The sequence below is a fragment of the Lepidothrix coronata genome, unplaced genomic scaffold (genome assembly GCF_001604755.1).
Source record: "Lepidothrix coronata isolate B3197 unplaced genomic scaffold, Lepidothrix_coronata-1.0 Scaffold65, whole genome shotgun sequence".
Classification (NCBI taxonomy): Eukaryota; Metazoa; Chordata; class Aves; order Passeriformes; family Pipridae; genus Lepidothrix; species Lepidothrix coronata.
In genome coordinates, this window is record NW_016690245.1 from 1,924,501 (window position 1) to 2,068,679 (window position 144,179).

A 144,179-nucleotide genomic window follows, 5' to 3' on the forward strand; every position below is an offset into this window, starting at 1 on the left:
TTCCCTGGCTCTGAAGATGTCAAGCTTAAATTTGAAGAGGTATAGCATTTCTAAAAACATTCTCAGGTTGTGGAGTCTTTTTGAATGTTGGTCTGGATTAAACAAAATCTTGTTTTTTCTGTTTGTATGCAGGCACATTTGCAAGAATGTATCTGCTTGGTCAGAAATGTAATTTAGAGGAAAAGAGGAATTAATCTGAAAACTAAAAATTAGATGAACTCATTAGATACTTAGCTAAATGACTGCATAAACATGCAGAGATCTCAAACTTGGAAAGCAGGGTTTAATTGCAGGCTTAATTCTTACTGGCATAAACTTCTTCAAGTTGATACTGTACTTCAAACTGTCTGGATTGGCACTGCTCCCAAATAGGGTGAAAAGGTAGTCCTGAACCCACACTGCCCTTATGGGTTGCAGCAAATTAGATCAGTGTCTGATTTGATTTAGAACTAACTTTTGGATAATTTTTAAATTGATCTCCAGTGTTCTTCAGTCTGCTTTCATACAAAAATAGTTCTGCTTTCAGAAGAACAAGGGGCCTGGATATTTATAGGACTTCCACTTTAAAGCAGTGTTGTCACAGCACCTGCCCCTCTAACCTAAGGCAGTGTTAAATGTTGTTACATATTAACACAAGGAGGCAGTAAGTTATACAAAATGAGTTTTCTGCTAATACTGTGGGCTAACATTGTTGCACTTGTGATACTTCATAATGAAGACTGGCTTCTCATAGTGCAGTATTGCCATTAAGTGCAAATGATATTGTCTTTGGGCTCCATGGCAATATACAGCCATGCTGCCATTGGAGGCAGCTTAATGGTAACTTTAGAACTTGGAAATAACTGTTGGTGAAGGCAACTGAATTTCAAATCCTGTGAGATGACTTCTTTAGGATGCAGTAAGATGGGGGATATTGCATAACTAGGAGAACTACAAGGGGACTAGAAATCAAATTTTGAAGAGTGAGAACTTGCAGGGCATTAATGTTGGTTTAATGAGTCTAGGAATGGTGATTTTCTTTAGACTCAAACATGAGGTGTTTTGTCACTTAAATATTAAGCTGCAATTGATGTTTGCCTTTGTTGCTTTGTGTAAATTTAATCACAAACAAGACTTTGAATGGGAAAATAAAGCAAAAGTAATCACTAGAGATTATAACAGGTGTTAATAGATGCTACATGTTTGACCAGTACATCATCGTGTACTTAAGAGTCTGACTTCATTTCAAGCTTCTAAAATAGCAGCTGAGTAACTGCTGAAATTCTAATATTGGCATCTAATTCTTCCCTAGATAACAAGTGTAATCAACCCAGCACTGGATAAATACTTCCCTTCAGATTCTGGAATAAATATTATTGCAGAGCCAGGAAGATACTATGTTGCATCAGCATTCACGCTGGCAGTCAACATCATTGCAAAGAAAATTGTATTAAAGGAGCAAACAGGTTCTGATGGTATGTAAATCTAGACCTAGTCTTAGTTCTAGCCGACTATGTGTTTCTGCCCAAGCATTCTCCTAATGGTGTCTCAACTTCTTTCAGATGAAGATGATGGAAATGACAAAACTCTTATGTACTATGTGAATGATGGAGTCTATGGTTCATTCAACTGCATCTTGTATGATCATGCACATGTTAAACCAGTTCTGCAAAAGGTATGCCTATTCAGAAGTACCACATACTAACTGTGTATCATGGATGTAGGAGAATCCTTGTCACAGCAGTCACTTCTCAGTTCACTGCTCCCTTCATGTTGCCAGAGTTTGGTATTTAACTTATGAAGCATGCAGTAGCATTAATTCAAAACCGAGGGTGAAGAAGGATTTGCAAACAGCTCTTCCTCCTCCTCTCTACAAGATGGAATATTATACTAATCATGATACTACTTCTGGAAGCTCTGTTTTGATAGTCAAATAATTATACTCCACTTTTCCTTCAGCGGCCTAAGCCAGATGACAGCTGCTACTCCTGCAGCATATGGGGACCAACCTGTGATGGCTTAGATCGTATTGTTGAGCGTTTCAATATGCCAGAGTTGCAAGTTGGTGACTGGATCCTGTTTGAAAACATGGGTGCCTATACTGTTGCAGCAGCTTCTACTTTCAATGGATTCCAGAGACCAACAATACACTATGTGATGTCAAGACCTGCATGGTTAGTAACTTAAGTATCTTGATCCATCAGTGCTTTTGATACAGATGACTGTAGTGAGTAGTCCATGTCAGCTGGCTACCCGTCAACAAGCAGAGCCATAGTTTTGGTGCCATGGCTCTCTGGTGCCAAAACCTGCTGGTGTGGAAGAAGGCAGTGCCTTTGAAGGTTTTTGCTGTGTGCTTAGAACGATGCTGACGCTGTTAATTTACTCTTTTCTCTGATGTACACCCTTCCAGGAGAGGTGCTTTTAAAGGGGTAATGTTAGAAGTTTTCATTAATTTGGGCTTCTGTCTAGTGTTTTCACTTTGGCACAACATACAGAATCATTATGAATTCTTTACAGTTAGCTTCTGTGACCAGTCGATCACAGTTCTAATAATATATTGTCTTGATAAGTTGGTAGCTTGCTAAATCCTGACTGCAGGACACTTAACAGTGCTGCTTCACAGTATGATCTGTCTGTTTATTTGAGAGCTATTCCTTGGTTTAGGTTGAGCTCTGGCTCATTGCTCAGTGCAGTGCTAGATCTCCACAGGAAGTTACTAAACAGGTAACCAAAGAAAGCAGGAACACCTCTTAAGTGCAGGGATACTGTGCAACTGCACCTTAAACAGTAGTTTAAAGTAACCTGGGTGCTCCTCTGTGCAAGACAAGATAATGGATTGCACCTTCTATAAAAGCAGGGTTTCCTGTAAGAGGAAGCCCTTACCTCTGTATTGACATCTGCCTACTACACTGGCAGAGAGCATTTGGGCAGCAGTGTTACCCTAAAGCATTATTAGCTCTGCTGTTGGGTTACTTTCAAATTTATTGAAAGTCCTTAAGTTCAGGGGAATTCCTGCCATGAAAATAAGAGGAAGCTTTCTCCATTCTTTTACTAGCCTTGCCTCTATAAGCAAGGCTAGTAAAAGAAAGCACTATTGTTGCTTTCCCTTAGTGAAATCTCCTGTCAATTGAAGCATTTTTTAAACCAAATGAAGCTTTTAGATTTCCTATAAGACTCCAGAATTGAACTAAAAATTGCTCTGCAGGGGAATAATTAGCTTTTTCTCTGTAGCATTAGGTTTCTGTTAAAATTTAATACTTGGTTTGAGGCATGCTGAGCTTAACTGTGCAGACATAACTGTCATCCAAGGCCACAGCCCTCTTTCAGCTCAATGTCACTGCCTGTGTTTTCTCTTTTGGCAAGAGAATTCTGTGATATAAGCTGGCCCTTAACTGAGGGGGATGCGTCAATGAGATTATGGTGCAGATCTTTCTAGGCCAGGTGAAAGTCTTTCGGCGTGTAATCTAATGTTATAGAGGTGTACAACTAAATTTGTGGCTAGAAACTGAAGGATAAAGGACAAGATGATTACATATGTTTAAGTAAAAGCTCGTAGTACATGAAGAGCCAGGTAGTAGCACAACTCTTTGCCATGCATATCTAAAATAACTAGAACTATAAGATGACACCAAGCTGAGAGGTGCTTTTGACACACCTGAAGGTTGGGATACTATCCAGAGGGACCTAGACAGGCTCGAGAACCGGGTGCATGAGAACCTCATGCAGTCTAATGAGACCAAGTGCAAGGTGCTGCTCCTGGGTTGGGACAACCCCCAGTGTCAGTCCAGGCTGGGGGATGAATAGATTGAGAGCAGCCCTGTCAAGAAGGACCTGGGGATGCTGGTGGATGAGAGGCTGGACGTGAGTCTGCAATGTGGACTTGCAGCCTAGAAAGCCAAATGTGTCCTGGGCTGGATCAGAAGCAGTGTGGGCAGCAGATCGAGGGAGGGGATTCTGTCCCTCTGCTCTGGTGAGACCCCACCTGGAGTGCTGCATCCAGATCTGGGGTCTCCAGCACAGGAAGGACATGGACCTGTTGGAACGAGTCCAGAGGAGGGTCACCAAGTTCATTAGAGGGATGGAGCACCTCTCCTGTGAGGAAAGACTGAGAGAATTGGAATTCTTCAGCCTGGAAAAGAGAAGGCTTAAGGGTGACCTAATTGTGGCCTTCCAGTACCTGTAGGGAACTTACAGGAAAAATGGGACAAGGCTATTTACAGGAGCATGTAGTGACAGGACAAGGGGGAATGGCTTCAAACTGAAAAAGAGTAGGTTTAGATTAGATATTAGGAAAAAATTCTTTACTGTGAAGGTGGTGAGGCACTGGAGCAGGTTGCCCAGGGAAGTTGTGGATGCCCCATCCCTGGAGGTATTCAAGGCCAGGTTGGATGGTGCTCTGAGCAACCTGGTCTAATTGAAGGTGTCCCTGCCCGTGGCAGTGAGTTGGAACTAGATCTTCAAGGTCCTCTTCCAACCCAGACCATTCTATGAATCTATGAGCTAAGTCCAAAAACTCAGTCAATTGAGGTTCTTCTGATGTTGTCTTTTAGTACAAAACCCATCTGTGTATGGAAGGAGTTGAAAAGTTCTCACTGGTCAGCTCGTTTACATTCCTAGTCTGACATCCATACTTCTACATGATTCAAGTTACCTAGAGTTGTGAGGGTGTGGGATAAGAGATAGTCAAGTTGTCAGGGATTTTCAGGACAGAAATTTTGAACTATTGAGAACTAAGTCAGTAAAATTGCATAGAATGAGGTATACAGATGTAGCTGCAGGTATATAGATGCATCTTTTCAGATCTAAATCCTACACAGAAGTGGTGAAACCAGCTTGGTATTGACATTTAACCTAAAGCCTAGGCAGCCACAAGTGACCTGCATGGATTCTGCTTTTATTATTTTTATTTTTCCCCCTATGGTAATAATGTCTGAATTGTAGGTGATGAATAAAAAGTTGATTTCATACTCCCTGACAGTAAAAAAAAAAGTACCTTGCTTACTATTTTAGGCAGATTAAAGTGAAACACTTTTTGACTTTCTCTTCTTTTTTTCTTTCTAGGCAACTAATGCAGCAGATCAAGGAGCAAGGGTTCCTAGCTGAAGTGGAGGAGCAGGATGTTGCTAGTCTGCCACTCTCTTGTGCCTGGGAAAGCGGAATTGAATATCCAGCAACTTGTGCTTCAGCTAGTATTAATGTATAGGTAATATTTAGTAATTAACTGCAAGGTTAGTCATTGAATTTAGGGCATTTGGGGGACCATTAACTTAATTCTTGCTAGGATTTTTAAGTGGTTTTTTTAAAGTTTAGGTTTGGCATAAATGCAACAAAAAATAACTAGGAGATGGGTCACAATTATCTGTGTTCCTATGGAAACTATTTGAATATTGTTTTATATGGATTTTTATTCACTTTTCATGTATGCTACTAAAGACTGACCCTCAACTGTCAAACAAGTATTTGTAGCTTGTGTATGGCAGAATGGGCTAAGCTTAGTGCTTTGTGACCTACCTGTTTTAAAATAAAGTATATTGAAATAACTGGTCCTGTGTTTGGTTAATCTATAAAAAATTAATGTGTCATGGCTGGTTCTTACACCATGTATGAAGGCAGACCAGATGCTGTAAGCACAGAATTTCTTAATAAATGAGTAACACATTTGCTATTTCCCCTACCATTGCCCTCCCAACTTTCTCAGAAGTGAAGGAAACCCTCAGTGGTTAGGGAAACTAAATGGTGTCTTTTTTCATATATGATTAGAAAAAGGTTGACTGTCAACAAATTGAATACTGTGTGAATTCATGTGGATTTGCATTCGTTTTTCACTACTGAACATGGACTTAACACAGTTGCCTATTGCAAGTTCAATGCAGTGCTGGTTTTAGTAAGTTAGTCTGTAAGTGCTGTGGCCAGGACTGATGCCTGTTTAAACACATCTAGTCATTAATAAGAGAATACAGCACAAAGCTCCATGACTGCCACTGACAAGCTCCTTGTTATGTGTGCAAAACCTAAAATATGTTATGGGAAAACTTAAGAAGCTGAAACTCTGTGGCTGACTAGCTCTCTGACCCATGTTGCCTAGGGCTTTAGTATAAAACAGATAAGAAATGGGACTTTGCATCTTTGGTACGTGCAATACAATTAGAAGCTCTTATTTAATGTTATGAAAATACATGCTGCCCTTCTGACTTTGGATTAAATGTGGTAGATGGCACTAAGTAGTAAGTGTTGGGAGCTAATACAGGGTGTGTTGATGAAAAAATAGTGAGTCTGCTTATTGAAGTAGAACATTCTGACTTCATGTTTAACCTGATGCTAGTCTGCTGCCACTTGTTGCACTAAAACTGGAAAATGTTCCTGACAAATTAATTGGTCCTAGAGCTGGATCTGATCCATTTGCCAGAAGGTCCTGGACTCCAGGCATGGCATAGCAAATGCCTGATGTATAAAGAAGAAAACCTTAATGTGTAAATATGTAAAGCTTAAGCTAACTTAGGCTAAGTGTTAAAATTTAAAGGGTTGTCCAAAGATTGGCATTGCTGATAGAAACAGTGGCTCTAGCAAGATGAGAAATAAGACTGTTTTCTTACAAGCAACTGTGAAAGACAATGTTTAACCTCCACTCTGTGCTTTTAGCTGAGACTGTACGCTCCACTAGCTGAACTAGTAGGATATAAACAGAAGTGATGGTAGCTCATTCCTGAGTCTCTTGAAGTGACTTTTTTTTTGCTTTATTCTTAGCTTCAAGCTTGCAGTTGAAATGGCACTCACCTTTATTCTCATGTATACAGCAAACTTCAGTACATACACAGTGGAGCCATAGCTTTAATCTCAAAGAAAGTCCCTGCATCCAAATCAGGGTTTCCTTTAGTTTGTCCAAATTCATCTAGAAACTTAATGATTCTTAACATGAAAGCAAAAGTAGCGAATGGTAACCAAATGCTAATACTGTAAAAATTCCACATCTAAATCTTGCCCTAGAAAAGCCAAGTGCATTTAACTGTGGAAAACACCTAACAGGTATGCACAAAAGTACTCTTTGAGAACCCGTAGTTGTCCAAAGGAGATGTAGTTGCTTTGTCAGCGTGCCTGTTTGAAGGCTGGGGCTGGTTGAGCTGACCACAGTTCTTTACCTTTCTCTTCTGTGGCAGGTATGCTGTAGACTTGGCTTATGCTCTGTAAGACATGTATAACAAGTGTTTAAAAACTGCTAATCTGAAGCATCTTCTGTGTGGAAAAAAAGCAATGGGTTTTGCTAACAGACTTTTAGTACTTGAGGGAATAATTAATATTTGCAGTAATGGTGATGTGTTTTTAAGAAAGACAACTTTCTCAAATTGGGTTATGCTGAGCAGATGTTCTGGGCTTTGAGATACTAAGTATATATCCTTCATCACATAGCTGCCCTGCTCCTGGCTTCCATAGAATCTTAGTTGTTCATTTCCACTTTGTTAATTGATTTTAAAATACCCTGAGTGACAGGAATTGTTCATAGGGTGACTGTGGGAATTCCCTATGCTCCCCAATAGGGAAATACGTTTCCTACTGGAAGCTGGAGCAAGCGCCGTATAGGACAGCAAAGATGTAACAAAAATAAGCAATGAGCTCATGGTTTAGTTTGACCTCCCTTTGATGGCCCTTTGGGCCATTAAAGCCTTTGCTCCAGTTGTTCTAACTGCATATCTTAATTATTCCTCCTTGGGGCAAGCTTGTCTGATAAGGAGGAAGGGAGGAGCTGTATGCCAGAAAAATTGAGATCAGCTGTATCTGTCTGATATAATTAGCTTAACAAATATTAAAGCTGGAGCCAAGAATAGCCTTTCAGTTCACTCCATGCTAACCTTGCTCTGTATGCTGCTGTCTGTCTCACTCGGGGCTTTGCTGGCCCATTTGCAGGGACTGTGGAGTTCCTGCTCCTGCTGAGGCTGGAACTCACTCCACTCCCTGGCGCTGTTGATGATGGTGTTGGTTTTCTTGGGATCACTCAAAAAAAGGAGTGATATCTAAGGCAAATACCAAGACATTTGCCTGAGGTGGCTTCTCATCACCACATTCCTCTTTTCTGAGCAGTGAAGTAACTTGAGCTCTAAAACAGATCAAGCTGAGACCTTATGTGAGTCCCCACATGGCTATACGTTCAGCTGACATCCTTTGGTGCAAATGTAGTTTCATACACCAAAAAAGTTGAGAAACACTGATCCTCTGAAATTACACCAGATGGAAAATCAAAGGTGGGAATGTTTTAAGGAGAGATTGAAGAATACTGAAACAGACTGAGAGAAACTAAGGGATGAGGGGAGAAGTTGCTGATGGCAGTGTATTGTGGGGCAGGTTTTCCTTGTCTCATTGAATAAGCATTTCATTCACATTTTAATTTTTGAGCTGCTAACTTGTAGGCTACAACGCAGGCCTTGCAGAAGAAGTGTCAGTGAAGGATTCCCCTTGGAAGAGTCAAGTCTGCCTCACTTTCACCAGCAGAGAAACAGAGCTGTGAGCAGCGCTGAGCCAGGACCCCACAGCTCCACCTTCAGGAGCAGGAGCTTCAGGAATGAGCCTGGGGCTGGAGAGAGCTCTTCTGTCATAGACCTCATCCCCAGAAAGTACTATCATTTAAATAGCTAAACACAGCACCAATTTGTAGTAAGATTGAAGTGGACAGCTTGCTTTCCAGGGCAAAACCAACCCTCTTCCACAAAAAAATAAAAAAATCATTATCCACAAGTATTGCGAGAGGGACTTAGATGAATTGTTATTTAATTGATGAATTTAAATGTTATTTAATTGACAAAAAGTAAAGGATCATCAATCACTGGAATAATTATTTTTCATTTTCTCTTGGAAGAAGCACTGATCAGTACCAAAAGAAATGAGAATAACTTGCTTTGTAGAAGTGTCCCTGGTTTTGACATGCGTCACCTGGTTTTCTTTACAGTTTGAAGGCAGTTTCAGTACCTATGTGTGCTGGTTTAAGAGTTAACCAGCAGGGGAAATGAACTCAACTCAAAGGAGAGATTATAAGTCAGAATAACAATTTATTAAAATAATACAATAAGTACAATCATACAAACAAACAGTTGGTCTTAACCCACAAAACCCAAATGTATAACCCAGCACCCTGGGGCATGAACAAAGTGGTGTTCCTTGGGCCCCGCTTGAGTCCAAAGTAAAGGGAGAGGGGAAAAACCTGCTGGTGGGAGAGCTGTTGCAGTCTAGTCAAAAGTGGTGATTGCAGTCCAGTTGAGGGTGGTGGTCTAAGTCTGCTTGAGAGCGATGAGCTGCAGTCTTCCTCTGGATCCCACGAGTGGTTGAAAATGTTCCAAGACTCCCAGATTATATATCCTCCAGTTCAGGCAGGAATACTCAGTGCTTCCCTCAGGGCGGGGAGTTCCACAAAGGGTGTGAGGACAAGAGCATCCTCCTATCTCACAGGCCTCTTAACACCTAGCTTATAGCCTGAGGAGTCAGGCTCTATGGGCAGAGGATGTGAATAGTCTATTGACAACAGTTTCTTCGAAATGGCATGGAAGGCTATAGAATACACAGTTTTGGGTTACACCCATACCATGATGAACTGGTCTCAGCTGTCCTAACTAGGACACCATGTCACAAATGCCTCCAGTTCAAATTTGTCTTTAATAGTTAAAACACTGTATTTGACTACCCTGAAAGTGCATTGAGAACAGGGAGCATATACGGGGCTGGGACTTACATTTTGGCAAGCTATTGCTATTGCTGTTGCTATTGAGCTGATTTGTAGTCCTCAGTACAGAAGTTGTTTAGAGCAGTTAAACCACAGCGGTGCCACTTTTGGAAGGGTGATGAGGAGCATCCAGAGGGGCATGACCACCAAGATGTTGCCCTTTGCAGTGTGAGTCCAAGGGCTAATGTGAAGGTGAGTGCGTTGTGCATGAACACACTGGCCCCTGAGTTCCCTCCATTTCAGTAAGGAGAAGCCACTGCAGTCTTGCGTGTGTCCATGTAGTCTTGCAAATATCCCTACAGTCCAATAAATATTAGACCCTTATGTGCATATGTTTCTTTATGCTTATACTGCAGCAACAATTTGCCTCCATTTCTTAGTCTGTGCCTAAAGACAAAAGTATTAGCATGCTGAATTCAACCCTTCCTTTTCTTCTCGCTTTAGGGAGCTGGTCCCAGTCTCACCCGCAGTATTCCCACAAAAAAGAAATGCCTTCCAGTTATAGTCTCTTCAATTCATGCTCTCAGAGTGCTTTGCAAAGGACTAATTGGTTCACCCTGCTTTTGTGGTACTGAGCCAACTGCCATGTTCCAGTCCAGAAAGCAGCCAAAGACAGGCTGTGCAGCAATTCAAGGAAGGAAGGAAAGGCAGAGACACTTTCAGACCAGTGCTTCCAGCTGGGTGTCTACCAACACCTTATCATTGCTAGGGAAGTGGAGAGTCAGAATATGTAGCTTGAGAACTCAGCAAACACTGCATACGAGCTGAGGAAGGGTAACTGCAGTAACTCAGTACAAAGAATTCCCAAAGTATTTTGTAATCACAAGTATTATTTCATCTGTCCTTAAATGGCTGTTCCCTACCTTGTGAGAAGAACAGGATCTGGACATTCAGTGGGCTTAAGCATCACCCTTTTATATTTGGCTACTAAGCTCACTAGATGCTAAGGAAAAGACACTGACAATCTTGCAAAGAAGAGGATTGCAGTGCTTGAATGGGATAACGTGGATGCAGTTTTCAGTAAGAAAACAGAGGTGCTGCTGCCCTTACTGTGAGGATAAGAATAGAATCATCTATTATGTTCACAAATTAAAGAAAAAAAAAAGCCTGTTTAAGAACTCCAGTCACTTGCTGCTAACTATAGTTCATCAGAAGCAACAGCATTTCACCATAACAGTTCAATAAATATTTCTCAGCAATGATTTTCCTGCAGTCAAAACTCGCATTAAACCATTAAAGCATCTTACTGAAGTGAAAAGCAAAAGAAAATCCAACTTGCCAGAGACTGCTGATTCGGGGGAGGGAGATTCCTCCTGTACCCTGCCAGGATGGTTCCCAAACTCTCCAGGAAGCAAGTGCTATGCAGAAGCACTCATCTGCTTCTGCCATTTGGGTTTCACCCTCCAGTGGGGAATTTGAACAGCCCGGTCTAGTGGAAGGTGTCTCTGCCCAGGGTAGGGGGGCTGGAAATAGTTTTAAGGTCCCTTCCTACCCAAACCATTTTATATTCTGTGATTGATTCTATGGTTATTCTTGATTGCATGCAAAGTGGGTGATGTTTCTCTGACGCAGGCCAAAGGAGATCCTCTAAGGACAAGAGAATGCCCACAAGATGGAGCTCAGCTCAAAAAAAAAGCATCAAAGAAACTCTGTCTCAGAGCGAGGGAGGGTGGAAGAAAGGAGCAAAATGGAAAGCTTTCAAATGAATCCCACACTCCCAATGTTAGACCGCAGTATGAGTGAGATGTTATTAGAGAGAACAAATGCAAATAAGAAAGTACAAGGGAAAAGTATGTACAAAGTAATAATTAAGCTATTGCACAGCTCAAAGAAACCCCAACCAAATAAAGCTCTCATCCCATCCATTCACAGAGATGGAGAACAGAGGGTTTGAGGTTTTTAATACACAGAAAACTTCAAAAAGAGTTAGGGTTTTTTAAATTATTTATTAAGGCTGTTACCTCAAATGTCCTGTCAGCTTCCAGCTTCCTGCTTGGAGCCCAGTCTGAGTCTTGGCTCTTTCAGTAGCTATTTCTGTGATGTTTTTTATTCTCCTCTCTTGCTCCTGGGGTTAATTTAGGTTTGCTGTTAGGGTTTTTTATTGGAGTAAGTGCATGGAACCAATTTATGCCATCTTCTGTAGAGCAGCTTTGCAGGACTGCCGATCTCAAGCGCCAGTGGACCCAAGCTGGAACCAGGGTGTCAGACAGGGTGCAGGGAGAAACTTGTCTCATGGGGACAGCCAGGACTGGTGGGGTTGGCCGGGCTCCATCTCTGGAGGCTTTTGAAACCTGATGGGTCAAAGTCTTGAGCAACCATGGGCTGATCTTGCAACTGATCCTGCTTGGAGCAGGAGCTTGGCCTAGAGATCTCCTGAAGTCACTTCCAATCCCAGTGCTCTTGTCCTCATCCTGCTCCCCAGTGGGTCTGGCAGTGCCATTAGCGGGGCTGAGCCCTGCAGCACAGTCCCCTCAATCCAGCAATGGGTTTTGCCAATACTTACCAGCTCCTTGGCTGCCTTCCCTCTTGTGGGGCTCTGCTTGGTGAGGGGCCTGTTCGCCAGTGCTAAAATGGATCTAAATTGGGCAGCAGCCTCTGAGGAGCTGCTGAGGGGAGAGGACCTGCTCCTGCCTTAAAAAAGTGAAAAAGTAGGGGGGAAGAACTGGTGATGGATGCTAAACCAAAGCCACAGTGAGGCTGTTGGAGCACAGGAAAGAACCTCATCCTTCTCCATGGGGTGAAGAAGGTTCCTCACCTGGGAGCCCTGACCCTTTTAAGGTGGCCTCTCATGTTGTTAAAGCAGTTTTCACGTGTCCCCAGCTGAATATGCTGATCGCTGTTTGCTTCTCCTCCTGGGTCAGTTGAGAGGTATAGATGTTGCAGGGAGCAAATGGCATCAAAAGCAGAGACCCACTCCCAGCCTCAGGTTTAGGACACTGGGCGGGGTGGTGGGAGAGCTGCTGAATCCAATATCCATGCCAGCATCAGGGCATGAAAGGTGTCTTCCCCTAGGAGAGGTGATTCTCACTCAGTGGAAGGAACCAAGCAAGCTGGATAGATACCCATGGGGAGCAGGGGAGAGCAACCAGCATGTCCTGCTCTCATGTGACCTCAGAGCTGCTGCATGCCCTGGCCCTGCAGCAGCTGTGGCAGCAGTCTTGGAAAGGGTAGGTTAAACAAAGAGACCTTAAAAGATACCTTCTCCTTGGTGGATCAGAAGAAGAAAGATGCAGAGGAGTAGAAACTTGCACAGAAAATAGCCGAAGAAGGTTGCCCGGGTGAGGGCTGAGCAGCGTAGGGCATGGCTAGATGGCAGCAGCACCCCGCGCTAGGGCCTTGTTTCTCCCGCACCCTCCTGCATCCCCAAACTGGGAGTTGTGTCTGCAGTCACCTGCTCCTCAGCAGTCTAAGGCCTTCAGCTCCAAGACCTTCCCAAGGCTGTGGTTACTGCCCGCACACTTCATTTTTGGGAGGAGAGAGGAAATTTCTGTATTATCGGCAAATAAATTGACCATCACTGGGGCAAGCTGAGAAGGAAACAGGGCTTGCAGGGAAAACATAATTCCTTAAATCTTGGGCTTGTGAGCTGGGGGGAAGATAGTAGGAAGGGAAGAGGTCAGAGCAGAAAGGCCCAGCGTACCCTGCCCAGGATGCCTCCCTCCAGGTGGGTTGCCAGCAGCTCTCAATGTCCTTCTGCCCATTGCCAGCAAGTCCAGGGGTTTGTGGGACACAGCAGAGAGACTCCCTGGAGTGTCTACAGCTGAGAGATGAGGACAGGCTGGTACAGTGAGGGCTCCCTAAAAACCTATGCAGGAGACGAGCTCAGCTGTGCCCAGCTCCCTGCACTCCTGCCCATGCCCACTTTCAAAACCACACAAGCACCTCATGGATCAAGGAGGGCTGGAGAAAAAAGTCTTACAGTGCCTTGCATTGCATGTGGGAAGTGGAGGTCACCTCATACCCAGGGCTGGACAGCTTAGTCTGGGTGTAAATTGAGGCTTGGAGGCACCCCAAGACATGCCCTAGGAGAGGCCCTGAGTTTCTCCTGCTGATGTTGTCTCCTGAGAAAATCACCCTGCTTTGGCAGAGGATACCAGTGGGGAAGTAGCAAGGCAGAGCACATCTCTGCTGGCCTGGCTTCCCACTACTGTCCCCAGTAATGCCCAAGGACACTTTGCAAACATCCTCTGCCATTCTGCCAATCCCTCTGTGCTTTCTGAGAGCCTGCACAGGCAGAAAGGGGAAAAGGAAAGACAAAGTGGAAAGGGACAAAAAGCTGCCCCGATCAAGCTCTTATTACTATGAGTGTTAAGTGCTGAACTGCTGGTGCCTAATGAGAGGTTTTTTCTGTCCTGAGCAATATCATGCAATAAAGTATAATTTATCTTTGGGAGAGATGGATGCAGCTGAACTGGTACCAGACTCAGGACAAAAGAGTATTGACGTCACTCTCAGGAGTCCAGTGGCAGATGTTAAGCATCATCTCCAGCCTCAGGCCAAAGGTACAATCCTGGTACACAAATTACCAAGGCAGATTCACTGGCCTGCATTAGCTGCAGGGTCAAGAGGAGCTGATCATAATGTTCCCTGCCCACATTAGGCAGCTGTGAAGCCATTTGCTGTTGGTCTACACGGGTATGGCTGACACTGTACATGATTTAGCTGGGTACCAGCTGCCATGCAAAGAGCTTCAAAGTTTAAATTGTCTAGCAAGGGGCTAAGGGCACACACAGTCACACAGACTGTACAGGGAGGACACACTGTGCCAGAGCAGAGAGGGAGGTTTTGGAGGCTCTTGTAACCACACATGATGTGTGCGGTGCTTGGGGAACCATTTACCCAGTCAGTAACATCCTTACCATAAGACTGCACAAAAGCTTGTAAGGTGAGCACTGAGCTGATATTTTTAGACTTCTGCCCAAAGTAATCCCAATATCATATTAATTTGGACCTCAGAGTGTATGAGTAGTTAAAAGTACTGTTTTTTAGACTCCATTTTTTTTCTTGTAGTCAGTATATAAGGTGACTTAACTAAGCTTTAGATAATGGGTAGCTTTATTACCTCATTCATTATCAATAGGGAGAAAAACTTCTGCAATACTTAGCATAATCTCTAATTATCCTAAACAATCCTGTATCACCAGCAAACTTCATCTCACTCTCTCTATTTGTCCATCTATCCATCCCTTTTCAGATCATTTAAGAATGTGTCACCTCTTCATTCCTGCAGAGACCACAGATTTATCAGCACAACTTCCACTTGTAAAAGCCTATTTTATCTCTTCCCTTTATACATCACACTTATCCTAGCATCTGCAATAACTTACAGCTTTGCTATAGCTTCTATCAATTTATTTTTTTCTGGTTCAGAGATCGGGCTTACTGGTTTGGAGTTCCTCAAACTATGCCCTGGAGTCATTAAAAAAAAATACTAATAATAATTCGGTGTTGTGTTTGCTGGAGGCTGATTTAAATGTTATGCTCTCATCCTTCTGCTCTTTGGGTGCACTCAGGCGGGTATCACCTGATCTAAGCAATTTATTTCTGTTCATCTTAGCAGGGTGTTGGAAAACCTTCCCTGTAGCATTTCTGGTGGCACCAGCTCCTCATCCTGGGTCACTGTCACAAACAAAAAAAAATTTACTTAGTTGCCATAATGTCTACAGTCAAGACGAAAACAGAGGAAAAAAGGGAAAAAAAAAAGGAAGTGAGGCGGCAGAATTTACAATTTTAACAGCAATGAGGAGACTGTAACTGTAGGGGACTGAGGTTGCAACTTTTGATTAAGGAAATGAAATGTTGAAGCTTGGCTTCTCACTGCCATGCTGGTGGCATAAATACTAAAACATTACTACTCTGGGACAAAAAAAAAATGCTAGCTACTCTAAGATACAGGGATAAAGGTGAAAACCTGCCTGGGTCAAATACATTCACTTCAGCTCTTGTCATCTGTATGAGACTCCAGCATACCCAGGCCCTCACTGAACAACTCCATCCTCTCTTCCAGGACAGGACAGGACAGGGTATGCCTGTGGGCTCCAACTCATTGTAAATCACTACTTAGTCATCCAAGATGTTTGTCCAGCCTGGTAAGGCTGTGGTCAGTTTGTTGAAGTACAAAAATCCTCTCAATTCCCTGGGCAGAGCAAGTGAACTTTGAGCTTTGCTTCCAGAAATGGCCAAGCCCACCATTCCAGCCTCTGCAGCTAGGTTAACACCTCCCAGCATCACTCTTTTTTACATTAAAAATAATTTCCCCGTATTTTTAAGGAAAAGGCATGACCTGAAGTCAAGGTGGAGGGTAAATCTCACCACTGTTCAATGATGCAGTTGGTTACACACCAGCAGTATACCTCACCCTTTGGGGCTTGTTTCCAACTACCTTTTGATTAAGCACTGAAATCTCAGAGGATGATGGGCAATCCAGAAAAACCCACTCACTGTGGCTGTGAGCTTCTGGTGCAGGTGAAGGCAGGATGCAGGCAGGGATGACTTCAACACCCAGGTAGCCCCCCAGCTACCTCTTCCAGCACTCAGAAACTGCTTTTCTATATGAATGTCATGCACAACACAGGGATGCGCCATTTTTTCCTCTTTGTGCCCTTTTCCTTCACGCATCCGCAACAGAGGAACCGACTGATTGAAGCTTGGCAGCCGCTTCTCAAAAACCCATTAGAAATTAAATCCATTTCCTAGAAGGACCTTTCTCTCATTTAAGGTGCTAATTTGTCTTTATTGCCACAAGGTGTGGAAATGACTAGTGATTGAAGGGTTATTTAAATCACATTACTGAGGAGGGAATTGACTAGAAGTCTTGCTTCAGAAAAGGTCTTTAAGATAGAGCTGTGGTGCTGATGGAGGGGAAGATTTTGAAGTGATTCATGCTTTAGGACAGAGATAGGAATTGCTCATCCCAGGGAAGAACAAGGAAAACTCAGAGGCAGGATATTTAGCTTTATCATTAGGAAAGTGCTTGTGAGTATAAAGCAATGCAGAAAGGAACCACATTGCCAGTGCTATCAGCTTCATGCTCTGCTGGTGGCATCAGCTGACAGGTGGACACTTTCAAGAAAGTCCCCTTGCTTAATGGTGTTAAATCCTCTATGGGTGATCTGCCAGCATGTCCACACACTCCACCACAGGCTCAGCTCCCACTGCAAGTCCTATCCTCTTTCTCATGCCTACTCCCCCCTCCCTTGTTTCTAAATGCTGCTGCTGAACTTCGCATTTGCACGAAAGGTTCTGGTTGCAAAATCTTCTTCAGGAAACCCAGGAGCAGGAGATCTTTCTGGCAAAACGTGGCTGCCGCCAGTTCCTGCTGCCTGCCTGCAGGTTCAGCTGCGAGAAGACTTGCTGAGATTTGTGGGACACCCAAACCAAGCAAGCATGGGCTGCTGGAGGAGTCACCATCAATTGGTGCTGGCTCAAGCGTGAAAAGGAAGTTTAAAAACACATACCACATAAAAGCACTGAAACTTGAAGCTGGGTGGAAGAAGTTTAACAAAAGCAGCTGGCACAGAAGAAATTAAAACTAGAAGAATGATGGTGAAAATGCAAGAAACAGCACACACCTTGCTGGCTGATGGAAGAATAATGGTCTGTGAGCCTTGAGAATCAGCTACCAGAAAATGAAAATCCATTATAATTGTCCTTCACAGTCCCTTTTGTCCCTTTCCCTGTATTCTCAGTCAAACTCCACCAAAAAATGCAGGGCAGTGCAAAGCACAAGTGCCTTGAGAAAAACTTATTGCTAGAACAGAGCAGAGAAAAAGAGGATTTTGGTCCCTTCCATTGCCTCCTCACTGGGCCATCCCATGTATGGTTTCACTCATGCTGCTGGCAGGGATATTTTGTCCCATTCAAGCATCCTGTCCATCATGAATGCTGTGAACTGTGCAGAGAAAGTGAACATGGGGGGGCTGCAAAGTCACCCAAAATAGAAAGTGAAGTTTTTCTTCAAGCAAGTTGCTTTGCTTTGAAAGAAAAAAAGAATTAAACTCCTGGCTCCTTTTTGTGTGTTGTCACAGCAACTGAGGCGGCCCTGACCTCTGCTGTCTGGAAAGCATCACCTTGAGTACCATGAGGTGGGCACAGGAAGGGCCACATGGAGGTGCAGTCAGGGTGGCCAGCATCTCCCTTCACAGGCATCACAGCAAAGCATCACACTGAAGGAAAAAAAGGAAAAAACATCTTTTTTTCCCTATTCTTTTTTTTTTTTTACATAGTTTCCAGCAGCAGTGGTGGCAGTTATTAAAGGTCTGGGCAGATTTGGAGTTGGCAAGCTGTCCTCCAGGTTTCACCAATGTGGCCCTTGATGTCTTGGTCCCAAAGGACTTTGAGATCCTCACGGGAGAGCTTGAGCCTCACAGGGGCCTTCCTAAACAGCCATGCTATTCAATGCAGCTGTCAGCAGGTCCCACAGAGGACTATTGGTGGCATGTCTGAAGGGTGGCTGATAGCACCAGCAGCTCAGTGAGAAGTGGATGTGGAATCCCCTGCCAAGTAGCTCAGAAGGGTTCAACAGCCGCTTTTAAGCTGACTTAAGCCACTCCTGCTTAAAAATGAAGTTCTTTTCTTACACATGATTATCTTTAGCCCATAAGGCTTCCCAGGTGGGGCACAGGGGGCTACCAAAGCTGGTTTCCCCAAAGACCACATTTCCCCAGTGTGGCCAGGGTGTCTGGCAGCAGGAGATCACTTGGGCGTCACCGCACATGATGCTGGTGAGATGGAGGATGGCACAGTGTGGGGGGACTCTGGTACCTGCAACCCATTTCTAGGCCATCAGTACTATCCACAACGTGCAGGCAGCCTTGCTCCTCGGTGTCACCAGACTCACACAGTGGTGACACCATCTCCTCCAGCAGGCATCGAGCCTGCTTATCATGGACCTTCCAAGTATTAATAATTCATCAGGAAAGCAGCAAAGGAATAACAATGGCTGTGCAACACTAACATCAAAATTAGCTGACTTTATTTTATTTTCACCAAGGAAAAGTGTGTGCAATGTTCATGTTTTGTTCCTCATCATCAATGGCATATTAAGTCAGTCGTTGCACTCACCTCTTCCCTGAGGAACCAGCTGCCAGCATTGCACCTGCTGCCCATGGCATCTGCTCAGCAGTGAAATTTGCCCTGAAAATGGTCCAGAAAAATATTGAAAAAAAGAATAAAGAGGAAAAATATATGTGTTCAGTCATTGCTGAAGCCCCAGGAGCAGGGTGTTTACTCACACCAGTTGGGTCCCACATCAGTGGGAGTTTTGCCACTGCACTTTTGCACTAGAGGGGAGAGCAATGGTCCCCACAGCAATCCTGGGGGAGCTGGAGATGGGAACCCTGCTGCTCCTGCTGGCTGCAGCAAATGAGGGCTCACAGTGTCCCTGAGAGGATGACACTCCCCAGCTCCATGCTGTGATGCTCAGAACATGGCATTTTCCCTCGCTGCTCCCAAAACACTTTAAAAACTCCTCAAAAAGACATCTTGTTCATGAAGAAACAAAAGACATCTTGTTCATGAAGCCCAAATGGAAGACAAATTCCAACTTCGGGCAGAGGATTGTCTGTACCATTTCTGTTTCTCCATAAGAGGGGATGGGCCAATATCCTAATGATATGAGGTAGCTGACACCCTCCTCTGAGCCTGGGTATCTCAGCATTTCTACAAATAAGCTCAACTTCTCTTGTTGGATGCTTGCCTGTTATTCAAATGTTTGCTTTAAGACCTGGGTGAGGAACGTCCCAGACCTGTTCCACGGATCCACAGCACTGGATCTCATGGTCACATGCAGGGGTGGCTGTCCCTGCAGGCATTGCCAAAGCAAAGATGCAGTAGAAAGAAGCAATGAGGGTCCTGCAGACATGACAAGGAGAGACTGCCTGCCAGATACCTCTTCTGGAGTTCTCAACCACAGATGCAGGCTCAGCACAGGACTGGCTATAACCCAAACCCCACAGAGGAAGAAGGTGTTTCTTCTTGCATGAACCCAAAATGAAGATACCAGAGAAACACGGCAGTTTGCATCTTTTTCGGCAAACAAGTCAAGGAAGGCATCAGAGGTACTTTAATACCTAGAAAAAATACATGGCTGCTCTTGTCAGTGAGGACAGGCTAGAGCAGAACCATGCAAGGCCACAGGGCTGGGATTTCAGACTCACAGAATCATGCAATCATCAGGTTAGAAAAGACTTCTAGGATCATAGAGTCCAACCATTAGCCCAACACTGCAAACGCCACCATCTACACACCTTCTAAATATCTTACACCTCATTACCTGCAGAATGGCCTGGGTGACAGGAGCAGGAATGCAGAGGCAAACAACCCAGGATGTAATTTGTCATATTTGCTATAATATATCTGAGATCGACTGTGTCAAGTTATGACTTGCCTTCTGCACCAAGTTCCATACTGCTGCTTGGAACATTTTAGGCAAAAGAAAAAAAAGTTAAGGCAAAAGAAGCTGCCAAGGTCCCAGGCAAAACAGTTGCACTGGTTGGAAAGGTAAAAATGTGATGGGGTGGGAGCCCTGGGAGCACAGCTGAGAGCTGACAGTGCCCAAAGATTTAGTGATGCAGCTCCCAGTGCCAGGTACAAGGTAGAGAAGACACCAAAGATGAGTTCAGAGCTACAGCCTAACAGGTAGAGTGGGTTTGAAGGAGCTGAGGATGATCCATGGTGTCAGTCTTGACCCACCCAAGCCCCAGCAGCAACAAACACCAAGGTGTAGGAAAGCGTGTGGAGAGGAGCAAGGAGGGGACCTTGCTTCTCACCTTCAGGTGAGGGACAATTCCCTCTAGTGACAGCCCAACCAGTAAAGATCTTGTTTGGGATAAATTGTTCCTCCATCAGGAAGAGCCAGCCTGCTGTTTACCTCTTAAAATAACCTGCCCAACTGGTGGTTATGGCCTTGCCCCCCCATCCCTGAAGACACCAGGCTGCTACTGGGACAGCTCCATGCCACCTTCGGGCCAGTGGTTTCTGACTTGTGTGACATGGGATTAACACGACCCTCCGGTGACACAGTGGTTGCCCTTTAACCACAGTGATCATGGAAGAGCGTTCAGAAGTGTGTCTGCATCCAAACCATCACACTTGATACAGGTGGGCAACAGGTAAGGTCTGCCTGCAAGGGACACTGCTCCCAGTGACGCCAGCGTCTCCAAAGCTTCTACACAGAGAGACGCTCTGCTCTCTTTCTCCCACTCTATTCCTACTTTTCAATAAAGCATCTCTCCTCCCAAAAGAGATAAGAGCAATTATCGGGTTCATCAGCAATATATTTGCCACGGTGCAACCCAGGGAGCTCAAAATGCCAGTCTGCCCACAGGACCATTAAAGTCGATGGCTGTTCTTAACCTTCGAATATGAATAAAGGGTGCCCTGCATAATGGATCGGGGACTATCCATGGAGACCATCTGCCCTGTGGCTCCAGAAATGCTCACGTTGTTCTTCACAGGAAGAACAGGAGTTTATTACTCAGAGGCTTATGCTAAAAATACATTGCAAAGGGCCTTATTTAAAAACAAAGGGCCAATGAAAATTTGGCAAGGGAGAAACATAAGACAGAACCAAAGCACCTCCGTCACCCAGAGTTAGGGTGCAACCAGACACAGGATTTAACTTAATTTGAAAGGCAATGACATAATTCTGAATTAGCTTAACAAGACCTGCAATTCATACAGAAAAGCCTGAATTTATGTAGTAATTAGCCAGGGCTTTCAGAGTGCTAGATATCTCCATGGCGAGAAAATAATTACATACCTTAATAAAGCAAGGTAAAAACGGACCCATTGGTGACGTTTTTTTGTGCCAAACTCTACTTATGCTAAGTTGACTCTATTTTTGATTAATCATACAATTTGTCAAAACACCAGAGTCTCTTAGCAAGTTGAAGTTTTCTATTAATCACTTGGACTTTATTTCCCAAGTGATTAACCCCTCTACACACCAATCCCTCCATGAAAGACACCCGTGGGAGCTCAAGGAGCAGTAAAGCTCTCTTAGCTTTTCATTGATGTCTTTATTGGTTTTGAACCCTGCCTGTATCAACACTCAAACGACATCCTGGAGGAGTCTGGAAATTGCTTTCCCCTCTGAGTCCTTGTTACCAGACAGGAAAGCAGAGACATCCTCCGAGGAGCTGTTCAAGCACAGTCAAGATGATCAAAGTTACCCAGTGACTGTGGATGCACAACTTCAGCCTCTGAAGCAGGTCTGAATTTAAGACAGCTGCTTGGCAGCAGCAGATAAACCCCTTTCCAGTACTTGGCTAGTCTGCAATTAAAAGGTTCCCCATATCAGAAGCCACCTTTGAACGGCTCAGCCTGGTTAGGCTTCAGAGCATCACCCCAGGATGCCATGCATGACCACCTTTCCTGAGCATCTTCCTTAACTTGCTTCCTGAAAGGCCAGCTGGGAGCACCTTACATGCTTTCTCTGTGTCAGCCCTGGTCTGAAACGGGGTTGATCCATCGCACTCTGAAAAGAAGAAACTCCTTAAAACCTGTGAAAGCAGTGAGGGACAACCAAAAAAAAACCAAACTTGGGACTGGAAAGTTTAAAGAGGCAAAGAGAAAGGCAGAAGATATTGGGTCAGGTGAAGCAGGACAAAATCCCAGTGTCTGCATGCAACTGCACAGGGCCTTGTCAGACCACAGCCTGCGAAAACTCCACTGTGGATATCTCGGCCCATTTCAGAGCAAAAATTGTAACATCAAAGAAATGGGAAATTTTTTACCTCTAAAATTCAGACTCATTCACTTTCTCTCTGCAAAAACAAGGTCAAAATGAGTTACTGCAAGGAGATAATTTTTTTTTTTTTTAAATGAGAAGAGTTTGGGTTTTGTTAAACAGCTACTTAAACTTGCTATTCACTACAGACAGCAGTGGAAACCAGAAGAGGTGAGATGTCAGGAAAATGTGGAAAAGGCAACAAAAGTCCCACTGCAAAACAGTTTTTACATCTTTGGTACCCAAGAAAAGGATATTGTGCAATGCCTGACTGAAAATATGCCTGACTCATTTTAAGATGGCACAAACAAGATTCAAATGCTGCAGTCCCTCTCAGAGGCACCACCCTGGGACAAGGGCAGAGATGTTTTTCCACTCTCTCCTGAATGCAGAGATGATAAAGTCCATGGTGGCAAACTTACATCTAAACAATTGCTACCCAGCCCATGCAGGAAGAGCCATTAGAGTAAGAACATCTGCAGCATCTCTAACACCCCAGCACCTTCTAGCAAACAGCCAGCATGAACACAAAAAGGCTAGAGACAGACTATCAGCAACCATGGAATTACATTTTTTTCAATAGTTTCCTTTTTTTTTGCTGGGCTCACCCAGGGAAAGCAGGCAGGCTTCTGATTAACCTCCTTTTCAGGGTTGCCTCATCAGCAGACTGTTGTGGTTGAAAGCACTGTCAGTTTAACAGCTCAAATTTGAATTTCCAGGGAAGAAAATGAACACACTCTTCTGCTTGGCAGCACCGACACAAGTCTTTGTTCTAGACACTGATCTAACAGTGTATTTCCATTTGGATATTGCAACCATTTCTCTCTCCTTCTTTTAATGTTAAAGTATTATCATCTAACTACTACTAGAACATTATACTCAGTAAAAATCCCTTAATTGCATACTCAGCATTAACCTCAGGCCAAATAATTTGTTGATCCTTTACTTTGCAGAGAGGACAGGCTTATGCAGCTAACTGCAGACCTGATGAATGTGGGGAAAACTGTCTTCCATGCTACCAGTGTCAAAAATTATTCCAACAGTACATACCTGGTATCTGAACAGAGTTTTATTTTGTAAAACCATGGTCACACTAGCCCAGCCAGCAGGGCCAGCAGCTTTTCCTTCACTGACATGAGCAGCTATGCATGCAGCAGAAATTGAGCTGTCACCTTCCTGCAGTCTTCACAGGGATTCAGCTGGAATGGAGCAGGATCCCACAGGCAGCACCTACAGGCACTAACACCGCTGCATTAACCCAGTGACAACAGCTGGCTCCCCAAACCCCTACGTACTTACAAAGCAACGTGTCCCAGATAAGATGGGGACATGTCGGGCAGAGAACCAGCCTCGTCCTTCCCCAAATACCTCACTTTAGGAACTTGTTGCATGGGTTAGACCAAGACAGGCAGTGACAAGAAAAGTAGTCTTTTATTTCAATTAATATTTCTTGGCATTAGGCAGATATTAAATAACACTGGAATGCACAAGACTATTAACATATCAACAGCAAAAGGGAGGAGGTGTAGCCAAGTTGAGAACAGCAGTGCCAGTCACGTCACCTCAGGGCACTCAAAAGCCATTTAATGCAGCAACCACCAGAAAGTAGGACTCCACTGAGAAATACAAAATGAGGATGAACTCCTTTCAGGTCTTTTGTTAATACAGTAACATTGGAATGACTGACAGTAAAAATGAACAAATAATTGCATTCAGGAATTAAACAGAGTGAAATATCCACAAACTGCTAGTCATGCATTTCTTTTGGAACAGCAATTTGCTAATGCATAAATATCACAAAAAAACAATCTCAAAGATTTGAATAAATCACAACTAGAAGAAACAAAGCTCGAATTCTATTTTATGCTTTAAATAGATGACCTAAATATTTAAAATTTTACTTCACCATATATATATAATTTATATATATATTAAAAGAAAGTAAAGACCATTAGATAAGTGCAAGCAATTTTCCTCAAAAAGAAAATTGGAACCATGCCCAGGAAAGCTGCTTTTTTTTTTTCCTTTTTTCTTTTTCTTTTTTTTTTTTAAACTTTCTACTCCATTTCAGTCCGCTGTCTTTTTTTTTTTTTTTAAACATAGTAATTTCTGAAGCAAAATAAATTATCTACCATCTGCTATGTTGGGTAAAAGTCCTACCTAGCATCTTCTCGGGAACTACTAGAACATCACCTTTCTTACAGACTAAGTGAAATGGTATCTCACCAGTGATTGAACTCTCTCGTAGCTGCATGTAAACATACCTTTCGATTAATGTTTAAAATGTGTAGAGTGAATTGTAACATTACAGGGAAGCAGAAACGGAGCTGCCGAAGGAGAACTGCACTGGTGTTATTGGGGGGAGCGAGGGCTGGTTCGCTCGGACACACACACATGATCTGGCAACGGGATCTTATCCGCGAAGTGTGGAGGAATGGTTGAGAAGGCATCCGTTTGCGAGCAAAGCTTGAAGGACACAAGCCGAGATTCTCTGAGCACACTGTCCGCTTTAATCAGAATTGACTCGCGCTACTGGGGTCACACTGTAACAACCGCACGATGGAGGGATCGCTCTTGGCACCTTTGATGAACTCTTCCAGGGACAGTTTACCTGAAAGGGAGAAAAACCCAAATGGAAATAATTCTTAAAACTTCAGTTGTTGCCACCACCATTACCGCAGCTTAAAAGAATCCCTCCTCACCAGAGCAACATACATCTATTCTAATCTATCACAAAGGCATCTAAGGGAATTTAGCGCAATGCACAGCAGCTAAATCCTACTCAAGCCTTTAAGTCCAAATACATTTTTCTTCTGCAAAACAATCCACAATAATAATTGTTATTTTTTTTTATTTAAAAAGACAGTCCCAAATAAAAAAAACAACTGTTCTAATATCATTTGGCAGCTTTTTGCTCAGAACCAGACCATACAAATAACATGACACATGAACCCAAGGTATGGTACCTGAACACATGTACACTTCGAAATGATGCTTGTGTTACTACAACATTTTAAACCTAAATATTCCAAATATTCACACTTTGCCCCCTTGTTTCCTGTGACATGTAGGGCTGAGCAGCGATGGCATCTCCAGAACCTACAAGGTCAGGTGGGGCAGGCCTCTGAGCAACCTGATCCAGCTGACAATGTCCCTGCTCATTGGAGTGGGGTTGGGCCAGGTGACCTTTAAAGGTTCCTTTCAACTCAAACTATTCTATGATTCTGTAAGCCACTTGCCGTGCCCTGCTGGGTGTACAGGAACAGGATGGGTTTCATGGGGCAGCAAGAAAAGCCATCCTTGAGGGAGCCACCTACTGCTATGTGTTGCTCCTGAGCACTTCTGGTTTATATATCTTCAGTTTAGGCCAGAGGCACTGAACTGGATGGACCCTGTAACAGTCTGAGGGTCTGAAAAGGTGATCTCTGGAGGAGCAATCATGAGAGGCAACTACAAGAAACAACCACCCTGACATCCCCTGGCTCCAACAATCCCATGCTATGGCACAGCACAGCATGGTACGCCAAGGAGTAAAGATCCGGTTTTTCAGACCTCATCCTGGGGTTTTTCCTGATCTCAGGACTACTCCCCTGCACAGATACCATAAGGAGCCTGTGAGCAGCCTCTGCCTTGCTTGTTATCACCAATACTCTCCTGCTTCAGCACTCTGAAAAGTGGCAGAAATAAGATGTAGCAATATTAATGAGAAATGAAACTAGGTTCCCTATGAACTGGAGGAGACAAGCATTTGTTGCATTCCTAACACCATGTCCAGTGATCTCTCATTTACCTCACGCACTCAGCACAAGCTACCCCTACCCTCACACAACACCCCAGGGCCATCCTTACTTAACCCAAACTGCTAAGCTCAAGACAGGACCCACGCACAAACATCTTGTACTTGGCAGTTGTCTGCTGTCACTTTTGGCCAAATGCACCCAAAGGGAGGGATGCACCAGCTCATTGTGCCAGTTTTCACCAGTCCCAGGATGCTGCCAGCCTGCCATGGGGATGGAAGAGGAATGACCTTGGTGGTCAGCACTCGAATCAGGTTGAATAGGGAGGAACTCTTCTCCCAAGTAACAAGCAATAGGACAAGAGGAAACGGCCTCAAGTTGCACCAGGGAAGGTTTTGATTGGATATTAGGAAAAGTTTCTTCACCAAAAGGGTTGTCAACAATTGGAACAGAGTGTGCAGGGACACGGTCGAGTTACCATCCCTGAAGGCATTTAAAAGACATATAGATGTGGCACTTAGGGACATGGTTCAGTGGTGGGCTTGGTCATTTTGGGTTAGTGATTGGACTTGACAATTTTAGAGGTCTTTTCCAACCTAAATGATCTTACGATTCCATTAATGAGCAAGCCTTCCTCTTGCAAAAATTACAGAAGTTCAAAAATCTGTGGCACACTTCTGTCCTAATTTCTGGCTAATGTTCCCAAACCAAGTGTTTTTATCAGCTTGAAAAAGAGTACTCCTAACTATTAAGACATTTATTAGTTTGCCCCTCTCCTTGTATTTCTTAAGCAAAGCACAAATCAAAACCTATTTGCAATGCCCAGCAGTCAGAAGGGGAAGAAGAAACATTTCCAGCCAGCAGAGCACACATGTGCAGATGTTATTGCTTGGCACTGCATGGCTTGCAGAGCTGGTATTTTACTGAGAATAGTATGATTTTATTCCAGCAACAACATGCAACAGATGGAGGATGTTTATATATAGCAGGTTTTGTGACCACTACTCTGTTGCACATCTGCACGCACTGCTACTTTCCACAGAATGAAAAGACTTTAATCATGTTATTTTAGGGCCCCCTGAATATCAAGTCAGGGGATGAAGTGCTAGTTTTGATGAAGTCAAAGGTAAAATACTTGAGGACTTCAGCAAGGCCAGAAATTTGCCTTGGGGCTGCAGCAGCAGACACCAAAATGCAGCCACAAAATTCTCTTAAATAAAAACCTCTCTACAAATAAGATGGTATTTTTTTCACGTGTATACAGATGTATACATGCCATGAATATGCACAGAAAATAAATACTATAGACCCAGGGAATTTTTGATTCGAGGACATGCATTACAGATTACAAGCCCTGGAGTGCAAACCTATCAAGGGCAATGGGAGCAAACCCTCATGCCTAGTTTGTGCTACACCCAGAGAAAATAATCCAAAGACAATGGAGTCGGGAATTTCAGAGGAGCCTTTACAGAAGGGGATTCAACCATGAAATATCAGGGAAGGACTGCTCTCTTCTCAGCCCCCCAGCAGGGAAAGTCTCTCACCTGCTTCTCACTGCCCACTTATTCATCCTATTTGTCATGGACAGATATGCTCACTGAGGCCAGTCAGAAAGCTGGCCAGAGACATCCCTGTCCTCTACCCCCTCTCCCCAAATACCATAATCTACCAAGGCTGGGCTAGAAAACCTCTATTTCTAGAGCCAAGGAACAGGTGCCGGTGGCGATCCTACCATCATTGTTTGTGTCCATTTGTCTGAAGATCTTGTCTGTTCGCTTCTCAGGAGTGGATTCATCCTCTGGCATTTTCATTACTGATGAAACCATTTTGTAAATTGCCTGAGTATTTAAAAGAAAAAAAAAGATATAGGAAAAACACGACCCAAATGATAAAACACCAGGATAGAGAAAAAGAATTTAAGCCTGTAGCAATAAAAAAAGGCAGCTGACCCTGGCAGGCAGCTGCAGGACTTTACTTTATAAACCAAAACAAATGGGAATATCTGACTGCAGCTTTTTTATTTTTCTTTCCTGTATTCATTAGCACTTCAAAAGAAACGCCGGATCAGTTTAACTGAAAGTCAGGGTCTAGATTAATGTGTGAGCAGAATTGAGCTAAAATACAGGAGGCAATGGTGTATAATTCTCTCTTCTGCAACTGGGCTAAGCCATCATCTCTTTGGCTGGCCCTCATCACACACTCAGTTACATGTATGCATGAGGGCTGCTATATGGATTATGGTGAATATGTATCTATGGGAATAGGGGTTGTTTTTCTTTGTGGATGGGTAAGGAAATGCATTTTCAGACTTACAAGAATGTGAATAAAGATAAATAAAGATAAGACCTCTTTAGGGTGTCTGCAGTCCTAGCCTTCCACCTAAATTATCCCACCTCAGCCATGAGGACCAAATGTCACAGCACTGACACATTACCTCCTTGCAGTACACAAGAAACATATCTCAGCTGCAGAGCAGATGCCAAGCAGCCCACTGCTGAGGCTGAGCCCTGGCAGGTACATGGGGTAGGGCCATAGGGTGTTCTGCCTTGCACACCCCCCGCTAGAGCCTGAAGTCTACGTGTCCTCTGCCTTCTGGAGACAAAGACATGCCACAGCCTTTCATCCAGAGTTCACACTGACTCAGATTTAAAGTTTCAAAGTATTAATTTTGAGATTTATCAGGTCAGTAGAATTTGAATTTAGGTTTTTTTGATCCCATTAACACCCCACTAAGAAATCCCCAGGGAGAGCTACAGGATTTTGGTTGGGGGCCAGCTTCACAAGTACCCTGTTCATGTCTCAAGCCCCTTCTCATCTGCATGTCATAGGTCCCACCACGGACACCAGTGTCCCTTTGGGGACCACCGGCTCAGGAACCTCCTTGAGGCAGGACTGACCCAGCTCAGCACGTTCCTCGTCTCCGGGTCCAGATGTCTCAGGGTGAAGAGGTTACAGCAACACAAATAAGACACACAATAGCAATCGTGCCTCACCTGCACTATTTCTAGCATTTCCCCACGGCTGATGTACCCGTTGCCATCCAGGTCGTACATACTAAACGCCCACTTCAGCTTCTGTTCCAGCTTGCCCCGAGAGGTGACACTCAGGGCAATGATGAATTCCCTAAAGTCAATCGTCCCGTCACCGTTGGTGTCAAAGGTGCGGAAGACATGTTCCGCAAACTTCGACGCGTCGCCATAGGGAAAAAAATTTGCATATATTTTTTTGAACTCTTCTACAGTCAAATGTCCCGTTGGGCAATCTTTTAGGAAGCCCTTGTACCACTCCTGCAGCTCATGGTCCGTGAACTCGGTGTTCTCACGCAGGTCCTGGAGCACCTCAGGGCGCAGCTTGCTGTTCTGCTTCCCCATCCTCTTCTGGGTCTGGGTTCAGCAGCTGCAAAGCAAGAGAATATCTGCCTGAGGTCCAGCCCCACCAGGCAGAGAGGGGCCAGGGGCTGGTAGAACCCTGTGAGAAACAGACCCTGCCTGAAGCAAGAGGGAAAGAGGAAAAAAAGGGTACTATAAATCACCAGGAAAAGATCTCATTTCATTTAGCCTCCTTTCTTCTCTAGGGTCTCCCAGTTATTAATATGCTGTGGAAAAGAAGATAGTTTGGGAGCAAATATTTGGGAAATATTAGTCCTTATTATTACTCCTAATTATTTGGGAAATAATAATCCTCATTATTTTATTTCTCTGCTTCAATCCCACTCCTCCATCATATGGTTTGTGATGCCCAGCTCCAGATTCCTACACTTGACCCACTCCAATAGGCTGATCTCCTGCGATGATCGAGCGGGAGTGTACAGGGACAGCAGCAGTGATGAAAAGTAAAATCTGTCTATTCAAAAGTGAAAGTAAGTGGGGCTGAACAAGGAGAGGAAGGGCAGGTGGCTCTGTGCCAGTCATGTTTGCATTGTACAGATGCTCTTTAAAAGCCCTTGGCTTACAGAGCCTCTCCTCCCTCCCTGCATCACTCACCCCACAGCAGCCCCCCAGTGCAGTGGTGCTTGGTTGGTGCTTCTTGTGGCACCCCGGGGGTCAGAGGAGGGTGCAGCAAGGATAACCTCAGCACAGCCTATACTCAACAGCAACACACTAGAAGCTTCCTCCCTCTTTCTCTCAACCGTGGAGGCAGCACGAGCAGATGGGTCGCTGTGACAGCATCACTGCCACAAAGGACTTCAGCCTTTCAAGCCCTACCAGACAATCAGAGAAAAGGGCTTTTTAAAGCCTAATGTTTGGCAAAGCAACTCCTTTCAGGTTTACTAGGGTTTATACTTTTACATAACCTTATTCATTAGGTTCAATATTCCCCAACAGGGGCCAAAGCGCATTTAAATTCAGGATTTCATCAGGATGTCAGGAAAGGGCTGGGTCTGCCCTCTCCCTTGACAATGGCCATGTTTTGCCACACAGGTGAGACTCCCCAGCAACAGGAAAGCTCCTTCGACAAAATGAAAGATGGTCAATCTGCACTTAAGCAACAACGGGAAAAAAACAAAACCTTGTTAATTTTTTTGCTTTTATCCCTTGGAACTTTTCATGGCTTCCCAGCAATATGAAACTGTATTGCCAGGCTAGAGATTGAGCAGCATCTCCTTCCCCAAACTCAAAAAGTTTATTCACAAGTTTGCACAAAGTCACACCCAAACCCTTGTGACTGGTCCCACATAAATGACAATTCTCTGCACAGCCTGTTATGCCCGTTAGGCTCGCTCACAGCCAATGCAGAAGAAGGTTAGTAACAGGCCAACATCGCATGACTACTTGGAAACCACAAGAGCTGAGCAGCAAAGCACACAGAGACCAGGAAAAACAGGGGCTAAGCACTTCCCAGAGAATAAAAATCCCAGGCATACATAAGAACCCTAAAAAAATTAAAATATTAAAAGTCAGTAAAAAATAAGTTGCTCTACAGTAGAGAGATTTTCAACAGGTGAATTTAAGCTTGTATTATCTGTATTCCATTTAGTCTCTGCATTGCCTCAGATATGTAAAAAATCCACATCCCGCTTTGTGGCTTAAAGCTCAGAGACAAAACCCAGCCAGTCACTCATTAGTTCAATGCATCAGACTCAACCGAAAATGTGTTATCATTAGCACTTCTGTTTTCTAGAAAATCTGGCAATGTTTCAATGCCAAAGCTTTATTTTTGTCCATTATATTGCAGTTTTCTCAACACACCTGACATACCTCTGCTTTCCCCACATGCAGGGATGCTACAGCTCCCAGTCCCTGCCAGCACTACCCCTAGGAAAGCACTAGGCTGCCCTCCAGTTAAACTACTAGCTCTCAGCTGCTGCCACTGCCTTTCCATCTTTGAATCTCCAATGCTCCAGCTATTCATCCTTGTAGCGCCGAAAGCAGAAAACACAATATTCTACTCTGCTGTAGTCAATTTGCAGAAAACAGCGGCTTGGAGCAAATAATGGATCAGACGTGGTCCTTTTTCTTTAGGAGCAGAAATTGTAACATTATGTTCCTGTCCTTGGGTGAGGAGGTGCCTTCAGTTTCCACCCTTCAGCAAAGCTTCACTTAATGATTCCCAGACACTTTGTAAGAACTAGTATCCAGGTCAAAAAGCAGTACCTGCCTCACCAGCCACTGCCTTGGAATTTCCTGGGAGAGGGGCAGAAGGAACACCAGAGCCCACTTAATGCAGGAGCTGGGCTTTAAGCAGGAATAACCTCAGCTTTAATGACACACAGGGTTAAGGACTGTAAAACTTCCAACTGGTAGCTACAAGAGGTTTGAAAAGGTTTAATGCCATTTCTCCCGGTTTCTATAATACCTTTATTATTCCTGTTCCCTTAAAGACCCTCTAGACAAAAAAAGAGGTAAGATGATAATTCCAATTATTAGATTTCACTATTTCTACTAGTGGTAAGATATATCCCGTTATTTGAAGAGATGATAATTTAATATCAGCTTCAAAAGCTTTATATGCAAGCCATCTTTGCATTCAAAAGATTATAGGCTATTTCAACCCTTCCTCGTCTTTTATATCATTTTATATCAGAAAATGTGCAATGCTCTGAACACAACCCTTTTTGCATATGAGCTTTCTGAAAGGCTTCATAATGTGTTCATCCCAAATGCAACCCTGCAGTTGTAATGAATTTGTTGTGAATAATCAAATAACCAACATTAACATTAATTTATTAAAGCCTATCTGAAAAAAACAGCTTTGATGTAAATTGTGTTGCAGGTAGCTCCTTCAAAACGAAATGCCTAAATATCTCATTAATCATGACAGCAAACCCTGCTGCTGGCATCCAACTGACATTTCATTCGATTGCTATAAAATGCTTTCATTAAATCACTTTCCAGAGGCTCAGCAGCTGATTTAGCCACGAGACCATTCAGAGGATGGCTGCTAATGGAAATCACATGGAGTGAGACTGGGATGCTCATGTCAGTCCTGTGATTAGGGCTATGGGGTTTTTTTGTTTGTTTGTTTTGTTTTGTTGGTTTTTTTGTTTTGGTTTGGTTTTTTGGGTTTTTTTAATAAGCCTTACCAGTGAAATCACTTTCTGCAGTGGGTGTAGAAGGTGAGACAGGAGAGACATCCTTGCACTCAGTGTTGCCCTGGGCAGTCAGCAGAGATCTAACTCCAGCACAGCCTGCCCTTCCCTTATTTCTCATCACACCAGGGTGAAATCCAGGAAAGTGATGCCACATATACTGCAGCAAAGTCTGTTTCTGCTTACCTTGATTAGCAAAAGCCCTCAGAGCATCTGGCACTATCATGGCAGTAAGAAAAACAATCACAAGAATGCCCTTGACGTGATCAGACAAGGAAAAGCTTGGTAGTATAAATACAGACCAGAGGACTTCACAAGTCTATCACTAATCATGAAAGCAATGCTCAGCCACGTAAGGCTCAAACAGGAGGAAATGCAGATGCACTTTTGCTCCAGTTTCACATAAAAAGTTTTGTTAAAAATATGTGGTGCTGCTGCCTGGCTGCAATTCTAGCCAGGCTCAAAACTGAGCTGCCAGAGAACTACCTGAAGAATGTAATCTCTGTCCTTCTAGGGTCAGCAATAATCAAGTAATAATCTCATTGCAAAAGCCTAGCAATGAGTGAAGAGGTCTTTTACTGAGGCCGAGACACAATTGGTGTTGTGGTTTCAGCTGAGACAGTAGCTGGCACAGTGCTATGTTTTGGATTTAATGAGAATAATACTGATAACACACTGAAGTTTTAGTTGTTGCTAGGTAGCGTTTACCCCAAGTCAAGGACTCTTCATTTTCTGATGCTCTGCCAGTGAGGAGGTGCACAAGAAGCTGGGAGAGAGCACAGCCAGAAGAGGTGACCCAAAGAGACCCAAGTGATATTCCATGCCACAGAACATCATCATGGTCAGTATATAAACCTGGGGGAGTTGGCTGGGGAGGGGGGCTGATCACTGCTGAGTATGGGCTGGGCACTGGTCACTGGGTAGTGAGCAGTTGTACTGTGCATCACTTGTTTCTCTTGGGTGTTATTGCGCTCTCTCTTTTTATCATCTCCCTTTTCATTACAATTATTGTCATCATTATTATAACAATATTTTATTTTATTTCAGTTATTAAACTTTTCTTATCTCAATCCACGGCTTTTACCTTTTTTTTCCCAATTCTCCTCCCTATACCACTGGGGGCACACAGTGAGTGAGCAGCTGTGGGTACTCAGCTGTTGGCTGGGGTTAAACCATGACACACAGTTATGCTGCACTACGGTAACTGTAGCAAACTCTGAAACAGCTAAAGTAGCAATTCTGGGTTTTTACCAACAGGTGGACCGGCTGTCAGCATCCAGGCATTGAAGTATTTGAAATACTCGTATTGGAAAGCTCAGTGCATCTCACTTTCACACAAACTCTCTGTCAACCACCAGTTACCACAGGTAGAATTGTGTTTAGAAAATGTAACCCAGAAAGCTGGAGACCAACACAGCTTTTTATGGCAAACCTTCTGAAGACAAAACCCCCTTGAACTGAGCCCCTGATGGGTTCCTCTTAGTGAATCAGTTATGGTTGCAAAAGCAGGAATGACTCCTTAGAGATGTATTTCCTTGTGCAAACCCCCTTGGATACTAATCTAGTGTTAATAAAAAGAGGAAAAACGATGAAATGCCTGTCTGTAGGATAGAGGTGCTCTCCAGCTGAGAAAGACAGTGTACAGAAAACAGAACAAGTACTCTTTATATTATCTGAGCTATCTGCTTTGTGGGGGAAAGTGTGGCACCATTTCTCTCACAGTGCTCACTTATAAAGCAGAACAAGCATGTCAGATCTGTTACAGTCAAGAGGCTGTAGCACAGTGCCTCCAGGACTGTAGGAGCACAAAGAAAACGAACAGCATAAGCTGGGCAGCAAACACTGCTCTGGGTTGGTCTGAAATGCTAGAACCATTTCAACAGGGGTGGAAGATTTTTTTAATTAAAAGACCTAAAGCACTGGATCCATCACTGATGCCTTCTTCATTGGGGTGCAGAAGAAAAGACAAAAGGATTTAGCCCACAATGACCCTCTGATCATCATGTTAAGAAAGGCTTTCCATGGAATAACTATTTTACAGCAATGGTGGTCAAACACTGGTGTAGATTGCCCAGAGAAACTGTGAAGTCCCCAACCTTGGAGACACTGAAAACCCAACTGGACATGGTCCTGGGCAACCTGGGCCTGTTTGAGCAGGGAGGGCTGGACTGGATGACTTCAAGAGGTCCCTGCCAACCTCAATCATGCTGTGAAATAGCCCCAATATCCTTTTTCTATGGCCAGGTGAAGATGAGAGCCATAAGGAGGTCCTGCAATTCAGAAACCATGGTACCTTGTTCTGAGGCTCTATTTTTAAAAGCTTGATCCTTGTATTAAGAAATCCCCACAAAATAAAACAAACAAAAAAACCCCCACAGCACTCCACCCTCTCCCCCTCCCCCCCAAAAAAGGCCCCAAAAGGCCAAAAAAACCTCCGCAGGTAGCCCAAATGAAAGCCTCACTCACTAAAGATCTGTGCTGCCACACTTGAGGAACACACCCTCTGGGAAAATGTTTCATGCTCTGGTAGCACCAGAGCTCAACAACTCAGCCAATGCACAGATGTGTTTAAGAAGCCTCCAGTTCCTGTGGTCCAAGCTGCAAGAGGGAGACAGGTTCTTGGGCACCTCAGCTAGTGAAAATGTTTAGTGGTAAAAAAAGATCATGTAGCAACAGGACGCAAAACAGGATTATAATGACATCCTCTGGACCATGCTTTGCCCAGGGCTAGTCAGTGGTTCTGATCTGAACTGGGAGGGGAAATGCGCAGTTACATGGGCTGGGACAGATAATGAACTCCTGAGTAAAGAGCAGATTTTGTTACATGTTTTAATGCCAGTATCCTAAGCAACGAGCGTTGCAACAGAGAAGGCACAGGATATACAAATACGTTGCTATAGATATCTGGTCCTGCCTGGTAAACCCATGTGAACTTCTTTCCTGCCCAGCAGCAAATGCTGACACCCACATACCAGCCACTGCAGCACCTGTTTCGTCTTCCCAGGCTGCAGATGTGGGGCCAAAAGTAACACCTTTCGATAAAGTCTGAAGTGTGAAAAGGAGGATCTTCACCCCTTGAAAAGCTAAATAATAGAAGCAGTAAGATAAAAGAGAAACCTCAATCAATAATGCTGCAAAAAAATTAAACCCTGCAGAAACACTGCAGGTTTGAGATGTGAAAGGCTAGTGTCAAGAGGGGCTGAAGCTGCTTCCGCTGCTGCCTTTGGGGAAACAGAAAGAGAAACAAAACCCATCAAGCAAAGAAGAGACCATACTAAATAAATAATCGGGCTTTTAAAATTTTTCACTTTCAATGACTTATCATGCTTTTATTTAAATAAAGAACGTTGCTTATTTGCAAATTATTTTCAAGTTCAATCCTTTTCAGAAGTATAGTAAAAAGAGTGGCTGAAGAGGAAGGACCACACTGTGTATCACCCACATTTCAGTTCCAGAAAACTCAGTAACAGTTAAGGTATGTACACAATGTCCTTCCAAAAGGTGAAGTGAACTGGTAAGAGACCTCGAGCCACCTTAAAGGTAAGTTTATCCATAAACACATATCCAGGAACTGTATGGTCTTGAAAACCTGATTCCATGTCTGGGATGAAAACTCATTATAAATAACCACCTACTACCCCCAGCTTGCCAAAGAAAGACATAATTACGAAGACTCCAATCCTCAAAATAGCTATGTGAGGGAACTATTTCCAGGCTGGCATGTTCATTTCACGGAGTCAGCTGCAAGGGCTGAGATACTCACTCACAGGTCTCTGGATTGCTCCCATCTACTGAAGTCACTTTACTCAGGATTATATTCGAGCATCAGTGCATTAACCTGAGAACCATTTTACATTCGAATCATCAGGGTGTGGTGAAGAGGCAGTTGCAGATCATAGTGGCAGGAGCTTCCCAGTTGCTGGAGTCACAGCAAGGTGCTGGGGCACACTGAAACCTGCACCTGCCAATACTGACCTCCATCACCAGGAGATGAGAGTTTGCCATTGAGGGCATGGTTGCAGACTCACTGAAAAGAAACAAAAGAAACACAAACCACCCCCAAACATTAATGAATTGCTGCTAATGGGGAAAAAATGAGACCTGTACCAGGACCAGAAAAGTGGCAGTTCCTCGGGGAGCTCTCCATAAAGTTCTCCAGCTCAGGGACGAGAGTTTATTACTATAAAGGGCAAATATTCCCAATGCAGTAAGAAAAGCACAGAAATATTTTGAGTAAATTAGGAAATTGGGTTAATTTGGGTGGGAGCAGATTGGGCAGCAATGCAGCTTGTGATTGCGGACAGGAAAAGAAAATCATGAGTGGATTTTCCTCATCTCCTCCCTTTGTCCTTTTTTTTTTAAACAAAACCAAGGCAGAAGCAGCCAGTCCTATTTTTTCAGACACTGTGCAAAGCTGGCAAGGCTCAAAAGAAAATTAGTTTGTTTACACAATATTGCAGAGCAAGGTAATAAACATGTCAGCTCAATGTCTTTCTTAGTGCACAAGGTCTTTTTCTAAGAAGGCTGGGTTGCATGAGGAAAAACCCACGTCATGTTCGCTGAATATACTATTGTGATACATAATTTTAAATAAAGCTCTGTGAATACTGGCCCGCAGGATAGGAGAAGGTGCCTGATGGAAACTAGGAAATAAGAGAGAACATTTTTAGAAAAAGGGAAGAAAAGTGACAAAAATTAGCACAGAGCACTATATTTTTAATATAATTAAAACCACAGAAGTAGTATGGTTGGGCTGTTTTTTCAATTTTAAAAATTTCATACAGTGAATTTATTTAATTGATGAAGGTAAATCACAGAAAAATTTTCTACAGAATAATCACAGCCCTGGGAGAAAAGAACCTGGATTAAATTTCATAAGAATTAGCCAAACTCTGGCAAGTAACAAGAGCCAGCCAATGGCATCTGAGCAAATCCTGCAGCATCAGAGACATTCATGTGGAAAAGATGGAGAGTTTGGGACAATGACACTAGCTAACGAGACAGTGACAGATGATAACCAGCCCTCAGAGGGCAGGTCTGTGAGACCATCCTCACTGATAATGATGCCTAAATGAAAAACAAGAGATCTGAGAGCCTTCCCTTCCCCAGCTGCAGATACTGTGCTGATACAGGTCTTGGAGGAATCAAGGGCATTTCAGGGTAGCTAATCTGAAACAGAGCAGGTAAGAGGGTTGGGTTTGCTTTCAAAGAGTAAAAAGAAACCTTTTTTTTTATAATTAAAAAAAGCATTATTTAGCAGGGGTATGCTTAGTGAAAAGATGCTCCAAAATGTGGCTTTGGAGATATGCCAGCTAGCTACCATCTTTAACGAAAATTCAACCAACACTTATTAACTGAAAGTACCGAAACACTGAGCAGGAAAAATATCAACCAAAAGAGAAAGATTCTTTGTCACTAACATTTTCAACCACCAAATGCACAGCTATTGCTAACAATTTCTACTACTACCTGGGGCTTTTTGTTCCAAAAATATTAAATATAAGATAAATGCATCCATTTATTTTGTTAATCTAGCTTTCTAAAGTACCTTTTTTTTAACATCAGTTATCACTTTAAAATAGTACAAAAGCCACTGGTTGAATTCCTTGTAAAAATGCACTCCACTAAACCAAAATTCTTCTCAAAACAGTATTCTCTTTCCCCTTCAGCAGTAACCACTAATAACAGCAATCGAATTGTTTCACACCTTTATTTTCCTGTTTGCTGAATAAAAAAAACCCACTGATATTTAAAATCTAATAGGAAACCTAGAGTTTAACTTTTTTGGTTTGGGTTTTTTTTTTTTCCTTGCAGAGATATAAACAGCCTGTGAAACAGAATCTCTGTAACATAACTACATAAGAACATTATCCCACCTGTAAGGAAGGAATCTGGTTCTCCTGGCTGCAGCAATTCAAGCAGAAGACCAAATCTTCTGGTCCAAGCTCTACATTAGCTAAGGATATTACTCAAGTTGGTGCAGGTAACTGTACCAACCTCCCAGGGATTTTTTAAAATTCATTTTTAAAATCAAGGAGCCAAAAGTGCAGCAACTACTATCCTGAGCAGGAAAGCCATGTCCCCAGTACATATCCTGGACCAGAGCACCACATCAGGAACATAATGCAAGGTTTGTATGTAGGTTAGTCTCGGGAACCATAAGCCTTCGTGCCTTGAGAATACAATGGCAATCACCTTGCACTGAACTCCAGAAACATTTATGCTGGGATGTGGACACCCATCTGGGCACCGTCCTGCTGTCCTCCCCAGGTGGCAAGGTCTGCCCATGCCAAGGCACATCCAGGCTGGTGGCTTCCCACAGGCAACGTGTGTGAGGGCACACGTAGGTGTTTGCCCAAGGCAGTGCCTTGATGGTACGAACTCCAGCCCAGATGTTCACAGGGATGAGCAGAGTGTTGGTGTTCCTGTTAGGTGGACCCTCAACACAATGTGCCCTTCTGACCAGCAGCGATATGACAGACCATCTCTCTGGCCCTGCATGATACTCAGTGACACAAGTAATACCTTCTCTCACCTCTTCAGTTTCCATCCTTAAAAATGGGAGAGTAGCTCTAGAAAACAGCAAACCGTATCATTTTGTGACTAGTTCTTAAAAAGTCCATAAAAAATGGGCACCACCCCTTCACTGAGCTGTCAAGAGACTGTGTTGACTGGACTCTCCTAGCAGTCAAGACCAAGGCAAGAGGAGGCTGGTGCAGTAGCACAGCAGGACACCTCCAGTCCCAGCCCACACATTAAGTAGTTGCAACTTCCATTAATCCTGAACACTCAACAGTATGATTTCCTCTTAAGTGCGTTCACTGTAAATTATGCAGAAGAGCAATGTAACTGTCTCCAAGAAAGGGAGTGCTCCATTTCAGAGGAGACAGAGTAGACTGGTATTTTTAGGGGCACCAAGAGCAGCCCTATGAAAATACTTTCTCTCTTCTGGCATTTCTGTGTAGCATTTAACACTCCAATGAAAATCATCTTGGAAGCAAACCGTGCAATCTGCACTCAAGACATCACTTTTCTCATTAACCTCCACCACAGGGCTCCATCCCCAGCAATATCCACACCAAATGTGCTTTTCCGAGCGCTGCGGGTGAAGGCTGCCTGGGGCTGAGCCTCTGTTACCAGGCTGGGTAAGACAGCAAATGGAAAATCAAATCTTATTGAATTTCATATTTATATCTAAGTGATGCCAATAGTGGCCGAATGGGTGTATTTTCTTCTCTAACTGGGTCCAGTAACAGGAAGAAGATCTGATGGTTTTGAAGCAGGAAGCATCCCAATAGGCGTGGGATGAGAAGAGCTGACCTCCACCTGAGACCACATATGTCCCACCACCTTGGTGCCGCATCAGTGAAGGTCCTGACTGGAAAAACAGGAAATGTGCCTTCTCTCAATAGTAATGTCGAAGATGGACATTCATGTTCATGTGAGGAGAAGGAGATGAGGGAGAAAATCTACTCCTGATACCCCCTTAAGCTCTCTCTCAGATGGCACAATCTTCATGAACTTCATTTTAGCAAAGACAAAAAAAAAAGCACCTAATCCGTAAGGTTTTAACATATCAGGCCACGGACAGATAAGCCCTCCTGGGTATGGTCACACCAGGATACTGACCTCAGCCACTTTGTGACCTTTTAATTTATAACTCTGTCTCCAACAAGACACTAAGCTACAACTGTTATCAACTATTAGTCTGCTTGATTTCTAACAGTGCTAAAGAAAATCCTACTAAACCAAACACCTTGACCAAATTCTGCATCTTTTGCTAACCAAGATCCACACTAGATCCAAAACATACTGGTTTTTGGAGGGCTTTTTGTCCTTTTTTTTTAAATTTCCCTTCCCCAAGGATGACATTATCTATTTTCCTGGAATTTTTCAGCAACTTTTCTGCAGGAGCAGAAGGTATCCTGTGTGAGAAACCATGTCAACAAGACCTTTCCGTAAATGCAACATCTGTGTAAGATCAACACAATAATTTATCATTTATTTTTTCCTCTTGAAAGGAACAGGAAAAAAGTGTTTAAAGGCCACAGCAGTGGTTAAAAGGAGGGCTCCGATGTGGAGGATGGTGCACTAATTGAAAGTTTCTGAAGTGATGCGTTCTCCTGGGGTGTGCACACATCACATTGCAGCACACAACAGCGAGGCCACTTCCCTTTGCCTTGAAGCCTGCTAACAGCTTTGTGTTGGCAGTATGTATGTTGAAAAGGGAAGGCCTGCAAAGGTACCACCTTTAGGGTCAAAGGCGTAAATTCCACAACCGATACAGACATTTGGAGTCAGATGGACATTGGAGAAGAGGTTCCTGCCAGAAGGCGAAGCTTTGTCTGCTCAGCTGAAGGCAGTTTGGACCATGGAAGCACTAGGTAGATCCTCCAGCTGACACTGCTCTGACTGAGACTGTCATTCAGTCTCTTCTTTCTCCCCTCTGCAAACACAGGCATGATCCTGTTGCTGGACTTTCCTAAACCCAGCACAACAGAAATAATCCCACATTTCCCCGCCCCTGAAGAGAGTAGGCAGTACCTTAAAAGCATTAAAAGCATTAAAGCAGTACCTTAAAAGCATTTCATACCCTTGCGTTCTTGTGGTTAGCACTATTTTTTTAGCTTCTTGACCCTCTATTGCAGAGATAACTTATCAGACCTACTGTGAGACCTCCTTCAAGCTTTACAACTAAAACTCAGCAGCAAGCATCAAATAGACTCCCAAAGAAAGGTTGACTCCTGTATTTTCTCTGCAACACCAACATTTCCAACTGCAGGAAAGATGGTGGGGCAGAGTGGACAGACAGGCATTTATACATCCCATAGCCCAGGGCAGAGCTCTTCAGTGTTTTGGTGCCAAAACTTTCCGTTTTGGAAAAGAAGAGGAGCTGCAGTTAAGGATGACCCTGTTGAACAATACTGCACAGCCCTGCCGTGCTGGTTTTTGGAGTGACTCCAAGCAGGGTGGGACTGTAAAAAAGTGGACAAAAGCTTTGGATAGTGATCTATGGGGAGGAAGCGCTTCCTACTTCCTGTACTCCACAGAAAGGACCAGGGCTTTAAATAAACCTCCTCCCAAGCTCTGCTGAAGACCAAAAGGATTGCTGCTGGAACAAAGTCCTATCTGGCTGGGACCTGGCTGAAGGCTGATGGAGCTCTCCCAGGGAATGTGGCCACCCTGCTGCAGTTCCCAACATGGGAAGGGGAAGGCTGGGCTGCCCACAGTCCCGTTTTGACTGGCACCATCTATACAAAAAAAGCCTGTAAAAGCCCAGGACAGGGCCCTCAGCTCTGCCACCAAAGGTGCAGAGCCAGATTTTGCTGAAAAAGGAAAATCAAAATGTACATGTAGACTTTGCAATATCACACTATTTCTCAGACCTATCTACCTTTTAGCCCTTTCTTCTATAGCCTATAGGGCTGCAACAGTGCCTTTATTTTGATGGACTGAGACATTCAACCTGATCCACCCATCCCTCCAATCTCCCTTCCTCCCTCCCCACCTCTGCAGCCACACTGGACCTTCCCCTCTTGCCTCCCTCCAGCCTCTTCCACAGTCCCACATGTAGACCATGAACACTGCAGCCAGGGTAACCCATAGGTTGGGCAAATGATAAGCAAGTAACTGGCATTGACAAAAAAACCCACCTCATTCCTAATGAATACCAACAGAATATTTACTTTGCTTGGTTGTAACAGAATCAGACCCTAAACACAGTAATATATATTTGCAAAACACGTAGATCTTACCTCTCTACATTACCATATCAATTACCTTATCTGTCCATTTTAGTGTACATATTCAGTTATAACAACCCTCACCTGGTCCGTTATCCACCCTGAGCATCAGCCCACAGCAGGAAGCCTGTTTGTCATTTTTCAACATATCCTTAGTCTGCTAGAGCACCCTCTGCTTATTAATCCTATAGAAGACGACTTGTTCTGTGTCAAAATTTCTTAAATCTACATCTCAGATATTTTCCATGGGCTGGAAGATTTAGTAAGAGAAAATAAGGGAGAGAATGAAAGAAACCACAGGTTTGGGAAATATAAGGCTAGACAGATTAGGAAGCAATGTGGAAAAAATATATTCCAAATTATATTCGCAAAACAAAAACAGAGCTATAGGCAAGTCAGAAAGAAATGAGTTGTGCACATATTTCTGCTACAGCGAGAAATGGCACTGCTCTGAAATGGGATTGAATAAACAAACTTCACATTCGTGGGGGAAAAATTATTTCATGATTGGCTTTGCACAAAGCAATTACCCACCAGTTTGGAACAGACATCTGTGATTTCGACCTGTTGAGACAGCCATCAAAACTGTACTTGATCCAAATTTGGGAGAGAAAGTTATCAACTCCTGCCCCATTTTACAAAGGACTGAAAGAGTCAAAACTATTTCTTGTAGAAATTATCTGCCACATCACTGGACCCAAAGATTAGTTCCGCTGGCTAAAGCATGGTGCTAATAAAGTCAAGGTTGGGGGTTCAATTCCCAGATGGATCATTCATTTAAGAGTTGGACTCAATGATCCTTGTGGGTCCCTTCCAACTCAGACTATTCTGTGAACTCTTGTGACAGCAAACTGCCTTCAGTAAATGTACAGTTCTTATAAAACTCCTGGATTTTCTCTAGTAATTCACACCATGGCAATATGGTGAGCATTCAGCTGAGGAGGTGACTCTGTTGGTTTGAAATAAGGCAAAGCACAGTAAGAAACAGCCCAATGACAACACTAAATTCATGGTCAAGAGTGAGGGGGCAGACCTGCTTGAGTGCCAGCCCTGGAGAGGTGGCATATCCACCGCAGGCATGCAGTGAAGCAAAGATGCTGAGTGCCATTGTGCCTGCAAATTCAACTTAGCTCTTACAGTTTATTTCCGTTTCTTGTTTCCAAGATGTCTTAATGTCCTATAAGCTTCTGTTACTCAGCTTTGTCTTAATAGCTTTAGTGCAGAAGTGAATATGTCTCAATACACTTGTACTTTAATGCAGTCAATACTCATTATTTTCAATATTCCCAAAGATGAGCTGCTCCTCTTGGAAATATCATGTTCAGGCCTTGATGTGGCAGATGTACCATCCCTCATATTCCTGAGCTTTACCCCAAAAGCTGGACAGGCTTTGCTCCCACCACCCCAGTCATGGCCTCTCTCCTACCGGCTCAAAATCATCTTCTAACTTCCAGCCCAAAGGTATTCAATGCTGGGGACTGCATTTGCTCTGGTCTTAACATCGACTTCCCTAGAACTTCCCCTCTTCTACACACACCAATAGAGAACCATCACTCCCACATCAGTCTTGGCTTTCCTGGTTTAACTAACCAGGCTCTTCTTATCTCCTTTCAGATACTCATTTTCCTTTCCCCCATCACAGAAATCCTCCCCGGCACTTGGTGCAGTGACAGCCTCCCAACTCCTGGCCACTGGCAGCACACGCACCATCTTGGACAAGGTCTCACCTCTACATCAAGTTTCCTTATGTGCACTGGGAACTCATCCAAGAAGGGGATTTGCCTTTTGACCTTAGTGTCTTGGGTCAATCTGTGTTCAGCTCTGCCTGGGCTCTTCTCTGTGCTTCCAGATGAGCAGCTTCTCTCCTGTTCAGAGATGGACTCCCCCTGCATTTCATGCCTTTTCTGTGCCTGCCATCCTCAGGGGTACCCTGCTCTCTCAGAATGATGTCCTGATCTTCTTTCATTTTGATGGCAAATGGCAGTGTCATGGCACCAGATACCTGGTCTGTGTACCCCCAAATGTGGAGCTTCAAAACCCATCTGCTGAGAAGGCCTAATGGAAAACACATAAAGCTCAGTGGGAAAATAATGTCAAGAAATAAGTGATCCAACATGTTTCTGGAACATCCCCACATGTAAAACTTAGTGGTGCAAGTCACACAAGGATATTCCATTTTCTCCTCCAGCTCTAAATGTCTGGTGACCAAGAAGGACTGCTTCTAGCACTCATCCAGTGCATGAACAGAGAATAACAGTGTAAACAGTGTATTTGTTTTATAAACAAAACAGGAGGGTTGTACAAAACCAACCAACCAACCAATTCTAACTACACCCTCAACTAGGGGAAACCACAATAACTCTCTATTTGCTATTCAATAGGATCTGTGTACTAGAAAACATTTTCAACAAGTGAAGCTTCTCACACACATATTTCCATTTATTCAAAATAAAGTTGGGGTTTTTTTCCTCCTAAAGGATGAGATTCAGATCTGACACATCAGAGGAACAGCTGTAACAAACAGAAAGGCCATCAGGCAGTTTGCTCTGAAAATACAATAAAAAAATCCCCCTTTCCTAGAGCAGTGAAAAAGGTGACTGAAAATACCTCTGAATGCTACAAGCAGGTTGTAGCCCCCTTGGAGTGTGAGGAACCTCAGGATCCACCGCAGGGGCAGGGGAAGCAGTTCAGCAAATGTGTTCATGCACACTTACAGACACATTGTGCCTGTAGTCAATGAGAGATTTGCCACTGAGAAAAGCACTTTTTCCCCACTTTTTAAAAAATTTTACATCAAGAGAAGCGTGTCCTTTGCTGCTCTAACCCATCAGTGGGATCACAGGGGTCTGACACAACTTCTCCCATAGCTCCAAGCAGCACTCGCACCAGAGCAACACAACATGACCTTCTGCAAACCAGAAAGGCTCTCTGGATTGGGTCGCTGTGCAACCAAACAGATGGGGAGAAACTGCACAAAAATACCACAAGTCTTCCAAAACTTTGGGCTGTGCCATAGTGGCATTTGGATGTACACTGGGACACGCAGGTAGCTTTGGCCAGGCACAAGTCTGCTCAGCCAGGCGCTCGCTTCGATGGCCCATCACTGCTGACGTGCGAGTCATGAAAAAGTGTCAAGCCCCTACATGTCTTAGCACGCCCCTGAATAAAATTTGTGTATGCATAAAACTCCCAAATCGACTTTTCCTAAGTGAAGTGACTGCTTCTCCACAGAAATTGCTCTTTCCAGCAGGGAGGGGAGCTGTGGCAGCACGTTCCTCCAGGTTGCACCACAAAGCTGCAGAGGTTGCTGGGAGCACCTGAGGCAGAGCTTACAGAGCTCCTCAAAAACAGAGCACCACTCTCTACCCACAAATAACCCCACTAAAACACATTCGATTTCTTGACGCTGCTGTTGTTGGCAGCATTTCCAAGCCTGCTGCTTTCCTGGAGAAATCCACGGCATGCCCACATTCCAGCCCATGCTACGTTTGATACGAGTAGCCTGGTTTCAAGCAGTTGGGGTTCCTATTTCTTTGCTAAGAGCACATCTTAGGCTGGTACAGGTTAAAGTTAACCACTGGCAAAACCTGCTGCTCTGGCTCTGCAAGGGGGATCACACCTGCTGGTGGCTGCCCCAACACAAAAGCAGGATGCTGAAGCGCTCCTGCTGCGATGCAGAGAAGTGGCAGCCGAGATCTGGCTTCTGCTGTGCCAGGCACCATGCACCGGGCCAAAAAGAGCCTGTTGTTGTGCCAAAAAGAGGATAATTTAAGCTGTAAGGCAGCTGATGGGACTTCCCTGCTTTGCCAGGCAGCTGTCAGCAGAAACACATCTTGCAGCAGCAAACATCACCCTGCACTGATGAGGTGGAAAGTCCTTTTAAATCAGTCCTGAGCAGGTCCAAGGACAGAGGCTAGGGATAAAGAGAAGCTGCCTGATAAATGGTAACACTTGGCAAGCCTAAAAAAAAATACATGCTTACTTTCCTTCAAAAGGTTACGGTCCTTTTTCCTACTGTTGCCTCCCAGCCCATAAAATATCATTAAATTTACCCTGACTGAACATACTAGAGGTCTCATGACTTAAACTTGAAGAACATTTTTTCCACTCAGACAGAGGAATTTTGCTTACCTTCACCAAGCAGTAGTGCCAACAGCTGTTAAAGTACAATATAAATATTAACCTTTGCCAGTAAACAAACACAGATTTTGGTACCAGATCTCATTGGAATAATCACATAATCACAGAATGGTTGGAGCCAGAAGAGACCCTTTAAAGATCATCCAGTTCAATCCCCCTTCCATGGGCAGGGACACCTTACACCAGACCAGGTTGCTCAAAGATCCATCTAACCTGGCCTTGAACACTTTCAGGAATGGGGTATCCACAACTTCTTTGGGCAACCTATTCCTGGTTCTCATCACCCTCACAGTAAATTTCTTCCTTATGTCCAATCTAAACTTACCCTCTTTCAGTCTAAAATCGTTGCCCGTTGTCCTATCACTTCCGGCTCCCCAAAAAAGCCTTTCTCCACCTTTTTTATAACCCCCTTTTATAATGAAAGGCTGCAATGAGGTCTCCTTGGAGCCTTCTCTAGGCTGACAAATCGATATCTCTCAGCCTGTCTTCACAGGAGAGGTGTTCCATCCCTCTGGTCATCTTCATGGCCTGCTCTGGACTCGCTTCAACAGGTCCATGTCCTTCCTGCGCTGAGGACCCCAGAGCTGGATGCCATACTCCTGGTGGGGCCTCACAAGAGCAGAGGGACAGGATCACTTCCTTCATACATGACAACACCTTGCAAGGAAAAGCCCAGTTGGGGAATACCAGCATGGATTGAGGAATCCTGCATGTGGGACTGAAGAATGTATGCACAGATACGCTGGACCACAGTAGCTAGAAACTCCACTTCCATGGTTTATTTATTTGTATTTAACAAACTAAAACCTTAAGTGCCAAACTGAAGGCTCAATGACAACTCATACTAAACAAATTAGCTCCTCAGATCATTAAAACACTTGAGAGCTGCTTTGTTTCCTTCTGTTTACGCTCTACTAATCTCTACACTTCTCTCAGTCTGACAAAGCAATTAAAAAAAAATTCATTCCACTTTCAGTTTCTGACCAGAGAAAGCACCGTGGGTTCACGAGCTACCAGAATTTTTTTAAATCAGAAATATTATTTTTCATATACTTTCAGTAAATAATCCCAGTGAGTTTAGGTATGAAACAGATCTGCAAAATTAAACAGGCAAGAATGTAAACTTGGTGCCTCTGCTTTGAAATACTTCCAGCCTCACCCAAGGAGTGACTTGGCTGAAAAGTTATTTATTGAAACAAAGAGGCCAAGTGATGCAGGAGTGCTGAAGGCAGGCAAGGAGAGCAGGGAGGATAACGCCTAAGTCAGTTATGTAAGTGGGGAAGCACAGGGTGAAAGGACAGGAGGACTCTGTGGGATGCATGGCAGCCAGCCGCAGAAAGCTCATAAAGAGCTTTGGCAGGAACCGGCTGCCCTGCCGGTGACAGTGAATCCAGGTGACAGTGAATCCAGGCTCCAGCACTATCGGCTGCAGGACCCCATGCCCGGCACCCTGAGCTGCAGCACAAAGCTCCCGGTGGTTTGCTGCCGAGCTTTGTGCTCAGGGGCACAAGCATGGAGCCTGCAGGATGCCAAGGAAAACAATAAAAGGGCTTTGGTGCTTTCTCTGCTATCTATTTGGGGGCTTAATACTGGTTTGGGTTTTTTTTCCCTGCGTTTTCTGCTGAAGTGCCTAAAGACAATGAGACTATTGAGAATTTACTACAGCATGAGATTAGTTTGGGTTTCAGTTTCTGCTGAACCAGCTCATTTCCTTCCACATTCTTGCAGGAACAGATGCTAAAATATAAATGGGCAGTCAGCATCATAAAGGCAGAAAAAGGAAAATCCTTCATACAAACAGCATGAAGTTAAAAATACTTCTTCACAGCTTTAGCCAAAGCCATTCAGTAGCTTGCTCCCCTGTCTAATTACATTACATTAAAGAGGCAAGGAGCTATTATTTTTTCTTTTCTTTAATAACAAAAAAGCCCCAAACACATACACATGTCAAATATCAAAACCCCAACCAACCAACCAAACTGGTTAAACTAGCCAGATTAAATGAAGTCTTCAAAGGAGTTAAATAGAAAAATTACTTTTGTCCCCTCCCATCATGCATGATTGCAGTGCTGTCTTCAGACACCAAATTCAACTGCTGCAAGTAATTAGTCACAAAATTCAAGGTGAGTTGAAACTGCCAGATACACCAAAGGGAATCCCCATGCTATAACCAGTTCTTACCCCACAGAGGCAAACCAAGGAGATGAATGATCTGCAGTTAATAAAAAGCATCCCTTAGATATCCCTGGGCTGCAACAGCAGCAAGGACAAGATGACGGCAGCCCTTGTTAAACAAACAGCCAGCCCTTGTGCCACCACTCCAGTCAGTGCAGGAGCATCTCTTCCCTGGATGCTTTGGCACTGAGTGGCCACAGCTCAGAGCATCCCCACAGGGCCATGCAGTAGAGACAAAGCCTCCAGGGCTGGGACTTTCTTTAGGGAAAAAATAGGTGGAAAGAAACCCAGATTGCCCTGTTCTACCACACCGGCCATGCTTCTCCTTCCACCCATGGTCACTCCCTTCACCATTACTCACACAAAACTAACTACAGTCTTCCAGAAACTAAATTGTATCCGCCAACTTTATCCTTGCTCAGAAAAGTCCCAAGTATGGCAAGACACTTCACCATGCAGCTCTGCCATTGAGATGCTTTGCCAGCTAGATGTGCATCCTGAAACTCCTCCGGGTACTTTTTGAAGTACTTTTTACGTACAGGTATAATATGCATCATCCTCTAATGCTTTCAAAATGTCAGATGCTTCTTACCAGCCACCCCAGATGTGTAACCCACTGCTTGGCAAGCCTGTACCTCCATGGTGCCATTCCAGCAGCCCACTGCTGAACCTGCAAGAACCATCTCCTTCTGGCCGGGGGAAAAATACATTAATACAGGCCAGAAAGCTGAGATCACAATGGACCAAAGCCACTGAGTCCTCCATCAGGCTGCTTCAGTGCTCAGTGCAAATTTTTCCAGGAGGTTTCTAAACCTCTGAGAACTACCAAGCTGTGAAGTATAAATATGTAATGTAAATACACAGATGATACATATGTCCGTGGGACTAACGACACAAAATCACTGATAAAATTCAGGAGAATTTTCAGACAAATCTTTCCAAATCATCAGCTTCTGGATTTAAGACAAGGGAGGTGGGTTCATGGAGGTTCAAATAAAGTTCAAATTTAGCTCACATGGAGAACATAAAGGTCCCTGCTGGCAGTTTGGGCCAGAACCAGTTCTGCAATGACTTACTGACACAAGCTGGAGGAGTTTCAATCCTGCCTGTAAAGAGCAGAGAAAACGATGCAACTTCCTATTGCTTTTGTCAACTTATTCATCAACACTTTAGTATTATGAACATTTTAATCACCTGCACATTGCCCACACAGTATCATTAGACGTTCTTAAAAAACAAACAAACAAAAAATGTTGTAGCATCCTTCATGAAAAAATAAACTCCCAGGGCAACTCTTGGTGAACACAGCTGCCCTGTCACTTCAGCATTTCTCGCTTCCCATCTGCAGCTCTCCTAGCACCGGTTCAGCAAACCACCCAAGCATCCTCTGCTCCTCTCGACCTGCAGAGCAAATCCCTCTGTGAGCCAGCACGGCTGCTGTCAGATGGTGTCCTGATGGCTCTCAGGCCAAGTTTTGGTGCCAGTTATACCACCCTAACACTACACTGCTGCATCAGGAGAGGCTGAAATAAAAGGTTTTTGATGGCTTCACAGTTGCTCTGCTTCTTCACTCAATTTCCCCTAGAGCTCTACTTAAACTACTCTCTGGGATTTAGGGTTTAAAGCCAACCCCTTCCCTCACTACCAAAACATATACTTGGAGGACCTAAACGTTTACCCACAACAAGTATTTATGGGCATAGAGGGACTTCACGCAGCCACCCCACGCAGGACAGACACCCACAGGGTGCCTCCATACCAACTGATGCCAGTGTCTCCCCCGTGCCACCAGCCCCACTCCCCACTGGCTGCCTAAGAGGATGCTGGCTGCCCCCACTTTCCCCCTCACCTTGTCCCTCCAGACGCCCTGGGCTCAGACAGGAGGGTCTCTGGGCTGGGCTGGCCACCACATCCCTTCGGCTACTCCTCTGCAGCCCTGTGTGAACCAGGAAGTGGAGGCGAGCCAGCAGTTTATTTTTAGCTTTTTTTCCCCCCCTTAAATAAAAAGCAAAACCACATGCATAAACCACACGCTCACTCTCACTCCACCCAGTGATGGGTTTTACATTTTACATCCTTCTAACAGTCAAACATTCCTGGACAATGATGGAGAGCAGATGTCACTGCATCACCCCACACATTTCCATTATGCTCCTCAGTATCCCCATTCCTACAATGGCAAAATAAGAGTCTCTGAAACACTGAATTGAGTTTCTCCACGAAGCAAGCAAAGCCTGAAGAGAGAGAAAGTGGCTCTGTTCTCAGTTTGTATCCCCCTTTCCCTCCTCCCCAAAAACCATCCAGGACATCCAGGAGCACGGGTAAAAGTTGCAGCTCACACCTCCAAAGCTTTGTTGCAGACATTTCAGAAAAAGAAGAGCTAGTGTGGGATTATGTGTCCCTCCCCATAAATTCAACCACAGGTCTGAATCTCTACTAACCAGGAGCTGGCTGTTGCTTTTCTTCTACACCTCCTCAGATGTCGTTACTTGCAATATCTTTGAGTGTTCACATAAGTTACAGGATCTCAAGCGACACCCCAAACTTTAGTTTCAGAGGTGCAGGCAGGTAGAAAGAGTTGAAGGGTTTCCGAGCAGCTGATAGTTTTGCAGTCTACAGCTCCTCAGGTTGAATTTTTGGAGTTAGGAGGAGACCACCTGGCTGGTTGCCCATTCACCACGGCAACTTTTGGTACAGAACTCAGACTCCTCAAAGGTGAAAGTTGAAAAATCCTGCTTTTTCCAAAATGTGTCTATTGAAACTTCACAGTAGTTCTTTAAGTAGAAGGGGAGCACTAGGTCAGCATACACATATCTATGCCTTGAGCAGCAAGACTTCTGCATCAAAGAGACAAAAACTTTCAAGGAGCAAATACATTAACCAAGACCCAGTTTGTGCCCACAGCCTGATGTGGCTACACATTCAGTCTTTAATGGCAAAATTACCTGTTTTCAACTTCTGTTCAAAGAGAAACCTCATGCCAGCAGAGTGCCACTTAGACATGAACATTGTTAATATAGAAATGACTGCTTCAGAGCTCTGAAAACACTAATTAATCACAGCACTGGTTTTATAAGTGATCATTTGCAAACGCCACGCCAGCTCCACACCACCCTGACAATGCTGGCAATGCCTCATCCCAGGCAGAAAAATGCCTCACTACTTGCTGGATACTATACTGCTTGGACAGCAAGTGTAAACCATCATTTTGATGAAAGCAAACTTGAGAGACAAAACTTGAAATCGTAAGAGGGCATCTGCCTCAACTTTAGTATCTCACCACTGACTTTTACCTCCAAGACAAGAAAAATTTGGTGGGTATACCATTGCACAACAGCTCAAGGATGGACTGGACAGCTTCAAGCATTACAAGACTTGAAGACATAAGCTTTGTTCCACAACCTCAACAATAATAAGATGTTTGTGAATATGAAAAAGTGGAAGCTAAGACAGCTGAGTCACTCCAACCACTAAGTGTTCTTCTATGCTAGGATAAAAACTAGATTCAATGCAGCCTTGCAGATAATTAATTCAAAAATCTTTTGGAAAAGCTGGCAAATATTTTTGTGCATTTTAGGAAGCAGAGCTGAAGTGGAACATCTTTTCCCAGTCCAACCCAACAAACACATGGTAAGCTGCTGGCTTTAGGACAGCAGATTACATTAGCTAACAATCACCACTTGCTTCAGTCTCACTCAGCCTTCTTGGCCCACCTCAACCAGCCAAACTGGGTTTTCAAAACAGGTCAATGTATTAGGACTCCCAGAAGGGACCAAGAGGCTACAGGCTGACACGCCATTCAGACATAATGCAGCCCAGATTCACCTTGACCAAGCAGCTGAACTTGCCCTGTCAAAACAGTGTTAAAAATATATCTTTATCCTGTCCTGGATAGAGGCTTGGCTTTCTTCATGGATGCCAGGATGGGGATTTGAGCAGCACCGCTCCGTTGCTCCAAACCACCTCACCCTGTGTGATGCTGGTAGCCTCACCCTGAATGCCCCGCCACAGAGAGCAAAGCTTTCCACAGGCTCTGCTTCTCTTATTGCCGAAAGTTTTCCCTACACTGTTAACTAAAAATTAAGTCTTTTGTTGCAACTAAGATAAAAGAAGAGGATATTGCTGAGAAGAGCCCTAGGCTTTTGCTTCACTGGAGACATTTCACCAAAATACTGCAGCAAGGTTGCAGGTGTCATTAGCCACCTTGTCCATGCTTTATCCAATTGTGTACAGCGCCCATCCAACACCCTCCAGCAACGTCACAAGGTGCCTGGTGCTAAGTTTAAGTATCCCCTTGCTTAAGAACTGCAAGTTATTTTATGAAGAGCGATGGAGAGGTGTATTTGAGGTGTATTTGCTGGGTGAAGGGAAAGCCTTATACTGTGTCCCAAATCCTGAAGGAGACTTGAATTTAAACCTACTTAACTAATGAAGACCATGCTCTGCAAGGAGCAGCATGCTTACTGCGAGGAAGCATTGCAGAAGCACCAGTCAGCTAAAATTTCCTATTGCCTTGCTCTCCAGAAGCAGCATCTTCCCTCTCCCACTGCCTGAGGCTTTGTCTCGCCCCTTTGCCAACAGGGTGGATTTGAAACTGCAGTGACACCAGCCTTCTGCTCCCTTCCCACACAAGACCACCCATAACAAGAGGGGCTTGTTATGCTCCCTCTTGTCTCACCACAGAGGTGGACACAGACACCCTGCAGAGCAGCACACTGGGCTGAAACAGGCTGCCAGCCCCTCAAGGGACACTGGCACAGAACCCCTGTGGCAAACACCATCAAGTTCCCAAAGGAAAGGCATTTATGTGTCGACCTCTCCTTCCCAGTCTCTAAAGAAACCTACAGACTTCTCCAGCAGCCCAGCTGACTGTGTTTATTGCTGCACCATTCACTTTACAGGCCAACATATACCAGAAAGCCAGCAACTCTCAGCTAATCAGATTTCCGTGCAGACTGACAAATGGCTCCCAATAAGAATACAAAAACCCAGTAAAATCAACAGTCTCTATAATCAACTTGCTTTATGCACTGCAGTAAGAACGCAGAAATCTCATGCTTTGTTAACACATTTGATCACACTTTGTGGCAGGATCTGGAGGGGCTGTCAGAGGTGGGAGGACCCCAGCCTGGACCAGCTGCTGGAAGGACCGTGTCTTTGCTCTTTGTGTTCCACTAATGCTATGTTATTTTGAAACTAAATTCGTGGCAATTCCTTGACATACCATTAGTGTGCCTGCCAAAAGCCAAAGCTTAAAATCAGATCGTGAACACACACACAAAGGAGGTCCTCGCTCTGCCACTGGATTATCCCAGGCTGGAGATTTCTTATAGGTGAGTCCTTCCTATCTCCTCAGCCAGACCTGAAAAAAACATTAACTGACGTTGCTGATGGGGTGCGTAGATCTTTCCCACAAACACCAAGCACTTTGCCTTGTTACCCTGACCCTGCGGCTCTGCCACACTCTGTCCCTCCAAACTCCAGATCCTATGCACTTTACCCCAAAAAGCTCACTCATCACTAAGAAGAGCTTCAGAAGTTTAATGACATCTCTGACATATACATGGTGTCCCTCCTCCTTCCCACAGCAAGGGTCATGGTGACAGCAGGGCACTGCATGCCCCAGGAGCCAAACAGCCAAACCCAGTGAGTCAGGAGAGGAGGAAATGATGTGCAGAGATGCAGGTGGAAAATCATGACTTCCTCCTCCACAATGGTCCTCAGACGGCTTTAGAAGATGACCAGGATTTCCAACTAAAATACTGGTGCTCTCAGAGGTCTGGCACCTGAGCTGCTGAGCAGGTAAAGGGGACGGCGAATCTGTCAAGGTCCCTGATTAGGTGTGAAAGAAAAGTCCTGTGCACACAATACTCTTACTGCAGCTATAAATAGCCACCACTGCACCAAAGTTGTGCACACTGTATTGACACCCCTGACTTAATAGGATTTCCTAGGTAGCCCAAACCAGCTCGAGCTGCTGCAGGGCAGCCTTGCTGAGCTGTTCTCACAACACACGCATACCGGATGGTGCTGTGGCTGGGGGGAGCATAGGTATAATCCCATGTTTTCAGTGCCCTGGTCACCCTAAGGCAGGAGAAGACTGTGAGAAACTCCTAAAGGGTTGTAATGAGTTTGCATGCACAGCATAACAGGGAGAAAACTTCCAGGCTGACCTTTTCAACACAACAAGCTTATCTCTTATTTCAGAAGCTTCTGTTCTTATTACAAATGCAGTTTCTTTCTCCTTTATATTCACCCTATTTCATAGTGGTAGAGTAAGATAAAAAACAATACTCTAATAAAAAAATATATTATAATACCATTTTTATGTCAAATAATGTAAAATATTATTTTCCTACTCACGTTTATCATGTCATTTCACTTCCTGTAAGTTAATAAACTCTCCGAGTAATAACTTTTCTTTGTATTCAAACAAATATGTAAGATAAGAATTTACACATCTCATTTATATTACTATATTCCTCCTAAAGAAATCCCACCCTGTTTGGGTTACTGTCTGTTAACCTGAGATGCTGACCTGAGAACTGTTAACCAAATAATCTTTTACTGTATCATTTCCATCACATCACCTTTGCCTTTGTGGTGCTTCACAGTCTGCCAGTGGTGCTAGGAATGTGCAAGTTTTGCCTTGACCCTTTGAGCACGTATCCCCTGCCCTCGCTCCTGAGGATGGGCTGCACTGCTGAGCCTGTGCCTGTCTTCCCAGACACAACCACAGTATCACTTCACCTGGCCCTGCCACATCACTTTCACCACCTGATAAAATACTCTACAGGCTGTTCACCCATCTGCTGTGGATAAAACCAATATTGACACTTTCTTGCCCAAAATGTGCAAGTAGCAAGGGCTGTTTACACCAGAAGGGAGCAGCCAGTCTCCTGACTACTACCCCACTAGTCAACCGCCCCACTTGGCCCCAGTGTTGCAAGGGTTGAGCACCACCTGGCTGAAAGCATCACCCCAGCACCTTGGGGCCAGAGCCCCAGATGAGGAGGCAGCAAGACTATGTTGTACAGACGAAGAACAAAAAGATGTCTTCTGGCACCTTATCATATCATTCCCATCATCACTGCCTCACAGGCACAATCCTGAGCAAGGAATGATGCAGGACAGTTTCCTATTGCACATTCCTTACCAACCCCAGCTTCTTCAACTGCTACATCACCACAAGCAACACGGGAACCACGCAAGGCACTTGTACACTGCCACCCATGGGCTCCGTATTTCTGGTGGCCGACCTGACTTGCCCAAGACGAGCTCTCAATTGTGCCTGTCACTCTGGGCATGCTGTGTCTCCAGGGCTTAGGGATGCAAACTCCCTCCGCAGCACTTCTGTGTTTTTCTGGAATGACGTTTGGCTATATGGAGCACTGGGAACTCGTAACACAAGAAGTAGAAATAATAAAGTTGACCTCAAGCTGGTTCAATACACTCATTCTGAATATAAAGTAGCTAAAACACAGTGCATCATTTTTTCCTACCACAGTCTTAGCTGTTATGTAAACTGCAGCAATGAAGAAAAGAGCTGGCTCACGAGCTAACCTTACCTGTCTGCACCTCATCGGCTTCTTAAGTATGCTCTGTACACCACAGCACAGATATACATAGTGTTTGCATGGCTATTTAAGAACCCCAGGCAGAAGTGATTGCAGAGAGACATGTAGTTTAAAATTTCATTAAAGAAATGGCTATAACACAATCACAAGCCACTCAATGCACTGGAGGCAGAATGTTGCCAAGGAAAATTATGAACCTCCTCCTGTAAATATCCTTATCTACCCACAACAGAGAAAGAGCCAACAGTTTAACAACATCTATATTCAGCACATGCACTAGACCAGAATAAGGTGATCATTAAATAGTTTAAAACAAAGAAGCTAGCAAAATGTAATGAGCCTCAACAAACCAAGTGAAACAGGGCTAAGAGGCTCTACCAGCTATGCCTTGAATTTAGTAATCTCTTAGGAAACGTTCTGTAGGAGATGGAAGGACAATCAGCTCCCCAAGAGCTTCCACACAAGATAGATGATGGACAGGTGGCTCCTTTTGTAAAACCCATTTTCTTTATTCTGCACAGTGGATAATTCAGCTCAAGGGTAAAGAAAAAAAAGAGCAGAAGGAGGTAAGGGAAATGCTTGAATGTCAGAAAAGGCAAACTACTGAGCTAGAAAATCTAGATTAAATTAAGCATTCCTGCAAATTTGTAATAAAGAAATGAACGGTTCCCATCTGGAAGCTCAGCAAATTAACTTGGATCCTGGTTAAGATGACAGCACCAGAGCCTGTTTCCAGAAATGTAAATATCCAGTGTGCATTTGCAATCCAATCACAGGCTAAAAATATAAGACAACTTGGAGTGGAAATCTGATTTTGTGTCTACTCTCTTAATGGGGAATAAAACAATAATTCTGTAGACACAGCAATCTGGACTGATTCTTCCTGCTTGCAGAGATGCTGCAAGTTGTCTTTGCACCAGGGAAGTCTTTCAGCTGTTTCTGATTGCAAGGCCACAGCTCACATGTTGGAGGCCTGACTCTTCTCGATTGTACTCTGCTTCCCTATCTCCTCCATCCTGTGTCCCCAGCTGCTCCACTGTACTGTCCTCAGCTCCCTGTTTATTTACACCACTTTATTTGATTCTTATTACTAAGAGTATTCTAATTCCTTTTTACCCCAGAGGTTTATCTCTGGCCTTTCAGTAAGAGATGAAGTGCTCTTGCTCTCAGTGTGCAGATGGAGAACTCAACCACAGGCATGAACCACGCTCAGGACTAAATTTAGCCCAGAAGAGGACAGTCTCTCTGCTGGTAGACTAGGAAGGTAATTTGGAGCAGGAACCTATTTTAGATGCTCCCTGGTGGTGCCTACCTCCCTCTAGGCTACAGAGAGAGCCTGAGGAGACCAGGCTTAGACTCGGAGCCTCATCCCTGAGGACTTTCTTTCAATGCTATAAAAGGAAGGAAAAGCTATTACAAGTTAATGTCATCCATATGGCTTAAGAGCTGGCACTGAAAGAAGAGTTTTAGGATGTTCCACCACCAGAAGGCATTCATGGAAAAAGGATGCTTCTCTGTGGATGAGAGATGCCCTTCTGTGATCACAGCAGGCATGAGTTTTAAACTAGAGAAAAAAAACACCTCTAGAGACAGCATAATCAGGAAGATAAGTTAATTCCCACATCTGGTTTTAATAAACAGACGGGGGGAGTGGTAAGCATGGACAAAAAAGCACAGAATATCCAAACATAGGAGAACAAAGACTATATTAACATCAACAGCAGCAGTCACATAGGACAGTAGACAATCAATCAGAAATTCACAGATGATGAGTAAGAAACAAGATCAAGGATTATCATACTGATACCGGGAGTAAGAGCAATGCAACAGAAAAGTCAGGTAGCAGAAGAAGGAATTGCAGAGGACTGCAGTGGTATGGGGTCAACACTGCCTAGGAGAAGGAGGGACAACAGCACAGATTATCCTACATCCTACAGAGTTTGCATGGCAGTGCAGTGTAGTTTGCAAAGTCCACAGCAAGATAAAAGTGCTAACAGGGCTTATCTTACTCGGGGACTGTAACTTCCCAAAATACTCAACTGAAGAACCCACTAGTAACGTAACGAGCTGACCACATATATTCCTGGAAGCAGCAGACAGCAATTGTAATCCTCCAGATGCTGAACTGGAAAAGGGCAATTCTAATTTAGACACTGTAAGTAGCTGTAAGTGCTCAATGAAAGTAACTCTGGAGGCGACTGTAATCATGAAGAGATGATTTAGGTAGAAGAATACTACAAAGGGAAGCACAAAAATTAATCTTTTCAATTTCCCATAAGCTTTGAGGAATCAAAGGAACTCAGAATGGACGTCAACTGGACAACAGTATTCAAGAACACACTTGTAAAAAGCTTAGAATATCTGTATGGTAGAAATGAAAAAAAAAAAAAAGGTAGTACTGATCAACCCCAAACAAAGTGGGGTTGAGAATCATCTAGGCAATGATTCTGAATCAAGTAGAGAAAAAAAAATATCACCAAAAAAGGGATTTTTAGGACTAAGCAGAGTGAATGTGAGGAATGGAAAGGAAGGGCTGCTCAGCAAAGACAGCTGTGTCAGAGGTCAGGAAGCAAAAGGGTAAAGAGAAATTGCCAAAGTCAAGTTGAATTAGATCACGCAAATAAAAATAAAAAGCAAAGACCAAAATGTTCTTCAGTGACACAAATTAAAAACAAAAAAAAAGAGTAAGGAAAGTGGCAGACTAGGTGAACAGAAGATGGAAAAAAATAAACCCACAGCACTGGCAAAAAACTCATTCAAACTATTAAACAGCCCATTAGCAAGTTAAAACTGAAAACAGGGCAGTTTCTAGTCAGGAAGGGAGGTGAACAGCCTGTCCACAGGGCAAGCACCCGAGAGGGGACCAATTTATTCAGGTTGGAAGCCTATTCCCTCCTTGCTGCAACAACCCGAGATTGGGCTTTGCAATCAACACGGCCTCGTGAAATCTGCTGTTTTGAAATATGCTCACCACAACCAGCTCACAGAGTAACCTCAAAAACAGGATGATGAGAGAGTCTCACGATGTGTGTAGAAAAATATCTTAAAAATAAGATTAAATGGGATTAATTGCCACCTGTATCCTCATCCCACAGCACCCAGAGGCAAGGATGCTCTTGGTGCTCTCCTCCAGCATCTTCACATCCCTTTTCTGACGTCAGCAAAGGTCTTCCACACTTGGAGGTTTACAGGAGGGGAAGGTGGTTACTTAGAAGCACTGGTCATTTGAGTCTTTTTTGAAGAAGAAGGAAAGATACATCACCAAAACAATAATAATCTATTGCTGGATGAAAGTAGTCTGTCTCATGTTTACCTATTAAAATTTGGTAGCAAATACATTGAGACAAAAACCAAGCTTTGCTCTGAATAACCTTAACATAACAGAGATATCCCTGGAGTTCACTCCCAAACTTCAGCATCCTGAGCAAATGCAAATTACATCATTCATAAGCACTGCAGGACTGTTTCTTCCACCACATGTAATTAAGAAAAGCTGAGAAAGCTGGGACTGTAAAAGTGGGCAGTATGAGCTAGTGTTTAAGTTTTCTCATCCTCCAATAAAGGATTGCTGTCAGAGCACACAGTTGCCTTTAAGGGATGAGAAAATATTCCCAAGTGCAGAGAAAATAAGCTGTTGCTCCATCGAGTCATATTCAATCATGCACGCAGCAGCTGGTTTTGTTCCTGCCGTTTATTGAGAGTTAAACTCAAAACCTCTGCCAACAACAGAACTGTCATCACACAAGCCAGAGAAGCAAACCTATTATTGTCCAGAATTATTATTATGTTGTATTATTAACCAAGACAACTTAAGGAAAAGGTAAGAAGCTATGAGTAACTCCATGACTTATGTCCAGCTCCAGGGCTGGTCATCATCTCCAAGCCAACTCAACTGGATGTACAACCAAACATATCATTGCTATTCAGAGCAATGAGGAACAGCTTAGCCTCTAACCTCAGGTCAGATTTGAAGACATCACTTTAAACAGAAAGACAATTAAAACCAGAACTAGCACATAGGCAGGTCCATGGCGTCAACAGGTGTTGGAGGATTCTGAGTCAGTTGTCTTGATGCAACGTGGTACACAGTGTTATAACTCATAGCTGTAGAAGTATAAAAATGTACAAGTTTACAGAATGGATGAGGAACCAAAGTGGAATCTTCTCTCCAGTCTTCCCTTTTCTCTCACAAATCATTGCATTTTACAGTGTTTAGTCACCTCCCCAAATTCAGCTGCAGGCTCAGCTCCTTAACTAAGCACTGGGAAGTTCTCCCTCTGCATAACATAGCAAAGGCAGAGATCTTCTGAGAAGAAAACCAGGATATAAGTAGGTATTCCCACTACAAGGACTGCTCCAGACAATGAGATGACCAATGAATATTTTCTCATGCTCTGCACCTGATGCCACTAACACAAAGAAAAATACTTGTAATCTCCCATCATCAAAATCTTTCGAGCATTGTTATACGCCCAGATTAAGAATGCATCTAAGCCCATGAACAAATTCAGTAAGCCTCATGATAATTTAAGCATATGGGTCAAATGAAATACAAGACTGAATGTTCTGAATGAGGGCAGACTTTAAACCCTTTCATTACACACTTTTCAGTGCAAGACAGAAGCCCAACACTCAAGCAGAGGAGACTGAAAGAGAACCAGGCTACATATCACCATTTATTTTATGATCAGTGTCTTATCTTTCAACCAGGTTTGCAGGGAAAGAACAGCAGGGAAGAGGCTTAAAAATTCTTTCAAAGGCACTACTGCACCGGCTGTCTGCTAGTAGATCAATCATTTAGTGTCAATCTAGCAATAACTGTAATTGTTTTGGAAGACATCCATATCACAAAATTGTAATAGCATATAGTAACAGTGAATTAAGTAGAATCCAACCTTTCTTCATTTAACATTTGCTTTAGATGCATTTTCTCCAACACAGAAAGAACAAACTTCAAGGAAAAAACCCATCATGTAGATTAAAATTTATTGATTACCCAGACACTAATTCCAGGCCAGCTATTTGAGATCTCTCCAAAGGGAAAGGAAGAGATAGTATTTACAGAAACTGCTTCTAATGAGAAAACCTTAAGGAAAGAAGGTGAACCAGAGAGCAGCGAGCGCCAATTTTATAGAATATAAACAACTGTTTGCTCTTTTGCTCTTGTAATTGCATTTCCCTTTCTAACTACAGTCCCTATTCTTCCTTCAGAAACATCCACTGCTAGGCAAGGGTGATCAAAGCTCGGTTACATCACTGTAACTACAGGCAAAGCATGTTACCCCTTGCTTAAGCTACTTTTTCTCAGAGACAGCCTTAAATGTATCAGTTTAAGAAAAACATGACAACAACCAGTGTCATGGAGGGACTGTTCCTTTTCCCCCAGTGATTTAAAAAGCATAGTTTTGCACAGAGTTCCATAATGAAGAACTACTTTATTTCTAAAACAAATTCCAATATCTCAAGCAGAAAAATTCACTTCAGAGAGGGCACCAAGCCCAAGTTACTGTTCTTAAAAAAAAACAAAACAAAAAGACCCCAAACCAAACCAAAAAAAAAGAAAGAAAAAAAGCTACTTTTTCCAAGTCTCCTCTTGACAAGTCAGTTTTGTTGAAGGTAATGATGAAGAAGTCTCCCTTGTTGGCTAAGGACTTGGGGAATCAACATGGGTCTCTGCTCCTTCATGGAGTTTCACATGGTTTTCTGCAGGCAGAAGACACTCACTGCTGCAAAGCTAATCCTCGATACACTCCCTGTGTTACAGCTACGGGATGCCAAGGGTGCTGAAGCTCCAACACTCGGGGTAAGCAAGAAAACCCGACCACATGGCTGTCGCAGCTCCTAACAGCCCTTGGCTCTGCAGGTACTGGATTTACCTTCATCAGATATGAAGTCCATCAATATGTTCCCCCGTCATCAGAGAAAGGGTGTCAAAAAAAGCAAACAAGAGCAGAAAGCAACTATGGTTTAAAGAATGCTCTGAACTGAGCTACAGCTGAGCTTGAACGCAAAGAGATCTGGGTTTCACAGACAAGCAGCAAATGACAGGAGAGGAATTAAGTCAACAGCCATTTGCCAAATATAACTTTCAAAAACATTTTGTCAGAAAACCGCAGCTTTGGTGGAGTGAAGCAATAGGATGGAATGGACATTCTCACAGCATCATGTTTTTATTTAGAGAAGACAACCAAGAAAAAAATTAAATACAACTTGCAGATGGCCTGTCTCAGAGTGGCCTCCATAGAACCCTCTGTGCCCTGACTCCAGGCCAGCAATATTCCATCTTCTGCATAGCCTGCAGAAGTATTAGCAGTAATTAAGAAAAGCCAACTGTAGTGATAAGCCAGATCTCTATAAAAGACATACATGCAATACTGATATAGATTTTTTTTCTTTCACTTTTTGGTGGACTAACATGGCACACTCCTTATAAAGACATTTTTCAAGCACTTCACAGTTGTTCCTCCACCTCTGACTCACTGAATCCCAGATGGGACCCTTGGCAACACTCATCCCACTAGGTCTCCAGGACAGCACCAAAGACTTCACGTGTGGTCACCACGAAGATATTGCTCTTTCAAATCATAGTGCAAATGTGTGAAGCACAGTTCCTGGGAATTTGCTGTGATCTCACTAAAAGCATTGAGAACCACTGACCTAGTCCAATACCTCTTTGCTCAAATAATTTCTCCAAGAATTCTGGCATCCAACCACCACCCATTTGGCCTATATCACCCGTTTTCAAGTGATGCACCCCTGACCTAAAAGCCTCCAAGAGGATGAGAACCCACCATAGCCAGTAAAAATTTACTTCAAACAGTGATGTTCTTCCACCATTAAGCAGGCAAACAGTGCACAGCTTTTTGCTGTGGTAGAGGTAGGAAAAGGAAATTGATCACTTTTTGTGGTCTCTCTCTTTGTACCACATATAGCTCAGTGCTCACTTGTGCGGCTCACTGAAAGATTAGTTGGCTCATTCAGACAGGCAAGGGTAGACTCTTAAGACGTTTAAGTGATTTGGGGCAGGATGATCATCTGTCTCTTCCCTGCTCATAATTAACTGTTCCATGGCCCTTGTCTGTGCAAAGGCTGAGCATGCTGGGGAAGCTACTGAAGCAGAGGAGCTGAGCTCCTTCCAGCATGATCAGCAGCATCCCTTCTCCCTCAGCTTTCAGTGGTTGAAAGGAAGTTGGCACAAAGGGAGTCGATCCCATCGATACTCCAGGATCCCACTTATTCCATCTAAAGCTCAGTGTTTCAAACAGCAGGAAAATTAAACAAAGCTTTGCAGTAAGCTAATAAATTGTGCTGTGTATCTATGCTCAGATGGTCGTAAGGAGCATGACAAACTGAAACAGCCTGCAAATTTCTAAAATTAAACAGTTCTTGGTGTTACAGAGGTCAGCCATCTGTTCAAGTTCATGTCATAGTTAATTTAACCCTTCTTCTTCCACTCTTCTCTCCTGACTCAAGCATACTCCCTAGGAAGAAGAGAATATGGTTGAAGTCACCACAACAAGACAGCCTTCCTCTTCCACAAAGAGCTGCCCACAAAAAACACGTTTATGGTTAGGACAGACTATGGAAGCAAACAAGAAAAGTGGTGGCAAGGTATGTTATCCAGGTCTCACAGGATAGCCAAAGCCTGCAGAGAGTCAGGACTGCAGGTGACATTCAGAAGAGAATTCATCAGGTTCTGAAAGCTGCACTCAACACCTCTGGACCTCCATCCCATCATTCCCAAACTCTGCTCAGTCTTGCAGGGCTCCTAGAAACACTACACAGTATTGCAACATCCAGCTTTTTAAACTGTCATGTCATGACATGGAGAAAGTGAAATATGGCTGCTCTCAACAGATTTCACATACATTTCTAATGGAACTGCTTGCTTTATAAAAAAAATCAGAGTTATCTGGAGTTATTCAGCAACCAAGGCCAGCCCCAGGCTAAAACTGAGTTTATAGGGAGAGAAGTGGGCTTTAAGTTGTGTATGGTGTGAAGAGAGATGATGCAAAACCACCGAATTCTGCCGTTTGGCATCTTTTCACAGTCTGGGTTGTCCTGTCCTCTCCTCTATTCCTGGCAACAAGAGACAGAACAAAATCCCTGATGAGTTCTGATAAAGATGAAGAATGAGGTGGACAGGGAGACAGAAACAAAACAAGCTATTTTCAGAAGAAATCAAGCCTGGGCAGGGGAAAAGTAAAAGTTAAAAAGATGTGAAAGTGGTTGACTGAGAATGGGTTGGTTTTTTGCAACCATCAACCCTCTTAAAACATGTCTTCAAGGAAACCAACAAACACATTTTAAATCATTGTCCTCCAGGACCTCTGGCACAAGGGAAAAGGCAAAACATGCATCTTTACATCTTCAGCTTTAGGCTGGCAATAATGATTTCAAAGGAAACAAGGAAATACGTTGCTTTATTTTGTATCATTTTAAACGAGCAGGAGTTGGAACAGGTTTTGATGAAGAACTTTGGATAAAATTCTGTATAACAGCGACATTGTACAGAACTACCTACTCAGTTAAACACAGCTGAGTTTACACGGAGAAAAGTGTCCCCATAATAACTTGGAAACCCATCTTGGAACACATGTGAATCCTTGGTATTGCACGTGGGTTATTTCAGGGGAATAACAGTGCATGAATTACTGGAAACATTGCCATTCGTTATTTTCTAACACTTCCGGTTTAAAGCCTAGCAAACGCTTAGCAGCCTGACCTTTGGGAAGAATGTAAAGCAGTGCTACAGCACCAAAACAAAATATTTTCCTGGTTTTTTAAACTTAATAGGACCTGTTTTATTTGAAGAATGGTAGCCTAAGGGAATCTGTTTCACTGCAAAACCATTTAGGCAGCTGTCATTAGTTTAAAAGCCCATTTTTGTTTAATGACTGCAGTTTCACATACTCCCAAAGCCATGCATCATAACTGTCATCCCTAAACCTCAGATTTATGAAAGCATACAGCAGCAGCATTGTACTCAGGGGTCTGCTGATATTCCCATTATTAAACCACTTCTTACAAATTTTGACTTGAATTTAAGCGCAACAAATCCTGTATTCTGCATGGGTGTTGTCATGGGAGGTGGATGCTGCTCCATTCCCCCAGGATGCCAGGATGTCCAGGCAGAGACATCATCACCGTCAATCAGAGCATCCTGCAGAGCTGGAGGGATAAAGATGCTTGAGATGCAATGAGAAATAAAAAATAAAATTTGCATTTGTTTAGGTGGACAACTCCCTTACCATCATGGGAAGGATTTGGGAGGGATGGAAAGCATGACAGGGCCCACTCTCCTACTAAGTCACACTTTATTCAGGGTACAGAGAAAACATATGGCTGGAGGTGAACACTACCACAGAGTTGTTAAACATCTGGAAACAACCAAACAACCAGATAACCTGCAAAACCAAACCTCTTTCCTTAGAGACCCAGCCTATGATCTTTAAAAGGTCACTAATTGAAGAGGACAACCTGAAGTAATTTCCCAGGTACTCCAAAAAATACGTCATTTAGTATCTGACTGCTTTGAAATGCCTTTTGCACGTGCTATCTTCTATCAGTCCTCCATTCAGCTGCCACTTTCCTGGTAAATTCATCTTTCACTATCTTTATAGTGATGAACAGGGATCATTCAATCCTCTTACCTCACTCTGTAACTGAAGAGCAGAGTCTGTCAAATATACTTGGTCAAACTCAAAACAAAAAAAACAACTAAAACCCAAGCAAAACAAAAGAAAAAAAAGCTCTTTTCTTCAGATTCAAAACATTTAGAAGACAAAGGAAAACTCAAGGAAGGTACTCCTAGTATTTTCTGAAACCAATCAGCACAAGGTTTTACATCCCAAAGTTTCTATTTTGAGACACTCAAATTAACATATCTATTGTGCTCCTTGTTACAGTGTTAAAATATTTAATTATAATTCAGAAAGAAGGTATTTTAACCTAGAAAAAAACTAAACAAAAAATACTTAAAAACAACCTGCCTTAGTGATTTCAATACAAATGATCAGAACTAGATAACTAACCATCCTAACATATAGGTAGTAATGGTACACAACAAACAATGAGACACGATATATACCCATAAAGACACATGCCTTAATACTGACAGGCCACAAAATAATTTTTTGATGGTAAATCCTTAAAATGAAGTTTCCTCCTCTAAATTACAAAAGACTAATATTTTTCCTAAATTATTTTTCCACTGGCATTTCATTGAATAAAATGTCAAATTACATTCCCTTTTAAATTCAATGAAGACCAAACATCATATTTTGTGGAATGAAAAATTCTGTAGCTGAGTCCATTTCATTTTTACTGTAGCAGATTTACTACATTTTGTGACCACACTCCATTTGCTGATGAAATCAATATGAAGACAATTAATTCTCAGGCTTTAGGGGGTAAGACAGCCAGTCAGCAAGCATTTAGCAGAGATCTCTCCCACTCCTCTTGTACCAAAGCAGTAACACAGGTACAGGTGGGATCTACAGCCCAGTCCTCTTCCAGCTCTCCAATCCTGCCTGCACTTGAACAGAACAGAGTAGTTCAGTTGTAAAGGAACTACAGTGATCATCTAGTTCAACTGCAGATCCTGATGCTTCATTCCAGACAACAGCAAAATCTAGACAAGGGACTGACAAATACATCTGCATTGCCCAGGAATGCATGTCAGCTCTCTGGAAGGGAGCAATTGGGATTTTGACTGCTAAGTGACCAGGTTTGCTGGTAGCTCAACGGTGATATTTATAAATACCAAACACATAAGGAGAAGGAAACAAAACTGCCTGGCTTAACTGAGACTCTCTTTGTTCACACAAAAATCAGTGTGCACCCCAACAATGCTCCACTGGAACTGCACCAGGTCACTATGCAAGAGGAGGGCAATATCTGGATATAACAGCAGATGTACATGCAACACTTAGTGGTGTTGGGGGGAACTGCCCCCTCACAAAAAAAGGCCCCAAACCAAGCCCCCTGAACAAAATCATTACTAAAGCCATGGAGCCCAAGCCCCAGGCCCTAGCAGGGATGCAGCAAGACAGCTGCAGCAAAATGCTCAGACCTGTAAGTCTGCAAGGGGTTAGCCAGTTAAATGGTTAATTTTGCTATTGAAACACTTAAATATAGTTTAAAATAGATGTTAAGTATAAAAAGGACAAAGAACCAAACATACTAGATAGGTCAAAACCCTCAAAATAGAATGTGTTTTTCAGCCTTCACTTCAAAACACCTTTTAATTAACATAAAGAAATTTTTCTCTGCCCTCCAGCCTGGCTATGCTCAAACCCAACGTGCATCCCACGTCAAAAATTATCCATGCATTTTATTATGGCAAAATTGACAGTTTATGTTCCTCTGCCCTAAATGGCATAACGAAGATCAGACATCATCAGCTGATTTCCACACTTAATGCAACAGCTCATGGTCAGCAAGACTATGCAAGAAGCTGGCTGTGGAGCTGCACTGGTAAACCTACAGCATCTTCTCACCCCTTCAGTGGACATGCTGTGCTGCCCACACTGAACTGTGGAGCATCCTGCCACTGGCACTGGCTTTTTTTTCTGTGAAAGTTAGTAGTCAACTAGTTATTGAAAGTTTTTCTGAGTTCCTGGTAATTAAGGAGAAGGCTGTAAAAATTCCCATCATTAAATGTCTATTTCATTTCAAAGGAAGGTTTGATGGGAATTGAAATGCTCGTTCTGTCTCTCTGAATGTTCACAGTCACACAACTGTAGACCACACTCAAAACAACTGTGGCTGCTCGTGGCCACGTTCCCATCAGGATCCTGGCACCTTTGGGTGCCACAAGCCAATTACAGCAATTAAGCTGCTAGCCAGCCAGGGTGCCCTGGGATCCAGAGCCCAGGAGGATGTCCACATTCAGCCTCTCTCTCCAACACCACTCCTGTCAACCATCACCTCTTGTTCCAAATGCCGATGAAGGCCAGAAAGATGCCCAGAAACTCTCCCTCAGGAAACAGTCTCCCATCCTAGCAAATCCTACAGGTGGGAAGTTTAGGGCTGGCAATGTCTTTCCTGCTGAGCTCCCCAGGAAGGGAGCTGCATCCCAGCCACTTATAGGAAACACTCCCTGGGCTACTGTAACTCTGCTAGGTGATTCCTAAAGCACCAAAGCAATGTTGTGAAGTCATTTTTGCACCCACCATCTCTGCAAACCATGCTATTAGTGGTAACTCCTCTCAGACCCATTGGAATCTCATTTTGATCAACTTCATATTTGTCCCAATTGAGGAAAATCACACCTCTTCTCATTGCATTCCCTTTTGAAGAAAGGCCATGATTATTTTTTTTCCTGTCCCTCTGGAAACACAATAGTTGGCAGCCTGTCCAAACTGCAGGGATCCAGACAGACATGCTGTCTGTAGATATTTCTGACTGCATCCCTCAGCCAACCCCACATTTAGGATGTATGTTTATTTTTGCATTACCAGGGTACCAAGCTGCTACAGGGTAATGAGGAAGAGCAGAGTAAGATATGGATCGACTCCAAATTACCACCATTTTTTGACTAAGAGGGGTGGAGCCTGATGTAAAAGCCAGCGAGGTGGAGGGACAGGAGTGCTGCTATGATGTCCAGGGAAGGTCTCATTTGTGTGAACTAGATGGCTCCACAAGGGCTCAGGTGGATGAAACCCACTGCACTCTCTTGGTGGCTGCTCAGATAACTCCACTGAGCATACCCAAACCTGCCTCCCTCTTACACCAAAGCCCCCTGCTTATGTCAAAGCTGTTCTAAGCAAGTACCAAGTCCCTGACACCATAAGCCAAGGCACCCTCTTATTTTATTCCAAGCCTGGCCAACATGATGGAGGTCACACAAAAATTAAAAGTGTAACAACTCACCATAGAGGAAAGGGGGAAAAAAAAAGTGATGAGTTCATGACTAATCTTTGCAGCTCTAGCCATGGACAGGATTTGTACAGCCATGTTGATTTTTTGTAAAAATAGTAAATCGTATTACACCACGCTGCAAGACCAAAGATTCACAATGATACCTTAATACAGCTTAAATAAAAATAGCACTACCTGAGTCAATCTGAGCATGATAATGCTTTGTAATCCCACACTCTTAGGGGATGAACAGTTGTATAGCAGTGAATCAACACGAGATACTTGCATTAAGAGACACTCCTTTTTCCATGTTATATAGCAGCATCTCTACAAAATGTAGAAGGCAGGTGGTGTTTGTGGGAGGCACAGTACACAGTGGGGAAAACAGGGCAAACACAGAACCCCACTATCTTCCAGACTGGAAATGCTGGCTAATAATTTACTTTTCAAAAAGGAAAGACAGCTTTTAAATTATCCCCATCCCAGTAAAGAATTAATGAAAAAGTCTGAATTTTAGAAGTTTTTGAGAAGTGAGCAAGCCTGTGTGCACTCATGTAGAACATTCATTCATAAAAACAAACACAGATGAACAGCAGTGTTGCATATTCATTCTGGGTTTTTTTTCTTAATATCCTTGAATGAGCAAACGGTGTATATGGAAAGCAAATGTGCAATACAACACAAAAAGCCTCAACAGTGAAAATAAGAGCAAACCTATTTATAATTAAAATGTAAAAGACAAAGACTCAAACAGCAATTTTTAAAGGTGGTTAAGAAGAAAAATGCAAGCTTTGATTAATGACACACTAAATCCTAATACATTCTTCTCAACTACTTTGTTACATAAGCCACTCACACAAGGTACTTCGTTTGCTATTGTGCTCCCCATTTGTTCTTTTTTAAGACACATTTTCCAATTAATTGCACTTCCCCCTTCCACTCCGCTCCCGCAGCATAGTTTTATGTATGGCAGACATCTGGCCCTTACAGATCACTCCAGACAGCATGGAAAGGTAATAGGAAAAGTTAACAACACTGCAAGGTCTTCCTTTCCCCAACAGGACTTGAATTTGAATCCTGAGACAAGGGAGTTTTCCAAGGCTGTAGCACAGATGATGCTGAAGGGAAGGAGAAAACAGCCTCCAATTCCCATTTGTCTTGCCTGCTCCTGTCTCCTGCTCTGCCCTGGTGCTCAGCCCAGCACTGCTGCTGCTTTTTTCTTCCTGCAGAGCCTGAACGCTCACAGGAGGGGTGATCCCATGGGACCCTGGATATGAGGACACGGGTGGGCTATAGAGAAGGCAGGGAGATGCTGGCAGGGGCAGCAGAGGAAGAGACATGCTAGAAGGCATCGGGACTCAGGGATGAGGACATCCTGGTGAGGGGAGATGTTCTAGTAATGGAGAAGGTTCCAGAGCCAAGTCATGGGGAGATGCCCTGCTCTGTGCACAGGACATAGAGCATATTTCCAAAAATCATCCCAGCACCAATGGCAAGAACATTCCTCGATTTCCATGCCTTGGCACAGGTGGTACTGAGATATCTCCAGAAGCTCAACCCGCCAGTACTGCATGCAAACTCCCATTCAAGGGGACCCTCCTTTCCTCAAAAACAAACACCGCAGAGGTTTCAACTCAGCTTTCAGTTTAAAAATAGAGTGTTTCTCACAGCCAGTTTGGTAGGGCAGATCTGTCAGTCTTTGGCTGCAAAATGTTTCACTTTCATGTTCCATCAATGCACACCATTTCTGGACCAGAGAAGAGAGGAGCCCTGTTTCCATGTCCATGCAAGCAACAGGCAGTTTCTGCTGTGGATCACACCATTTCATGCCCCACTCTCTGCCTTCCCTGGCCATGGGTCACAGGCACTCGTGCTCCTCCAAAACAGCACAGAGGCCAGAGCAATGTCACTTCTGTGGCCCCACTGCATCTCACCTGGGATGGAGACAACCCTCATGCCCACATCACATCTCCAAATCTGCAGCACAGTCACCCCAGCAGCACCCTGAAACAAGACCTCCCAACACAGTTGTCGATTTGGCCATCCTGCCCAGGGTGGCCCTGACACGGGTGCAACTCTCATCGTGTGTCTGGCTCCCTGGTCTTCCCTGCCCAGAGCTGCTTATGCGCTTACAGGCAAAAATGCAGGTAAGCAGCTTGTTCACTCAGAGTCTGTGGTATCCCAACAGGAGAGCACCCGCGTGCCTATTCCCTCCTTCCCTGGCCAGCACCCTCACCTCCAGATGTGCTCAGCTGGGGCAAAATTCAAGCTACTTTCAGGCACTTCCATACACATTTTGTTTCCGTGATGCTACACGTTGCTCTGAAGCCACGCATGTGCCACTGGCCACACATTACATTTTGGAAAATGCCCACCTGGCTCAGCACTGGTCTGTCTTCAAGGCTGTCTCTTACTACGTGTTAAATATGAACTGACACAGCCAGACCACTGTAAGGCTCCATACAAGAATTGTTACTCTCTGTAGATGTACCTTCATACTCCTATGGATTATGTAAATTCCAAGACTGAAATCATGGACATACCTGAATTTGAAATGGCAAGGAGGAATACAGACCATTAAAGCAGCAAAAAATGTGATGTATAAACACTCAACACCTCCAAACTGTTTGCAAAAGTGCATCAGGAGCCCAAGCTGCCACAAAAGACCACAGAGCTTCATGCTTTTGAAAGCCCTACCCAAAGGGTCTGCCCAGGAGAAAGAAACATGAACTATGGCAAGCACAGTCTGGAGTATCAACAAGTGGGTTTTTACTTATACCCTGTTTGGGTGTTACCTGAAACAAGAAGAAAAGAAAGTCTAATTTTAAGTACAATTTAAACAGACAGTTTAAAACTGTCTGGGCTTTACACACGTGGTTTTACAGTCACCAATCTCATACTCTCCGCTGTTCTTAGAAGAGAGTTTATTTCATTTTTCAACATCTCAAAAAAGATCCACTGAATATTCAGGTCCCAATTCAGCAGTTAGCAGTACAAACCATGCAGGTCTACAATACAGATCCCATCATAGTTGTGGGGACAGGGAAGAGGAGGGGTTCATAAGCTATTGTTCACAAGAGCATTTTGACAAAAGGCACATGGAATTCATGATTTGGCCTTGTAAGACATAAGCCTCAGTCAGAAAAACCATTTAAGGGTTAAATTAGCTTTCCCTTACACAGAAAATAAGGAAAATACAGCTTACTAAGTAAGGGATGCTTTCACTGATGAAAGATGTAATGTATAACAAATACATTTATGGGGCACTAAGTAAGCCCCTTATAAATAAAAACAATTTTCTGGCCAAAATGAACATGTATTTAGGGTGGACAGAAGCATCGCACAACACACCAAACTCCATCATCCTCCCCTGCCCTGAGAAGTAACCAGTGCAGACAGCTACATTTCAGCTGCACAAACAATTCAAATCAAACTGGGACCATATGTATCAAAAGGCATCTGATCTATGGGAAATACAGAGATTTGGAAGATGGAGAAGTCGATTAGAGGTTTGGGGCATTCCGACATAGTTCATTAGTCAGTCTGAACACAAGAGCTCTAATAGCTTGTATCCTGTGCACTAGGGAAATGCAATGCAAGGATGAACTTCCTGAGGAATTAATGGGTAATGACATAATTTGGTTAATCTCATTGGAAAGAAATCTAGAAGTGAAAGAGGAAACAGAGTATGTATTTCTCTAGAAAAAACAAAAACAAATTACCAAGCAGAGTACTGGCTAGCACCTGTCAGAGAGATCAGCTCCACCAGAGGAAAAGAAATTGCACTGATTAAAATCAATGTAAGAGGTGACTTTGCACCTGCAATGCCACCACAGTGGCAGTTTTCAGCAATCTCGTTCTCCTGTAGCTCTTGACTGATTTAATGTTTCACTTACTTACAAATAAGAACCTAATGAAGTGCATACAGATGAAATACATGGAAGTCTTCAGTGCAGGCAGGACAAAATCAGTCACATGTGGCAGAGATTAGCATGGGTTATGCAGCTCATTTAACCTTCTGGAAGTTGCATTCCTTTAGATTAACACAGACAGAACAGAAGGGAAAAAAAACCCTAAGGTTGCTTTCTGACACAGAAAACACTGTCCCACTGGAATGTGAAGGCTTTTAGCAAAAAATACAGTGTAATTTGTACAGGTTTTCCCTAAATTCAAATATTTTTGAAAATGTAACGTTTTAGTTCACTTTTCAAGTCTCAAGAAATTCTTTTTGGTGCAAAGGTGAAGCTTAACATTTTGATGCCAAACTCCTGCTCAAAGATTAGCCCTGAGAGCTTTAAAATTAAAGCATGCCATCACCTCAGCAAATGCAAACTTCTGCACCCAATGCAGAACAAAAACCTTTGTGTTTTCTATTCCTCATTTATTTTTTCAATTACTAATATAAAGAGTTCCTTGAAAGGAGCAGGATCTGAAAAGTACTCACCACCTATCTTGGAATCTCTTCAGAGAAAGTCCACAGAGCTCAAGTACCTGGAAAAGAAGACACAAACCAAACATACTTTACATTACAGTTTTCTTAAAAGTGACAATCTTCACACTCTCAGCCTCCCCCTAAAAGCAAAAGAAATCAGAGTAGTCTAAACATGCAAAAACCCATCTCCAGTTCTTACCCTACACTGAGAAACAACTTTGTTGTGAATTTGCATTTTATTATTTGTCCTGAAATAGAAAACATTTCCATGTTGAAAAATGCACAGATTTGTCTTGAATTCAAACAGCAAATTTTTCTGACACTCAATAATCTGTTGAAAACACTCTTCTTGCTTTAAATCTTTTTCTGTAAAACTCATTTTTCGAAATAAGCAAGTATCAAGTTCAGAGTCAGGTTTGCTTGACTCATACTACACAATATTGCCATACTAAGACCTAAAAACTAGAGAAAAATAAAAGAAAAATATGAAAGAGCCAGTTTCAAGTTTTCTTGAAGCCATTAAGCATTGCTCTGAAAGGTTAGAAATCACCTTCTTTCAGTTGAGCACGTTTCTCAAGGAAGCAGAGTATAATAATTTGCATTCCTTCAGCATTTGTCATCTGTGAATGCTGAGGGTTCATCAGCCCTTAAGGAGTCACAGATAAGAGCACCAGGATCAAGCTCACCTGCTCCTGCAATTCCTAATCTCTCAAAGTCTGTGGATTAGAAAATTGAAAACAAGTTACTTGCTCTGATTTCCACTCTCTCACAGAGCTGACCATGATTTTCCTCCACCACCTATGCCAGGCACAGCTGGGAAGCACTCATCTCCTCCAGCCCAACACACCAACTTCTTTCCTGCCAGATCCCTGTCTGACCCAGTAATCCTCTAACTTCTGCGAACGAAATCCCACCAGGTTTAGCTCCCAAGTGCCTCCAGCCCCTCCCAACACACACATTTGGTCTGCCCAGTGCCAAACCCCAGCCACAGACATTCCAGACATTACCAAAGCCTCCCAACAATCTTCTTCAACACTTCACCATCCCTGCAACCAGGAGTTCCTTTCTTTTGTGACATCCCTCACACTCATTTCTACTGGCCCTAACCCCTCCAGACATGGGACTGAGGTTTCCTGTTTCTTCCCTCAGAGCAGGCTGCCTGACACTGCAAACTCCTTGTGCCAATCCTTCACCTTCTCTCCAAGCCAAACACCCTATTCCTTCCCATCTTGAGTCCTGTTCTTCAGCTGGCCTTCCTCATTTTCTCTCCATCTTCGCTCAGGTGCAGTAGTGCAGTGCCCCATGAAGGCTCCAGTACTCCAGCAATGTCAAAGCACCAGGACATGCAACACAGGACAAAAAGTCCATCCTCCTGTTCATGGAAGGACATGTCTATTGCTTTGGGGCAGGATGATCCTGGTAAAGCAGTGTATCCCAAGACGTTTTTCAGTGGAGCCCTCCAACCAACCCTGAGTAGTCTGTACAGTCAACCCATTCACCAGGGAGAACTGGAAGCCCACATTAAAGCCTTTGGGCGCAAATGATGGACCCTCCAAAATCATTATCTGATTCTGTCCAAAGCTATTTGAAAATCCAATGACTTTCCCAAGCGCTTGTAACATCCCCTAGTTCGGTGCTACCTGTTGAGTCTGAACCAGCATTTTCTCAAATGCATCAATTACAATGACCCAAGCCACAGGGTCCACCTCTGGAAATCTTCACCCAATACTTCTGAGCTTGATGACACATGGAAGCTAGGTCTGGATCATGGTCAGCACACTCACCTTGTACCATCCATAATGCAAAAGTTTCACCAAAATTTGTTTTCCTTAGTTTTCTTCTATGAATATCAAAACAGTGCCAAAAACCTAACTAGGACTGAAGTACATTATATCATCTGCTCTTTTTCTATCCACCTGTTACTCTGCTCCAGAAGATGCTTAAGTGGGAAATAATTTATTAACTTCCAGAAAAACACTGTAATAAGTCAGAGTGACTGTACTGCAATTTCGTCTCCTCCTTTTAAAAAATTTAGCACTATATCTTTTGCTTATTGATTGTTATGGTAACATCACAAATTCTCCACCGCTTGCTTTTCTGAAGTAAACACCATGAAGAAATTGAAAAGAAGTCAAGCAGCCAGCTGAAATGCAGCTCCCTCTACAAATCACAAGAACAAGACAAGTGTCACAGAAGTGAGGTCACGGTATCCTGCCCTGATGTGGAGTCCCCAGTCAACCCCTGAAGGTGCCCTCTCCCCTGATCACTGGTGATGCTCGTTGAACAGCTTTTACTGAAGACCAACCTTCCCATATGCAGCTTCCCAGCATCTGAGGGGTTGTTTTAAACAAACCCTTCCCTAAGGCCCAGAGAGCCTGGAAGAAAACATAAAGAAAAAGAGAAAACCCTTAAAGTGTGTGCTCTCTAAATGACTGCGTTCTTATTTTATCCTGGTATCTTCCCTCATCAGTCCAGATTTCAACTACATCAGTCTTCTGCTCACAGAAAGGAAGTTCAAAGACTCCATGAAATTTTCTATTACTCTTGAGATGCCTGGATAGGCACTCACAGATGTGGCAACCTGGCAGCAACACAACCATTTAAGCAAATCATTTTAGATTCAATACCTTTTTATGAAGAAATCTTAGGATCCTCATCTCATACAGAGATGGATATTATCTCTCCAAGCTGCAAACCAAATAAAACCCAATGGAAAGGCAAGGTAAGGACTGAACTTGGTCACTGGCAAAATAGGAAACACAATCCACAAACTCTTTTAATTTCTCTTCTGTGTCGCTGCTACAAAATCGTTGTGCCTTCCCCGTCCAACAAACCTTACAGAATAGTGTAAGATTTTTTGACCATATTTATATGCTCACAGTAAACGTAATTTCACGGTCCAGATGCTAGATTTTGGCATCTCAAAAGACTTTCAGCAAGAAAAATGGCTACGTAAATTCTTATAATTATACAAAACCTTTGTTCCAACCTGAAGGAGTAGAGGGTAACTGGACAGCATAGGTTAATTTCTATGTTTACAGTCCGTGCAGTATTCAAATTCACTGCCAATTAAAAGGTCAGTATAATTGAATTAGCAGAAGCAACTTATGACAGAAATTCAATTACAAAGCAGAATTAAAGGAAGAGATGTCAGAAACTTTTGGAGGCTGGGCAGGAAGAGGTGCATCAATCTACTATTTTCAGAGCAGCTAGCAAAAAGCTTAAGGAGGAGACTGCTCCAAATAATAATTTGTAAATATCCTCCTTATAAAAAAAGCTTCATTGACAGACCAGAGAAACCAAACTAACAGATTTTTCTTTCAGACCATGCTTTGACCTATCTGGTAGGGGTAAAACTCCCTCTCAGTGGTCAGACATCACCCACCTCTACCTTCCCTGAATGCACTGCAGCTCTGCCATGTCCTGTACAGTCCTCAGACCTGCCTTGGCTTGCACCAAAACTATTGCAGACGCTTTTATTTTTCTTTTGTTTTTCTAGGTGTTTTTAACCCCATTCATTTTCTTTGAGTCATAGACATTATATTTTAAGTAGATTTCTTTCTACTTGATGAAGAAGCCTCAAGTGTTTTGGGCACTTTTCTTCCTTTAATGGTCACTATTTCACCCTGCCCTATTCTAGCCTCCATATGCCCCCCTTTGGCTGATACTATCCTTGATCAATCTTGATGCTAATTACCAATAGGGCCCTCCCACACCTCCGAGGTTCATCTTTAATAACTGCATTAAGACAAATCAATACTGTTATTAACCTGGCCACATGTGTGGATGGTGTTACTTGCCTGCAAATGCCATATGCAGCAGGGGAGATATTCCCAGCACTATATGAAGTCTCTGTGCTCCCTTATTTGCAATTTCTTTTTCAACTAGACTCTGCTATTTTATAAAAATGGGGTGGGGTTTTTTTCTCTTTTTCTTGCAAATGCAAACTGATGAACGCTTGTTGGATATTTTGCAGTCCTCTTCACATGTGGGTAGCAACAGTCCACAGACAGCCACAAAACTAATTGTCCTGTCACTTGGTTTGCAGTTGGGCTCAGTGTTCATTGTAGGACCCTTCCAACTGAACTATTCTATTCTACTCTAACTTTACTCCAGTCACCCCTAGCCAGCCCACTCATCACCAACCACAGTACCTGAACTTTGGCTGTTCACTTCTACATACACTATGGATGCATCCAGACAGCACGTGCAGCCATGCCAGCACTCATACTGGCTGTCCACCTGCTCTGGAGTGTGTCCACCCAACCCCTTCCTCCAATGCACAATCTCTTCCCACTCACATCCCACTCCCTTCTCATCTTTCCCACCAGGCCCATAAGCCACCATGCTCTGAGCCCACCTGAATTCAACCCACAATGCAAGGAAAGTCCTAGAGGGCTCTAGGCCCCTACTTTCCAGAAAGGGCATCAGTCAGTTCACCCTGGCAATCAAAGGACAATCACTACTCAAGCACACTGCCAACCTTACCAGGGATCATCCTACTCAGTGGGACGCAAGAGAGCCTAGAGGCCACTGCAGCCCAGCACAAGCTCCTGGACAGGTTTTCCACCCCATACTGAGCTCCATGGTGCTATAACTAGAGAATTAGACACTGGCTAATGTAAATGCTAATTCAAGTCTTCTAAATGTCCTGTTGTGGCTGCAGTGCAAATACATCTCAGACTGTGTGTCCACTGAGAGGCTGGTACCGCTGAGAGAGATTTTTGTTGTGTCCTCAGCATAAACTGCTGCCCCTCCTTTCTTTGCCTCCGATACCTCTAGTGCCACCTCTTCCATTATCATTTTGCCTAAGCAATATGCTTGCAACACCCCCAGTAATTATAATAATAGTAATAATGCCAGAGCATGAAGGAAACACCGAGCACTGACAGTAGCAGGAAATGGCAACAGGGAGGAGTTCAAAACATTGCTCAGAGGCTGTGTGTGCTTATTTGGAGCATCTCCTGCACCTATTGACTGAACAGACTGAACAGGCTCCCAGGCTACTTTAATTTCACATGCTGTAAAGCAGCCTGCATTTTCAGAAGCTATCCAACTCCTGCCAGCTCTCTGCCTTCAGGGTTTCCCTTCTGCAGTTTATTTAGACAACATTCCAACATAAATTTTTGCAACCTAAAGCCTGTTGCAGTAACACTGGTACTTACATCTGCTCACAAATCCACCCTGACTGCTTGGTGAATTTAACCTGTAATACTGAGGTGCTAAATACAAAGCCAGGTCCAGCTCTCAGCAGAGAAGAAGGAAAAAAGAATGGTGGATATAGAATCATGTAGTTTGTCATATATATCATATGGATATAGTTTGGGTTGGAAGGGACTTTTAAAGGTGATACAGTCCAACACCTCTGCAATGAGCAGGGATATCTTCAACTACATCAGGTTGCTCAGAGCCCGGTCCAATCTGACTTTGAATGTTTCCAGGGATAGGGCACCTACCACTTCTCTGGGCAACCTCTGCCAGTGTTTCACCACTCACTGTAGAAAACTTCTTCCTTATATCTAATCTAAATTAACCCTCCTTCAGTTTAAAACAATTACTCCGTATTGTAACATTAAAAACAAAACAAAAAAACAAAATTTACAAAAAAACAGCCAAAACCCGAGAAGAGTGGGGCTGCTGGGTGTTGCAGGGATGGAGATATAATCCCTGCCCTGTTTTCTTTCAGTTTCCCTTGGCACTCAGGTCTATCACGTAAGTCAACAAGTCCTGAGAGCACAAGATATTCACCTGGGTGCTTAAAAGTAAACTCTCCAAGTGAGTAACAGAACCAGTGTTTCTGTCTATAAGGCTGTGACTTATGGTCCTGCTCAAGCAGGGACATCCCACCTTAGCTGTGGGATGTCAGAGTTGGGCTCACAGAAACCACAGAAACCCTACCAAATGAACACATCTATCCCCTTGATTTTTCCTGTGGGCTTTTAGAAAATGCTCCATGCTGCCCTGTACATGTTCACTGCACATCTGCCATGTTGGAGCTCTCCTTACAGCACAGAAACACTTGGAGTACAATCCAAAAAGGTAAGATCTACTTTAGTAGGTTAGGTCTACAGTAACTATTGTTCTACACCTTCAAAAACCCCATTCTGAGTATTCCCAAAGGTTCATTTACTAAATGATTGTAAACACAATTTAGTGGTTAAACCATTGACAAAAGAACAGCCTGAAGTCTTCAGAACAAGAATCTTATCTCTGACTGATGCTATTGTAACAAGCAGTCATCTCTGCCAGATTCAGGGAAACAAGAGGGAAATCAACAGAAGCCAAAAGCAGCAATGCAAAGGAGAAACCTGCATGCCAACAAGGCCTCTCATGAAATACATCATGGGCTACACCGCCACAGATGCATGGTGGAGGCAGAAGCAATTCCCCTGGCTTTGGAGGAGTTTTGCTCACTTCAATCCAAAGTTTCAGATTGCATTTCTGCATTATATGTCAGTTTTGGCTTCCATTCCCTCCTGACTTCCCTTACTGAATTGCAGCCTTGTTTAGATGCTGGGTTTTTTTTCCAAAAAAGACTACTGACAAATGCCACATACTGCCTGGTCTGACTTCCACACAAGCAATCAGCCTACAGTTAAACAGTTGGGGATAGAACAGTGCCAGTTACTTACTCTATTTCCTCTTAAAACTTTTTTCCAATACAATTAACTAAATTGTGGCATTACACATTCGTTGTCCAGGAAGTTTCTCTCTTCCCCTTTTTAGCCTCCTTTTCAGTTGCATTTCCCTGCTTCACAGGATGCTCTAAACTAAACATTACATTCAAGTTACACAATAAAGATTTGGGAGGGATGGAGTGAACGAGGAAGGTCACAGGAAGGGAGGTATCTGCTAAAATAAAATTTGCTAAGCAGCTACGTCGGACCTAGTGTCAACTGCCTTTTATTAAAGAAGACTGTTGTTTGTATTAGCTAATCTACCAGGTGGAGGGACATAACAGAGCAATAGTTGAAATAGTTCAAAAGCTTTCTAAGGACTGAATAAAGCCTGAATTAATTCAAAAACCAAATTACAGTGATAAATGCTGTTATGGCACAGCCAAGGTGCCTCCTATAACCTTAACCCTCTCTGTATATTGAGGCTTTTATGTTACATAAAACCACACTCCAGCTACAGAACATGCAGATGCATTTAAATTAAGTTTATCACAAACTAGTGCTCCTGGGCAGATCACTTATTCATTTAAAAAAATCTACACATTGTCATCTTTATAATTATAAGGGGAAAATCACCTTGAAAGCAAAGCAAAAAACAGATGCACCGGTGTCTTCTTAACCTCCAGAGAGCAGGAAAAGCAATGTTAAGTGCAAAACTTCCTGCACACATCAATCATAGCTTCCAAGGCTGTAAAATATAAAGCTCAGGTGACAGAGATTTTTCCAAGCTGATAGGTCTTTCCTGCTCCACCAGGACAGGCTGCTGCTTCCTCACAGGCAGCCCTCCTGCAGCCCGCAGCTTACCTTGGCACAGGCTGTCCCAGCACAACCAGGGGACGTGCAGATGGGTTCAGCCAGCAGCAGGGCTGTCTGGAACACAGCTGGGCAAACCTCTCCTCAGGAGCCACAGGGACACTTGGGTGACAACGCTGGAAGACACCTACTCTTTGTAGTTGGTGGGAGCCACAACCCATGTGAAGCCAAGCACCTGGAGAAGACTGATGGGTGACCACCGCAAAGTCTACGCCTTGTCACTGTTACTGCTCCAGTTAGGCATTGTTCTCTCTTCTTCCACCCACTTCTGACTAACAATTAAGAAATGGGTTTAAATGGAGGCTGATATTGGGAAGCAAGAGCCTGGCATTTCCACTGCTTGATGTGGACAAGAGGGTGAGCTGAGGGAGGAGAGGAGACAACCAGTGGCAAATTGGCATCTTGCAAACCGCACGTCACAACAGCCACAGGCTGCAGCCAGAGAGGCAGAACCTGGCATGGGGATGTCACACAATCACAGACATGGAAAGCAGAAGGCACAACATTATACCCCTCATGATACTTAAAAGCCAAAGACAGTTCATCTTTCCGTCTAAGGACTGCTCCACCAGAAGGCATCCTTGCTACAATTCCCCGGGCAGCCATCCAATAGTCAGTCCGGCCTTTTGCACGCATACAGCTCAAGAATATCAAAACTTTACCCCAAAATGTTTTTGCAATGTTTTCCTGAAACTGAGCAAGCAATGCGGAGCATTTTTGTTAGAAACATACCTCCCTACAAAGTGTAAAAAGCCATCAAACCCACTAATGATGCAGACAAGACCTCAGCACCAGCAACAGGCATCAAACATCTGAAAACAAAGGTTGGGACCAAGATGCAACTAATTCAAAATGTCCCAATACAAATGGGACTAGCCAACACCTGGCTGTCAAGGCCCTGGTGCTCAGAAGACAACGGCTCAGCCAGCTTCTGAGGAAGATCATCCTTGAATGTGTCCTGTAACAAGTCAGAGCTCTGGAAATGGCCAGCAAGTGCACCTTCACTTCCGAACTCTGCCTTCTGAATTACACCCATAAAAATGACCACTCAGTAAATTCAGCTGTTTCTGGTGCTATCAGTTCAGAACAGCTTGCCTCACTTAAGGGACAGGACTTCTGGAAAGCTGCAGCACACACCTCGTGAACAGCCTGCCAACAGACCTTAGCAGGGGTGATGAAAGACAGGAGGTTTCCCATGGGGACAAGCCTGGCTAGGCAAGTCAGCCTGCAGATTAAGGGAATTCTTAAGGAGATGGGAGAGGAGGCTAGAGCATGAATTAAAAATGGTGATCTTCCCTCACTTTGTCTATCTCCTGAGAAAAACACGGCTCTTTGAAACAGCGCTTTAGGGCCAGATTTAGGAATGAATGCCATTTTAAGTAGCGTGACACTAGCAGAACAGAAAGTTGTGGCTGCAGTCTACAGAGCTGAATCTCATTTGCTTTCAGACCATTACCACAGCTTCAATTATTCTCAGCTGGAATGAAATCTAATTTCCATTAAAAAAATTTATCTTTTGATACATCTTCTGACGACCCTGGAGGAAACCCTAACTGGTCCTGGCAGAGTTGCTGCTCCTCGGATGAGCCTGGCACAGAGGGGTGCAGCACCCCCAGGCTCACACTGTGCTCCCCAGGGAGGGCAGGCACATGTGACCAAACCCTTGTCCCGACAGAGAAGGGGCCTCAGCCATCACTGAGGATGCAGCGAACCACCATCAGCTGATGCGGAAGGGAACCAACTGAACTGAAAAGGTCTCCCACAACTGATTTCAGTCAGTTTGCTCCACATCAAACCTAAGCCAAAGGAAAACACTTGCCATAGGCTTTGGGGGAATCAGGCTGCTTACACCAGGGACAGGCTTGGTTTGCCACAATACACCGGATGCAACCATCCAGGCTTCATTGCACAAAGCCACAAGAGAGGCTGGACACAGGCATATGCTCATTCCCACTTAAATGGTTCTGGCTTTCAGAGACACATATGATTCCATGAGTGTCAAATATCTGCATTTCCAACCCCTGTTTTATTTTATTAAAGTGCCTCCTTTACACAGGAGTACCCACTTTCTGGAAAGCCCCCCAGAATCTCTCTGAAGCAAAGCTGACATGCTTGAGCTCGAGAGCAATAAAACTCAGCCTGGCAAAAGTCATGGTGTCTAACCACAGAGGGCCTTTTATGCTGAGCCTGCTTTTTTCTACCCCTTCCTCTGTACAGCAACTCCAGCTCTCTCGGTACAAGAGCTTTAGGAGGGTGGACACCAGGGAGAGGAGATGAGAGAGGTGACTCAAGACACAGGTGTACTGATGGTTGAAGAAGAAACTTGAATTGGAAACCGGAAGGAAGAGCAGAAACCCTGTCTTGTTCCAGGATGGTGCTTTGATCACTCTGCAGAGGATGACAACAGGCAGCTGCCTGCAATACCCACCTGCCAAGCAGCTCCTGCCAGGTCCATGGTCCCAAGCCTAAGTTTCAAGCTGCTCCCTTCCCTTCAGCTCTGGTGAAGGGGACACAGGGCTTTCAAGCACCTTCTACTGAACAGATGTTGTTCTTAGGCCCTTTCCTAAGTACGGCAAAGTACACTTGCTTTTTTTTTCGAATACACATTTCATAATTGAAGTTGGTGCTAAAGGTTATGCATCCACAATGTCCTCCCTTGTAACTCCCACTCTCCTCTCACGCATAAGCGGCTCTCATCAACAAGCCTCAAACTGCTCTTCAGAGGAAAATCTGTTTCTCTCTAGGTAAGTTTTAAGAAAGAGAAAGTCATATGTTTGGAGAAACAAAATTTACCTCCTAAAATAAAGCTTAATTAAAGAGAAAATGGAAAGGATGCCCTGCAAATGCTAACTGGCTTTGACAGTGGCTATCTGCATCGTGACCAAAATCGGCGAGCTTTCTCCCTTTACATGGTGGGCAAGCTGCCAAGAATAGAGCATCCTGTGCACAATGCCCTTTAGAAAGAAAAAAAGAAACATGAAAAAAATTCCTGCTACCTCCAAACAAGGAAAAGCTTCCTTCTGCAGAGACAGGCTATTCTGTGCGGAGCAGAGGTGAATGAGAAGCACCGCATGGAAGGCTGGTGAGGAAGACTTGCAGCACGCCCACATGCTGGCTCCCAGCCCCCTGAAGGCATTTCTTCTCCTCCCTCCTCCCACCACCGCCCCTGACTATTCTAAAATGAGCCACGTGCCAATTTCCTGGCACCAGCACCATGTATTTCCTTACCCTGTGCCCAAGCTATACCATCCATCACGTTGGTATTTTCAAGAGATTACAAGAAACTGGGGCTTGCACACTAAAGGACACACAAGCATACATGGTCCCATTCCCCACGGCACTCAGTGTGAAATGCTCTTGCACTTCCATTGCCCAGAAGTGCCCGATCCTGGTGTGCTGCATGGTTGGGAAATCAAAAACAAACCCCTTTGCCACTCTGACTAGTCCACCGGTTAATTCATTACGATAAACCCATTGTCCAAAACAAAAACATAATTTAATCGCTAAACCAGCTGCCCAAGTTTAGCTGTTGCTCTTGGCAAACCTGTCAGGATCTCAGGACGCCTGGTTTTCAGCAAACATCTCTGTAGGTGCAAGCCATGCCTTCTGCCTTTCAAGTCTCCAAGTGTCCCTGTCACCCAAATCCAGTGTTTTCCAACCCAAGCGGATATTTAAAGGGATATCATCAGCTCAAACACCTCCCTGAATACATTAAGATAACAGTAACTGAAATACTAGCAAGCATCCTTTTTTTCCCCAGCTGTCAAATGTGCATTTATCCAGCATTTATCCTTTCCCATTTAGGCAGCCTGCTTTCCTTTGAAAACAGAGGGCAGAAAAAGAAAATAAGGTTAAACACATTTGAAGAAGTCACCAAAAACATTGGCACAAAGTCTCAAAGGCTGATGCATGAACTGTATGTAACTACAGCTATGTCTAAGTTTTCTTGCTGTTTTTTCTCCCCAGCCAGATTTCAAGTACATTGTGCCACTTGAGACAGGCAGCTTGATCACTGGGGAATATGCTGCGTGCAAGAGAAGAAAGAAGCTGGCCAGGTTGTAGCTGGCATCTTTTGAACAGAATGCTGCTGGCATGAGTTTCCAAATATCTTGACTAACATAGATCATCGAGGAGAATTCCTTAAACTACTCGCTGCTTTCTTTGATTTTAAAAAGATACACACCTATGGAACAAGAAACGCTGAAATAGCAAAAGCACCATTGCCATGTCTTTCACACTGGTTACTGACAGGTATCTACAAACCTACTGTACAAATGATAAGCAGCATTTTTTTAATAATAATAAAGGCATATTTGAAGCAGTGCAATCCAGAAGAACCATAGTGTTTCTTACATTACAAGACTGATCTGCTCCCCACCCCCCCAGCTCCTGCCTACTAATTCCAGCACAATCAGAGCAGGAGAATGCATAATTCGTCCTGCAATCGACCCTGCAGGTCTTAGTCATTAAGCAACATAACACCAAACTTCCAGAAAGGTCACATTTCCAGAAGGTTCAGCTAAAGGTTCTCTCCTATCCACTGAAAGACTGAGAGGTTAAGTAAGAAGCTCCTCATGAAGTATTTGTCTGCATTGTTCATGGATTCACATTTACTTTGCTATCAGGGCATGACAATAGACAGAGGATATTTATCTGGGGAAGTCAAGAAATGCAGAAATCAATGGGTTAATTTGCAGATTAGCAAAACACAACTGACTTGTGAAAGCTTTTATACAGCAGAAGGCTGATGAAGTGAAGATAATTGTTGGCATTCTTTATACTCTCAGGATGGTAGAGGATTATTGGAACAATGGAAATTTCAGGCATTGATTCAAAACATTTTCTCATACTAAAGTCCAAAAATTTTGCAAGAGCAAATTCTTCTACTATCCATGGGTAGGATCCCACACAACACAATAATACACTTAACACAACCTAAGATAAACCCCTTGCCAAAAAAAAATTAACTTCAGTCTGAGTTAAGCTCAATGAACATGCAGAATTTGGACATAAACAATTTTCTAATACAGTCAATGAGCAAAGAAACTGATCCAACATATAGACATTATGGAAAATGTCCTAGGAACATGAAGAAAAACACATAAAAAAAAAAAGGTCTGTTTTTCTTCCATTAATTGGAAAACATATTGCATTTGTTCCTGAATCTGACCTAAAAGTCACGCTTGAAGGAAATACCAGCAGTTCTTCGGAAAAGTGTGAGATCCTCTTCCCATGAGCATCAGTGCATCTTGCACAAGCATACAGTGCAACCTTATTGCTCACAGTTTCACACCACTAAAAGCAAGAGAAAAACCCAATGATAAAAAATTTTAATTCACATTGCCCCCTTAGTCTACCAGCATTCTTGTCTCATCCATGTCAAAGTGATCAACACTCAAAAGAATGTTGTCTTGCTTGTAAAAAAAAATAAAATCATGTTGCATGAGTATTTTTAATTGCAACGATTTCTAAACCCAGATCACATGCTTTTTTTTTTCCCTTTTCTTTTTTTTTTTTGTGGAGTCATAATCCAACTTTAATGTTGCTTAGGCTACAGATTAATCTCTATCCCCAGCTCCCAACAACTGGCCCATGTTACTGCCATGCCCATGAGCTCGGGTGGTAGAATGGGGGCACCACAGTGCCAGCTGCGACACAACTAGCAAAGCACCGCCTGCACCAACACAGTGACAGGCTCATCTGAGAACTCAAAAGGTTTGTCTGCACAAGTTCCTGCTGGTGCAAGCAGCCAGCAGCAAGAGCAAACCCCACTCCAGCAGCTGGCAGAACTCTTCTCACCGTTGCAATTCCCTGAACGGACTAAGCTATGCCAACAAAAGCACTTTTTCTGCTAGCAGAGCTGACTCCTCAGCAGAGCTGCTGCCAGCGTTGAGACAGCCACTCTATAGTGGCACACGCTTTTTTCCCTCCCAGTTTCCTATACTTCCAACTCTACACAGAGAAACCCTAAATATAAGGCAAGAAACAAAGAAAAGCAGAAAACAGGTGTCAGGATGAGGTGATGCCGGCTGTCCGGCATCTCCACACCTAAACTAAGGGACATGTGAGGAGATAATGTGCGTTCTTATCTGAGCCCCACCAAACTAGATGAAATCAAACACACATAGTTGCAAGATCCTGTTGCCTGAATCAAAGGGTTCCCAATCCAAGCACCTGAAAAGAGCTGAGGAATTAGCAGACCTTATCTACTGAGGTAGATATTCCGCCCTGGAACAGGCAGTGCCCTGCACAGGCTCCTCCTGGCTCTGCTCTCTAGGCAGTACTCAATGATGCTGGTGGACCCCATGCAGGACAGCATATCATGCCAGTGATATCAGCGGCTGCTGCAATAGCCCCCCAGTCTTTGATCAAATTTCATCTCAGGCAGAAGAGCTTTTGAATCTGAAGCCATGACAAATGGCTCCCATTGGGAAAAACGTGGAATATTTTGGGGAGGGAGCAATTGTTTCCTCCTTTCTTCCTCCCACAGAGAAAATCTGATCTTCCAAGCAGACTTTCACTTGTAAATGGAATTACAGGACAACACTCAGCTCCAGTGCCTGCCTACAAGTATTCCTGTGAAAAACCTCAGGATTTTGTCACAAAGGTATAAATCACCCATCTGTGAACAGGAGACACAAACCTACTGAACACCGAGCTGTTTTTCTCAGCAAACCTTTCATTCCCGATGATGCATTACATGACCTTTTTCCAAACTAAGCAGAAACTTATTTGCATGGAAACTTACGTGTAAACACACTTGCCTTGTTTTATTCCCTATTTCTTGCAATTCCCTGTACTCCAGCAGCTACTGCATGCTGGAGCCCTGTGATCCAGCAGGTCCCCCAACAGGCTGATGCAAACCCCGGTTGCTGCCACAACCTCCCAGGAGCAGGGTGTCCCCCCTTGCCCCGGGTTCAGGGGACAGGGGTGACCTCGGCGGCAGCCATCCTGCCTCCAGCACAGCTTCATATATCTCCCGGGGACACAGACAGCCGAAAAATCCAACTGACCAGAGGCAAACGTCAGCATTTTTTAGAGGCAGTTTAGGAAGGTGGCAATAGGAAGTCTGGGTCTGTAGGAGTTGACTCAAAGGTCCCTGCAACATTCATGCGGCGGGAACTTCTCCGGGTAAACCATTAACCACCATAAAGCAGAGCTGCGAAACGCCCCTCGCCATAAGGGAGGTTCACACACCCGAACACACACGCGGGCTGCATGTGTATATGCACACACATAGGCAGAGATATCCATACATGCACAAACATATACAGGAAGACACACAGATACACACATATGTTTGGGGTTTTCTGAGGGCAGGGGGAACGCCGGCAGTCCCCTCTGCTCGGGGCGAGGCGAGCGCTGACACCACAGCCCCGCGGCGGCAGAGCGAGGGGATCTGCTCCACATCTCCCGGACGCGAAAAGGGCACTCGGATCCGCTCCGCATCCCCTGGCGGCGAAGGGGGCACCCGCCCCGCTCCGCGCCCCGCGGGGCTGCAAGAGATGCGCGAAGCGCCCCGCGCCCGCAACCCAGACGGGACATTTCCAACCCTCGCTCCCCAAAAATACCCCCCAAAAAGCGAGGAAGGTCCCTCCTCCCTCCAGCTCCGCTCTCCGACAGTCCCCGCGGCAGGAGGGGGTGCGCGGATCTCCCGCAGCCCTGCCGAAGTTTCCGCGCGGCTCCGCGGGCGGCGCCGGGGCAGCCCCGGCTCCTTACCCGGCTGTGGGAGTGGGGTCCCGCGACGGCCTGGGAGCGGCGGCGGCGGCGGCTGCGCGAGGGCGCGGCGGCTTCCTGGGAGCTACAACTCCGCGGCGGCGCCCGGGCGAGCCGCGCGCCTGCGGAGCGGCGGCGAGCGGGGAGGAAAAGAGGAAATGAGCGGGAGGCGCATTGGAGGGGAGGGAGGGGGAGGAAGGAGCCGTCGCCGAGGGACCGGGGAAAGCGAGGGACAGAGCGCAACTTCCCCGGCGGGGCAGCGGGCGCGGCGGGGGGGCGGAGCGCTCCCCGCCGCCGCTCCGCGGCCGCCCCGCGGCGTTCGCAGCGCCGAGCCCCGCACAGGGGCCGCCGCCGCCGCCGCTCCCACCGCGCCCGGACACTTGGTATCGCCCTGCCCGGCCCCCCCCGGGCCGCCGCCGCCGCCGCCGCGGGCAGGAAGTGCAGGGCTGGCGGGGGCAGCGCGGAGAGGCGGCTCCGCGGGGCTGCGCGCCCGGGGGGGGCTGCGCCCGCCCCGCCCGGCACGGTGGGCATGGGCAAAGGGGCAGAAAAGTTCTGATTTTTGATCTTGCGGTGTTTTTTTTCCTTTTGTTTTTTTACCCCAAAACAAAGAAGGAAACGCAGGGGCAGAACACCCGCGGCACCAGTTCGCCCCGGGCTCTGCGCGCAGCCCCGGCGCGGCTGGAGGTGCCCAGTGCCGGGTGCGCGGGGTGGAAGGGGGGACGGCGGCAGCGGGGATCGCTTGGAGCGGCCGCTGGAAGCGAGCGCAGCCGCCTCCCGGCACCTCCACCCCGCGCTTCCCTCTCAGCAGGGCGGTGGGACAAGACCCCTGCCACCCACAGTGCCCCCATCCTCCGCCGAAAGTCGCGGTACAGGTGCCGTCGGCTGAGTTTGTGGACGGGTGCCGTCCCACTGGCTGGAGACAGGTTCTCACCGTTCGCTCACCGTTCTGTGCAAGACGTGAACTTGCAGAGCCTCTCCGCATACCCCACCACAAAATGGAGGGTATTTAGGGATTGATGTTAATCTGCTTCCTGAAGGAGGTAATTGTAAGCATTGCTCAGAAATATGGCCTGCAGCATAAAGAAGTGAATCTTCCTCTTAGGGTATTCCTCCCCATCCGCCAGCTCCTGCCCAGAACATTTTCAAGTCAAAAATATTTGGAGAATTCAATGTAGTTGCCACTGTGCCTTATCGGTAGCTTTCACTCTGCCTCCCCTTATAGCACATTCAGTGCTGTCGTGAGATAAGAACTGAATAGAGCTGAAATCAAGGACACACCAGGAAAAAGATACTAAAAGATTTTAGCGACAAAACTTGGGAAGCAAGGGAGTGTGGCCGTAGGGGTGAACAAACAGAAAAAGTCCACAACCACCAAAGCAGCAGTTTTTCAAAGCTTATCTCTGCACTAAGTCGAACAGATTTTCATATGGACAGGGAAAAAAAACCCCACACAACCCCCCCCCAAAAAACAAACAAACCCAAAACAACAAATAAAAAACCAAACCAAAACTAAATAAAAAAAAAAGAAAAAAACCCCACCCAAACCTTGAATAGTGTACTCCAAAGCTTGAATACATTGAAACTGGATACATTGATGCAAAGAGAAGAAAATATTACAGAGATTAAAATGTTTCTCAACAATAGCCACTTTCTCCAAGACCTTTCAAAAATAGATGAACAGTTTTGCCACCTTAAAAAGAAAATAATAGAAGCATTAGCCCAAGGCAAAGAACAACCTTGGAAAATAAAGAACCTGAACAGTTAAAACTAGAAGCAACTTGACCAGAAACACATAATGGGAAACTCTATGCAACCACCATTGCTGCCAACTTCACCTGCTTGAAGTTGAGTTTTCCTCGCACGACACGATTACATGTGAGTAATCCCCTTGATTTCCAGGCGAACCCTTCCCTGTGCAAGCATTTTGCAAACGTAAGCATGGCTGGATGCAAGGATGGGGCTGTGGCTCCTGCCACACCTCTCCTGCTGCTCTGTCAGGGAGGGTAGTGGCATACACCACTCTGCCCAGGAATATGTGGCAACAGAACAAGTACGTATTTGAGGCCTCCTCCAAGATTTACAACCCTCAGGGCTGACGTCTGATGAGAGAAAACAGTTTATGGCACTCAACCCCACTTTCATTTTTGACACGGTTGTCACTCCATAGCCCTAACAGCTGCAGGTTTTCCTCTGCATGGCGCTGCCCCACGTCCTGTGATGGGCAGGCTGTGAGATGAGACCTGCAGCCATTTCTGAGGCTGCAATGGCTCCTCTCCAGGATGCCCTGGTTTGATGGGGATTGGCAGCTGTGAGTGCCCTGCTTGGTTTGGGGTGATCCTCTGGCGGGTGTCTTTGTGCTGCTCTGCACCCTGCTCAGCATAGCACTCAAACATGTCCATCAGGAGCTGCCTATTTTGGGAGAGTCAGGGACATTTTATGTCAGTGGGTACTTCCCTGAGAAGTACCCATGGCTGCTGCATTCTTTGATCCCTCTAGTATTCTGTGTATTGTCCCATAAGAAATTAAATAAATACTGAAAATAACTCTGGATTCGACAATTATTGGGAACACACAACAAGAACCAAATGAAGTGTTGCTATCATTTATACCCAACTTCTTTTGTCAAGAATTGCACCCTTCCAGCTGCAACTACATACAGGGTGGTGCAATCCAGGTAGCCAACCAGAGAAATGCCACCAAGATGTCAGATGATTTAGAGTCCTAATGCTTGATAACGAACAATTCTTGAGTTACAGAAATCCCTTGGGAAATGAGGAAGAACGGCTTTAGAAAGTTGTCAACTGCTCACAAAAAATCTGAGATGAACAGAAGCTGCAGATTCATTCCTGCAATGAGTTTATAAGGACTGCTGCTCCCCTCCCAGAAGGGCAACGGAGCTGGCAAACAATCTGGAAAATATGTCTTATGAGGAGCAGTTGAAGGAGGTGATGTTGTTTAGCCTGGAGAAAAGGAGGCTTGCAGGGGACCTTTTTGCTTTCTACAACTACCTGAAAGGAGGTTGTAGCTAGGTGGGGCTCAGTCTCTTCGTACAGGTAACAAGTGGGCAAGAGGAAATGGCTTCAAGTTGTGCTAGGGAAGGTTTAGATTGTATATTAGGAAAAATTTCTTCACGAAAAGCTTTGTCAAGCATTGGAACAGGCTGCCGTGGGAAGTGGTGGAGTCACTGTCCCTGGAGGTATTAAAAAACACGTAAATGTGGCACTTAGGGACATGAATTAGTGGTGGACTTGGCACTGTTAGGTTAATTGTTTGATTCAATGATCTTAGAGGTCTTTTCCAACCTAAATGATTCTATGATTCTATGAAGGCATTTGCAAAACCGGTCCCTCTGGGTGTGTCTGGCTTTTTTGAAGTTCTTCTTTTGATGACGTGTTTGTTAAGTCCATCCGTAATAATCCCATGATGACCTAGTGTGGACTTTCACAAACTTAAATCAATAGCTGCTCTGGCATCTCACCTTTTCTTTGATTTTTCTTTGTGCCTTTCATTCTGTTTCCACAGTCAGGAGTGAGAAACAAAGATGGATTAAATTAGATTCATCTGCATCATTCCAACTATGCTGAATTTGAAGATAATGTGTGAAATTCCTTTGGCTGTCTGAGGTTTAATCATCAAGGGATTAGACAGAAACTAAAGTGTTTGAGGTATGTGGCATGCTGCTAGTTTTAAAATTTCTTCCATAATAATGTAAGCTTCATAAGGCTATTGCTAATCTTGAATTATTATCTGCCTTCCTATGGTTTGCCATGATTAACTTGAGGAAGAGATTAAAGCAATATTTACCTTTTTTGAGAAGCTTATCAACTTGACCTGGGCAGCCCAGCACCAAAAAGCAAAGGAAGATACTGCTGGGAAGGATTAAGGATTCAGCCCAATTTTCCCCTGTTGGTCTTCTGATGTCTGTCATGATTGTTGAGATGGAAATGCTGGTGGTGTCCTTGATGGCAGCCAATTGCTTCAGATGTGTTCAGACTGGGAGTCTGGCAGAAAGACTGTGTGGGTCAGACAGGTTCCAATCTGCCTCTCCCAGAAGAGCCAGGACTTGCCTCCACTGCAAACAGTGACAGCAAAAGCTGTCTTCTGGCTTTGAGCTGAGGACATGGTCGTCCTGGTCACACTGTCATCCTGGAGGTGGAAGGCACACACTTCCCCAGGAGAAGCTGCTGGTCAGCAGTTTAACCTGGAAAAGAGCTCTGGCCTGGCTGGGCCATTTGCAGAACAACCTTGAAGGAGGAGTTGGAGGAACACCCCTGTCACTCCCTCCACCATTGAGCTTCCTCACAATGTACATTTGACAGAAGAAAGCAATTTTTTGAAAGACAATGTAATTATACTTTTTAAATCCTCTTTTAATCTTGCTTTTGGAAATCCTTCAAGTGTCAGGAATCACTTTAGAGCAATTTGAATGAGAACAATAATGGAGAAATGAGCCAGTGTTATTTACCTGTGATAAAACTGGTTGGCAGGTGCTTGGGGAAATAAGAGGGAAAATTGTTTCTATTTTCTTTGATAAATTTTGTATTCCAGTAATAAGCCTCTAGATGCTCATCTATAAAGCCTCCCATTTTTTGCTACCAGTTGCTGGGCCTTGAATCTTTGCCTGCATCAGTTTAACCCCTCTTTGTACTCCTTTGCATTTCCAAGTTGCACTTAACAGGCAAACGTAACTTGGGAAATGCCAGCTACACACATGGCTCTTGCCTGCAGTGTGGGCAAGCAGCATGGCCTGAACAGACAGACCTAGTATGTAATGTAGTACCAAAACAAATGTGCCAAGTAGTTTTGCCAGTCATCTGGATCACAGAGACTAGAAGTGGAAAAGAGCAGGTAGGTTTATACAATGCATTTTCCTGCCAAAGCAGGATTGTTCCCTGCAGTATTTTCTAGTGTACTTCCCTGGCCTGTTTTAAATGACCTTGTAGGATGGGGAGAAATGGGAGGGGGGAAATCTGCTAGTTACCTCCGAAGTATCTTTGTCTAGTTTGAATAATATAATGTGGAGCAAGGGCAAATGAGTGCTCAGAGAATTTAGCTACAACACAATAATAATGTAATTTTTTGCGTGCTTTTTCATCTCCGACCTACTTGCTATGCCTGCTACTGTGCCAGTAACATCAGATAGATTAAAAAAAAAGTAACAAAAATTGTGTCAATAATCCATCTTTGCATGATTGCTCTTCTTTCTCTTAGCAGGAGATTGTCTTGGGTGCTTTCTTCCCCTGAGAGGAAAAATAAATGGTAAGAGCTGTGATGATTGGCAGCAAGCCTGAGAATAGCAGATGTGAGCCTGCACAGCTGGACAAATAAAAAATGCACTTTCTACCTACATTTTTATTAAGGTTGCCCCAGGGACACCCCAGTGCCTAGGGGGCCTTAGCATATGAACAGTCAAAGCCATCAGGCATATTTACATATATGAGAACACTTGGTGTTCTTTTCAAAGTCAAAGAGAGCAACAATTAGAGTAACATAAAGGAAAATTGGCTGCGTGGTTTTTCTCTCCTGTAATAGAAAGACTGAGGGTGGAAATATTAAAAAAAATTAGGTTTGACAGAGGTGAAGAATTTATGAATTAAACTGGCACATTTTCATTTCATTTACTGTTGAGTACCAGTTTATTACATGGAAATTTAAAAAGGACCTCCCAGGCTGCAGTTGCTGTATCAGATGCTAAAGTTAGATGGTTTAGATAAGATTTTTATATGAAAGTTTCTTACACAAAAAGGGAAAAATCTTACCAAATAGGGAAAATTTAAGAGCCTCATTTCTCTCTATGGTGCTTTACTGCAGTTTTTCACTCTGAGATTTGCCACAGTGTTTGCTGGGATTTATTATCAAACAAAGTTTGGTGCCAGGGACATTTTAGCTTTATCTAGTAACAAAAAAAAAAAATGGAATTTCCTACACTCCATAGCCTGCCCATGCTTATTTCCAGTTGCATTTACCAACAATCCTGTTCTCCCGCAGGGTCTCCACACAAGGATACCCACCTTCAGGGTAGAGCAGCAGGGCCTTGAGTGTCTGCCAGTGATCCTGTGGCATTCCCACCTAGGCTTGGCATTCCCACTCAGGCTATTTCCTCATGCTGGCAGCCTCAGCAATTTCAAAACAGAAAATGACATGTTTAATTTATCTGAGCAGAAAATAACGGGGAGCTCTTGAAATGGATGAGGTCTTACAGAGTAAAGCAGCCATTGAAAAACTGTCATGTCTATGAGATCTAGCAGAGTGAACTCTGGTTTTGTGGTCCAACATGGCAAATTTATGCTGAGAGAGCTGGAATAGAGTAAGAAAAGTCAAGTGTTTCTGTGGAGCAGAAAATATCAATGCTGTTACTTGTTGCTATTCTGAACCATGACAGGAGAAAGGAAAAGTCAGAAATTAAGTATGAAAACATACTGGTGTGTCTAAATGAAAATCAATGTTTGAGCTTGGTATTACAAAAGCTTTAAAAGGCAAAACAAAACAAAGTATTTTTGTTCAATCAGGGCAATGAAAAATAATACACTAAACCTGGTATTTCCCCACAGCAACTTTCAATTTTGCTGAGACTGCTTTTTTTCATATGGCTAAACAAAAGAGGAAAAGAAAGAAACTTGACAATGCTTTCTGGGATGTTGGAGCCAACAAGATGCTAATGTAGTGCTCTTCTAGCCTGCATGCTCTGGGATGCCTTCCAGAGCCCTGCAAAAGCCAGGGGATTCCACACACACAGGGGCATCAGGATGCCACTGCCCCAGCACACTGGGGTTAATGGTCCTTGCATCATATTTGCACTTCTCATCCAGGGCTCAAACCTTCCTGCTGGGACATCCATGTCTTCATGCTGCTCCCATCTGCATAAATCCACCCTGAAATACTTAATACTGAAATTCATTTCCATACTTAAAGTGAACTTATAGAAAGATTGGGACAGACTTTTTAGCAGAGCCTGTTGTGATAGGACGTGGGGTAATGATTTTACACTAAAAGAGGGCATATCCAGACTAGATATAAGGAAGAAATGTTTTATAGTGAGGGTGGTGAGACACTGGAACAGGTTTCTCAGAGAGGTGGTAGGTGCCCCATCCCTGGAAACTTTCAAGATTAGGTTGAGTGGGGCTCTGAGCAACCTGATCTAGTTGAAGATGTCCCTGCTCATTGCAGGGGGTTTGACTACGTGACTTTTAAAGGTCCCTTCAAATACAAACCATTCTGTGCTTCTGTGAAAACAGAGGGCCTCATAAAGCAGCATTTCTCGCGGGATCAAGGTCTCCCTCTCAGTACCTAAAGGCACAGCCATGCGGATCATTCAGTGCAATTTGGAGAAAGTCAGTTTAATTTTGGCACTGGTGGTGGAGCACTCTTGTATTGCTCCTGTTAGTAATTAAGAGAAAGCAAATCTCGGGGGAGGACATTGAAAGTATTAATTAACAACACTTTCAATGAGAAAAAAATTAGTAATTTTGAAAATGTTGGTTTATGCCTGAAGAAAATACTTAAATAGGGTAATCACATTGTTGAGCATTTGACAGATGCACACTAATAAGTAAATGGGGATATTGATTACACATTTAAATAATCACCAGATCATCCATGCTGTTGCAGGAATGTCCCAATTCTCCTGCCTCAAGCTTTGATTTCAAGTAGTGAAAACCACACTTAATTCCAAGCATTCAGACAACTACATTTCACTCACTGGCCTGAAAAATCCATGTGTATTTCCCATCAGCTGAAATGGCATGACTTATTCCGTGGGCAGGCTACTTTCTAGCTTTGCTAAGCATCCTGTGCTATCTTTGCTACAGCACTATCAAAACATGCATTTTTTTTATAAAATCAATGGAGAGAGGGGCAGCAGCTCTGCAACTAAAGACTCACAGTTTTCATGGATGTTGGATCACCTTTTATCACAACACAAACCATGAGGCATTTTGCTTCAAGCAGAGGATTTTTCCCTCCAAACAGACAGTAGTCCAATAAAAGAGCCCACTAGCAGGATCCTGGACAACATGTGACACTGTGTTCTCATCAGCATCCCGCGGGTGTTCTGGCAAGGTACCTGGTAATGGAAGCACCCACCAATGTGGCTGCGCCCAGCTGTTCTGCCTGACAGCATCCAAAGGCACAGCTTAGTGAAGCCACAGCAGCTCCTCTGAGCTCAGATTGCCATGCAAATACCACCAGATTCTTCATATTATCATGATACCAAGTATCCTGTTCTATACAAAATGATATCCAGGCAAGTAAGAGAAACTGAGTTATTTACTTCAAGCTGAGGGTATCTGAACAACATTTATTGTACCTGACAGAGACTTTAGAGACATCCCTTCACAGTGACAGAGACTGAGAAATAATAAAGGGCACATGATGATTCCCTAAACCAGATGAATTCCTAAAAAACACTGGATTGGGTCACCTTTTATGTAAGAGCTTTCAGCACTTAATAATTAATGTACAGGTTGGCTTCAACCATGTGAAGAGCATGTTTCTGCCCTTGCACACATGAACTCCCCAGAGTGACACAACTGCTGCTTTGCTTTGGGTTTCTGTCAGGAGCAACCACCCTTTGTTGGCATATAGAATTTAATTTTTGGTAACAAAAAGGTAGGTAAACAAGTTACAGTAGCAGGGGTAGAAAGCAAAAGTAGGGACTCTGGAGCATTTGGGATCTTCCAATGTCTTTATCTCCTGACTCCTCCTCATTATGTTTTCTTTCATATCAGCAATGCATTTTTCCACTGGAAAAAAGGCTGTTTCTTTTGAGTCATCTCTGCAGGGAATCTCCTGTAGTGGGGCTCTATCTGCCAGGCAGTAGTGGCCACTGGCAGCCACGCCTTCCCCAAGGCAGGTCCTATCTCCTGGTGGTGGCATTGAAATAAAAACACAGACACCCTATTAATAGCCAAACTGTAGACAATTCCAGATGTGGAATTTGGTTTCTAAAATTACAGACTCGCTCAAGCCAGAGCTGAACCAGTAAAATTCAGCTGTATTTCCACTGACTCATAACTGGTTTTTCAGAGAGGTTTTTAGCAAAAATTTTTCAGCAATTCCTCTGTTGTTGCCTGACTCATACTGAAACACCAAAATCATTATTAAAGTGGAATCATAGCAAAGGGGGTGTGAATACATGTTATTTATCAGTTCAAAATGCTTTAAAAACCATATTTTGCTATGAAGCATGCTTTGTCCAATAATTAAATACAGTATTATTTACAAAAGCAAACAAAAAAATCTGTCATATAGGGCATAGAGGAAGTTAAGCACTTAAGAAACAGCAAATTTTAAATATAAGGTTAATTTATTCTTCAATAAACCTTCATTTATCCTTCTGACACATGTAATATTTGTGTTCACCATCCCACCCACTTTCAGTCTGAAGAACCTGTCCATGCCAGCAGGAAGGAGGATGCTCATTGTGAAGTATGAGTTGTTCAGATGTCCCAGGATGGGCAGTGGTACAAAGTACATGGCTGTGAGCTTTGATTCCAGATCATGGGAGCAGAAATGTATGCAGGGGTGGGGGCAGAGGTGCCCCCACAGTCCCCCAACAGTGCAACATGATGGGAGAGAGGCTGGCTAGCAGGTCACTGAAGCCTCTGCTCTTGAGGAAAGATTCCAAACCTGTTGTAGTTTCTATTGTGGGTGATCCACTGCAGGAGGGTCATGCAGGCATCAGTCCACCACTCTCTCCATGGGTTTTCAGTTAGGAAGCAATAGCCCTTTGCCTGTCGAAATACCATGCTTGGGAAGGACCTGGGCCCCAGCTGTAATGGGAGCCCAGCTAACCCACCCTGGGCTTTGCAGTGTCAAAAAGCTCAGAGGCCTGTGAAAGTGGACCTCAAAGGTGGGTTTTGTGGAAAAAAAAAAAAATCTACAACAATGATTTATTTGCTTTTTAAATTAAATCTCAAACTGTTGCTGCAGAAGAAGGGACTGAAACAAACCCCTGAAGTCTGGGAGCTCATATTTACCTTCTCACCAGCTCTGCAGATACTTAATTTGAATGTTGCTTCATCTCCTGTCTCCCTCATGTATCATCACTAATTAAAGTACACACTCTGCACTTACCCAAAGGAGGATGTGGGAGGCAGAAGAGGCTCAATCTCATTTTCTGCTGCTGTATTGCCTCTGCAGAGCCAAACACAGGGGAACGGGGGTCCTGCTCAGAGCCTGGTGGCTGCAGCACAGACCTTTTCCTCCTTTGTGGTGAAGGAAAATCCCCAGTATGTGAATGGCAGCCTCCACAGGAAAGGATTCAGAGAAAGAAGGGGCTGTGACTCCCTGGGCAGATGGGCTGAGCATAGTGAGGGCAGCAGTGACACCCCAATGTGAATGCTTCTCCCCACACACCTGCTCTGGAAACTGCTCAGGCTCCAGCTGAGGAAGCCAGAGGAGCTGTGCCAGCAGCAGCCTCACAGGTCTGTGTTTTGGTGCCTACATGCCCTCCACATATGCCTCCTAACTTCCAACTCAAGTGAAATTCAAACAAAGCCTTAAAGCTTTATTTGAACACATCTTCTCCAGCCTGCATCCCAGAGAGACACCCCTCTCACATGTCCCACAGAGCCTGGCCATTCCCAAATGCACATCCACTTGCTCTCAGCAACAAAATGAGATTGCTGACTTCTCCCCAGCTTCTGATTCCAGGCTAGAAGTCTGTCCTTTTCAGTCTCCCCACTGCACACTTGCTGCACTTCATCCGCACTCCAGCCAAAATGTGGGGGTATTTTTGGCAGTGCTCAGCTCTGCAGCCACACTGGTCCCTGTGCTCACAGCAGCCCCAGCTGCTCCACAATGTTGCAGGTGGCATCAACCTGTAAAGGGAGACTTTAAAGCTTATGATTGCCAGGGAGGGAATAGAGACACTATTAGTCTCAGAAATTGTCTATGTCTCAAAAGATTCAAGATGGTGTCAGAGGAGGACACGCTGAACTCAGCGTGTTTAACATTTAGACAAAGTCTTTCCCTTGTCCCTGTCTGGAGTTCTAGTGCACGCTCTGCCCTACATGAGCGAAATGCATCCGTGTCCATAAAAGCTGTGGAAAAGCACTGCCGAGAACTTCCACAGCTCTGAATAATTAATTCACAGAACTATAAAAAGCTACAAGGGAATGAAATTTAGAAAAATCTAGTTTTAGGATAATTATAGGTCAGATCAGGAGAACACTTGGACCCAAGACAGATGCATTAGTAGGACAATTGAGCATAGTGGATCAAATTCAGACTCGACAGAACTGCATAGTCTTCTAAAGAGCTCCTCTCAGGGTGGATTCAGCCCAGGGAGAGAAAGCAGCCCGTGCAGATAATTTGATGAAGTGAGTAGAAATCTAAAATAGCACCTCTTAGTAGAGAAAGCATAAAGGAAAGAAGTAAAATTGTTTCAGGTTAGCATTCATGCCCCAAGTAAATAGAGAGTGATATTTTCTGAAATGTTTTGTTATAATGCTAGTTTAACGTGCTTTCCTCTCACCCTGCCTCCACTGCCATGTCTACTGTGTTACCACTGGTTCTATAAAACTCCAGTTTGTTTGCAGACCTTATCACATGCAGGCTTTTTTCAAAGCTCCAGATGCTGGAATTCATGTGTTGGTTGCAGAGAGAGACCTTAATTTTCCTAATCAGTTATATTTCTAGTCCATATTTTTCATGGCAGGTTTGAAAACATTTACCCTGAGCCCTGAGTCACCAGCAAGCAAACAGAGAAGTTTTATTCCATTTTCCCAAGTTTTAAGCCAGTCATTACTGTGTCCAGTAAGACGTTGAATCCTTGGGACTGCCCATTTAACTTGCCACTCTCAGATAGGGAGGTGTGAGATTTGTATAGTTTACCTATTAACACATGTAGTCAGGCTGTATACTGGGCATGTTTTAATTGAGTACTAGAGGAGCCAATGTTGTGTGACTGGTTTATGGAAAACATCAGGCAACCCTAGTGCCCTTGGCATCTCAGTGGGCTCCACAACGCTCAGCACAGGACTCCCCCACACAAACTCTGCCTTTATTTGTGTCTTTCTGGTGAAAGAACATACCCATGGAGAGGCAGAAGTTCATTACCTTTTTTTAGTAATAATAACAGATCACCTGAGAATTCAGTTTTATGCAAGTCACAAGTGGCAGGTTACTCACAGACCAACAGGGAAATTATCACTACTTCAGAGGAGCTGTTTTAATGTCCAATATCCCGTTTCAGTGTGACTCTCAGTGGCATGGGACCAGGCACTTCCAGACATTTCTGCTGCCCAAAAGCACATGTGAAATGGCAGAGGGACCTGTCTTGTATCAGCTTATGTTTGCACAAGCTCCCTGGTATGGAATCATTCATTACCAATATGAAGTTACTGGGTACAACCATAGCATGCTATCAAACAAGTGCTCTTTTTATAATAGTGAGATATGATTTTCTACAGATTTCATTTATTAAGAGCATGGACATCCTTCAAAGCAAAAGGCTACCCTATATGCAATTGCCATTCCCTGGACTTAAAATGTGTGTGAAAGGAAGTATGTGTTATAAGCAGATATCCTCTCCTTCATTTGCAAGTGCAGGAGCTGTTTGACATGAAAGGAAGCAATTGGAGAGAGGAAGCAATCATTACTGTATCAGTTGAAAATGCATCCAGCCTGCTGGGAGGGTTCTTGCTGCAAGGGGAACAAGAGCTCTTAAGTGGGTGGCAAGTAAAGGATCACATATTTCTCTTGTGTCCAGAAATATTAGGGTCAATTGAAGAGAAGAGCATCTGGTGAGGGTGCAGGTGATGGAGAAATAGAGTGTATGCCTATTAGCTTACAGACAAGGCAAAGCAAGTGGGAGCTGCAGGCTGGACCAAGGCAGGATGATAATTCAAAGCAATGATGACAAGCTGGGGAAAAGGCCTGGGAAAAGGATGTGGTTCAGTAGAGACACGTGTGAGGTAGGCAGGAACAATCAGCTGTGCAAACAGACTGGGTTCAGCTGCAGCAGTTCTGCCAAAAAAAGAGCTGAGAGGGTGGTTGGGGATTGCAGAGTGAACGTGAATCTACAATGTCGTGTTGTTGTGGAGAAGATAGATGTTTTTAGTCTGGATACAGAAGGAACAGGGTCCGTACAATGGGAAATTATCCTTCCACACTAACCAGAGTAATGTGCTGTGGCTCAAGGAGTGGAGCTTGCAGGGAGCCTAGCTGCCAAGCAGGGGTGGAAAACATCCTGAGAGCAGAGGCTGACTGAATTGGGGTTTAGCCTAAATATGTACAGCCTGAAGAGAAACATAATCCTCCATCTATGTAAAATGTTGTCATAAATGGATGGGGATGTCCACAGTAAACAGGAGCAATGAGCTTAAATTAAAGCAAGTGAAAGTCAGAGTATGCATGGGAGAAAAAAGTCCTGCAGGTAAGGGTAGCAGTTAGGGGGATTGAAATTTCTGTCAAAACAGATCAGACAGGTTAGAGATGATAAAGTGGTAAAACCTGCCTTGAGGCTGGAGAAAAAATTAAATGAGCCGTTGTGAATCTTTCTAGCCCTGGTTTTCTGTGATTTATCAGAGGATTCACAGCTGCAGTTTCCCACATTTTCAGTGTTTAAAAATGTAGCTCTACTGGCTAACACAGCAGAGGAGATGATGGGAGAAAGTGGAAGCCCTCTTGTCTAAGCCCAGTGACACCTCACCAATTTTGGAGCAAAGCACCTGTGAAGTCTCCAACAAGCTGTGCTCTGGTCTCCTCTGGAGCTGAGAAAGTAATGCTCATAACTTTCCTCTCTGTTTTTGTGGAGCTAAAACATCAGCAACAAATTACAGATGGGTCAAAATAACAGCAGTGTTTCAGTCCAGCTTCCAGGTTGTTTAACTCTTTTCTCTCCCATCATCCCTTGTCAATCCAATGCCAAGCTGTTGACTTTTCTCAATTCCTTCTGCTTTTGTAGCAGAAATTATTCACAAATTGAAATTCACATGGCCTTTCAGGCACCCAGAGGCTACTATGAAAGTGTTGGCTCAGTTCTGGTTTCTTCATTTGCTGTTTTTGAGGGAATCAGTAATGCTGCCCACTGACTAATAGAATGGTGAGTTACAGAGAGGACAAAGCCTGACTCTTCACCAATAGACACCAGAAAAGAACAAGGGACAGTGTTCAGAGATGCAGCAAGGGAATTATGGAAGACATTTCCATTGTGAGGGTAGATAGTCAAGCAGAGGAAAAGTTGCCCAAGGAAGCGGTGGTTTCTCCATCCTGGAGTTTCAAAACTCAATGGAATGAGGCCACAAACAATCTCATCTAATTTTGAAGTTGACCATACTGTGATCAGAAGTGGGACTAAGATCCCATAGGGCTGTCCCATGATGCCCACAGAGGTAAACCAGAAATTTCCTAAGTGACAGCAGAATTTCCCATTCTTCTTCATACCTAGAACACACTTTTCAACTATTTTTGTCAGTGATGAAGGTGTGTGTCCACGCTGCTGCAGTCATGCCTAGTACCACCAACCAGCTGACCCAGGACTTGCTGCTGAGTCTGTTCCACACCACATCTCACCTCTCATCTCTCCTTGGATCATTTCTCCTGCTGGACTCTGTCTGGAGACTGGTTGATAAGGACAAACACCTCATTTGCCTGCTTTGTTTCATTATAACAGAATAGGTAAATACACCAACATGGTCTTTAAAATAAAATTAAAAAAAAAAAAAAGAAAAATGAACATCCTTTCTTTCATTGCTGTGCCACAGCAACATCAGAACCAACAATTTATGCTAACTCTTCTCCCTTTCTCATGGCAATTGTTGGGTTTTTAGGGCCTTAGTAAATCTACTAAATGTCAACCAGAGAAGACACACCATAGCAGTAATGGCTATAATCAGCACAATCTCAAAATGCACTTTACAAATACTGCAAAGCATTCTCTCTATCTGGAGAAGAAAAAAAAAAGTGAAAATCATCAAGACTAATGTGTTACTCAGATCACAATGAATATCTTAAAGACCTGAAGGTAACTGCTCTTCCCAAGTCTCACACATATTTTTACATAGGCTTTGCTCACAACTGCACCAAACAGTATTTGTCTTCTCTGTATCTGCTGGATGTCTAGCTGTGATTACAGGTCACCAGGAAGGACAGAAGCTGTTTTGACTTTCAGAGCCAGGGTGATTTGGCAAAACAGGGCTATTGGGAGATGACTGTCTTGTAACCAAGCCAATTTTAGCACAGCTCTGGAAGCTCTGTGCTGATGCAATCATGACAGTATACATAAGGAAACTATCCTGTATTCTTGCAACAATTCTCCACTTATTAACTAGAAAATAAATTTTCAGGAGTGTTCTATTTCAGATATCTAAAACCAAGACAATGTTTAAAATCAGCACAGAAACTTCTTGGTTAAAATATTAAAAATCTGAACGTACCTTTACATCCACCATTATAAAGGGATATGCAAGGCTGACAGGGCTTCCATCCCTTCCATAGTGTGGCTTTCCTGATAAGAGGGGTACTTATTTGTAGGTGGTGCTATAAGAGCCTTTCCGGGTGCTTGCACAGGGAAAGGATAGACGAGACAATCGATCTGCTTGGATTTAAAAAGACAGATTTATGAAGAATAATTGCCTTCTTACTTGGCAAAGAATGTGTATTGCCTCTAAGGGACTCACAGCTGTGTTCTGTTCTCATGGAGTTAACAGGGTTTAGGAAAAACATTTGATCTATTCGTCCCTCCTTAATTCAACATAGCTGAGAATCTCCCGGGATATTTCTATTTGAATTGTAGCTGGCTTTCCATTTCAACGTGTTGGCAGTGAATATCTGTCACACTAATGGCATTTTCTACATGGAAAGTATCATCAACACTTACAGTAGAAAGCAGCATATACATCACCCAAATGGCTGTGTGTTGTAGGAAAAGCAAGATGGGCTACCTTTATCTTTGACTGTGAATGCAGGTTGCCTTGAGCAACATGAGCTTTGCAGACAGATTCCCAGATTTTGTACCATTTCTGAGCTAGATTGACAGCTCTGGCATTAAGCTGCATTTAAAGCTAAGCCACAATTAAGTACAAAACAAATAGATCAGGCAGCAGCACCACTCATGTTCATAACAAGCTTTCAAACTTCATCCATCATTTCCTGCAACTCTGTGCAGAGATGTTGGGCTCTTACCTTTTAAAAAGACAAGATTTTTAATTTTTAAAGTTCATATTTGCTCAGTGCTTGAACACAGCTGGAAAATCCCTGTATAACCTTCTTCCCAGGGAAGAGGAGGAGGCAAAATCCCCTGCAGGAGCTCCTGAAAAATGACCACAGAATTAAATGGGTAATACAAAAACCATGAACCTAAAAGAAGAGAGAAAAGTAAATTTCAAGTCCAAACTGAGGTGGTTTTTTTCTTCTTTTTTTTTTTTTTCCTTCCGGAGACACAATGCTGCTTCAATAGGTCTATGTTGATGCTATCAGCACTGAAACCAGCATTTATAGAAATATGATGCAGCCACCAGCAGAACCAGTTTGCAAACCCTCTCAAGTGTTACCTATCCGCCTAACTCAGACTCTGAAGCTCATAATTATGTTCTTTCACTTATATGAAGAACCTGAGGTGAGTTATAGAATCATATTTTCAAGGTAGATCATTAATACTCGCAGAAAAGTCTGTCCCATGGAAACTGTGTCTTCAGGAAAGTGTTACTTAGGCATGAATTCTAACTTCTCTGGCTATGTTAAGCACTGAAAGTATGTTTCAAAGCTAATTTCTCTTGTGTAGATCTTTGCAAGACAAGAAAAAGCCTGCTGTGCTACACACAATATCTGTTAGGCTCTGCTGGATGTTGAGGGACCAAGACATTGCCCAAGTTCATGTTAGGACCCAGGTACAAGCCAGCTCCTCCATTTACTCTGCAGGAAGTAACCTTAGCTTGGTCCCAGCCTGGGGATTGAGGCTGCAGGGAACAGGGCCAAAGACATGTGCCTCATTTTAGTATCAGTCCAAGTGCAGGTGAAGCAGCACTCAATATGAAATTTATGATTATATATTGTTAACATTAATTGTTATATTACATGTTTCTGCTAAATTGAGTATTTGAGAGTTTTGAAACCTACCCAGTTTTAAAAGTAAGACCCTAACACATTTCTTTGTGTTGATGTTGTGATCAAAAAGGGCATCTTAGGCCATCTCTGCCAGAAAACCATTGCCCTAGAGCAGCACTTTTCAGTCTTGTTTGAAATATCCATGCATTTCCCTGAGAGGCCACCCAAAGGTCTCCTTCATGACCTGCATATTGAATTTTTCCTGGCACTTACAGGATATACATATGCTAAAGGGATGCAGATCTCAAACAAAGCTTCAGGAAAAATTTCCAAATGAGTAAATTCAATTAATTGAGTTTTCTCTTGCAAATTCATTAATTTTTTTCTAGCAGCTCTACAAACAAGCATTCAGTGACCATGGGATGGTTCATATTGGATCTCATCAAGGTGTTCAGACTTGGGATGTAACAGGAAGCACAGAGAAAGGTCCCTTCCCTGTACTAAAGTCATGACTGCACTCAAGAGATCTCTGGGAGCCAGCAGCCCCCTGCTCAGGAGGCCTATTGAGACTGCTGAGTGGTCTCCTGGCCCCTGTGCCCCAAAAAGGGTGCACCTGATCTCCCTGCAAGACAAATCATCTTTCACAACAGCCTCCTCAGTTGGATCCAAGAGCACTGATCTCATATTGGAAACGTATTCCTCTTGCAAACATTACCTCCAACAAATATTTTGTTGAAATTCAAGGCTGCTTGTTCAAACCAAGCCTGCATCAGTCATTCACAACTGAAATACTGCTGCTCACATCTCCCTGGCACTGAATGGAAGCTCAAGGCAACACACACACACACACACACACACACACACACACACACACACACACAGAGCCTCCTTCCTTCATGACTTGGCTGCATCCCTCACTTTTCAACAGCCTTTCCCTTTTTCTACTCCCAGCCAAGGTATCACACTCAATCTGTGCTCCAGCTGCAGGATTGCCACTTTGCTGTGATCAATGCCCTTGGCTACTTGCTAAGTTTGTTACCTGCTTGGTCCTTTCATTGCATCTCTACCTCGACCCTGCTCAAATGCTATCAATCCTTCGCAGTCCTTTCCTTGAGGAGATTAGCAGACCCTTAACCCAGATGCCAATAAATGCAAGGGTTCACCATACAAAGGTGAATGGATCACTCCAGGTTTGGCATAGAAACACATAGAGCTCTATTTTCTGCTATTGATGTTAATACAAAACATATTAAGCTCAGTATCTCCTGTCTCTTGAAGTGTCATGCATCCTGCAGTATGATGTGCTCTGCCAGTCTGTCCCAGTTTTCTTGATGAAGCTTGGCAAAGCAATTCAACCCTTGGCTGATATTATATAAGATATTAAAGTGTTCTGAAACATGTCTGCCAGCATTTTGAGAGTATTGTTCAAACATTATCGGTAGAGACTTGTCTGCTTAATGTTGCAGCAGTGTTCCTCAGGGGTGGCTTGTCCCACACAGTGATTGAGGAGACTTTCCACTGAAATGGAGAAGCACTTTTCTGCTTCCCTCTGATGCACTGCCCCATTGTCTCTTGTGTGTATGGGGCACCTCAGTTGCCTCTATGCTCCACCCCAAAACAGTCGTTACCCCAACTAGGCTGCTTCGATCTATTAATCCCTTCAAACTCAGCTAGTGGAGCAGAGAGCAAACCCTTAGCTTCTGTGTAGGAAGACTTACATTTTACTTGACATTATTTCTAGCCCATTTGCTGGGAAAGATGCTAAAGAAAGTCACCCATCCTGAATTTGATCTTAGAAGATCATATGTTCTGTTCATTACAGACCCACCTTCCTCCCCACCATCTTCTCTTGATGCATATCTCAGCTTTTACTGTGCTTTTTACCTTGCTCCTATTCCTACTATCCAGATAACCCTGTCTTATCTTNGTTCCTCACTCACTAGTCTGCAGCATCTTCACCTGTTTTTCACAGCTTTGCCTTATGCATCCATATGCTTAAACTGCAACTGTAGCATTTCTTCATCCTTGGCTCCAATGCCCAATTACAAAGCAAGAGCTCCTGAGACTATGCTGGGCTGGAGCCTTAGGTCTGGAGATGAAATCAGCCAAGAACTTACCCTCAGCACCATATGTCTAAAGAGTATGTGAAATAGTGGTATATTTTTTTTTCAGAGGTTTATGTCTTGGCTAGATTTAGGTGAGAGGGAAAACTGAAAACTGACCCACTGGCAAATCAAACCCTCCAACTGAGCTTCATTTCCTGCTCCAAACTGAGGCACTGCAGTTCAGGTTAAAGAGCTCCAAGAATCCTGACATAAGGAAGTTAAACTGCTTTGTGTCAGACTTTTTCCAAATTTGCCAGATCAGATTTGCTGAAGCTTGCAAAGACACCAGCCCTGGGAAACGCAGTATAATATGTAATCCACTTGTATCCAATCTTGCTTGACAACGCAGAATCAACTGAGAACAGGACTTGAGACTGGAAATTGTTTAGTAGTTCTGTCTACAATGCTGTGCAACTTTAAATGTTCTGCTCCTCCAAGAGTCTGGAAACATAGAGAAAAGGTAACAAAATCCAAGTTACCAGTAATAATCTTCATATTTAGTAGCATAAAAAATTAGAAACAAAACAAGGTTTATCTCATTAAGTGCCAGAAAAAAGTCAAGTTTTGTTGCCAGCAGTCATTTTGAGCCCCTCCTAAACACCCAGTTTAAGCTTCTGAAAAACAAAAAATACAAGACTGAATTAGAAGCTGATGGAAGACCTTTCATGGTCATGTATTATAGCTCCAAAATCCTATGCTCAGTTACCCCAAAAAAGTAGTTCTCTGTGTTACCTTGCACCATGCTTCAAAACATGACATTTCTAAGTAATTTGGGCCTGTCATGTCTTTAGTTTACCCTCAGTTAGAAGGGGGTTCTCACCTCAAATCAAAGCCAAATTTTATTCTCATTTGTTGATGGCAATTACATGTTTACCCAGCACTCAGCGCAGCCAATACCCAAAATTTGCGCTCTAAATGTTACAACAATATGAATCAACAATATTACTGCTCTATTACCAGCACAGCTTTTACCCAGCTCTTTCTTTCAATCTCCACAGTTCACAGAAGCAGGTGCCATTAGTCTCACTTCAGTAGCAGCAATAGCTGCAGTCTCTGGCTCCATTCCCATCCCAACCCCAATGCCACAGGCTGCCCTTCCACACCAGTCCTCTTTCTGTTTGAACAGAGGTATTGGTCTATGGACAAGAGTGGGAGCTCTGTCTTCCACTTAGTGAGTACCTGCAGCTCCTTTTCAGAGGGGCCTGGGACACTAGTTTTTCTGTATTTGGGAATCTACCCACCCATCTATGGTAAAATGAGAAAAAAAACAATGCCTCTGGGTTAAGGATCTATTAGACTTTGTTTCAGCTTTTCATGCAAACCTTTCTCCTTGCAGATCACAAGTTGCATCCCTAAATGCATGTGCCTAAGCTAGCTCTGAACCTTTCTGCACAACATAACCCCTAGGCAAGGCGACTTTATCCCACCCCCCACATCTTGAGCCACATGCACTTTCTCCAGATACTGTCACAGCCTTAGGAGAGGACTCCAGAACTGCAGAGACCCCTTTGCCACTCCAAGACTTCATCTTTACCAACCTCACTGTGGCAAGTCAGGGTGTTACTCTCTGAGAATAAACCCCTGCAAACACAAACAGCCAAGCAGGCTCAGCTACAGATTGCCTCTTGCAGACCCTCATAGAGTTATAAAACTCGCACAGCATGACTGTAATAACTATATGGAAGATTAGACAGACCTTCCACTGCACAAAATTTTAACACAGTGAGCCAAAAAACATCTTCAGTCATTTACCACAAAGAATGACACAAACTTCAAAAAGAAAATACAACTGCTAGTCTCAGTAACTCAGAAGAAGATATGCCCTTTCAAGACTCCAAAAATATATCTTCTCGCATTATGTAAAATTAATTTCCGTATCAGACAAAGCCAAAGAATTATTAGGATGAAAGGTCACTTAAAATGATCTGTTACTGATTTTATCAGTCAGTATTTACAGCTTTAAAAAAGTCAATGCCATCTAATAGTGTCCATATTTCATCTGTTGAGAAATCTAATACTGTCAGAAAGGAAGCAATATCAGACTACATGGTCAGTCTTACTCGAAGAGAAAATACAATTCTGAGAAATTTAATCTTGAACAATAAAGAAAGAAAATGGTGGAGTCTTGGTAATATGTTGCATATACACACAGAAGGAGAGAAGAAGTAGAATTATTGTGATGAATAGGCAGAACATCTTACAAATAATGCAGATACCAGCATAAGAAATTCTTTATTTCTGGAGCTGGTATTGAAAGAGACGAAGATTGCTGCAATGTCACTCCAATACTATGAGTGCATTGTCAGTTCAGTCAATAATCCTAATTACAGAGTGGTTTGTGTATGCAGAAGGTATCAGTTTCTGAAATTCAGGAGTGAAATGGTAAATGTCTCATAATCATGTGAGCATCTCTTTTTCCCAAATTTCATGTAATGCACCTCCACTCATAAGCTGCTGTTGACCCTACAGTAGCATCCAGATGCCCTGACTTGGGGTCGTCTTGTGTGGGAAGCTGCAGTTTCAGCTGGCAAAGGCTGTGGCTGCTCCCACTGTGGGTGAAGGGCAGGGAGAGGCACCCAGTTCCCAGGCAGCAAGTGAATCCTGAAAAAGGAGCATGTCTTTTCTTCATTCAAACATACTCATAAATGCAGGCATGAGGAAGCCTAAACAGATTTATCTAGTGGCAATGAAAATCTGTCTCTGAGGGATAGTCTTACTCTCAATATGCAACAGTTTTGTCAGAGCTTGCTTACTCCCTTGCCTAATCCAAGGCAAGACCACATACACTTCCATGAACTGTATCGAGTGGCAATAAAAGCATAGTAAAAGAGGAGCTACTGTCTTCTTTCAAAATGAGTGCAACTATGGCACATCAAGGCATTGTACATGGAAAGGCAGAGCATGTTTTTGCACCAAGTCAGGTGAGTTCAGTACTGAGCACCAAGTTGCCTTAGTTACTGGCTCCCAGCTGCTGTGGCAGACTGTCTTCTTTGGTGTGGACAGGGACACCTGAGGGCTTTATCCACCCTTGCGAAGCACTTCACCTTGTCATCACCAAGGACCAAGTGCAATCTGGCCAGCCCAGCCCCTGTGCTGGCAGTCATCCCCTTCCTGCCACCAACTGCCAGGGCTGGGGGAGCTGGGCATGGGAGGTGTTTCCAGCAGTCCCCCCACTGTAGTGGGGATTCCACTCATTCTCACCTGCATTTACATGCCCTCATGCATCTGCAGTTATCCCCTCCTAGTCTCTGGTGAGGGTCGTTTCCCAGGGAAGGGTATGGTCCTTTCTGAACTGTTCCAAGTCACCCCAGGCTGGTAGAACCTAGGCAGAAGTCTAGTCCTTTCCTCTTATTTTACCCCATACCATTACTTGTTCCTGCTCTAAATTAAGAGATATTTTTTTCTCCTCCTCATTTTGAGTTTTAAAGAATCAGCTTTGTCAATGTTCTAGCTGCCTGAGCTGTGCCAGGAGCCCTACATTAGCTCAGGGGGTAAAGTTACCAATATGAGCCTTATTTTGAAGCTGGTAACCCCATTACAGGTATTTTGCTTAGGCAAGTTTAGTACATGAGATTTCAGCATTTAATGACCTCCCTTCCCATTATAGTTCTATTCATATTTTCTTTGCTAAAAAGTGTTTTTTTCCTCTTTATACATTTTTAATCTGCTTTTTAAGAGAAGCTGCATCTCCTTAATCTGGTCCATCCACAAAAATACCACAGTCAAAAGAAATCTGCCTAATCGTACTAGAATACTAATTTGGAGTGAGAGTATCCATGCTCCATTTCTGGCTCAAATCAGAGATACTGCCTCAAAACTGAGATACTATCTCCCCAATCAGGCGGACTGTTACAATTTGCTTTCAAAAGCTACATGTGATAAAAACAAGTCAGCTGACTCCTCGAAACTTTTAAATGTCATTATCTATATGTGCGTCCTATGATCAAATCTACTATGTCTTATCCAAAGAGAAGTGCCTTTCTGTGCCATAGTGCCTTGTTATCCTAACAAATCTAGTTAGGAATGTTATTCACAATTGTTATTTTAATAGGAACCCACCCCTGAATTACTGGTGTGAACAGGACTCCTGTTCAGTGCGTGAATTTCATGGTCTTGCAGAATTAGGCCTTACATTATCACGATTATGTGCAGAAATTACATGACCTTGTTTTGTATTTCCCTGACAAGAAATTGTGTGTTTCTATTAGTTCCAGATTTTTATCTGATAGCACAGTGATAATTTCTTCCTGAATACCAAGTATAATGTACTTGGCAATTACAGCCTCAGAAAAGAAGCAATTTATTTTGCTTACAATGCTTTATGAATTAAGTTCACGAAGGTCGAGACAGAGGTGTCAGCTATTCTACATACAATCTGATATTTGCATGTTAATTGAAACCTCCTCTGAGAAGGCCACCCTGTTTAGCTCATCAGAGAAGAAGCAAGAGAGCTAATTCATACCTCAGAGTGGGTAGATGAAGAAGGGCAGTCATTACCAAACAATTACCATATTTCTTTTATATTAGATGTAATACACACGCGTTTGCATATACCTGGCTCAGTCCATGGTTTCTGTCAATGGGCCTCCTTTTCAGTCAGTGGGGCTACATGGATTTGTGCTGATTGGGACTCAGGTCAGTGCTGAAAGAATCCAGGAGCAGCCTATGGAAATTAAGGAAGCTCTTAGTGCCAGATCTCACCCAGAGGAAGCTGCAGCATTCTATGGCCACTCATGTGTCACTACCAAGGTCTCTGAAAATAAAAACTCACCCAAGTTCAGGGTGTCAGAGGTATTACCAAGAGGGAATACTTGGTTTGTTCCAAATCAGGAGGCCTCTGTTATGAATGCCAAGCTGACATACCACTAAATTGCATTAAGCCAGAATACGTTACTCAGGTCATCCAGACATTCGCCTTTATTTTAACCTATTGCCATACATCAATATCATGTGTGGTTCTCTAGCTCTAGTGGTATCTTGCTTACAGACTTGGAAACAAGATTACAAGGTCGTTTTTGTGCCATTGTTTGCTGAGGTGATCAGAGGATGCTGAAGGACATATAGAGTAGCAGCTCTCGCCTAAAAAGTTGTTTCTGACCACTTGCAATTTTCACTGGTTTCAGCAAGTTCTGCTAACTGCAGATAAAAGCAAATCAATTTTATTCATACCTTGTATACTTTACTTTAACTAAAAAAAAAATCATTCTTATTTCCTGGCGTCCACAAGGATGCAACATTTTAAAACTTAATAAAAGATTGAGAGACATGAGGTACTATATGAGGATGGGGGGATAAACTGTATCTGTACATCTGGCTCATAAATTTTTGTTGTAGTTTATAATTTCCTATTTTAAAATAAATGTTAAAGATTTGTTACTTATGTGTGACTTTTTTCACTAGTTAATTGCTGTCAAGATTTGTTTGTCTAAAAATACAGGTACAAAGCACAATAGCAACTTTAAAAAACCAGAAACAATTACTTTGGTTGTATAGGTTTTAAATTCTTAACAAAATATCGTTGCTTTTGAAAAAGTTTCTTATTTATTAACACACATTTTCTATGGCAAATGAATTGAACTGGCCACTAGTGATCACAAGGTCCTTCAAGACATTGAAAACGTTAGAACTGGTCTCCTCACATCCCACTTCTTCTTCTATGATAGTGCAGAAAAATCACACTTGACTTTTCCTATTTTGAAACAGTTTTCAGCGTTCAATTAACTTATGTCTAAGCTGAACTAGATAAATATGCTGAAACAAAAACCCCACTGAATTCCTGCTGAGATGAAATAGCTGTAAAACTGTCTTATTATTTTGACAAAAACCCCCTTGTTTAAGATGTTTGTATGGTGACTTTTATGAGCTTTATGCTCTTTCTTTTTCTAGCTTTAGAAATAAGCAATGTCATTCTTAAATAGTCTATTTCATTTATATCGGCTTAGATTCTCAGATATTGTAGAATACACTTGTCATAATTTCATGTCTAAAAACAGATCATCTGTTTCATTATTTGCTTCTTACTGAAATCTGGTTTAAATAAATATCTTCTGGTTTTTAAAGCAACATAATTTTCTATATTGGCAAATTAAATTCACTCTGGATAAATAAACAAGAGAAAAACAGTTCTTGCTTTACTTCCATTATAGTGGTTTCTGAATAATCCCTTACCACTCAGGAAAAGGATGCTGAAGTTATAATAGATGTAATGAGCTGTAAAGAGCTTGAATAATGATACCAAAAAATGTTGCTGATGATACAGAATTATTTAGAACAAAAAAATCCCAAAGAATTTCAGAAGGACCTCACTGGGCAACACTTGGGCAGCAAGCTGGTAGGTAATTTATGGATAAATACCAAGTGACACACATGGTAAAAAATTCTAATCCTGCCAAAGATGAATTTTGAATTAATTTTTTCCATATGGTTAATGGATAGGATAGCTTTTGAAAAATTCAACACAGACACTGTTAGAAGCAGGGAGCATAAAAATAAGGAGAAAAGCAAAGAACAGAAAAGAAATTGTCTTAGTGAGACTGGGACCATGCAGGAAACATCTCCATCTAGCACATGGTGTGTGAATTGGATGCCCTCTGCCTCCAGCAGCATTGACTGGAGCTGGGAGAGACACAGGGAAGGGCAACGAAGGCTCAACACACCAGGTGTCTTCAGGTCAGTAGAGATAATAGATCAGAGGCACCACAGAGATCTCCAAAGTCCAAGTGAGGGCAAGCAGGACACTAATTACTCAACCTGGCTCCTATCAGGTTTTTTTAATGCTTTCCAACTGGACAAAATTGAGACCATTCGGAAAATACCTGATTATGAAATATCTCTAGAGTTACAAAAAGCTTGTGGGTGCAAAATGGAGCAACACAAATCTGAAGAGCATCAACCTGGAGAAATACCACCTGTGCCTCTCAACAGATGGGAGGTGCAGGTGGAAAGAAAGTGTGAACATGTTGCCACATGCTCACTCTGTTCCTTCACTCTTCTGCAACTTTGAAAATCACCATGTTTCTGGGAAGGACTCACCATCTAGACAGGATTATGCACTTGAGCAATTCCTTGTGCCTAAAACCATACCTAAAATGTGCTGATAGTTGTCATGCTTTACCAGGTAAATTCATTCTCTAAGTATGATACCATGCAGATACTATTAACATCTCAGAAATTAAATAGGAAATACTTCCAATGGAGAAGGAAACAAGGTTTGCTTTCATTTCTATTTAATACATTTAATTCTGGTATTGCAGGTAACAAAACTTATGAAGGTGCTTGAGCATTCGGAATTGCTGAATGATATCAGAAAGCAACCAAAAAAACTCAATCTGTTAGGCTGATTGCTGCAATAGGAAAAAAGGATTCAGTTGTCAAACAAATCATAAAAGATTCAAGTGTTCTTGACCACTACCTGCTTCCATTGCACAAAACACATTTTAACATCTGTAAGAATCAGAATATAATTGTGACGCTCAGCATCCAAATGTGACCTCTACAGCTTGACTGGAACTCTACTCACATATGTTATTTAAGTTTCCAAATTGACAGCAACTTAGAAGGAACATAAAACAGCAGAAACCCAAGACTGCCTTTCACCTACCCAGGCATTCATAGAAACTGAATGGGCAACAGTGCATAAGAAGAGTGTTCAGACATAGCAGTATAACCAAGCAAGGTTATGACTGGTTTGCATCTTCAAATTAGTGAGCTACTTCTACACCTTACCACAGCAAGCACTGGGACACTTTGCTGCTTAAGGATTTGTAGGGATATAAGTGCAGCTGGAGACATAATAAGATCTTTGCAAAATCCCATTATTCTCAGACATTGTTATAGCCTCATCCTTGATTGATGAAAGTGTCTTCACTCAGCCTCTTGAGATAGTGTGGCTGGCAGCAGAACTTGCTGTCTCCAGCTGTGGTGGCTGGATCGTGGAGGAGGGTTGGGAAACCTGCTAAAGCCTGCAGCTGATTGCTGCCTGTGAGATGAAGGCATGATGAGCAGAGGCAAGCTAAAGATGGCAAATAGAGAGGATAAGGGACAAAAAGCAATGCCTTGGTCTCTCCATTTTTCTGGCTTAGAATCTCATTCATAACTTTAACATCACCAAGCTCATATTTAGCCCTTCATTTCAGCAATTCTCAAGCACTTGGTGAAGAGAGGCAGAGCCACCTCTCTTCCAGCCCATTTTTTTGCCAGTGCACTGCACCACCCAGCACCACCCAAGCATCTGGAAGCCCAACTTCACATCTCACTTTCTTCAAGAGTTGTGCTAATTACATCTGCCAGAAACAAAACCAGAGTTTATCCATCAGGTTTCCAGAGCCAAAATGTTCCTGATTTAAATCTGCCCAAGTGTACCCCTCCCCACAAAATTAGTGTTTTGCCATCATGGAAATACCTCGGTCTGAAAATTAAGAAGCACTTGCCTGAAACCAATTCAGATTAACTAGACTGTTTACCACTAAACACAGTTCAGCTGTTAGCAATGTGGCAGTTGATAGACAGGAGACATAACAAAATAAAGCATTTCCTCCCCCTGCTTTGCCGTGACCTTGCTTTCCTAGTGGTTTGGGAATTCCTGGATACCATAAAACCATTTTTCTGATTTTTTTTCTCCTGCTTCTCATTTCCTATCCTATCTACCAAAGGCACAAAGAACTTACTTCTGCTTTCCTTTCTGTCTCGCCCAGTAGCCCCATGCGAGGGTCACCATGAGCTTGCCACTTCTGTCATCCCTCCCACAGAGAGGGTCTGCCACCCACCCTCATCTTCTCTTTCTTTCCCCCAACATGTCAGCACCTTGTGTTTGCTATCACTGGCTCACCTCCTACATTTCTTTAAGGTTATTTTGAGTTCTACCTCTGCCCACCAGTGCACTTGCAGATGCTCCTGGTTGCATGTTGTTTGCAGATTAACATGCTTAGACTGCCTTGGTCCATCATCCAGGTAATCCTTGACAAACACAGGTCAAAAGTGCATCCAGGACAGATGCAACAATGCCCAAGGGCAACCAAATTTTGTTTGAAATTAACCATTCCACATTTCATACACAGTTATCAACTAACCACCCACATATGTTGCAGTAGGTTCAGTCAGACTATGTTCCCCTTTCTTGTCAGATGGGCCATTCACACATAACCTCCAAAGTCTGAGGACACAATTTCTGATACCTGTTTCTCCCTTGAGCACTTTGACTTTTATCTAACTTGAAAGAGAAAATAAGTGGGAATTTAAGAGACTGGTTTGTATTTGCTGATACCTGTCTTTCTTGGTTGTTCCAGGTGCTTTCCAACAGCCCATTGTTTCACCTGCTTTCATGTAGGAAGGTGGTACCTTCAGCTGACTCATTTGTGTGTCATGCCCCTGGACCTCCAAATACCTCATCTATTCATCATGGTCCTCACATTGCTTTATCTTAAAAGTGAAAGTAAGGATAAGCTCTTAACGGTAGAGCTACCTTCTAACCTGTTCTTTTCCTCTTCTGGGTTGAAATTTCAGTTGTTAACAGGAATTGCGTTTGTGATGAAGCACAGGCTGAAAGGGGGCCTGGAACAGTTGGGATGTGAGTGAGCTGGAGTATGTGGCCCCCCAAGGAAGGCAGGGAAGGGATGTTCATGGCATGCCCAGTCCCAGAGTAGAAGTCAAGCAGCTGAAGGATACCCCTGAAAGTGGCAAAGTAGCCAAAATGAGGGGGGATTTCCCATGTAGCTCAGGAAAGAGTCATTTAGAGAAACATTCGCATGAAACCAGATGGCCCTAGAGAGTCCCCATCCATGGGACCATGCCAGGAGAGTTGATCCAAACACACAGACAGATAACCCCAGCCCAAGGAAACTGCTTCCTGGCTCCAGACCAAGGCAATACCCCCTATAATTTCTTAGTTAAATGAAAGCTGAGTTGGACGGAAGAATACATCAAACCAAACCCCTAACCAGATAAAAGTCACTTGTCTCCCAAGGGTGCTGTGCACATACTACTAGTGAAAACAGATGCTGTTTACATCATTATTAAAAACTATCAACAAACTTGATGAGCAAAAAACCCCAAGCGACTAAAACATTACAGGTAGAGGCAACGTTTTTCTGGGGATCTTTTTGATGAAAACGCTGATGCTGTAGTAACAACACCCTGGTCCATGAGCCTTCAGCATCTTTAGTGTTGCCAGTGAAACATTCCCACCTTTGAAAGAATTTCAAGCAGCCAAGATCAACCTTATCAGCAGCCATGGATGAGAATGGATGTTTAGTGACCCACCTTCAAACCTGGCTGAAAAGCAGTGTGGAGTGCTGCAGAGCCAGTGGATTTGACTGTTCTTCATCTTGCAGAATCGGACTCCCACTGACAACATATTTGATAGATTGACAACAGAAGTGGAGTCAGCCCAGAAAATGATGCTCTCTGCATCTCATTTGAATTCCAAAAGGCCTGCTTCTTCCTGGTAATGAGAGTCAGCAATAGCAGGGTAGCTCTGAAGTATTGAATGATTACAAATAACATTCACAAAATATCTTTCATCCAAAAGGGCCATTATAATTAAAATTACCATAGAGTGACAGTCTAGCCTATAGCACTGCAGTCTTGTTTTGATCCCCACTTTAAAGCTCCAATGAAGTTGTTGAAGCAGATAGTGATTCTCAACTCTCATTTACTACTTCTGTGCCAATATTTCATTAGCAATTAATAGTATTACTGTAGCAGCGTCCTATTGTACAAACTATTTCACATTCATGGAGGAACAGACTTACCAGCTTCGGCAAATGAGAAGCAAAGGATCCACATCTCTTAGATAGAGAAAATCTAGATCCAACTGCTTAAGTCACACTGAAGTTAACCAGAAATAAATAACATTTCAAGTGGAGTCAGGCTTATAAAGTTATCTTTAGTGACCTGACTAAGAAAAAAAAAAAAGCCTATGGCAAAGGTCCAATCTGATTCCTCTGATTTCAGTCCAAGGTTGTAAGGACCTGACAGCGCAAATCCACAGTGCAAGAGGCACTTAATTCTTATTTGATCAGACAAGCTCACCCTTTTGTTTCTGGGGTAGAAGCCTCAGTGTTAATCCCTGATGGTCCCACCTGCTGCTAGAGCAGGCAAGCCCAGGAGCTTTAACCACATCATAGAAGAAGATGGGATGTCCAGGAGCCAGCCCAGCTTGGTCATTCACTCCAAAGGCAGTGCTAAGGATCAAGCCAACATAGCCTGACTTTCTAAATAACACAAGGAAGCTGTTGCTTATCCAGAGAATAAGGATATGGGAAAAGTCTGATTTACTTGCACTGAGATTATTCTTGTATGCCAGGTCCAACCTAAAGAGAAACCCTGTCTCTTTGAAGGGATGGAGAATAAATAGCAACAGAGAGAGTAACAGAGAGGAGTGCCTCTCCATACCCCAGCATGGACAAGCTGGGGTAGGAAGTAAAAACACCTCTAGGGAGGCCCAAGGGCTGGAGAACTTTGAGAAGGTCAGTGAGAGTTTTAGTGGGGAGCATCACAGGACCACCACTGAAGGGCTCCTACAGGGCATGGGAAAAGCCATTGAAGTTGCTATGATGACCAACAGCTTTAGTGGAAGTGCTGCACATATGAATAGCAGTGTATATATGAATAGATATGCCCAGGATTTAGCTGTATTGGGAAGAACTGAGGTCGAATCTGGATAATTTTCATTAGATTAAAGATATTCTACCTCTTGTTATACAAATGCACATAGTAGTAAACCATTCATTCTGAATAAAACTTATTTAATTCAAATGAAAAATAAAAAAATCTTGAAAACCTTTCATAGTTTGCTATATGGGAACTTGCTTGTTTTATGATCCAGGCTTTATTTTGGCAAGTGCTGAATTCAACAGTTATGCTGATGTAGAAACCATAACCAATTTCATCCTCCTGTCAGTCTGGGGATCTTTTGATAGAGCATGTCTATGTTAAAAAGACTGTTATTATATTTTGCCTCTCAACTTAATTAAAGTCTCTTTTATGAGATGCTGTATTTGTAACTACTTTCCCCTTCCTGAAATGAGCCATCTTGTCTGGTACTGTAATTACAACAACATCATTGAATCTGTATTCTCAGCCTGTTTTTAAAATAGTTCCTACTTCTGAGTAAATGCTGGTGGATAGAAATGCTAATAAGATGGGTCTCTGACTACATTCGGCCAGAAATGCATGGATGGCACAGCACACCCCATAACAGGAAAATGACTGTAAGCCACCAAAGGATAACACCCCTGAACTTTTGCATTAGAATGACGCTGCCCTCAGCCCCGCCAAGCTGCCACCATCCTCAGAAGCAGAACAGGATATAACAAACCACTTTCTTCCAGCTTAAAGTTATAGTTAAAATCCATCAATTCAAGCTGGGAGCAGGACTGAGCTGCATTGGTGAGACCCTCCAGAGGCAAGCACTCATCCCAGCCCTGCAACTGACTGATAGCACAACCACAAGTGACTCACTTCATCTCCTTGTGCAAGAGTTTCCTCTCCAATATTTGCCTCACATTTCATTACATGAGTAAAATAAAGACATTTTTTTGTGGAAGAGAGGGAGCTACTTTTCCAAAAACTGTGAGCTACACCCACAAACAACTGTTGAATTAAGACAGCATTATGCATTTAAAATGTCATTCTGAAAGTCTGAAGATTTCCATTCTAAATTGTTTTAGACAATTTAACAAAGGGAAAATGAGCTAAAAAAATGAGCAGCACATTTTAGGCCAAAACTTTTGACCCCATTCTTCTCTAAGAAAATTTAAATTTGTTGTCTTCATCAGTTCTTCAAGTTTAGGCTGGTCACAAAAAACCTCGGAATATCCAAGAGACCAATAGAACACGTTACAAGAAGTTTGGTGTAAGGAAGCAAGAAATTGCCTTACACAAATAAATCTGCAAATTCAACTGACATGGATGGAAAAAAATGATCAATGCTTTAAAGAGTTGTTTTAAAAATAATTTAAAATTCCCTGACAACTCCAAACAGTTGAGGAAGAAAATTTATTCATTTTCTGCAAAAACATTTTTCAGCCTGCAGTTACTGAATCAGAACCTAAGTATCCTGAATTATCTTTAATTGGCTTAGCATTATCAGGCCTTTAGTGGAACGCTAACTGCTCACCCTGCAGTCACAGCTATATATACATATTCAGAAGACTTTTCATCATCTTTGATGCAATATTGCATATAGGGAGAGTAGAAATGGGTGGCATTTCAACCCTGCTAGCTTGGATCATCACCAGACTGTAACATCATACCAATGTGGAAGAAAAAACGAACATTTATAACAGAATTGAACTGTCAAAATCGGAACAGGAGTCACCTCAAGCCATGAACTGGGTTAGTATGATTTCCAATTACCATTTTAATTATTCTTCTATATCTCTTTTCCATATTTCCAAGGCTTCAGTTGCTCTGTTCTTTAAGAACAATGTTTTCAAAAGGAGCCCAGATGACCACAGTAACCATTCATATACAGGAATGTCAGCTCAGATTTGTACAGGAATGCCAACTTATATTAAGTGCAGTACATTTAAGGGCTGAAATCCTGCTGAAGATGTTGGAAAGAGGAGGTTTATTGAGCTGGATGTGGTCCCAGAAGGTTTTAGTAACTGCATGGAAATGTATATTCAGCAAAAGCAGTGGAGAAAGCCTAAAATGTGGTGTTCCATTCGGAGATTTTTCCTGGGTTTTGTTTCCCTCTTTCCTCATTATCAAATAGCTCAGAGAAGACCCTCCACAGGTTTTTCAGAAAATACCTTTCTTGCAGACCCAGGTAGAGTCTTGTCCACTAAATTGACGACCTGCACCTTCAACAGATAATCACTGTCGCTCTGCTTAGTGACCCAGCACATGCATCTGGTCAGGAGCCCAAAGGACACCCTTAGGGTGAAGGAGAAGTTGAGATGCTTGAGGGTGTATTGTGCTTGGCATGGAGAAATAATGTGGGAGGATCTGGGGGGAAAAGTTTCTCCATAATGCCACTGCATGCTGCCTTGTACAACATGATAACTTGGACACTGCAGTATAATTTTCTGCAAAAACACATTGAAGAAATATGTGAGTTTGGCACAAAATTTTAGAAACCTTGTTCATTCTGGCCTGATGTCACTCAATAAACTGGGAAAAAAGTCCCCAGATTCCCAGTGACATGGCATAATGACTACAGGACACCCATGCAAAATATGTATACTAGGAACAGAGAATCTTTGTCACCCAGGCACAACAAAACCATTCCCTCTCTCAGCTCAAAGCCACTGTGGTCTGCTGCTGTACATCTTTATGCTTCAGCAAAGCAACATAAAACTCCACAGTGAAATTCCGCAATGGCAAACCACTGAGCCTGTGACAACTGGTTCACCACAAACCAGTGCAAACCAAAAGGTGGATCTAACACGAACCACCAAGTTACTCAAAACCAACAAGAGAGTCTCAACTCTAGGGCTTCGTTTTACTTGCAAAATATGATTTTATGTAGCAAAAGTCAACTACGTCAGATAAGATGTAATCCAGTATCTTCCTTGCCATCCATGACCTTGCAGGGCAGATGATTAGAGGGATGGAGCACTTCTCCTATAAGGAAAGGCTGAAAGAGATTGTTCAGCCTCAAGAAGGGAAGGTCCTGGCATGACCTTATTGTGGCCTTTCAGTACTTGAAGAGAGCCTAAAAGGAAGATGGAGAGGGACTTTTTACAAGAGCATGTAGTGACAGGACAAGGAAGAATGACTTCCAACTGAAAGAGCGTAGGTTTAGGTTGGATATTGGGAAGAAATTCTTCACTAGGAGGGTGATGAGGCACAAGCACACGTTGCACAGAGGAGTTGTGGATGCCCTATTCCTCGAAGTGTTCAAGGCCAAGTTGGCTGGGGCTGTGAGCAACCTGGTCTAGTGGAAGGCATCCCTGCCCATGGCAGGGAGTTGGAACTAGATAGTCTTTAAAGTCCCTTCCTAACCCAAGTCATTCTATGATTCTGTCCCGGCCTCTGAGCTAAATTTTAGTCAGCTTGGTGAGGCTCCTAGTTTGCAGCAAGTCCTGTTGCAGTCCCTCTGAGCCCTAAAGAAAAGTCTTTCTTCTCTGAATCCAGCTGGAAGCATGCTTATCTCAGTAGCTTCATGGCCTCTTCGCTCACTGTCTGACTTCCTGGGAGGCTGTGCTGAAAACACACCTTCCTTACCTGGGTGCAGGCATGCAGTCCCTTTTTCAAAATAGGGTCTCCACCTCACCCAGGATCAGCAGCCAGAAGGCGGCGACCAGGGGGAGTCTTCCTGGTACCTGGCTGACAGCACACAGAAATGAGCATATGAAGATGAAAATCAGACAACTGCATGTCCCCCTGTCCCCGGCCGAGCTCTCAGGAACAGTGAGCTGTCTCTCCCTTCCTGCCATCTGACAATGAATACACTTTTTAGACAGGTTTCTATGGGAACAAGGCTTAACGCTTCCATACTTTCCTCTTGTCTCCTCCTGATAACTTCTGAACCCTTTGGTACATCCCAGCCGGAAGTTGACAAAAGAAGAGAAAAAATTCAGAGACTATTTCTTCAAGTACCATGAGCACAAGGGCTGAGCAAGTAGTGAAGAGAGAAAACACTCTCTAAGTGCCTTGACAAATGGAAAAGCTGTCATCCAAGCCCACGCCTCAATGCCAGCTATGTGAGTCTTTTTATGAGGTCCCTCTGTTCTGTAGGAGTAAAACATCCACTGGGCCAGCACTCAGCCTGCAAACAACTCCACTGGAAAGTAGGCTGCATCAGTACCTGTGCACACAAAATTGCCTGCTCTTTCTTATCATCCACTAGGTAGAAATATAAGTAGTACTTGATTCTGGAAATCCTGAGGGATGAAAGATCAGGCTGATTGTCATGTTTGCTGCTGCTGGACAGAGTTCCTTCTCTGCTTTGAACCCCTTCTCCTGAAGATTTTTATTTGAATTTTTTCATTCTATTTTCTATATCAGTATAAATGTTTGCAAGCAAACTTGCATATGCACACGCTTTCTTTTGCTCTAGTGATATGATCAGACAATTGAAACTGGGAATGTCAGGATGAAAACCTATATGTTGCTCCTGTTCTCATGTTGCAACCCTAGCTCCAGCTGCTCCCCAAGGAAGGGGTCACAGCACCAAGCCTGAGAGAGTTCAAGAAGCATTTAGACAATGCTCTCAGGCACATGATGTGACTCTTGGGGATGGCCCTGTGCAGGGCTAAAAGTTGGACTCAATGATCCTTGTGGGCCCCTTCCAACTCAGCATATTATGTGATTCTGTGATTTGGGAGTTTCAATGTAGCTTGTAATGGGCTCAAAATTGCCCATTCTACTGCATAAGGTTCAGCAGTATTCACAGTTACCACTTTGGAAATTGCAGATTTCTGAATCTCAAATGAAATAAGTATAGTTACAAAATGCTATAGAAATAAGTTGAATTTCAATTAAAAAAAAGCTTTCTAATTTTACCAACAGACAAGATCTTATTTTCAGGTGAGTGAGCCATGTCATAAAGAAGATAGAAGGTTATACTGAGGGCTTTTTTAAACTGTGTTGTTCACCTGGGGATGCTATGAAGGAATAAGGACAGGGCATAAGTGGTGTTTTCCCCTATGGCAAGTTCTCAGCTGACAGAACAACTGGAGCATAACTGAACAAAGGCATAGAAGCTGCTCTAGGACCACTGGATATTCTACCTGTCAGTAATTTAGCATGTTTAAAATGGAGGATCCTTTCTATACCAAGAAAAGAGACTTGGAAGATTTGAGGCTCGACTGTACTGTGAACTCCTCTTGGGATGGTTGAATGAGAGGAGATATGCTCAGAGCCATGGAAACTGCAGCAGGGACTGACTGCAGCCCCCTCCGTTAGCAGCCTCAGGCAAAAGGCTTGTCTTTGGCTAGCAAAAGCCAAAGCTGATGGCTTGCATTTTGTAGTGCTTCACTTTCTGATTTTTGACTGCTATTTGCACCATGTGAGCTTCTATATCCAGACACTGCTGCCGAAGCCGCAGGTACAGTGCTCATAGCAGCCTTAGCCCACATGCCACAATTCATGTTCCTCATTTCTCTTGTACCATGATTCACTCCTGTCCTTCACCCTCCCAAGAAACTGTGTTAAGTCCTGCTGTGTATCTTGCTTAACTGTGGCATTCCAGTCAGGTCAGGTTTTATTTTTGCACGTTGACTGCAAGAATAACAGTTTAGCAGGGATACACGCTGTGCACAACGAAAGCAAAGACCCCAAAAGGTTTTCCTATATCTAATCATGGAAAAAAAACCCCATTCTTTCTCATAAATTTTGCTATAACATTGTTATACTCTATCACAGCTGTTAGTCTCCTCCTGGCATCCTCTCTTCCCAGACTTCAGATACGAATGATTCACTGAGGTCTTAAGAAATCAGCACAATCTGAAACAGTACATATGAAACATGATTTTTTTCCCTTGGATTTACTCATTTCTACAATATTATCAGAGGAATGTCTCGCAATAGTCCCAGATCTGTTTTTCCTTACTAGCTCATTTAAATTGTCTCTTGGGTACCCTAACCTACTTTTTGAGACTATACAACTGCCTTTCCTTGTAGCATGCTTGCTTTGCAAGTTTCCTCTCCATAATAAGTTTGAGTATTTTGCTCTCAGCTACTTTGGCTTTTGTTATCCCCTTAAATAGTACTACAGTCATTGAAATACACAGACTGTATCCTGCCCTATGTCACAACCTAAATAAGAGAAGCAGTAGGCTGGGATAGAAACAGAGGTGTATTACAGTGCAAAACTGTCATTAGAGGGAGAGAAACTCAGTTCTCCTGCAGTAATAAGGAAATGTTTTCTACTCCATAACCTTCCACAATGTCTCCATTGAGGGAAAAATAAAACAGTACGTTTTAACTTGAGAGTATGAAAGAGTTTTTACATTATTCTTACTTGGGAGACAGATGCAAGCATTTAAATAGCTCTAATTCAGATACAACCATCCTGTAACAGTGTTTTGCTGGGCTGATCTTCTTCCCCAGACTTTCATGACCTACTGCTCAAGCTTTTGTTCTGTTTACCCTCTAAGAATGCCTCTTCATTAGGCTAAAGTTGTCTTTCCCCTCAACTGTCTTTTGCATGGATCTTTCACTCTTGGCCACTTTCTGCTTTGCTTCCTCTGGAAAACAAAATCAAGTATTACACAGCTATTAACAAAGATCAGGTAGAGAAATTTTCCCCTCCTGCAAGTCTCATTCCCTATGAGCTAGACAATCAGCAAATTTTTAATTCTGTGGCATATGAAGTAACTAGAAAGAATCTTTTGTTGAAGTTTAGTTATTAGTTGCTTTACTCAAACAAGTCACTACACTACAGGAATGAGACAGTGTTGAGTAGCCAATGTCATGCAAAACGACATAGCCTTTTTAGCAACTATACTTCAGTAACTTGTGCATTAAGGATACAACCACCAGTAGAGTTTGTAGGTGTTTTTTGCATTCTACACACACTGAAAGCATTCCCTAACAGTGAACAAACCAAGGTCAAGATTTGCCTTACCCAAATTAAACTAGGTAACTAAAACTAGGTTATTGAGAAGGAGCTAAAATTTACTATTTAGGATCCACTCATTGTTTGAAAGGTTTTGCCAAGATTGGGAAAGCAAATTGAGCATCTCAGTGATATGGCACAAATGCATGTCCAAGCTACCCCTGCAGCTGCAGAAAAGAAAAAAAAATAATAACTGGAGTGAGGATCAAGCAGAAAAGGGCAAGGAGGAGAAAGGGGACATGTCACCCAGGACCCTACTAAGAGGTGAGTAGTGTGATGCGCTGTGAGGCAAACAGCATTCAGATAGCAGGGATGAGCCCTCTCATGTTGCAGGGGCACCTGACACATGAAGGATTTCAGGATTTACAAAGCAAAACTTAATGGGAGAGTTTTGTTGTCTAGAATTTAATGAAAGTGAACCAGGGACTCTAGGGCTTGGAACACCAGTTTTTAAGTAAGCATGGATGTGGAAGGCCACAACTCTCACTGCGAGAGGATCTGAGAACAGGGCTGTAATGGGGAAAAGTTAATTTTTAAACTGTGCCAACTCTTTCAGACCTTGCCTGAAGCACTCCCTGGCTGAAGTACCACATGTGGTTTTCAGCTGCCTATTTCACAGTGAAGTTGTGTATTTTTGCATAGATCATCATATCTGTACCTGCACCCTTGCAGGGCTCTTCCATGTATGAGGAGGCTTCAGCATGGGGACTGGGGTAGTGTCCGACCTGTGTTTCTGTGGATGCCTAATCCAAACCCTGCAGGACCTACTCTGAGGAACTGGGAACGAACCTACTTCAACTGGAGGGTTGGAACTAGAACTTCTGCAAGAAAGCCCGCTTCCCCCTCATAATTTTATCTCCAGTAAATGACAATATGATTTCTCTCCTCAGGGACTGGACAGCTCATTGGTTTTCAGCACCTCGGAGGAGCCTATTCTCCCTCTGTAGCCTCTCAAATCCCTTGAGATTTTATCTGACCTTTTCATGTAGCAGCTACCCAAGCAATAGACTTCTTTTCTCCGTACTGTCATCTATGAGGAAATCTCACTTCAAATCCACCTGCCAGAGGATCCAGGAAGCAGGACATAGAAACAAGCACCAAAGGAAGGGAAGCCAATACCATCTTTGAGAACAGTTCAAAAAGATGGACGAGTGTGGATGCACTAAAGGAAAGGCAACTCAAGGAGGAGACACCAGGATCCCAAAATCTTCAGAACCTACTGCCAGAAAGAGGGCTGACTGGTCAGCAGAGCAACACAAGCCATGCCTTGATAGGACATGGATAGCCTGCTCCAGGGGGAGCATTCACAAGTCTCTCTCAAACACCTTTACAAGTTTGATGAGCCATGGTTCATTCTCCAGACTCACGATAAACACAGGCAGGTGTGAGGACTAAGAGCTAACATATGGAGCTGATACAGTAGATGCCACATCCCTGGAGGTGTTCAATATCAGGAATGGTGCACAGGTGGCTGGCAAGGACTGAACATTTAACAGTCCCTAATTAGAGCTTGTGATAGAGACAAAACCAGGATTTTGTCTAGAGCACCCTGGATGGTGCTCTGAGCAACCTGGTCTAGTGGAATGTGTCTCTGCCCATGACAGACGGGTTGGAACTATTTGATATTTAAGGTCCCTCACAACTCAAACTATTCTGTTATTCTATGATACCATGCACCCACAAGGCTTGCATCCCCAGCTTCTGGTTTGTCTCCATCTGTAACTTGTAGTAGTACATTGGTTTGGGGTTTTTTTGCAGGCTGTCTCAACCAGCAGACAGAGATGGAGGCTCCTTCTCTCACGGCAAAAGGGTCTCTCCTAGTTGGTGACCAACTAAATTCTTTCTCTCCAACTTTAAGTACCAGTTTAATCTCTAATACTGACTGGAAACCTACTCCAATACTTCAACAAATTTAAAAATCACATAAAAAAATCCAGGCCTTCATTATCATGAAGTGGAGAATCAATCAAAGGATGTTTTACATTTTCCAGGGAAGGAAACTCTGAAGCATTTCCACTTAACTTGCTGGAATTTAAGGAGCAAGCTAATTAATTGTGGCTTGTGGAAGAACTCAAGGGCTTACTGTAAATTCTTAAAGACCTTTTAAAATTATTTAAATGTTGCAAAAAGTACTGAGGGACCATCTTTGGAGACTCTTTTCTGCAGAAGGGCTCAAGCTTACCCATGTTTCTTAGCCTCACTAAACCAGGTAATCTGGGATGGAAAGTCAAGTGTTCACCCTACACTGGTTTGTGACTGAACAGACACTTAAATGGACCCTTTCTCACACACATATATTTGTCTCGGGGCTCATCAAACCTTGTTGGAAGACAAACTTTGCACTAAATTGCTATGTTGAATTATGTCCTTGTACTTGGCTTCTCTGTGGAGAAAAGTCAGTAGTTACAGCTGTGATTCTCTGCCTGGTTAATTGGAATGAGACTGGAATTAAACCAGAATGTCATTTGCAAGAGATAGTAGAAAGGAAATAAAAACTTTGTCCCTCACCTGCAGAAGAGATGTAACTACTGAATTTTTTGAGTAGCAGCTGAGGTCACTTGGTCTGTTCAGCCTGGAGAAGAGTGACAGGAGACCTCATGGCAGTCTACAACTTCCTCGTGAGGGGAAGAGGAGGGGCAGGCACTCTTGTGACCTACTGGTCACAGGACCCAAGGGAACAGCCTGAAGTTGTGTCAGGGGAGGTTTAGGCTGGATATTAGGAAAAGGTTCTTCAACCAGAGAGTGGTTGGGCACTGGAAGAGGCTCCCCAGGGAAATGGTCACAGCACCAAGCCTGACAGTTCAAGAAGTGTTTGGACAATACACTCAGGCACTTGATGTGATTCTTGGGGCTGTCCTGTGCAGTGTTAAGAGTTGGACTCAATGATCCTTGTGGGTTCCTCCTCACTCAGAATATTCTCAGAATATTCTGTGATTGTCTGAACTACCACTGAGCAGTAGTTGCTATGAAGGCTGTAAGTCTGAGAGTTGGGAATTCAGTGATAACACAATTGCTTAACTGTGTTTGAATACATTGCCTCATATCTTGTTTTCCTCCTCATGTGACCTGCTGTCTCCTTCACCAGCCATCAAGCATTAAATATTCAGGTCCCTGGTCTTGGAGGGATTCATCACAGCCTGAAAATGGCTGGCTCTTCTGATCAAGTTGAAGGATGTTTCTTTGCTCTTTAGCAAGAGTAAGCAAAGATAAGTGACTATAATAACAAAAACTGAAGCAATTCCTACTGTGTCTGTGCTTTAACTTTGGGATTCTATTTCATCCTTCACATCCTGTAGAATTTCTAAACCAGTTTCCTTGGAATTCTTATGGAAGAAACCTAGTTTTGTCTCTACCACAAGCTCTAATTAGGGACTGGTAAATGTTCAGTCCTTGCCAGACACCTGTGCACCATTCCTGATATTGTCTCTTCTAGACATCTGGCTATACTATAGGAGATCTATTTCCCTACCTGGAATTTCCTTCAAACCTGGACTCCAGGGATGTGATGTCCACTCACCACAGGTGTCCCCATCTATACTGTGAGCAGCAGACTTAATTTTTTCTGCTCCCAAAGCAAAGTCCCTGCTTCCAAAGCTTGGGAAAGAAGCAAAGACAGCTTTAGGAAGAATAAACACGTCTCTTTGAGGGTCCTTCCCCCTGTCTGGAGCGGGCAAATGGGAATTAAACACAGAGTTCCCAAAGACCATCTCCAAAAGTCAAGAACCTAAATGGTCCTTAAAGTGCTCAGTAGGCACTTTAGTGCATGCAATGCGCCACTTCCAGCCTTGAATGCAGCATTTTATTGCCAATTAGTGCATATTATATGCAACATTGAATACCGGGAGGAACAACAACATGCTTTTATGAGAGAAAGGCTGGCAGCAGAACTTCTAACTGCTACTACACTTCAGAGCTCTGAGCTTACTCACTTGCGTGAGCAAATCTGAACCACACTAAATAATTTATATTTTCCCCTTTATTTCACTCCAGTATTGACTCAGAGGGTCATCTAACATACCATGAACTTGGTATTGTTACAACATATTGTATGTGAAGGAGTCAGAAGAATATTATTTGTCCTGATAATACAGCTTCCATAAGAAAATTCCAGTGGAGTGTCAAAAGGAAAGGAACTACTCTGAGATAGCACTCCATTAAATCTTTGTGTTTACTTAAGGAACAATGTTGTAGTGGATAGATAGAAAAACAGACATCTGCTGGAGATGAGGGTTAGAAATGGGAGAATCTATTTTAGTAAAAAAGAAGTGAAAACTAGAAAATGTTTAACCCAAAAAAAAGAGGTGTATTTTTGTGAAGATTTCCATATAATCTAAATCCATGCCCTCTACTCCATGTTGAAATGACATTCTATATCAGCACATTGGTTCAGACCAGAGCATCACTGCCAGACCAGTTTGCCAGAGTAGCCAGTGGCCTAATATCCCAGCAGCTCTGTACAAGGCAGAAAAGCCAGTGGCTATACTCCAGCAGCAGAAACATACTGCAGCCCTTCTTCTCCTGACTTACCAAGGCAGCTGACAAGATAAGTCAGGGGAACATTTGACATTTGTTGCCACTTGGGAAAGACCCACACAAGAACTTTAAAGAGCACAAAGATCTTAGTGTCAGAGGAACCATAGTACACATGTACGTCATGATCTTAAAGAGGAACAGCTCTTCAGAAAGACAATGACAGTAAGAGGACTTAGCCCCATCAGCTTGAATAAATGTCCTTCACACAGCATTCATGCTTATGCCTTGCACTGTGCTTTATTACAGAGCTACCAAGATAATTCAGACTCCTCCTGTCCTTGGCTATGCCTACGCTTTCCTCCTGCAATATCACTCGCTAAGAATTGTCAGGTCTCTTGTGCAGAGCACAGGAGGAGTACTAGGGTCTGTCCTGCACAGCCGGTGTAGGGCCAGCCAGAGCCAGGACCTGCTGAGACCTGCCCACTGATGCAGTCCCCATCACACTAGTGCTACACCAGCTGTGCCAGCTGGGGAAATACTGACCCTTGGGCAGTTCTAGTCAATTTTACCTACTGATGCGGACAAGTGCCAGCACATGCAAACAGCGTGCTTTCAAGTGTGTCACACATACCCTTGCACTGGAGAGCAAAGCCTAACTGCCCCCCCAAAAGGTGCCAGCTATGCTCTCCAGCTCAGCTCTGTCATAAGGTGCATCCCAGAGATTCTGGGGTGCTGGAGCAGCCAGCTCCAGTGGTTCACATCCAGGACTGACTGGGTATACACCAGCCCAGCTACCCAAGGTATTTTTACACAGCTGTTCATCAAAATGTAGATTTTTACATCAAAAATTGAAATTGTGGCAGATACGGAAGAGTTCCTTATTGTTTTATAGAAAGGACCCTGTCTTTCAAAGGAGTCCAACTCTCTACAGCAGTGAGGATTTAATGGATAGGGGCCAGGGCAGAGGCAGGGAGAGTTGAGTGAGTATTTGAGATTCCTAACCCTCTCCAGCCCAAAATGTTACATGGATCAATCACCTGTAGCATCTTTAAATCTCTAGAGTGCAAATGAGGAAAACCTCTTAAAATTAAAAGCTGAACTAATGCTCTTAACAGAGTGTGCATTTTTATAGCCATGCATGCTTTTCTACCACTATAAAATATGAAGGACTGTTAATATAAATAATTGTACAAAGCTTCCATTTATTATTTAAATGATATTTAGTATATTTAATCAGTGCCTAAGGTCTTTAAAGGGATAATTCAAATTAATTTGTCACTCTTCACTTGCAAAAACAATATTTAGCAGATTTGTAGAGCCTGTCCAAGACTGTTAACATACAGACACAAACATCTCTCATTGTTGAATAACAAGTAGAAATTAAAGCAACAACTTCCATTAGTTCTAAGAAGTGGGGACAGCCAGGAGTTGAAGATAAAAATACCAAATTACTTCTAACTCAAAGATTCCTGAAACATATGAACACTGTTGAAAAGAAAATGTGAAGTCAGTATTGGAGAGCTAATATATGCCTCATTAAATGAATATTTGTCTAATTTTTTTTAATTCAGCATTATTTTCATGTCAAATTTAAACACATACTTTCAGGGTTTTTTTCTAAATTTAACACAATAACAGGAAAGCACTCAGGATATTGTGAAAAAGCTAATAGTACTCAGTAATAAAGTACCTGTCCATCATCCCTATTGTTTTGTATGTGCTAGACAAGGAAGAAAATCTTTGAAGAATTTATTATTGTGGTAAACCTCACCTAAAACCATGCCTGATAGAAAACATTTAACAGCCTTTTAGCTGGACATGCCTTAACATTTCCACAAGTTCAAGTACTGATAAAAGGAATTACCTTCTGTAATTCTGAGAGTTTTGTCCTTGGACAAAAAGTTAAGATGTGTGACTTGACCTGTGGTGAATATAGGAAGACCGATTTTAAATTTACTGGCACAATCAAGTGATACATATATAAAAAAGCAGAAAAATCTGTAGCATCCTTTCATTTTTTCTGCAAGTTATTATCTTTTGTATCACAGTAACATTTATATCTTTTGTATCATTGCTTGGCAAAAAGATTCAAGAGTTCAGTAACATTTATATCTTTTGTATCATTGCTTGGCAAAAAGATTCAAGAGTTTAGGTCTTAGATAACATAATTGTCATCTGTCTGTTTGGTGTACTCTTACACTTGACAGTCCATAATGAGCAAATTAGTAGGTAAAATTTGCATAAATTATATTATTCCTGTTTTTACAGGTCTGTACAAGATTTCTCAACTCCCTGAAAAGTGTAAATCTCATCTCTTTTCAGGAGGTGTATCTTCAAATGCTGAGACAGTCATCAGTGTCACAGTCATCATTTAGGTGGAGCTAGGAATATATAAATAACACTAAGCTTCAAACCTAGATTATGACTGCTCTCTCAGTTCAGCACCTTCATCATTCTAGGCCAGAAGTTTCTGAAGACTGTCCCCTATAGAGCCAATATCCAGGATGTGGCACTGGGGTATGAAACAATAACGCCTTCAGCTAACAAATGATAATATTGTCATGGGCATCCTGCTGCAGCCTTACAGGTGGCTGATTCAACCTGTAAAAACATTTTAGGTGTATCTCTTTCCCTTTTGGTGGCTGTTAAAATAATTTCTGCTTAAAGCTGATTTTAAATGTACTGCATAAATGCAAACTGTTGTTTAAGGAAACAGAGTAGCCATGGGCAACAATACTACAGACTGAGTCATTCAGAAATTAATATTTTCTCTCCCAGGGGTGTATCAGTCATCTCAGATCTTTACCTTAGTCTCATCACATTCCTCATCTTTCTAGCAGCAGCCTTGGTGGACGTTTGCCAGAATCTCTTCCCTAGTGTGTGTTGGTTTTCATTAAATGCCAGAGACTTTTACCTCCCTTCTCAAGTCCATGCCTCAGGCTCATGGGGAACTGTGTCACCATCCTGTTATAATTCCCTTTGCTGTGATGGAGGCATTGGTGGCTCAGCCATCTCCATGTCCATGGGCTGCTCAGCTGGGATGAAAGTTATTGCAGCTCTATTAGTGCCTTCAACAAAAGGCCTGGCCCTGCCAGGAGGACCTGGCTGCCTGCCATTACTCAAAGTCCTGTCCAGCACAGCCCCACTAAATCTTTGCAATGAAAACACAAGCATCTCCTGGTAGCAAGATTTTGCTGTTTGCACAGCCACGAATGGACCTCTTTAGGTCCTTCCTTCTGATGCAGGTAAAAAAGCCACATGCATACACCAGAAAAGAGTTCCCCCACCAGTCATACCCTGAAATTTTTGTGGATGTGCAGTGAGGGACAATCTGAGGTAAGGTCTAAATGAGAATATATTTTTATACCCTCTTTTTCAAGCTCTCCTGTCCTTTATTAAAGGCCTAGGTTTGCTCAGGATGACACTGGAGTGTGAATCAAATTTCACCAAATTGCATAGCTTAGTCATAGGTTGCAGAAGGTAGTTTGATTGATCCTGCACTCCTGAGAATGGCTTAAAATATGGATTGGATACCACCTTACTGGCAAATATTAGCAAGCAGGAATACTCTCCCAGGAAGGAATATTTTAAAGACAGGAAACATGAGAGACCTAAGTAACTCATTAGTGAAAGTAATGCTGAAATGCATGAATGGGTAAGCATGGCAAAAGCAGTGGTTTACATCACAGAGTCTTCCATCTCCTTGAGGATAATCAGATGCTTCCTGCCCACTGCAGGTACAATGAAGCCACTTGCTGGTGATACCGGAGTGACAGATCTTGGTCCAGACCAGGGGCTCTGTGTGGAAATGGGCTATTGTGCCTGCTCAGAGCCCCACAGGAACCCAGCCAGACACAGATCACATAGCAAGGACATAGTGTTCCATTTCCTCAGAGCAAAAGAGCTACTAATGGGACCATGAGAAAAAACTATTGTAGAACATACTGGGCAGCGCATACAACTTGGTAGCAGTCTGAGACTCCTGTTTAAAGTTTCCAGTTACCTTAAATACTCTGTTTGTGTAGTTAAACATCCATAATAGCTCTAGGCTCTGCTATTTTCCATTAATATTTCCATAGCTCATACGTCATGATCATGACCTTTTTAGGAGTCCTGTTTCATCCATTCACCTTATTTATTCTGAAGATCTGTCCTTCAGTGGTGTTCCATTTTTATTTATTGGTGACACCAAAAAACAGTTCATTAGCACACTGTGTTTTATGAAAAGGCCATTATTGAGAACATTGCAGAGAGATTTCCCACAGGGGCAGATCTAGGGAAACTCCTTTAGCAAATTCCTGCTGCCAAAGCTTTCATCCTCACTGCATCTCTCTGCCTGTAAGCCAGTTCCTTGCAGACCGTGCAGTCCCTGAAGCAGTAGTAGTCTTTATTTGCCTGACATCCCTCCCTGCAGTACCACTTCATGTATGCACAGTACAGTGGCACTTTTCCTCATTTACCAGGGATAGGTTGGATTAATCTAACATAATCCACTCTTACTTTATATCTTATCCTATTAATTTAATTCTCCTTTTCTTCAAAACTTGCCTTCAAGTCTTTTGTGTTATTGAAGTCAGACTAATGAAACCTGTTCCACTTGCACTCACCAACCTCAACAAATTGTCTAATGAATGCTTAGGAAGCCATCAGACATTTCCAGCAAGGATGAGGAAGCTGTATTAACAGAAAATTAGGCTAATCTGCAACTATGTGCTTTGTTCTGCCTACTACACACATGAGAGAGGGGTTAAAAACTGGGCAGTTGTGGAGGAAGGTTAACTAGTAAAAGCAGGAGATTACAACTTGTCACGAAGAGTGAAAAAGGATGGCTTGTTTTGCTCACCCTGTGCTGAGAAGGAATATGATTGAACTTTCTGGATAAATACATCACAGGACATGTCATAAATAGAAGAATAGTATTTCACAATCTAAGGCTGGCACAAAAGCAAATGATTACCAGCCCTGGAGACATGATAGTGCAGCTAAGGAGTATCCATCTCCATTTAAAGACATCAATGTATTTAGCAATGAGACGTGATTGCCTGCTACTGAAGGAAACCAAACTCAGTGCTACTGCAGTTGCAAACAAGCTTTCAGAAAGCGTAAACCCAAACTTATAAAATGGAATTGCTGCTTGCCCACCTCCCAAGGAGCACTCTGACTACCTTTCTCTGAACTCTCCAAGTCCCTCCATTGGAGCATGGAACACTGGGAAGTCAGGAAACAGCAGCATTACATTTCGCGTCCAGTGCTGCCTACTCTGCTGCAAGCACCTTGGTGTTTCCACTTAGTCAGTAAAGCAAGTTCAGCCCACAGACCACTGCAGTGGGCACATACACAGAGGAATCATCCTATTCCTGGGCTGTCCAGCTCCCTCCATTCACCTCCCTTGGCTGTCCTTTCTAATCAATACCTCCTCTCTTCCCTCCCTCTGACAGCCCTGCCTCTTTCCCTCACTGTTCTTCTTCCCACAGCCTCTGCAGTTTACCTCTGTCTACACCCCTGTGATGTGCTGATTTGGGGGGACAGGACACCCCCTCTTCCCTGAGCCATCCTGCATTTCTGCTCCCTCACTACACTGCGTCTTCTTGCAGCTCCAGTCCACCAGCAAAAGCAGAGAAGTTCCCCTGCAAAGAGAGTCTCTGCTGCAAATACATCCTCACAGACCAGAAATCGAGGCTGCATGAGCTCACTGTTAAAGCCTGTGCTGTGGTTTGCCTGGGAAAATCATTCAAACATCACAGACAACAAAGAGACCTCCTGGATACAGTGCCATTTTTGTAGTCACCTTTTGAGTGCAGCTGCACACAGAGCCCATCATTCCTTGTTCTGTCCTCACTCATTAATGGCAATACTCCATCCCTGACCTCTTCACTGTTTCCTGTTGTGTAGCTGTAGCCATCACATCTCTGCTCAGACAATCTTATTTAAGCTCAGGCTGTTGTGATCAATCCTGGATTCTTGGCCCTTCTACCCAGGTTTAATTTTAAGACAATTTTGTGGGCTTGCTGCATGCTGAATACCCTCCAACTTTGTTGGAGACAACAGTATTGTTTATCCAGGTGGGCAGGAGTACTGTGCTTTCATGCATGATAAACTCCTACCTCCCCTTAAAACAAACAATTTGGCAGTGTGTGTGGCATAGGTTTACTATGAACCATCCTTCTCTCCCAGTCTCTTGGGCTCTGATGCCTCCCTGATTTCCCCATCTCTTTCTTAATTTCTCCTTATTAGTAGTCCTCATGCATCAGATTTCCTCAAAATAATTATTCGCACAAGTTGTCTGAAGATGTTATTTGAAGGCTTGTTTTGATGGCCTGTCAGATGTATCAAGGTTCAGATGACCTCTAATGAGGTCAAAAGTGTGAAAATGCAGAAATTACCATTGCAATGGGGTGTGGGGGTTACTGCTCTCGCTAGCTCAGCAACAAAATCTAACAGCCAAGGCCCGTCCGAGATGTGGGTACCCCTCTCTTGCACTGCACTCCAAGAGCAGTACTTCCCCGCCTAAAGAAAATGCACCAGACACAGTGGCTTAGCTGGGGCAAAGAAAGATGAGTTCTACAAGTAAAGGCGGCAGGGTTCCCTAAACATTTTCAAGTCATCCTCTGCATCACAGATCTACTTTCCTCATCCTCCAACCCCACTGTTGTACAAGCAACATCCAGCCTGCAAACAGTCCTGTGATGCTGTTGAACACAGCAGTGGCCCAGATCAGAGCAGCAAGTGAGAACCCACAAAGAAAGCAACAGCAAGTGCTGTTTCTGTAGCCTTCATTTTTCTTTCAGACCGATTAAACTTTATCCCATCACTTGTAAAACCATAATAAAGCCTGTAACAAAGGTATAGCAAGGGCACTTCAAAACAAAATATCTCCACATACATACATCAACTTACCTTTCCTAAAAGACAGAGTAACCACCAAAAGAGCACTTCAATGAGCTGATATCTTTCATACAAGATTTCACAGTATGCATTTGCACTACACCTCAGCAGCTGGATCACAAAGAACATTCAAAGGAATGTAGTCCTGATGCAATAAATTAGCTGCCTCTATAAACCCAAAGGTATCAAGCTGTCACACAAGGGATGTCAATCTGTAATTCTAATATAACGTCTGTAGGTTCTCTCAACAGCTTTAGTTTTTACAGATGAAGGGTTTGACCTGGTAATTCATAACAGGAAGAGGCTTCCCTCAGCTTTCATTGATTACTGCAGGAGACAATAACTCACAATAAAGCTTTGCAGCCCAGCAAGATTTCCCCTATCCCTCCCTGCTTTTATATTTGTGCATTCAGACATGCTCTGCATGTTAAGGTCTATATAGTGCGTATTCCAAAGGAAATAAGTTTTCATGGACATGGGAAAGGAGACTCAAAGATAGATTTCTCTTTAGGGATACTGAAATGCACCATCCCTTTCAATATGTTGAGGCATCTGCAACGTACGTGCAGCCCCTGGAGCCAGTGGGAAATTTCAGACTCACAAAATTGATGAGGCTGGAAGGGTCCTCAACCCCTTATAACTGGGTTTCCTCTGGAGGCCATTTCATTCAACCTCACCTTTTCAGAGCAGGTTGCCCAGGACCATATCCAGTCAGGTTTTGATCTTCCACCAATGGAGACTCCACGGCCCCTGTGGACAACCTGTGCCACAGTTTGACCATCCTCACAAGAAAAAAAAGTGTTTTCAGATGGAATTCCGTGTGGTTTAACTTGTGCCCAATGTCTCTTGCACTGTCAGTAGACACTTTGGAGAAATGTCTGGCTCCCTCTTTCTTATTCCCCTCTGCCTTTCTTCCCAGCAGGTATTTACACACATGAAAGTCCAACAGAAACACCAGCAATTTTATTCCCCTAATTAAAGATCAGGCAACTGTTTTCTCCACTGAGAGTGCTTGAGGGCATGAAAGGCTCACAGAGGATTTCATGGTGAGTGACAATGTCACGAACCCTTTGGTCTGGAAGCCTGGAGAAGATTCGCTTCTGAGTTTCTGAAGGCATATAACTTCACAATAGTGGTAGTGTGTAATATCAGTCTCAAACATTTCTTTGGGAACATCTGAAAAGGACATATCTGAAAATGAATTTAACTCTGGCTTCTAACCTGTGCTTATTTTTAGCAAAGAGTAGGTGTGACAATAATAAAGATAGCAGTGTCTCGAAAGAAATTATGAAGCATGACATTTATTTTCACCCTTCTTCAAAATCCTTTTTTATTGATCTGACTTGTACAATTTATAACCATGGCTCCATAAAGATAAGAAGAAGGACTGGGCATGCTCAGAAGAACTGAACTGTGAAAATTCTTTAAATGCTGCAGAACCAAAAGGTAGCTTTAACCACTGAAGTGATCTAAGAAGGTGATATATTATCTGCTGAACTATTTCCAGCTAATCTCATACTAATAATATTTGTTGATCATCTATGAGCCAGAGATACAGTTCAGGACAGAAGTCTTCAAGCAAGAAAATTAGAAATTTCTATATGATGTTATTCACTGCAGTAGATTCACAATAATGCAGACAAAATCAATATAACAGGATACAAGTGCTTTACTGCAGCCAAATGTGGGTTAACTAGTTTGAATATTTGACTGAAAGGAAAAACATTGTCTCGTTCAGACTGTGAACAAGGTGGGCTCTAAGACATACAGATTATGTTTCCAATGTGAGGTTTACCTTATTTTACATTTGCTTTGTGATGATGGGATCTGTGTCTGCACAGAAAGGAAGCAAAAATCCTACAGTTTGGAATCAACTTTAAATTTGCAATGTTCAACAAAGATTCAATGGTAAGAAATACCTTTACCTAGAATAGTTATAGTTCTAGCATGGAGCCATATTATGACCATGCTTATTGTCAAGCCAAATGACTTGTTACCACCTACACCGCTTTCCTTTTCTACCCAAGAAAAATTCAGATTAGACTAAGCTTGTTCTAACTATACTACTAATATCTTGTTCTCTCTCCCCAGTACAGTGCTTCACAATATTTGTCGTTGGTGCAAGGCAAGTTCTTCATAAACACCTTTCCTCGTCTATTTTCATGAAATGTTGTCAATTTATTCATGACACTATCATCCCAGACATTCCATGGTGTAACAGTTTATATGGGTATATGCAACAGCATAGGAAAGCTGCAAGATCATAAAGAGTTGAGACAACCCAAAAAAAGAGGAATGATGCTGAAGGATCACAACAAATCTCATTCTGATGCTCTCAGTACCTCAGTAGATAAACTGGATAGGTTTATTCAGGTCAAGGAAGGCTTTCAACAGTATCTACAGCACAGTTCATTTTTGCAGTAGCCACAACTGAGACAGAATTTCATTCTGCAATATTTTCTGGATGGAAAACAAACCAACCAACCAAACAAACACCAAACCCTAACCACTCATGCTGCAGGTACTTCAGAGCATCTGAGTAGCCTCCTGTAAGGCTCTGGTCTGCAGACCACTATTAGCCTTCTTCCTTCAACCCAGAAGTCTTTCAGCCAGGGTAGCTTCATTGGTGACAGCCTCATTTCTTGGAGAAAAGGAAATTTCTGGGACTAGTTTAGGACAAAATGAAGCCTTTATCAAACCATCAACTCCACAGCCTGTACTGCCTGTGAAAGGCCTTCCAACAGCCTCATGCTATATATGCAACACACATATGCAAAATCTCCTCCTCTCAGAGTATCTTGCCACAGAAAAGAACAGAAGAACCACTGATGTGTGATCTGTATGTCACATCACTTAACAGAATCCCAAATAGCACAGTTATTATAAGAAGCGTCAGCATATGAACATGTCTAGAGCAGAATGAAAATGTGTGCAATGGCTAGTGATGTATACAGCATAAATGTTTTTAGAAAGGACCATCTGGATGGCACATTGGCACCACCACCACATTTCTTTTGAAAATTTGGGGGTCTTGATAGCATTTGGGAGGGATGGGAGGAGATTTTCTAGTTTTCTACCATGCAGCAATTGTACAAGTCAGATCAACAGAATTTTCAGAAAACTTAATGGCAATAAAAATAATTTTCATGCAATGTATTGCTGCATTTTTCTAATTGTTTACTAATGCTCACTATGGCTGCTTTCAGTATAGAAAAATAACTCAAATAAAACCAAACCAATAAACAAAACCCCACAGCTTGTTTCTTCCTACCTTTAGACATTTACAGCCAAATTTTCACAAGCTTGGAAAACTCTGACCCCACACTTGCACTGCATTTTCCTGGTATCCTCATCAAATTCCTTAAACGCTTTCTTCCCTTTCCCCTCTTCTGTGTCTCTCTATTGATTAGGTCATGTTTAATTAAGAAAGTTATTTTTTCCTCTTTGCAATTTCCTGGAAAGAAAAACAAAGAAGTTTTAGCATTTCACAAGGAAGAAGATTTTCAGAAAATTATTTGTTTGAAGGGGAACTTCTTCATTCCTGACATTACCTGGACTACTCTATTTTCAGCTTTCCCTTCATATTCCAAATGACAAGGGTGCACTTTTTCAGAGTTCATGGTCCTTGCTTATTGATTGTTCAGATTTCTGAGAACATAACAAGAAAATTTGCAGTTAATGGGGTCATGCTAACAGTAGTGTCTTAAAACAAACAGCAGGGTTAATTAATGTTTGAAGAGCAATCGAGTTTACTGAAACACAAATATTTCTTTACTTCTGCTTTCTGACACTTGTTGCAGCCTCTTGGAGTGAAACACAAGAGGCACCGAACAGTGCACCAAAGAGGCACCAAAGAGTGCAACAACCTATGCTGCAGAGGTGGTAAAAAATTCTAGCCAATATATGAAGCCGAACTGAGCAGACGAGACTCTAGACATAGTTTGTATAACACCTCTGGGGAAAAAAATTGTAAAATACCCACTGCATTTTAATCTAATTAATATGAAGAGAAATCAATAATCCTACATTTTAAATACACTTCATAGAAAAAAAATTAAAAGGGGCAGCAGGAGAGGTTTTAATTAGCCTTTTATCTTTTGTCTACCTAGGCACAGTTTTGTTTGGAGAGCACTTCATCAGGTGCTAGAGCTCATGCAAACAAGTAGTGCACCATAGCTGCTGTTTTTTGAGTCATAGGTCAAAGAGCTAAAGGGAATGGTAGGGTAATTTTTCAGCAAGAAGGAAATATTGGCCCAAAATAAAGTCACAATGAGTTACAGCTGGTGGGAGGGATTTGGAGACAAGCCAGATCGATTTTTGTCACTCTTTGTTAATTTACTGTTAGCTTTAGCTCTTGGAAAACAAGATGGATTGTGACAGAAACAAATAATCTGCAGTAGCGGCACCCACACAGCCCCAGTGCGCGCTCGCCCATATCGTACCTCGCCGATCCGTGAGCAGGCACTAGAAACAGCAGAAGGCAAGCGTTTGGATGTGTAGGTCAAAGCAAATTTTATTGCTTAATACAGTTTGATCTCCCAGCACAAACTTCAATTTCACCTCTGTTTACTTGGAAGCTCCTAGGGAATTATCCTTCTCAAAATCTGTCAGTCAAAGAGCACATCCCACCTCTGTGCAACTCCCCTTTGATTGAAACATCTACACCCAGCATACTGCAGGTTCAGTTTCTTCTCTTGACAACAGCAATACTGGAGTTATTACTCCAGTGGCAACCCAACATTCCCCCTCCTTTGCCTTATTTTTCATGCCTGTCAGATCTGGTGGTCTGCAACATCACACAATTAATTTATACTGGTCCCTCCTTATGCACCAAAGAAAGCCAGTCTGAGATTTTTGTTTTAATTTCTATATCATTAAGCCACATTCCTGATTTTTGATAACTTGCTTTGCACAAGTCCAGTGATCTCAGACAGCAGATATACCTGCTCTGTTTTAATAATCTGGACTCAACCAGCATGGTAGCTTGACATTTTAGTACTTTGACTTCAGTCTTAAGTTCCTGAGAACCCCAATGTTATGTAGGGGTAGATGGCGATACTGGGGTAATCTGATACTGCCACAGTTTTAATAGCCGTGAGGAGAAGACGGGCTTCATGGGCTCAAGACCTTCCCTTCAGCTGGAGGCAAACCACATCTTAGCTCTCCCCCTTGTTCAGCTTGCCCTGCACATCTCTCTCTACTTCCCCATGAAAATTAGCAGGGAAGGGAACACAACCCTGCTTCCTACCAGGGTCAGTTTGTCACTACTTTGTGATACAGAAGAGTGTTCTTCTGTTGGCATAGGGTAAGGTGTTATTGCTTCCTAAGCATGTCTTTTACCTGCTTGTTCTTATTATTAGTATTATTACTCATTATTCAGTTTCTCAGGAATTACTTTCTGCAAAGGAAACATGACAAGTTTGCCATTCCCTTGACTTTGCCAGATGTCCCATGAGGGAAACTCCATACTTGGACAGGGATGCTCCTCTCTGCATGTCTGTGTCCTGTCTTCAGAGTGGTGGTGGTGGCAGAACAGAATGCAATCGTCCATGGAGGGGTAGGACCCTCTCCCCATGGACGCGCCCTGGTGGGACAGCTATGATTTCAGTGGGCAGAGCAAGTAGCTGATGGGTATGTAGGGTCATGAGGAAAACATAGCACATCATGAGCTGAGTTTGTACAGGTTTTACAGACTTTGGGAGTGGGGGGGCTAAAGTTCTCAGTATAGGTGGAGACTTGCTGGGGCAACCAACCAGAGAAAGCTGTCACTGCCATCACAACAGTCAGACACAGATTATTTCTATGTACCATCAAAGTCAGGCCTTGCTTAACTGGTTCAGCTACAGCTACATATAAGTTGTAATTTAGGAGATTGAAACTGGGTATCAGACAAAAATTGTCACCTATGTTCAGGAGCTCAGAATTCCCTCCCTTATTGCCAGTATCACGTCACAGAGCTACTTCCAAAAGCTCAGTATTTTCTAAAGTTGACTTCAGCTCAACTTGCAGAATCAGCTCTGAGGCCAACATTTATAACACAGAGCCATATCCATGTTCACAGGTATCGGTATTTAGTTGACTCGGTTTACTGTCAACAGTTCCAATTCCTCCTGGCTGGTAGTTACAGCACACGTGATACGATCCTGGGTGTGCTGTAGTGTGCTGATTAGCAGTTAGACTCACTTTGGCCTCATCCACACCAAGCTTACCCTGTTTACAGTGACTAACACACCAAGACTACTCTGTAATTGCAGCTGTGAGAGCTGTAGCAAATCTGTTAGAGCTCAGTATGTTCCTCCATCTTGTGCAGTGTCACCACTGACCACATTCAAAGTTAATTCAAGCAATCTCTAAGAAAATCTTCCAGCCGGCTATCTGTGGTCAGAAAAACAACTATAAATATG

The 144,179-nt window shown here is 43.2% G+C and overlaps 2 protein-coding genes across 4 annotated transcripts in view; one reads left to right on the forward strand and one right to left on the reverse strand.

Annotated features, from left to right (window-relative positions):
• Positions 1 to 5,519, forward strand: part of ODC1 (ornithine decarboxylase 1) — a 10,522-nt gene extending 5,003 nt beyond the window's left edge. For both annotated transcript variants that reach the window (XM_017818143.1, XM_017818142.1), the window contains exons 7-11: positions 1 to 39; positions 1,292 to 1,454; positions 1,542 to 1,654; positions 1,939 to 2,153; positions 5,041 to 5,519. The exon at positions 1 to 39 is cut by the window's left edge and continues 45 nt beyond it. In XM_017818143.1, the coding sequence (XP_017673632.1) occupies positions 1 to 39; positions 1,292 to 1,454; positions 1,542 to 1,654; positions 1,939 to 2,153; positions 5,041 to 5,182 (672 nt within the window). In that variant the 3' untranslated portion in view covers positions 5,183 to 5,519. The remainder of the gene's footprint in view (positions 40 to 1,291; positions 1,455 to 1,541; positions 1,655 to 1,938; positions 2,154 to 5,040) is intronic.
• An 18,305-nt stretch (positions 5,520 to 23,824) lies between these two features.
• Positions 23,825 to 104,278, reverse strand: HPCAL1 (hippocalcin like 1). 2 transcript variants are annotated; one of them, XM_017818145.1, is made up of 5 exons: positions 104,196 to 104,278; positions 73,622 to 73,668; positions 29,143 to 29,545; positions 27,882 to 27,987; positions 23,825 to 25,023 (listed from the first exon to the last, which is right to left on the reverse strand). In XM_017818145.1, the coding sequence occupies exons 3-5, from the start codon at positions 29,518 to 29,520 to the stop codon at positions 24,926 to 24,928; spliced, it is 582 nt and encodes a 193-aa protein (XP_017673634.1). In that variant the 5' UTR covers positions 29,521 to 29,545; positions 73,622 to 73,668; positions 104,196 to 104,278; the 3' UTR covers positions 23,825 to 24,925. The 2 variants fall into 2 exon arrangements, with proteins under 2 accessions (XP_017673634.1, XP_017673633.1); XM_017818144.1 differs by lacking the exon at positions 104,196 to 104,278 and adding an exon at positions 88,819 to 88,899.
• Between the last annotated feature and the right edge of the window lie 39,901 nt (positions 104,279 to 144,179).

Coding starts and splice junctions, on each gene's coding strand:
- HPCAL1 (XM_017818145.1), bottom strand. CDS start 29,520: ATGGGGAAGCAGAACAGCAAGCTGCGCCCTGAGGTGCTCCAGGACCTG. Junction 27,988..29,142: donor AAATGCTAGAAATAGTGCAG/GTGAGGCACGAT, acceptor TTAAATACTCAG/GCAATTTACAAAATGGTTTC. Junction 25,024..27,881: donor AATGGACACAAACAATGATG/GTAGGATCGCCA, acceptor TCTCCCTTTCAG/GTAAACTGTCCCTGGAAGAG.